Consider the following 132,844-nt stretch of genomic DNA (forward strand, 5'->3'; position numbering starts at 1 on the left):
AACTATAACCATATATTTTCTCAAGCTATTATCGATTCTAAATTTTTAAATTAGTTTTATAAATTAGCTGAATGTGTTATACATAACAATTTTATTTTATATTTTACTATTATAAAATAATAAAATAATAAAATATACTAATCTTTTGATAATTAATTAATTTCATTACTTTACTTTTGAATTAGTACAGATTCTAAATATTCTAATAATTATTTGTTAATATATCAAAGTAAGTACCTAAATTCATTATTATTATATAATGTTATAATTCTATTGATGTATTGTTGGATTAATATTATGAAATAAAGGTTGAGATAAATTTGATTAATCGAACAAATTGAGTATCAAAGGTTTTTAGTTTAGTGAGTATCTATGTTTTTTATTATTAATATTTTAATCATGAGTTATAATAATATAATGTAGGTATTAATGTATAATATTTAATAGACAATAAATAAGGCATATGTTAATTGTATTATAATTTATAACGGACAATAATGTTCTAAAATGTTACAAAATCGTAACAATGTGTTTTAAAGGTATCATTATGTATAGAAATCTGAAAGGAAATTAATACAATTTTTAATTATAATGCGTAGGTATACCTAATTTCTATGTCTATAATTCATAAGCATTATTCAAATTAAAAATGTGCAATTATGTAATATGTTTTAAAATGACCAATGAAATTAATTTGAAACGATCGCATTTTAATTTTTACGAATTCGCGGTGTACCTAGTATTCTAGTTCAATGATTAATTTACTAAAAAGTACACTATTACCGTTTGATATAATAAAAGACTTTTTTCAGGAATTCATAGGCTATATATATTATAGGCTAAAATAGTATGGGATGGTAACATGGGACATTATAACTGAAATATTATGAATATAATAGACTAATACTTAAAATTGGTAAATTTTTGTAGAATATCCGGTCATATTAATTTTTTTGATTTCTTATCTTACCTTAGGTTAATAATTCGTGAATGGAGTATGCTTCATACGTGTTGAGAATGATTAATTATTATAATGCGTTTCCTAAGCAAACAGCTGGGAACAAAATAATTGTTAGAGGAAATTGTGATGATTTGAAATTAATTTATAACATAAAAGGTATTTCCTTTAAGCTGGCATTAAAGTAAAATAACAAAATTACTTCTCGTCGCAACTTTTGCACGTTTTATTGTGTTATCAAAATAGTCATTATCACCCGCTATTATGTTTGTATTTTGTAAACAATATACTAGAAGAACTTCATTGTTTTTAAGAAAATGAAAACGAGAGAAAAAAATCTTAATTAAAGTGAACTATTCATAACGACACTGGAATACTTTGACGGGTCCATTTATCATGAATATTATATTATACTCATTCAAGTATAAAATAGAATACAATTGAGTAGAAAAAAAGTAGTTATCCAAGAAAAAACACTTTTACTTAGACGTGTAAGTTTAAAATAATTGATTAAAAAGATATAGGTTACCAATGCACATTGAATACAACAACTATTAAACTATACGATAAAGTATATTGATTTTAATAAAGTATAGTTATACAACTTGTTGGCCCTGAAAGAATGACGTTTACTTATAATATTTACATACATCTCAAGAATGTATTCAAGAGAGTGCTGGGAATATTCGAACTAATTAAAATACACGATAGGTATACCTCTGGGCGTATAGATATCACATTTGAACATGGAATAATATATACATTTTTACACAAGTATTATTTATTAAATCACATCAAACAATTAAAATTAAGTTATAAACAACTTATAAATTATCTAAACGCAGTGTTATAAAAAAAAATGCTTTTAAAAATATACCAAAATACTAGTCTCATAGTGTCAAAACTACTTTTACACAGTATTTCAATGACTTCCAAGTAAAAAATAATTCAAATTGCACTGTCAAGTAATTATTTTTCCAACCCTCCTAAATATGATTTATGATGATTGTGAGAATTAATGGTTAATAGTCTATATAGGGACTTTTAATCATTTTACAATAATTGACCATTAGTGGCTTTGACTAAAATTGTTTTATCGATAGTCAATTTAATAAAAAAAGTGGTTATTGTATAATACTATAATAGCTTGTAAATTATATTAGTTATTATTATTATCATTATTTACCAGAAAATTATAAAGCTCACGTAACGTCTAATATTTTTTTTAAAAAAATAGTGTTTAAAAAACATTTAATTAAAAAAAATATGTTTTTATAAACCGCAGTACTTATTCAAGTTTCAAATGTTGTACAATACTGTTAAACGCTACACACGACTGTTATAAATATTTATAAGAAAAAATACTTTTTTTAATATAACTTTTGAAAACATTACAACGTATTTCAATATAAACCCAAAATTAATAAAATCACATTGCAGTTTTATTTAGAAATTTATTTTAATGGCACATCAATTTTAGTTTTGTATTATGTGTAGTAGCAAAACATAAGAGGTTTTGGCAATTTTAGTCGTTTTACCGCGTATTTAAACAGTAATAAACTGTAGAGTTCGTGAGGCATAATAATACGGTTATGTTACATTGACTGATTTTGTCATTTGGCCCGCAGCGAACAGTTATTCTTTAACTTTATTTTACAACATTAGCGTAGACTTTCGTCGGAAAGTGTTGGTAACTTACTGTCTTTCAACCAAACAAACATTTGTTGATCGCGATTGAACGATTTATAACAGTCTATTATGCTTGGTGATCGGGAAATGCAATACACGTGGTGTATTTTGGACTCGTTTAACGACAGATCGAAATATTTTTTAGTTTACGTATTTTTAGTTCTAAACATCATTGTATGTCCATATAATACATTATACATTTATTATTAGAGTAATAAATTATTTACTAACAATAAATTATTGTTTTATTTTATTATTACACATTATGAAATTACATACAAAACAATGCTTATTATAATATTAATAATAATAATTCCGATGGCATGAAAAATAATCAAAATTAGAAATAAAATAAATATTCAAATGTTACTTAGATTTGAGGCATATTTTACTCAACTCTAAATGATGAGAGACTATCGAATAATTTATATAATAATTTCTGTAACTTCAGTTAATAATTTATTACTCTTATAATAAATATATAATGTATCACAATATACGGTGTTTAGAACAAAAAAAAAAAAATTTAATTTACATAATACATTTTTTTTAAAGTTATACCTAGTTCTAATTTTACCAATTTTGGGTTTAGATTACATGTTGATAGATCAGAATTGCTTGAAAAAAATTGATTAATTCGAAAATAATATTAAAATAGGGATTGCCGTTTAAAAAAAAATGAAGTTGTATTACGCATTCACAAATTATATGAGTTAGGAATTGTTGATCCATTAGTTGAGTTTAACGTCCCGCAAATAGAACTGAAAAATATTTACAGGGTAATGAGTGATTAAGTGTACCCTTTTTTCGGAGACATACGGTTGGTTGCATGTTATGACGTATGAATGAGATAGTATGTACATGCATGTAAGTACCTTGTGTGTGTGTGTGTGTGTAAATATGTATGCATCTATAAGATGGATGTATGTATTTATGTATATTTTTAAGTATATGTATGTAAGTATGTATGGTAAGTATATTGATATGCATCTATATAAGTATGCATGTATAAAATGTATATTGAATGCATGTAGTGTAAATTAAATGCTTATAAATCATAAGCCAGCCACTCATCAAAATTTCGATATGTATCGAAACAATCCCAAAAAATTAAAGGTGTCAATTTCAATTTCTGAAATTCACCTTTAAAACCTCTTTTGAAATATTGTAAGAGAATATAAAAATTACTAATCATTTTAGGTATTTATAAACAAAAAGTTTTCGTATTGAACATATTTTTTTATAATGAATATTTTATATTTATATAATAAAATGGTTGTAATATAAATTTTGATTTACCTTGTTTAGTTATGATATTAATTTCATAATTCGAAGCGGAATATTTTTTTTTTAGAATTTTGACGCATAAAAATTTAATTTTGAATAAGTATTTGAAATAATGTCTTCCTAAATATTTGTTTACTACTCAACTTATCTAATCTTAAAATACGTCTTTAAACTAGTTTAACTATTTGTTCAAAATTTGATGTATGTACATAAGAATTTCTTAGAAATATTTTTGCTTCAAAATATGAAATAAAAAATATATGTTATTTTTCAAAATAATCACTAAAAAAAAATTAAACGGTATTACAAAATCACAATGTTTTGTAGAAATGGCTTCAAACTTTAAAATATAGAGAATATATTCAAAATTGTATCAATTCTCCATTGTCTGATACTATATAATATTAATATTTGCCACCGAAAACTAATTTATTAACTGAGTACCGACGCATCTCCGTGCTTCCTTCACTGAACATGAAGCACACTTGCTTGTTCCTCACCCTGTCTTCACAATAATATTATAATATCATTATCTTGGTGTTTTCAGGTATTTTTGTATTTTTTTTTTTTACGTCAGAAACTTCACCGGAAATGATATTTATAAGTAAAGTTTATTAAATTTTCGAAACGTCAAAAGTTGTATCGTTGAGATTTTACGTATTTGAGTTTATTAAAAATTGTTTTTTTCTCGATCTTAGAATTATTATGCATCCCCCTACTCGCATTACGAACCAACGTAATCTTACCATTTATTGAATTATACTGAAGACTACAGTATACAATTTTCCTATTGGTTATGCATATTTTTATGTACTATAATTATTATGGTTATTTATAATTGACTTTGAGAATATAGTTAAAATATTAAAATAATTTAATAAATTGTTCATTAATAATTGTTTTATAGATACAATATCTATTGTAATGCAGTAGCAAAGAAAATATTGAAAATATTGAAGGTTTTTTAATATTTATTTTATTTTTTTTTAAAACAACTTAAAGTATACTAAAATTATGAATTTATTTTTAATTAATAACTTGTATTTGAGTAAATATTTAAATTTTATGAATACCTTCGATTATAAAAATATAGTATTATTTTAGGCGTTACTACTATAACTGTTGTGAATTCATGAATGTGTAACAGGTGTCTATAAATCAATCATTCGGGCGCGAGCGTTTTTCGGGTGATTATTAGACTGTTGGAAGGCAATTCGATTACGAAAAATCAGCACGTGTGTTGTGTGTGAATAATGTCTGGTGATTTTTTTTTTCATATTTTAGTTCGTTTCTTATCTTAATTTATAAATCTTTAATTTAAAACGAGCTAACACAACATTTTTCATAGCAGTTTTAAACTTTGTTAACATATAGTTAATTTATATTTATAGAATATTTAAGATTTTTTAAAACTATTAATGAAAAAAATAGTACCAGATAAGTTAATTTTCCAATGTTATAATTTGTTCTGTTAAAACTAATTGTTTTAACATTTTTGTATTTATGTATAAAATTATATGTACATAAAAAAAGTATACTTTTAAATTTTAATCACATAAGCCATAACTAGAACTAAACGGATTTCAAGTTTTTTTTTTATAGTTAGTAAAATCTGGACAGTTTTACTTTTTATGCAGTCTCAAGTTTTAGGTTTCGTTTTATTTGGATTATTTTACATAATGGCTACTTCTACACTCGAATACTCATTATTAACATCAAAACTTTTCTAAACAATTAATACGTTATCAAAATTATTTGGACTGATTATTATTTATTTATAGATGTATAAAATACATTAATTTTGATCAATAAATTATATATATTATATGTTTTTTAGTTTTCATGTATATTGGAATTCTCGTCTGCTAATTATTACATTATATATTACTTTTTAGTAAAATAGGTAATTATTTATGTGAATCAGAATACATCTTTATACTAATATAATGATTGTTTCGAATGTATATTATAGTAGGTTAGGTTAGGATAGGATAGGTTAACCCTATAGCATCTTTACGGATTTTAGGTTAAGCGTAAAAATGCTAATACCCAGCTATATGTATATAGCTATGTATATAATATACATATTACATAGCTATTAAAGTAATTTATTTTGGTTTTAATATTATGGTAGATTGATATAATTTTTTTCTAAAAATATTGCATTTATTATATTATTATTTAATTATTATAATAATATATTATTTTTACTATATTATATCAACTTACTTGTATACAATTTAATATTTAATTACAACATCCTGTAAATATCGTAAGTCAGTAAAAATAGATTCATAGTATAAGTAAATAATATCTTGAAATGAATCGAAAATTTTATTGCGTATATAGGTAATAGCAAAATTCCTAATAATATAATATGTAAAAGTAGCAAGCTACCACGAATAATATTTTGAAATTATAACAACATACTATTAACATATTTATTTATGTTTTAAATAAGTAATTTCGTTTAAATTTGAATTTAAAATGTCTAATTAAAACAATATTGCCGTTAATTATTTCTTAGATATTATGGTTTCAGTATAAATTACTTACGAAAAACATTGTAATAAATTTTCTAAATTTGGATATAAAAATAAAAGTTTGTTTGAATTTCTAACTACAAAATTATTTGTATATTTTTGAGATATTGTAAAGATTGTTAAAAATTCTAACTTTAAACGCTTATTTAAATAATATTGTAATTTGTAACTATAGATTTTTGGTATTTTTTAATAAAGAAATTTAAAAGCTCTGTATTACATTTTTATGCATTTGTACCCAACGAATAATTTTTAATTAACATTCACAAAAAAAAACTGAAAAAAATTGAAACTTCCTCATGCTTATAAATAGCTCATAAATAATTAACAATTTTTAAAATTCTATTATACGTAAAAATAAAATGATAATATAAACATTTGGTGAAAATTTCAAGTATCTCCGGTTTTTTTTTTAAATCGATTTACAATCTGTAATATTAGATACAATAATAATCATATGAATAAGGAAAAAATAATTAATAGAACATGAATGCTACCATGAGAGCAGCTACCCAGAAGTAACACTCAGACGACACACATCATTGTAAAATCAATACATTCATCGCTCAGCTCAGAATCTAAAATTACACCAATAATAGTATTAAATTCTAAAACGAACATTGCTCAATTCAGGATAGTTTTTCAAATTTTAATATTGAAATAGCTTTGCAGTTTAATGTACATTCTTGTGCCATGTATAACAACGGACAATTTTCGTTTTGTTTAAGATAAAGGATAAATGTCCTTAAAATTTGAAGTCTTACTAATGCATTAAAATTTTCAATTTTTATATATCTACTTATTACTTATAAGTATATTATTAGTAAATATTTAGTAATCTATAAACATATTTACGATATTATTGAATTGTCATAATGTAGCGTGTTATTAAATCTTTCCTCACTTCAAGTGGCAATTATAATGGTTAGTAAATACTGATAAAGCTATATCATTATCTCATATATCTATATTAATTTAACCAAATATAATTAGACATTTGTATGTGTAAACAGGCATTATACACTTTTAATTATATGCATATTAATTTTCAATATGACTATCATAACATCACTTCATATTACCTATACATAATATATACCAATTACCTCTAGTACGTAAATTATATTTCATTGTATAGTTTATTGAAAACATTATAGAAAAATACGTGAGTTATATATTCAAATAAAACTTCAGCACGACCGTCCGTTGACGGTTACGATTAAATTGCTTTACATTACTTCCTAATAATATGCACAGCGAATCGCTATTGGAATACGTGTTGATAAACTATCGATGGGTGTTCGTGGTTTTCTTTCTTTTGCCGTGTACCGTGTTGGGTAAGATATGGTCGGTATTCGAAAATAGTTTATGGTCACGTCATTCCGGACTAGAACACGAAAAAAAGCTTAACAATATTCAACGTCAGGTGAGTATCTGATGTAAAATCACCACCACGTGCAGCACTACCTATATAATATATATATTATTGATATTATGGTACCTGTCGCGATTGTGCCGACCGTTTTGTTTTGCAGATCCGACATAGAAATAAACATGCTCCCGATCAAGTAATGTGTACGGCTAGACCGAGTTGGAGGAGTATGACTATAGCTGACATGGTTTACAAAAAATATATGTTCAATGTAAACGTTCATCTGGACGGAATCATTTCGATCGACGCTAAGAATCGAGTAAGCAACCGTATACCTAGTAACCTAGATAATAATATTGTCCACGGAGTAACACGTAATAACATAAAATTAAATTTACCTAAAGTGCCTATTTATTGATGTGACGTAAAGTGTCATGGTTTTTTTTCTTACAATTATTATTACATAATAATTAGATAGTCAGAGTAGAGCCGGGTATTACCATGGGGCGATTGATTCCGATTTTGATTGAATCTGGTTGGACGGTGCCCGTGGCCTTAGATATGGAAGATCTAACCATCGGTAAATAGTTGTAGCAATTAGAGATTCAATATTGTTTTATTTTGTAAATAATAATTCACAATTGATTTAAATATTTAGGCGGTCTCGTTATGGGAATTGGATTGGAATCGTCATCGCACAAATTCGGATTATTTCACGAATCCTGTATACGTTATGAACTCATTACGGCCAACGGCGATTTAATTACATGTTCAAAGGTTCAATTATTATTCATATTTGATTAAATGTTCATCTTTTTTTTCGTATAAAAACAAACAATTATTTATTTAATGTACTTTAATTGATGATTATGCACAGTCAGTGAATACAGATATTTTCGAATCTGTACCATATTCGTATGGAACTTTGGGATTTTTAACAGCGGTTGATATTCGGATAATACCAGCAAAAAAGTACGGCCATCTAATTAAAAATGTTTTTATTATTAAATTATAAAACCGTTTTTAAAATATTTAGGTATGTAAAACTCAAGTACCGTCCAATTCGTACTTTAGAAAAAATGGAGTCTAGACTAATAGTGGAAACTAGTGATTTAGAACATAATGATTTTGTTGAACTATTAATATACAACAAAGACGAAGGAGTTTTGATGACTGGAAAAATGACAGATGGCCACAGAGACACTGAAGTAACAGTTAAAAAAATTATTATTTCTAATTATTTTTATTTGGCAAAGTGTATTTTACTTATTTCATATAGAAAAATGTGAACAGAATTGGTCGATTTTATAAACCATGGTTTTTTAAACACGTTGAATCATTTCTAATGACATGGAAAATTGGCGAGGAATACATTCCACTAAAAGATTATTATTTTAGACATAATAAATCATTATTTTGGGAAATTCAGGTACCTAAAAATTATAAAAATATTAATTGTGTTTTTAATTAATGCATACTGTATATGTTTAGGATATAATACCTTTCGGAAATCACCCAGTTTTTCGTTATCTACTAGGATGGTTGATGCCAGCAAAAGTTTCTTTATTAAAATTGACACAAACAGATACAATCAAGCAGTTATATGATAAACATCATTTCATAGATGACTTCATACTACCGATTGAATGTTTGAAAAAGTCAGTTCAAAAATTTCATACGACTCTCAATGTAACTTACAATATTTGATAATAATTATTACCACTTTAATCAATACACTGTGTAAATCGTGATTGTTTAATTTTAGATTTATCCAATTTGGGTGTGCCCAGCGGTTTTGCGTCCGGGAAAAGGTCTTATGCATTCACACACATCAGTAGGCAATATGTTCGTCGATATTGGTTTATACGGTGAACCTAAAGTCTCTAAGTATAACTCTACTATTCTAAGAGATTTAGAAATATTCGTACTTAAATTGAAAGGGTAAGACATAAAATATATATATTTTTTAGAAGTATTTAATAGATACTGTTACAAACAAACACAATTTTATTTGAACATTTTTTTTTTCATTTTATTTAGATTTAAGATGATGTACGTTGGTACATATTTAAACATAGATGAGTTTAAGACAATGTTCGATCATCGATTGTATGACCGAATAAGACAACATCTTGGGTGTAAATCGAAATTTCCAGAAGTATACGACAAAGTAAACAGGAAAGCTAGAGTATAATACATTTTTAAGTTATATTAAATAAAAAATTGATTAATAAGATCATGTACTTACGCATAAAATATTATTATATTTTAACTGCTCAAATTTTATGAAAAAACCGTGTTCTTATAATTATTAACATATTAAGATTAATAATTTTTTTAATTTAATTTTAATATTTACGTATTTTAGAATGTATAATCGTTGTTTTCCAAGAATTATGATTAAAAAGTAAAAAGTAAACTGATTGGTTACTGACCGTAATTCAAATTAAGGTACCATCAGATCTTGTCTGTGGTGTTTATAAATATGAAAAAACAAATTTACCAACATTATTTCCGCCAACGATTTAAAATAACAGTATATTGCAGTGAATATTTTTAATAATAAAATTTCCGTTGAAATGCTTACTTGCAAAATATACGTAGGTACCTATTATTTTTGTTTCACAAATGTTAGTTTGCAGATAATTTTAAATCCAATGTTATACGATTCTATTATACATTTATACGTACTGTTTCTATAACTATATTGTATAGTATAAAATATTAAATAATTGCAGATTTAATGACATTGAATTCGTACCAAGTTAAGATTAAATGTTTATATTTTTTAAACTTAATATATTTTATTTTTGTTTATCGAATATTAGGAGATCTTGGTCGTCGAGTTGATATAATAATAATATTACGATAAAACAAACAATTCTATAACATATGAGTTAAATTTTTAATAATAGGTACCTTTTCTTATATATAATATAAAATAGATTTAATCCGAAACGACAGAGCGCTTGAAACACGTTGTGTCAGTGTCGAATATGAATGCCGAGCCGTTTCAAGACATTATTTTTTATTTGATGTTTTGCGCCGTTCTGTTCACCTACACGTTCGACACAATTCTTATGACAATGTTTCGAGCGCAGTGTTGTTTCAAGCTGATCCCATATAATATTATATATGAATATATTATTTTTACTTTGAACTTTAGTTACGTGACGTTTTTGAAAGAAAAAATGTTTATCGTTTAATTTTTTTTTTTTAATCATAATATATTAAATTTGTGATTTAATATTTTGAAGCGTAATATATTTTTGAGAAATTATTATGTACATCAATCGATTTTTAAACAAAGTATGTATTTTAAATTTAGAAAAGCATCTAGACTAGTTAATAAATATTTAGCAGGGTATTAATTTAAATACTCATTTAAAATTCAATTTCTACCTATACGTTGAAATTCTAAAAAAAATATTCTACTTCAAAACAGGAAATTTAAAATAAAAACAACAATTTATATATTGTAAATATACATTTTAAAAATGTTGTTTTTAATGACTGAAAGTTTAACATTACTTTGCTATGCTAAAAAAAATATCAATTTAAAATAAACAATATTTTTGCATGAGTGTTAATTGCTAATAGATTGTTATTAATAATTATTACTACTTTAAAACAGAATAATCCATGTATAATGATGTAATTTGAAGGATATCTAGCACAGAGCCACGTGTCTTGAGTATAACCACGCGTACTTAGCATAAAATACTGTCAATGGAGTATATAAATTGTTATTTGTGTTTTTTGCATATCATATCAAATTTAAAGTAAGAATTTAATTTAAGGCTTCCATATAGGCTATTTTTGATATTTTAATGTTAAAACAAGCTATAAAAATTGTACATTTTTTTAAAATTTTAAAATGTTTGTAATTCGCTTCAAAATTAATATATATATATAAAATAAAAGAATCTTACGGGGAGGACACTATAAATAATATTATTTCTTTAAAATTTCATAATATATAAATTCACTATATTATTAAAAAGAATACATTAACACAGTAAAATAGATTATTTTGAAGGTAAAACTGTCTATGTCAATACAGAGATGGCACATGTGAAGCGACATCCTCTCAAAACTTATAAAGCTAAATATATATTTTATACATTTTATAATACGAAACTTAAAGCTATAAGTATGCAAAGACTGAGTTTATAGTTTTATTCCTCAAATTTCTCCCCCGTTTGCCTATAAAAATCAGTTAAAGGATACCATTTCACTTGACGCCATACACATATAGTTCGCGCACCACTAACGAACAGATCGGAATATTTATCACGCGACGCGTGTAATACGATACCCGTCGTACCATAATATAAAACGCAAAGGGAACGGGTTGTACTACCGCCGACAACGACCATTTAAGATGACGTTTCGGTGTAATAACGATAATACTATGACATATTATTTGGACGGCATTGGTGCAAAAAGCGTCTTCATATCTTTCGTCTTATTTTTATCGTTGATTTTCATTAAGTTTATATGCTCAGCTTACACATCAAATCTTAAGAAAAAAAAATAAGCGGTCGTATACGATAGTCTTAGCGTTGTTATTTTTTATCCTGAAATTTAAAATTTTTAAATGCGTTTTAAGAGAAAAACCAAACGGGTATAATTACTTTTTGCTGTTTTGTAGGGCGTGTGCTTTTTCATTAATTCGTCCATCTGTCCGGCGCAATATTCAAAACAGCAGTACACATAATATTTGCTTTTACATGCTTCTGTTGAAATGCGTGAAATTTAGTGTTTGTTTCTTATTATTCGAAGCAGTAAAAACGCGGCCTCGTGATGCAGAGATACGTATTGATGCAAAAGGGATTAATATTGTAAGTAAAGCGGCTTTTGAAATAAAAGGATCTCTTCCTGCTGTCTTAATCAAAATTCTGGGAGTTCTCTTATTTACGCATATAAAACTGTTCTTATTTTTCAATTAGTTCTCTTTTACCTTATAGCAATGTCGTTATATTTCAAAGAAATTTAAAATGATAAATTATTTATCCAATTGTGTATTATTTTATTTGTGAACACAAAACATCATGCTTCTCACAAATAATTTTATTACAATTGAGTTATTATATGAATTTATTATATGGCCTTTAATTTGACAACCACGAAAGCGCTGCGATTCTCAGCACCTGCAGTTCTTCGTATGAAGTGGCCGACAAATTCTTATTATTACGGCATATTTATAATCTGAAAATGTTTGTATTATTTTTATCGAAATTAATAATTTATGAATAATACATTTTTATTTTAAATATATTTTAATACATAACTATTATTTTGAATTTAAAATAGTACTTACCTACACTATCGCTATCGTTCGTTTCCGATTTTTGTGTACGTATTTTTTTAGTCTAAAATTTATCCAGAGATAGTAATTTTTTTACATTTCTGCGATATATACATACATTTTAATCAGACAAAATGTTATAATATACCTAATATAGCTTATACAATATATTATAACATTCTGTAGTTTGGGCTGGAATATTATGGGGCGGGAGTTATCAAATTGTGTTACTTATTTGAATTACAATTTTGAGTAGTAATAATTTAACACAACTAAACCATTTTATTATATTAAATTACACTAAATGCGTATAATATTTAATTACGATTTTGGTTACTATTTGAAAAAATAAACCAACGATTATACTAGCTATACTTATAACTATTATGGTATTTTCATAAAAACAACAGAGTTTTGTGTTAAATAATAAAAAAAAAGAAATGTGTCTAAAATAATTATTTAAAATAAATCGATATCGATCGATATTTTAATCTATAAAATGGTCGCATGAAACATTCACGAGGTTTTTACTGATAAATTAATTATTACAGCTACATATTGTATACTAATAATACATAATATTTTACTGCCACTTCAAAATGTCGATCCAGTGTGCTGTACAAATAAAAAAGATATTTATCTATTATAATATATTATTTATGTGTACCAACTTATTATTATTATTATTTTCTTTCTATAAAATTCCGTTAACCGTTTTTCGCTGGGTTCGACGTTTTGACGACGTGTTTAGCGTATTTGGTCGAATAAGTCAATAGCGTGTTACGTTTGGCGTAACAAGCCAATATCGGTTTGCGGTGCTTTACTGCTTTACATAAATATTATATTGTAGGGGAAAAAAAATAAACTAATAGACATTTTCGAAAAGTTCGCTTGGCATAAATCAATACTTATATTATTTTTAAACCCTGCCACATTTTCTAAACTTTTGGATGACCGCGCGCGCAACAAAAACATTAAAACTCAGTGGCGTGGAAAAATGTTTCGATTTCACATAAGACGTATAAATGCTTCATATCATTAGAGGTTTCTGTAAATGACTTTTGTTAGCTGTGTTATTGGGTTTAACCGAGGTCGAGATTTGTTATTTTGTTGATGTTTTTGTTCTATTTTTTCCTACAACAAATATTGAATAAATGTTTTGTTATAATATTGTTTGTAAAAAAGTAAAAGATACAGTTCAAATACGAACTTTAAACTGAATACTATACGAGTACATAAATATGTTTGATTTGGTTAGTTATAACTGTGTCTAATTATACTGTCATTATATTCTCGCGTATTTATATTTTATTAATTAATCATACCGGTATCTCCGTTAACTAAATAAACTTAAGTATATCTTTATCCGACCCGGTAAACTAAAAGGTGATTATTGTAATAAACTATCTTTGATGATTATACAATACGCAATTTATTACTTCTTACGTAAGAAAAAACGTTCAAAACTGATTCTCACGCAATGGACTTTATTTATTTATTTTAAATAAAAATTTTAAATTTAGAAAAGAAAAAATTAAGTTTATCCTTTAACCGTTTTTATCAAACAATACAAAACCAAATCAGCTTCCAGAATTTATCAACTTTGTTCGTGAATTTAAAGAAAGAGATTTAAAATAATATTTTACAATATTATTGTAATGTAATCATATTTAATGATCACAAGTTATTAGTTAGTGGTATTTGTATGTTCACAAAACCATTTCGCAAGGAAATTTTTTAAACTGTTCTCCATGCAAAAAGTTATTAAAATCATTTATTTTTCTGTGTGATAAAAAATCATCGTAATTTTCAATCAGTTTAGTAAATTTTCACAGCACTTTTTTAGAGTGATTTCATAGACTTCGATCGTAAATTTTTTGATCACACAAAAATATTAACCATAATGTGAACAATATTACACATGTTTTCTACATAAAAAATATTTATCGTATACTGTGAAAATAAAAATGTTTCAAGCTCTTTTTATAAATAATGAAATAATTATTTATAGTAATAAAAGAACACGAACCGATTAAATGAGATAACGTTTACATAAATATTCTGTTATGAAAGGCAACCAGTGTAATAAAGCGTATACGGTAAATATTTTTGCGTGATTGAAAAATTGACGGCCAAAGACTTGTGTAATCTTCTTGTAAAAAGAAGTTGTAAACAAACGTTACATTTCTTGAAAATTACTATGATTTTATGTTACACTGAGAAATAAATGGCTTTGATGCGGACATTCCCGCTTAAACTTAAAAAATCACTCTGTAAAAAGATTCTGCGAACATACAAATACATCATACTACTTCAGTTATGATAACAAACAATGCTGGTTGTGGAATTAAATTAACTAGATTTCTTTTTCTCATAAACACACTTTCTGTCGAAAATCCTTGTTTCGTAAAGTTTTACTATGGATCACCAATGCTGGACAAAAAAATACAACGAGAGTCCGTAGTATTGCTACAATTATTTAAGTATAACTTTTTAACTAGCATAAAAATATCCTTGATTTATTTTTTTTCCAAGAGAGTTGACCTTAGTGTTTCGGAAATAATTTTTCATTAGTTAAAAAATATTTCTTGTGCTCATCTCTTCAAGTAATCGCTACTAATATTATATAAAATAAAACTTTTTAAATATTGTTTTAATTTTTTGTGTGGAAATTATTATGCAACCAACTATTATTTGTGTTCATTTAAGTGCAATTCTATCCTTTTAACTTAAACTCTTCATTGATATTGATACTCTTTTTATGCATTATTTTATAAAACAATAAAAACATTTATTTCCAAATTAATAATAATTTCAAATTGACTTTCCTTAAATAATAAACTATAAATTAAAAATACGATTCGTAGAAATAAATAACACAAAATGTTTAAACAAACAAATAACATAAAAGTATACATTTTTTGTGTAAATTTGAGTTTAAATTAAACAATACAATATTACATGAATAAATTGCAATTATATTTTTCTTCTATGTTTTTACATTGATTTACTAGAAACTATTGAATCTTCAATCTGGCTTTCTAGTTGATGTTAAATTAATTACTGATGTTTATAAAGCGTTTGTTTAACTAAACAATAAGATACTTATGTTTAAATTCATTTGGAATTCTTGGTAATTTTGTTAACTAGATTATATCCTATTTGAAAAACCCACGACCAACAAGAAATACTGAATTGTCATTAATTTATCTGTTCCTGTAACTTCCGATGTGCTGGAAACTGTCATCTGTTCCCCTTTATTGGTTGTTTCTAATATCGAAACGATATCAATAGTTGTTTTAAATGTTGTAAACTTATACTCCTTGATTATTATCTTAAACTTAATCATAATATTATCTCCAGGCAGTCCAGGATATTACAATATTGCTTCAGTATTGACCAAATTGTTAATACGTATAGTGTTACTTAAATGATCTTTGTGTAATAATTAATTATAATTATTCGTTTATGTTATTATAATATATAATATTATTAGAATGATTTAGTAAAATTTAATTCTTTTAAATATTTTATCGACTTTGTAAATGAAAAGTTATGAAAATAAATGCTTTCCACTTCATTAATTCATATTTATTTGTGCTCTATAATATTTTCCAATCTAATTTTTAAACCTCACGGCATGCTATTTCATTCATGTTAAATGTGTAATCGTTGCAATTATATAGTTGGTGTTCTTACTTCTGTATTTTATGCAACTGTACGTGCTTAGTTGTACATTATTTGAAGATTATGGCAGCGAATGACTATATTCATTTTTATAATAATACTATGTATAGGATATAATTTTAAGTTTTTACAATAGCGTTTATAATTCAACTTAAATTTTAAAAGGAAAAATACAACATATTTTAATTAAAATGTTAATATAATTTATTAACATTTTTTCCAAAAAAATAATGTGATGCTCATAAAGTCAAGTTTTATTTATTAGTTATTAAAATATGTATATTGTAAGTCTTTAATTTAAGTAATTATGTTATAAATGTTTCTAATATATGTTAATTTTATTTGAACAATACTGTAAGATTTTAAGGTTGCTTATTAATTAAAATCTGATTTACCCAGCTACTTATATTCCTGAAGAGTAATAATAAGCTTATATAATAATTTATATGAGTCTTACGTTGAGTACACCAGTCATAGAAATATCATTACACGGCGTTATAGATAGGCATTTTAGCTACGCAACTGTGGTCCATGTTTCCGGTAGAATGTCATATTATTATTATATTACTATAAAATCATAAACATAAATATAGTAATATTTTGTTAATGCCTTTCAAATTTCGATAATACTCATAAAAGTATGAAATATTGGATTTTATAGAATATCTGGCATATCTCACCTGTTTGAATTCTAAGTCAATACAGATAAATTATTTTTAATTTTCAAATGTTTATTATAATATAATGTAATATATTTTTTAGCACTTATAATAAAAATATCCTTTCTAATATGTTTTGATAATCATATTTTTTATTTTGATTAATAAAATACATAGATAGTTGAGCTTAAAATGATCTAGATAAAAAAAAGTTTCGGTATAAAATGTAGTTTAAAGAATTTTTTGTCTTAATTATTGTTCAGATTATTATTAATATTTTAGAAACGTGGTTCCGATAAGAGGTAAATTTAGTTTGGACCCCTAGTCGTTTTTTGATTTTTTTTCGGATGATACGAAGTGCCGGTGATCTCTTAAATTCCGTACGAAATTCTTAAAAAACTACATTTTTAACGCAAATACCTTCTATATTATGCCTTTGAAGCACATGAGACGTTTGGCAACTACGGTTGCAGAGCAATGCGCGTACATCAAAAGGTGCATAGAGGTAGTACCTAAACGTGCCTTTATGCGTACATGGTGTAGGAATAAGTCACCGTGTTATAATATATTGATGGTGCAAGGTAAACTGTTTATGAAGGTACGCCAAAAAGGTTTAATACCGTTTTACCAGTTACTAGGCGAGAGACCCAGCTGTAAACATAAATCAATATACCATTATTGTTTTTGGAGATCTAAAGCGTATTATGTACAATGATATGATATGTATGTTGTTATTGTTGGATCATATCGGTACTCGTTGGCGTATCCACGAAACTTCTATACAAAAGTGAGTTGAGTGAACTAAAAAATTAAATTAGATCACGAGGGGACAGAATGTCCCGTGAGACTTCCACCTCATATTGCGGTCATCTGATTGCGGATCGTATAACGAGATTTTTATAAAATCAAATTACGCTGATTAAAATATACACAAATAAATAACGCACATGCTGTACGGAATTATGACATATTGTTGTTTATTCATTGGAGTTGTAAATATTCACGTAGCCCGGTCTTTGCGAACCGCTTTTCGTTGTCTATTTACCGTGTAATTTTTTATTTCGATAACCGACAGGACCGGCAGTATGTTATGTGTCCGACGTTGGAATAATGTGCGAGTTTTCAGGACGAGCTCCAGTCCGCAATTGGCTGTGCGGTATCGTACTCGTAAACTTGTGTTTAAACTATAAACTCAACGACGCATCGTGCTGTTTCTTCTCTGTTTTTTTTTTTTATTTATTTACTATTGTTTTGTAAAATGTCAATACCCGTACGGATTACACGAATCGAATAATTATTAGATACATTTCGTGATGCTAAAATGAAAATATCTTCAATCACTATAGTTGATATATATATATATATATTATATATTATTAAGTACTGTATGTCAATATGTATCAATAAGATAAGATAGGACAAAGACAAAAACTTAAATAAAACATAACAATATAGTACACAACAATTATTATATTATTATTTATTACACTGTATAAACAAGAAAACAATTATATAAAAATAAAAATTAGTTATCGTTGTTGTAAATAATCCTTGATTGTAGGAACTTGAACAAAATTTAAATATTTACACAGTAAAAAAATTAATGATATAGTTTTTGTTTTTAGTTTTATTTAATCTTCAAGAATATAATATGTATATTAAAAAGTCATGAATACAATCAATATCAATATTAATTTAAGTTTGTCCCTAATATTTTGGACATTGAATAAAATACTAATCTATTTGTATTCAGAAAGTATCATAGTATTATAACTATAAAATAAATATAATATGTCAGATCGTTTGTTGGCATTTATGCATTGTGAAAAGGTCACGAAAAGCATCAAATGCAAAATATTAAAACATTATACTCTCAATACTATTGGTGTATGAATAAAATTATATTCATTTCAAAAATAAATATACGATTCAGATTACACGTATTGCAGTTATTATGAAAATAAAAAGCGTATAACAAAATAGAATTTTGTATTGTTATTGAGTTGAGGCGGACTCTAAATTTTCTATTTAGTAAGTACACCATCACAAGTTTCTTTAATTCTATCCACTATAGTATTCTATATTATAGAATTTCTAAGGTATATAACTAAATGGGTTAAAATTGAAATACCGATATATTGAAAACTTTATAGACTCAACCATTAAACTTTGTTCTACAATTTGTAAATATAAATAAAGACAACATTTTATTTATATTTATAACATAAACATAATAATATTATACAATTTACATTAATTATTGTTGATACAAGTACAAAGTAAAATATTATGAAAATATGATTATTAAAAATATTTTTTTACATCGAATTTATTACGTGATATATATTTCATAAGACTATTAAATTCATTTTTGTTAAGCATTGATTGGATTCGTGACACGAAAAAATACACACGCACTCAAGAATAAGAGTAAAGAATAATTATTAAAATTATAAAATAAATAATTAAAGTATGTAGGCATACTGCATGTTCGATTGCAACTGTTTTTTTAAAGTGTAAACATTGAGTTTATACTTAATACTCGCATGCACTTCTTCGCAGATACGAATTGTGTTTGGATAAGTGGCATAAAGTGGGTCAGTCGCCGGGCTCAAATTTTGTTAGCCCGTAATTATGTTTTTCGGAGTGTAGGTAGAAAAAAAACGTTTGCTGTAGCCGATTTGATTGCTATTTTAACTCGACCGTACGTGGTGGGCAGGTATATATATTGTATAGCTATATAGCTACCTATGGGATTATCGCGGCGTTGCCGTCGGGTTAGTTCAACGAAACTCTCAGCGGACAATGTTGATGATGATTATCAAACATTTATTATCGAGTAACTGCGATTCTGTCTACTTCCAAAGTCAGTATCATGTCATTATACATCATAACTGTCTGAGGATCGCTGTAGCACGTGAAGCCAGTTGAAACTGAATGACGGGATTAGAGACTATATAGGCAACACGCCTATCAAGACGATAACGTTTCGCTTCGTTGAGTTCCTCGCGGGACATTGATAAAATAATGTTATACATATGAAAACAATAATACATCGCTGTTGTCGGACGACGGTTGTGAGCGGAACTAGTTTTTTCTATATTCGATTCACTGGGTGGTTTTTAAGTTTTTAAGTCATTGGCGTTCAAAATAATTAATGGATTGAAATATTTAACCACGAATATAATTTATATAAATATAATTTTTATAAATTATGTCTTAGAGCAGTGGTCTTCAACCGGTGGGTCGCGACCCATTTTTGGGCCGCGTAAGCTTTAAAATTGGGTCGCGATAAGAAAAATAATTTTATAATTATTAAACTTAGAAAATTAATAAATGAAAATACCTACTAAAATGTAATTTTTATTTAGTCAGTTATAAATGTTTTATAGTACCACTGTAGAGCATTAAGCAATTTTAGCTATTTTACAAAGCTTACGTGGGTCGCAAAAAATATAGGCCTAAAATGTGGGTCGCGAGTCCAAAAAGGTTGAAGACCACTGTCTTAGAGCACGCAATATTGTATTAACTATTTTAGAATCAGTATAAAGCGTATTCTACAAATATCACAGTCGAATTTCATCGACATCAAAATAACAAAAACAATATTTTAATTAATGATTTTATTTGAATCCTATAAACCCATATTATATTGTACGGCGAAATTCGCGTTACACATTCATGTTTCAATCAGAATAATAGAATAACATTGCACATCCCTACGACATATTTGCACACCATCGTTAATAGCGAGTGATCGGTGAAAAAGTCCGAGTAGGTGGGATTATCTTGGATCCCGCTATAGTCTTTCCTCACGTATGCGGAACGCGTCTAGGAAACTTATTTCGAACATCGAAAAACGACCTATTTGACTGTTTATTACAGAGACGCGATTTCCAATCTTTTTCGCCGCCGCGTAAACGCGATTACGCGCGTAACCAACTAGAAGAAAAAAAATCCGTTATCGTTGTAAAACAGCAATACATTCCGACCAGGCCCGCGAACATCTATAAAACATGACGTGACGGATTTAAAACGTCTTTCTAACCCACCCCTCCCCAAAAAGAAAATACGTGATATGTTTAAACTTCGTCTAGTCGTGATGGTGTGAACCAGCATATTACACACACTATACATTATATACACTCACCACTGACTCGTTGTTGTTACCGTCAGCGATGATATTTTAGACAATGATAAAACCGACTATAGAAATAACAATTGATTATGACCGAACTTTAAGTTGATGTTAAAAAAAAAAATGTAAAGTTCTTATATAGTCCAGTGTTTGCTTAATGATCATTTCTTAAAACATAAATACGTATCGAGTACGTTCCGAGAAAACCAATGGATCTAACTTAAAAAAGTTATTTTATTTTATCAATTAACGTCGGACGCCATTATAATATTATGTATAGTCACTACGGTAGTTTTTGATAAAATATTCAAAGTTGAATACAATTAAAAGTAAAATAAATGATAGTATGCCAGTTACAAATAAACGCCTTAGTACTAGGTTATAGGTTTTTTTATTTTTTTTTTTTTAGAGAAGTTTATAGGACGATTAAGTCCGTAGAAAGTTGAAGGAGTTTGAAAATTCATAATTTATGGTAGTGTAAAATAGAAAACAGATTAATGAAAGATAATAATTTTGAAAATAACGTAAAGATGTTTAAGTACATCAAGGATGAGGGAATAGTATTGAAGAAGATGTTTAATTCTTAAGTCATGGGATTATTAGATTCTAATACCTGTCGGAGCGAAATAAATCAATTTTATCGCATTGATACTGGAATTAGTACATCAAAATGGTATTTTAATGAAAACGGCTTGAGAACAAACCAAAAGTTTGTTATGGACAGATCACTTAATCGTCATCATCTATACAAAAATATTTTTCTAAAAAATTAAGTTTTTGGATATTTTTTCATATTTTAGAATAAATACGTTTACAAATTATAGATGACAAAATACAAGAACATTATAAAAAGATTAACTTTTACTTCAAAATAGCCTTAAATAATGAAGAACTGTGTGAATGGCCCATAGTGGTGTTCCCATCATCATAGATAATGATTAATCTACTAACATATGCCTTTAAAAAATTGGGATAATCGAAAAATTAAAAATATTAAATAATAAAAAGTATAAAATACTATAAAACTATAGGTGTGCATTTAGTTTTGATTTATTCTTATAGTTGGCCTAATAATTATTAAAAGTTAAGACACGTATTTTTCTTATTAAAACCACCCAACCATAATATATTATGTTTTCTGTAATTGTAATTATATTTCTTAACGGTCCAAATATTAGTAGAATATTCCAATAATTCATCAAATATCTACGTTTTATACGCATGACGGTAATCATTTGTAGGTACATAATGACTGTATAATATAATAACTAACTAAGTGAGGCGAGTAAATAGTTAAAGTTTACTATAACTTGGATATTATAATATAATTTTCCAACCAAAACAGATCGTATTTATTACTATTGTCTAGGATAGTATTATGTTAACGAAGACAGCCAATTTTCATTGACGGCAACATAATAGTTGTAGAATATACAGGATGATTTACCAAGCATGCTCAAAGTGTTTATTACAATTATAATTGTTGCTACTTAAGACCATAATACTTAAGAAACTTGCTTAGATTTGTCAGACCATTCATATGACTCAAACATCGTTTTTTATAATAAAACTAAACTTTTTCTTACTGTAAATTGATGAACATGACATTTTTTTTTATGCATATAAATCAAAATTTAAACAAGTAGTTTCAAAATTATTTTACTTATGCAACGAGGATAATGATCATTATACTAATAGTTTTACATAGAATATAAATTATATGTAATATTCAGTCTAGTATTTATTATACTTTAATCATTACAAATTACATAATGCTAATTTATTTATACTATTAATCATTATAATTTTAAATCATCGTCATAGCCGCTGCACCTTTGAACCTGATAAAATTAAATACAATAATTATCCTTATTATCCTATTAGTTTATAAAGTAAAATAACTCGGTAAACTATATAGTAACAATTCTCGTTCTAATCACGATTTAGATGTATCAAAATGTAAACATAGAAAATAGACAATGTTTTGCAGTAAAAAGAGCAGTTTTCATATGAATAAAACAAAGTTAATGTAAGAACTAAAAAATCTATTTATTTAAAAAAAGGGCTTTGATTTGAAAATTTCAAAAATAAAAATTTGATTAAATTACTTATTAATAATAAACAAACGGGGGTTGAGCACGCTCGGCTAATCACTGCTTGTGTTTTATATTGTACATCGTAATCGAGCCAAACCCAGTTTGAAGGATGACGACGACGACGACGACGTCTTGTATATTTTTTCCTCTCTCGTCTTCTTCCGGTTTCACGGGTTAGCGACGTTAAATATCGGGACGCGGCTCGAACGAACGAACGAACGTACGAACGAATGACACTCGAAACCGCCGCGTTGCGCCACCGGCCGCCGCCGCAGCGCGTGCAGGGCGTTTACGCAGGTGCGGCGGCCAGACGTGTTTTTTGGACGCGCCAACACGGAACGCGAGTTATACGGTTTTTCAGTGGTAAAACGCGCGCTTTGCCGACCGCAACCGACTACACCATATTATACGACAGCAGTGGGTTCACGCCAATAATAACGCAAACGTCGTGGTTTTTTTTTTTCGGTTAGAAAACTATTTTTTATTTTTAAGTCGTTTTCCTCTGGAATATTCATAAGCCTTCCGTATTTTCCTGACCAGCCTCCCCACTCCACAACACACACGTACACACACACACACACACACAAACACACACACACACACACACACACACACACACACACACACACACACACACACACACACACACACACACACACACACACAAACACACACACACACGATCACGTCACTCACTACTGGAATCGGAATCCACGCGTTCAGGACACTGTCCTGCAGCTGTGGCTGTTGCAGTGGTCCCGGTCTACATTAGTGGCAACTACAAACATTCATGCAATCTTCGTCGTTATTTCAATAACGCAATATAATATTATTTTCCTTCTCCACACTGCTATTATATTCCATCAACATGTGTTCTGAAAATATGTTAAACACCGCACATGACCGCGGCATGGTTTCGCGGGTCTAATGTTAACTGCAGTTGAGGTTTACGATTGGAGCACGTGGACAAATTGTAAGTGGCTTTAGATTTTAAATATTTTAGTATTTTTGTATAAATATATATAATATACATGTATTTGATGTTAATGCGTTTAATAGTTTTTATTAGATCGTTTATTGAGCCATTTTATTGGATTTCAAATATGCAAAAGCATTCATGTATAGGTATAACTTGTGTACTTTTTTTAGTATTTTTATTCCAAAAGTAACAACAATAAAGTTAAATGACTAGTGCGTGATTAAAATACGTGCATTTTACAGTTTATATTTTATGGACTTATATTATGTAGATCAAATGAAGAGCGAGTTTATGCTACATATATTATGTAGGTATTCGGCATCTTAAATTTAAATACTTACGTCCAAAGAAAATAATAAACTGTTTATGAACATTTTCAAAGACCTTTCAATTCTATAAAATATATTATTTTGTTATTAACCATTTAATGTAGACATATCTGTGTAAATAAACACAATAATTAAACTAAACGACAAATTTTTCAATTTTGTTGTTCTCGGCTCCTGAGTCATTCAAACATTCTTTTTATTATAATTATTTAATAACAATGAAAAAGGTGTTCTACTATATTCTTATTTTGTTTTTTAATGTCTCAACGAAAATATTGTCTTCCTAGTATACCTAAACAATAATATATTATCTGCAGCATTGCTAATATCTATTGTAATAAAAAAAACATTGTTATTTTAAGTTATATTATTTTGGAAAAACTCATTTATAATGCCTTTATGTCATTTAAGCTAACATTTTCAAATAAGCAGAGGAGTTAGACGATTCCTCCACCCTGACCTTACTCACGAATAATTATCAACCCTTTAAGTTGTTAACTTTTTATACTTATTTTTTTAAGTTTAATAAAAATTTTCTAATACAATTAATGGGTTAAAAATTATTGTTTACAAGTCAGTGAAAATATGTTTACTTTTATTGTTTGTTTATTTATAAGATATAATTAATATTTTTAACTGTACATTTTTGATATCTATTTATGATTTTAAATGGTATTACTTTTTGTTTTTTTTTCACAAGAATGCGTGTTATTTAAATGATGTAGGATATTATTATTTTATAGCATAATACGTCTTAAATATTTTATTAAAAATAAATCATATAACATGTACAGTTTGTATATAATAATGTTATAATACATTATCTGTCTACCTGGAATGCTTATATAATATTTTAACCACTTATTTTATGGTTAAAAAATGAACCTTGATGAATTATAATTAAGTAAGTGACTAAATAGATGTTGTAGATAGATAGTTGAATAATTCTGGTTTACTATTTTATGTAATTAGATAAGGGTAAATTAGTGTTTCAATCTTGATTCTGTTTAAAAATTGTAGTTAATAAAATCACGATTGAAATACATAATGAATTATATTTTTAATACTTAACTTTTGACGGTTTTTTGAGTTATTTAAAAATTATTATTAAGACTAAAAATGTATAGACTGGATACCTAACCTTATGTATAAGCATATTTAAATTATATCAAGATTTAGTTTAATAGTTGAATGAAAAAGCTCAGTGTTAATTAAAAAAGTATTTCACACTAAATTAATTTCATCTTTGAAAAACTAAAATTCAATTTATATTCAAGTATACAATGTTATCAATTAAGATACCTATGTAACATGTTGGAAAGACAAATGTTTAGTCATATTAATTACATTTAAGTAATTACTGTTAAGTCTCAAAGATATATGAATTGAGTTTGTCTACCACATCAAAATATTTCTTTAAGTAATTAATCTGCATTCTACTGAATACTAGCTATATACATTATAATATAGTTTTTAATTTCAGTTATTCATTTTCATAAAACTTGGAATTTCCTTTTCAAAATTAGTTTTATCATAATTTCCTAAACATCTCACAAAGGTTAATTATTTTACTTTGTTTATTACGAATTGTATATTGATCTGACATTTACAATTTCAATTGAGTAATAATAACTTACTTTTCGGCCACTGTTGATTAAATTTATAATTTATTGTTTGTATCATAAAAAAAAAATATATTTTGTCGTTTCATATTTTAATGATACTACATTTCAAACAATAAAAATATTCACAGCGATGACCGACCGTCTGTTTTATATTTTTTAATAATAAAAACATAATAACATATACAAATTATTTGTACCAAATTATTAATAGTTAAAGTAATATAGTTAAGGTAAAATATATTATGAATTCAACCAAACAGATACAATTTTTTAAATTTAATATTTAATTAAAATAAATTTAATAAACGAGAGCTGATCAAGCCAATACTCAAGTGCAAACAATAGTATAGTTGTTCTATTTTAGGAGAAAAATATTTGTGTGAGAATGTATTTCCATAGCTTTTAGTTGAAAATGGATAGATTATAGGGGAAATGCCAACTATTATACAGCGGAAGTGTCAAATAACGGAATGTCATTTTGGTTGGGATGTTAATGGGAAAGAGGGTGTAAATCTTTTGTTTTGTTATAGCAAACATATCGTTTTGCAGCTAGTTTTTGTAAAAGCGCTCAGAATTCCATTTCGCAATATTGTATGTGCATACAATACGTATTATAATTATATTAGTATTCATATAATCTAGGAAATAAAAATTTATTTTTGTTTACCAAAAATATATACCTCTTTAGTCACCCGATCGATATGGATAATATTAATTTATGTACGCGATGCCTATGTAGATTATATTAAAATTGCTTAATTAAGTAGAAGGTATAACACAAGTATATACAACGACATATTCAGGGAAATTAACATTAAATTCAATATTATGGACTAATGTAAATAGCTCGAGTATTATAATGGAAAAATTAAAAATAATATAAAACATGAAATGTAATTATAATTCAAAAAAAATTTTTTATCTGGAAGTGGTAACAAATATAATCAATAAAAAATAGATATTTAAAATGTAATTTAATTGTATCAGTTTTAAGTTTAGTATTGCACAAAATATCCAGGTACAACATTATATTAAACCTAATCGAAGTATACAGGGGGAGTGGTTGGAGGTTCAACCCACCTCCCCTAAAGAAATAAATTTTGTGTACGCACCTAAAGTAATTATTTTAACAGTAAATACCTACTTATTATTTAAAGAACTATAAGTACTAAATAATATACTATTATTATAGGAAACTATTAACAGTTCGTTAAGAGTTAAGACGATAACGATAGAAATAATAATACATACCTCCTTTTTTTTTTCAAAACTTTTGACTTGTATTGTATATTTTGTATTTGGCTTCAGTAAAATAAAGTATTATGTCATTTTAACTTGTTAATATATAATATATATATATTATATATAAGATCGTTGAACTTCACTTTCCTATATAAGTATTTAGACCATTATAATAAAATATAATAAATAATAATTAACAAGTAATAAACATATAATATGACGTATACATAGTCCGTGATGGTCAAGTTTAATTTAGAAAACTTATCTAAATTCATTAGCATATTTTCTGAGATTTACAGATCTTGGGGTACATCTTAAACCCTAACGGAGCCCATATTGCTTACCACACCGCTGCTTGGGATGTGCGAAAACTGTCGTGATATGCGGGACATACACACTAATTTTAAATTACTTCGATTGTACTTAACATCCCGCATGTACACATTTGAAATATTTTTGTCCATATTGAACTCCTTAAAAAGGTACTCTCAAATTCTTTATTATCAGCATATGTTATTGCGTCATAAACCTACTCAATTTAATATAAAATAAATAACTGCGGTGATATTTCAATATTTGAGTTCGTAATTATTTGAGCTATTCTTCGGTTGTTTTATTTCCAGCTGAACGATAATAATTTAAAGACAGCTTGGTTAGCGTTGTTAATATAGTTTTGATAATACAATCATTTTATTTTATATGAATTGCTTACATTATTTGATTTAAAATAATTATTTTCAATATTGTTTCTTGAATTTTCGAATACGATTTATTTATTCACATTGGCCAATGAATTTCGTTTTATTTTTAACACTGTCATCGAATTCTGAACAACTATAATTTTCTTTAAGAAATATATTTTAGCATATTGAATAATATATGTCTATCGTGAATTTAATTTAGTGTTTTTATTCTATTAGGGTTTTACAATCGACGATTCTCCCTATGTAATTGTTTATTATTTTTGAATTTTTTCGGTTATTTTGTAAATCATAAATAAACAATATTCAAAACTCGAGAGTATCGTAACATTTGGCGTGCGTTATTCTTTTCAATTTTTATCACTTAATAGAAACTAAATCGTTCATATTAAGTCAGACTATAGATTCATTTTGTATAAATTCTGGAATATAAATTATGCTAAATATATGGTAGTATTGTAGATTGTATGTTGGTTATGTTAGATTGTAGTGTAATAGCAATTTTTGGCGAATTGTAAAATAAATTATGTGATAAATATAATTCAGGGCAAAAGAAAAATCGATTACCATATTATTATTTACATTTTTTTGATTAACAAATTAAATTATTGTTAGCCACTTCCTTTCATTCTATATTAAGTTTTATGGAGTATGGTAGTTTTAATTATATACTTAAAAGGAATATTGTTAATGTGGTATGTGTACTAAATAATTCAGTTCGTTTTAATTTTTTTTGTTTTACAAGAAAAAAATTAGCGGTTCTTGGTACATAATTTTAAATTCAATTTAAAGGATTTAAAAAATAAATCGAGACAATTGAGTTATAATTTTATATATATATATATTTGATAAGATCATTTTTATTTTAGGCGTATTATAATTGTCATTATTAATTTGTAGTTGCAATTAGAACATTTTTTTTTTTTGTTAGTCATAAAAAGCATTATTTTCATTATTTAAATTAAAAAAGTTCATTTTTTTAAACTTTTAAACTTTAAAAACTTAAATATTTTAATTAAAAGATACTATTCAATGTAAATATTTAATTGCTATTGTTTTTTATACTTTTTTTTTTGTGTAAAAACCAGTATGCCTAAAAAGTTATTGGTTTTGTTTTTAAATTGTGTGGGTAGAAACTTAAGGAATCAATAAATAAGATTAATTTTAACTACTTAATTATCTTATGCATACTTAAACCTATATATAGGACTCTCAAAGAAGGTTCTTAAAGAAGTACTGTCAAATTATGAGATATTTGTACTTTAATAATGTTTTTTTAAATGCGATGTTCAATCAATAATATAATTTTTATATTTGACGAGAAGTGCTGTTACACTTTTTATCGAATAGATAAAAATAATCGATACATCAATCTATTTCTGGCAGATAATAAATATATGCATTTATACATTTATATTTTAAGTAATAATTGATATGCGTTTGCCCTGTAAATGTTAAACATGATACCGAAACTACTTTACCTGTCATAGGAACCTGTACGTATGAAAAAGTGTATGTCACCCAATTTATATGATAAGCACGTCAGTTAGTAATCAAAATGAAAACTACTATTCTGTAAGGGCAATATCAAAATGACAGAATAAAAGATGATAGAAAGGGTAAAGAGATTTTCTAGATAACATGTCAATACAAGGGCCAAAAGTAGTCGACAAAGAAAAATATTGTGTATGAGACCACTATGACGCTTAACCAGGAATGTGATGGGGTAGTATACGGGCGGTGCGAGGAAATAATAAATCAAAATAATCTGCCGGTTTAGACGGCTTAATGTTTTCACATTTTTTCACAAGTCCTGTGAACTATTTGGCAGACAATAACTAAAAAAAAGTCTGAATAAGTCAACTGTGGAGAAAAAAAGATGTTACATAATTTAACGGCTTTCACTATTGGCACGTAATCGGGTGACAATATTAACGTGTCGTATGCTTACTTTTAAGACGACGGATTTAAGCAAAAAGTTAAAGATATAATACCCAAAAAAACTCGTTTTTTTTTTGCATATATTAAAACATTGTTAAGTAGTAGATGTATTCGTTATACATATTAAAATTGATTTAAATTAAATAATAATAATAATAAAATGAATAATATTATTTTAAATCTTTTATCGTATTAAAAATTATTTGGTTGTTTTTCTAGTGTTTGAGATAGGTAATAATAATAATAAAAAAATGAATAATATTTTTTTAAATCTTTTGTCGTATTAAAAATTATTTGGTCATTTTTCTAGTGTTTGGGATAGAGTACCTAAATGTGATATTATGTTCAAGATTAAAAGCTATGATTACCCTCATTGTTCATAACTACTGAATTGTTTTCTATCTATTTTAAATTTTGATAGAAACGAAGAATATAAGCAATAATAAAATTGGTAATTTATTACATTTTTTATATTTTTAGAGGTGAAAATGTGTTTTTAGAGTTTTAAATTTGAGTTTATTGTTTTGGTTAATTGAGAAACTCGCACGTTTAACCATGATAATAAAATCTGTTTGATTTTTACATATAAATTACCTGAGTATGAAATCAAAAACATTTAAAACCACTATATCTTACTCTATTATAATTATATGTATTACGTAATTAGTATTAAATAATTTAGATTAGAAATATTTACGATCTACATATTGTGTTATCTAAAAATGTTTTAAAATATTAATTATTCATTAATATTACTATCTTCATTCAAATTGTCTGCAGATTTACACAAATGTGAAAAATTTGATTAATGGTATATAACTGTTATAAATAATTAGTTAGTAATAAATTTGATTATTTATTCTTAACTTTAAAACACAAGTGAAAATATCTTTTTACTGTACATCTCTGTAGGTTAGGTAATAATTTAAATGAAATTAATTTTTTTTTAAGAAGTGCAACAGTTTTATGATGGTAAAATGATTGTCAATTAACATTAAGTTGTTAAAATATAAACTATATAAATATAGATTACCTACAAGAGAATTTGATAAATAGGGATCACATTATACTACAACAATTAATTCTAGAGATGAATGTGTAACTTTCAATATCAACGTTATAATAATTATACTCAAAATAATCGATTTAGTTGGACCTAAATTAATAACGCTGAGTTGTAAAAACAGATTAACCAGAATAATACACAAGACAATTTTCAATGCATTGTCTGATATCAAACCAACTGTCTAATATATAGCATAGTAATTATGACAGCAAAACTTCGTTCTAAAATTTAACTAGATATAATTAAAAACATTTAGCATAATATTAGATAATGACATAATAATTGTACTAAATAACAAGTCGACTAATTTCAATCTTCACAATATTAAAATTTTGCTAATTAATTTAGCTTTCACAAGCTCAACGGTATATTGAAAAATATTTATGTGATATTATATGTGATGTGTACTTGATGAGATTCGTTCAGGTGATTATAGGCTCACAACTATAGAATTAAATTAAAAAATTGACAAGAATCAACCAAAACTATAGACAGATGTTATACCTAATATAATTGTTTTTCTCTTAAAATCATATAATTTACTTGTATTTAGCTTACTTAAAACCACTGTAGTCTAAAAAACCATGTATTTGAGTCATTTCAGATAAAAATTATCGACTGGCAACGAAATTTGACATTATGCATCGTTAATATTTTAACAGTAAATTAAATGTATTTAATGTGATTTCTTACAAGTTTTTCAATCAAATAAAACGTAGGTACGCATTAATATACGTGTAGGTTTTAAATACTGTCTTTGAATATTATTCATTAAATCCATGAATTAACAATGACATCCTTCCACAACTTTGAATCCTTATTAGAACCAATAGGAAATTGTTAACTTTTATCGCCTACACTTCGAAGTCGAACTTCCGCCATATGATTTTATGATGCAAGACTGTGTTTCTTAGAGTCTCTTAAAAGTTAATAAAGTCACTGCATTGTGTTGATAAACTATATTTTTTTGATGGTGGAAGTAATGTATTTATTGTGATCTGTTGTTCAAAACTTTCGTTCAATTTTTCTTATCATAGTAATAATCAGTAAATGATTTTTAAACAGACGCACATTTTTTATTATCTGCCAACCATTTATTTAGATCTCACTTATTCTGCATAAGATCATGTTGATTTTTTTGATATTATTAATTATTATTATTATTATTATTTTTATGCTACATTGGTTATATTAAAAATAACTAATAAGTATTAATAATTATTTAATTTATAGAAAACGAATATTGTTTCAACTTGATTTTCAACTTGATATTGTATTTATTTTGTTTTATTTTACTAAAAAAATATTTTTTTTTAAACAACTCTAGTTAACAAAAACAATTTAAATTGTTTGCGCATTTAAAAAAATAATATTACTAAGTTATTGGACTATTAATACCAAACAGGTTCGTTTTTAAATGAAACTTTTTAATGATGGTATTAAACGAAGAAGTTTTATTTCATTATTAGAATTTAAATATAATCTTATGTAACAAAAAATCTCTTGGGAAATAATGTATTACAAGATATATGTGTAACTTAGGATTTTTTTTTGTTATACATAATAAATATTAGCATAAAACCAAATTTGTAAATTTCCAACGTTATCGAATGAAGATTACCATTAAAGCCCTAAAGGTAAATGATAACCTCGAAGACTTGCCAACGATGTAAAAATAATTCAAATTAGATTTTGCTGTATGTTCTATAAAATGCATTTCTTTTAAAAATTACATTTATACCAACAAATACCTAACTGAGATAGTCTAATGCAGATCTAATAATTTAATAACATAATTGTTATTAAATGTTGATTTTAATAATTTTTCCTCTATAATTTTTATTTTTATACAAGAAAAAGTTTTGAATTCATAATGCATCTTCTGAAACAAGAATTTAAAACAATTTTAATGGAATAAAAATAACATCCACAACAACTGTCTTAAAAATTACCAAACAAACTTTACTAATAAAAAAAAATTGTATCGTTTAGTCGTGACAGCTTTTAAATTTGTTTAATATATTATTCGTATAATCAATGTATTAACCTTAAAATACAATTTTAATTTTATTCAATCACAATAATTACAATGGAATGCTTAACAAACTGCACAATATTTGATATTTATATTTATATTATATAATATATATATATATTATTTTTAATATAAAAATAAAAAACAAACTTCAAAATTATATTATTTCCCTGACAAAAGAAATATAAAATTGTATTTATGAAAAAAAGAAATTGCAATAGTAAGTTATCTTTGTGGGTGTTGATAACCAATCAAAAACTAAAGTTTTAGTAAACAAAATCATTTTAAAATAGGTGAAGATACAAGCAGATAAGATGTATATAATTATACAAAAAAAAGATCAAAGAACATATTTTATTAATCGGTACTTACATTCATCGTTTCATCATCAATTAATATCATAACAATAATATTTCGTTTTTCATTTATTATAATTTTAATTGATTTTATTCATTTTTTACTATTATAACGAGCATAATCAATATTTTTTTTAAATAATTCATATTTTATAGTCATTGTTAATGTTATTTTACAGATTTTTTTTTTATCAAGTATTAAGGCGTTTAAGAGAAATGAAAAATAGTACAATGCTCAGAAAACTATTCTAGATGAGTTTTGGTTTAGTGAAATGTTTGAATTGGTAGTCTTAAACAAATAAAATAGATACTTATAATAACTGACGTCTGGCTTGGTTTGAAGATTGATTTGTCTCAGAAAATATGAAATATATTTATTTATTTGATGATTTTAATAATAGTTTGTATCATAGGTAGTTGGAATAATTACTAATTATAAATCATATGCTATAATTTTTATGAAATTCATGAATTATGTTACATGCATTTCTCTTCAGTTCGTATGTTTAAAGTTTAACCTTATTATTTATATATTCGTTTATTTACTGTAACTATTGTGTTATTTATTATAATGTATAACACATCATATTTGATATGCTTGTTGGTTAGCTATTTATTGGTTAGGTGATTTAAGAAGACGTCATACTCACGTTAGCTCTCACTGTATTTCTATCTTACTAACGAAGAACATTTCAAATTAGTGTTTGTCAGTTCCAATTTTGTTCAGTAACCTTAATAATAGGTTGAATTGACATATCGTGAAAGTTAAATGTAAGAATATCATTTGTGTTTTCACATGAGTTTTCTGCGATATTATAAGTTAATTATTATTCATTTTTACATACCCACAACTCGATTAACAATTAAAGTATTGGAAAACCTATGTTAAATTATAAATAATGTTCTTAAATTTCAGTTTATTAGGTCAGTTAATAGGTCGATTCACTCTATTATTAAAAGTTATTATACCAAGTTGGAATACTTGTGGAAGATAGAGTAAACATATGTGGGTGTTACGTCCTTCTCAATAAAATACTTTTTCCTATCAAACATTGACAATCGCTGTTATAATATAACTATAGATGTACAATTATTGGTAGTACACTGAACACTGTATCTAGAACCAACTTAGTACCTTTAATGATGTTTACCAATAGTACGTTTTTTTTTCATTAGTAAACATTATGCAAGGGTTCAGGTTGCTACGTACAAACTTTAATAATGATGTCATATCACTAATTGGAGTTGAAAACCAATTTTATATTTTATAAATACACCACGTTTTTAAGAGTATTTATGGTATCCATCAGCTGTATCCCTTGAATTTGAAACTTATTATAATAATAAATACAACACGAGAATCTTTATACCTGGAATAAGGGTTTAGTGGGACGAAAAATCCCTAGGCCATCCTGACCGTTCCCAAATGATAAGCTACGGAGTAATATATTTTTTATACTATGAAAAAGTCATTGTATGTTAGTGATAAGTCGGAATGGTTACTTAATGGTTACTACTGGTAACAATTTCATTGACGGGGATATTACCAAAACTTTGAGAACGTTAGCTCTCTCACTTATGGGTATTTATTATATAGATTAACCTATCCATTCTGTAATATCCATGGTAATTGGTAAGTGCCCTGAAAGATCTCACATTCGCAAAACGAAAAATTCTCTCAGTGACATGAAGCCATTCTCAGTATCGTATAACATAACCTTAAGCATCCGATATTAATAATAAAATACTTTGGTACTCATACGATGATTTTCAAAGAACTGAACAATAATAACTGTAAATACTTGAAGTTGTCATAAAATGTTAACATGATTATTTGCAATACATGACTAAATTGTCTAAATACTTTGAATTATTTACGGGCATGATAAATTGTTAAATTTATTATTATTATTATTTTTTTAATTATTGTCGATAAACAATTTTTACTTAGTAAAAAAAGCTTGACAATTGAATTCAAGATTCCTTACAAGATGTTTTTATATCTATTTAAAAATATCAAAGATACCTACATAATACGTACATTTTTTTTTTATTAGAAGTTAAAGTTCAATAATAATTGTTGACAAAATTCGTTAATTCACAATAATGTTATTGCAATTAACAATTTATAAAATCTTCAACTTTTATACCAAAGGTTTGAAAATGTTATATAATTTTATCCATAAATTGTTCATACTGGAACTAAAAACTCTAAAAATATTAAAACATAATTATAATTTATAAAAATTTGAAGTTCAAATTTTGACAAAAATGCATATTTAATCGATGAATAATAACGATGTTCATTATTTTGTTAAAATTCAATAACATTGTTAGTAAAAGACTTAAAATTTTTACGTACATTATAAATTTCACTATATTATGTAATGATATTTTAAAAATATGTAGACTTATTTTGTCGTGTGATATATTTATTCCATAAATTTATTCACATTGTTTTACGGGGAAGTATTCAAAAATCAATAATATAGTAAGGTTTAAACTATAAGTTATGAATATATGCTATTATAATAATTTAATAAATTCAGTATGTTTTCACTAAAAATTAAATCAATCTACTACAATACTACTAGAAAAATGAATTTCTATAGTACCAATATCAAAATATCAAAAAATATAATTTTATAAAATATACTTAGTGATGGTGCAGACTGAGGGGCCTTCGCTCAGAACTGTTTTTTGTATACAATGATAATATATTATTGAATTCAAATTTATCATATCCATAAAAGTGATTAATTCAACACCTAATGTATAGAGTGGTACCCACTTGCTCACTTTTTTTTCATCTTAAAAATTGTCTTTTAGAATTAGTTCCTTATATTTATTGTATTTTTAACTGCATAATAATATATATATATATATATATATATTTTTATTGATAGTCTTACCTTGTGTGTAGGTACGTGTTCTGAAAAAAGTATCAATTTATATTTATTAATTTATATTAAATACTAGAGTTTATTATTTTTAGTAGTAAAGTCTTTATCTTTAATTTATTCATAACCTGAATATAGAATTGTATATTATTACGATTTACGAATGTATATCGTTAGTATTGGGATAATTTAAAAACAATATTGTATACTTTTGAATTAAATGTGTTACTAAAAATTTTCTTTTTATTTACATTTTCAATCATAATAATCACTAGATTTACTTAGAATATTATAAGGAATGAAATGCATCTATGAATAGTTTTTAATCATTTAAAAATTGTATTGTTAAATACTTGTAAAGGATACTTATTTTTCCAGTAACAATTAAAAAACAGTATATTACATATGTAAAACGTTCATAAAATATTCATATTATTAAATGCATGTATGGCATAATATAGGTATATTGTCTATTTGTGGTTATGTTTGCACAAGTGTTTAATCCATTTTCCCCGATACAACACAGTTTTGTGATATAATACAAATTTCACTGATTGTATGTGGTTCCTTTTATACGCTCCGTTGGACAACTTTTAATTTATTAATTAGTAGATTTTTTAGATAACATTAATGATTCAATGACTAGCAGTCGAGAATGGAACGAATTGAAGCTGTAGTAATTGATCTGGAAAATTGGGTTATGGTTTCGATAGAAAATGTGAGGAAAAAAATGTAACGCTATTGTACTCGTATAACAGGTGCCATATTTAAGATTTAAAAATACTTAGTATTGTTTCATGCTTAATATGAAAAACACTTGGTTTTATTGTGGTGTGAAATATATAAGTATTACAGGTATCACCCCTAAAAAAGGGCCAACTTGAATATAGGGACATCAGTCCTCCGTGTATAAATCAGTATCTAATTAAGAGATAAAATCCGAATAGCGAATAAAAGGCAATTCAGTTAATGCAATAGTGTATATTATAAAATTAAATTCCTTTTTTACTGTTACACTGTTTGTTAATAATATAAAATATTACATAATTTAAACTATAATATTGACCATTATTTTTAAAAGCAAATTAAAACGGCAAACCTATCTATCAGAATGGTACGTGATTATGACTGAATGTTTTTTCTTTTTTTTTTTTATTGTTATCTAATAACCGTCATAATACAATATTATTTTCACTATAATATACAGATGCAATGGCCAATGAGTATATATTTCGTGAAGTCACTTTATTTATTATTAAAATTAAACGAATGGATACAATTTTATTAATGTACTAACATACCAGTGTCAATTAATCATAGTTAATATTGATATTTTATAATTAAATATTTTTAGTTAAGTAATAATGGTGGATTAGATGTTTAAATTCACGTATGATTATAATTAATTAGGTGTTCAATGCTGAATTTCTCATATTTCTGATTTAACACTATTATGTAATTAATAAAATGAATTGTTTTTTTAACCATTCTACAAATAATAGTTTGTAATTGATAATTTTAATCACTATCATTTTTATTTGTTAAGGTTTAAATTGTAATATATATATATTTTGTTTTAAACAAATTAATTATTAGACATATCGTATACAGTAGTGTAAACTGTACAGTATAAATTGAGTATATTAAAGGTTAAATGCTTTAAATTTGTTTTACATTTTATTGTCATAATAATAATATGATAATGATAAAATTAAATTAATTACAATAAGAAATAAACGTTTACATATTTTATTTACACGTGTTAGCTAACTATTATCCAATTTCTGATGTATTGTATTACATTTACATATCCTGTTGTAATAATGTAAACATAATGCATTAAATACTTTTTTAAATACTATTATTTGGTTGGTATTATAAAATAATGAATTGAAAATACGTATTTTTTTTAAATATTTCAGTAAACTTTATTTTTTATATTGTGTCATTTGTACTATAATACTAAAAATATGTTTAAGTAAAATGTTATCAACGTATCTATATGTTTGAATCATTATATTTTTGTTTTTTATTATCCATCATTTTTACACTATTACCAAATGTGCTATAAAACTTGTTTTAAACGGCGATATATTGGTGCAAACATAAGTTGTGTGCCTTTTTTATATTTTGTTGTTAGAAAAAAAATCATTAAAAATTCACTTTTCTACGTAATTTTCTTCATTCTTTCGCACTTAGCTTTATTTTAAATGTAAATGTAAATTACATTCAATTAATTTTTTCTGGTATACATTTATTATGTATACATGTATATTTCATGTTTTAATTTTACTGTGTTATCATAGTCAAATACATTTATAAAAGTACCTAGAATTTACATGTTTTAAATCTGTAATTAAATTCTATTAATATCACATCGATAATATGATAATGATATGCAATACAAGCATAAAATAATTATAAATGTCAAGTTGAGTGTATTGTGAAAAAATAATTTATATGATATAGTTCTGAAAGGTACCTTTTGTTATAACTTGTCGTAATATATATTTTATTTACACTAATTCACGGCGTAATTTTTGAGTATTCAAAGGTAAAATTTGTTTAAAAAAAAAATGAGGATTTCTATAACCTTATTTTATAAGGTTTTTATTAAAAGTTTTATAACTATAATAATACGCGTAAATCATAAAAATAATAAGTGTAACTGTGGAAAGTACAATAAGCATTGAAAAAAAATTATCAATTCATATAGCTAATAAAATATGAATTGATTGTTTTTTTTTTTTAAAAACTATTAATCACAAACTATAACTATATGAAAAAATAACTCAGTTCCTTACAAAATAGATCAGTTGATAAGTATTTTTTTTTATCGAGATTTATATCTTTAGAGAAAGAGACGAGTAGATCATTGATCATTTCTTATATTTTATAATAATAATAATAATAATAATAAATGTTCACGTGAAATGTTCATAACTAGAATTATTCATCCATGATAAAAAATGTGAACTGATTTTAACATTATGTTAAAAAACTATTAAAAATGTATAGATTAAAATGATTAATCAAAGCATTAATATTGTTTTCATTTATCATTTAGGTAATAGGTATTAATAAATAAATATAAAATAATACACTAATTTATGCCTTCATGCTTTCATATTAAACACAGTTTCTTATAGAATTCTGAACATAAAATAATTGTCTTACTTAAATTATTAATAATAAAAAAAAATATACTATTTTTGCTTTTGTATTGTTAAACAATAGTTTTTAAGAAATGCAAAAATAAAAAATGCTCCTTTAGAAATATAATTAAAATATATTATTTAAATGTATTTAGCTATATATTATTCAATGGGTTATAAATTAAAGAACAATAATTATAGTTCATTTTTTTAAGAATATAATATAATAGGGTTAGTTTAATATAATATTATAATATATATTATTAAGTGTATTTTTTTATAATGCAATTTTTTGATGATGTACTTATGTATCTCAATTAATCTCTCTCGAGTATATGTATAATTTATAAAACTAATTTAAGGTAATTTTAAGTTTTGAGAAACGGTTCATCTTAAATTAACAATTTATCAAAATTGGCCTACATATTATGTGTTAATATATCATACACACTGAGACATTTTACTATTGTTTTGAGATATGAACAGTTCTCATGTTGAGAAACTTTTCAATAACCTCTTTTATTCTCCTACGCGCCATAGACCGTAGTTCACAGGTACATTTATCATTTCACCACAATTCTTGCTTCTCGCCACATGAGATCATTTACACACGACGAATAGATGACGCAGTGTTGGAGGTATCTAGAAATACGTCTTGATAACACACATTTTAAGTTTTAGATACTGAGTGGAGCGATAAATGTATTGATTTGATAATGATGTGTGTGTTTTTTTTTTATTTGTGTACACGATAAATACTTTGTCGATAAAATAATTTTCAAAAAACGAAGGTGGTATCTGATAAAAAATTAGATATAGTTAGTAATTTAGAGCGGTAAAAAAAAAATATTTTGAATATTTTTGAACTATTTATAGGCATTTTTTGATTAATTTTTTCTATCAAAAATTATTCACTGGATCAAATTTCTTGAAATATCAATTCAAGATCACACATAAGTTGTTCTTATATCTACATCTAATATTTTTTTTTATATGCATTTGAAGTAAGGATCTTGACGAAATTTGTCAAAAACCATAACAAATTGTAATTTTTTTTTTAGTTAAAAACGCATAAAAACTTTCCTTTTTTAAGTTTTGAAAATTTAATACAAGACTCATCATAAAGAGAACACAATGAAAACATCAAATCCAATAAATATATGAAGACAATTTTATTTTTTATACACATTTTAATTTCAAACGAAATTAATTATTTAAACAATAAATAACAATGTTAATTATTTTTTATAGTTTAAAAAATGTTTTCGTTTAAACTTAAAACTTTTAAATATTATATGGTTTTGTTACGAATTTTACTGTATACAATGATATTTTGTTTTATAATATGGATCTATTTTTACTGTTTTATAGTATTTACAGAAAATATAATTACATTTTGAGTAGTATAAGTTAATATAATACGGTATAAATATGTATTATTATAATAATTAAATATTAATTGTATAGTACTCGTACAAGTAAATACAATATTTTCAGAAAAAATTCTGAAAATCGACCTATTGTAATACTAAAAGTAGAATAAATAACTTAAATACCTAGATACATAACAAAAAAACATATCATAAAATATGGCTGACAGACCATTTCCGTTGAAAATCATTTTTAGTAGACAATGCTACATCTTTGAATTCAAATTTAACACTCATAATAGTGTCCCACTCGACATTTAATGTACAGTAGAGCGATACCAACTTGCTACCTTTTTTCTTTTGATTCCTTTTCTTATATTGTTTTATTAATTCACTTCATGTGTACTTTTATGTGGTTAATATAAAATTATAATAGTAAAGTTAACTTTATATCACACATATTTACCTAATATTTAAATATTTATCAGTTATCTGTAAACGTTCATAATATAGACTATTTATTTACAAATATTTCAAAAACATGCTTTAAAAATATATAACTATGTTAGTAACAATTATTGTGCTTGCCAATTATTTCTATCGTATTTCAATGTGTTTATAAAACAAATATCATCGAAACCGATGATATTAAGTGAGTATTGGATAATAATTTATAATAGTACCTATCATATAAATTATAATGTAGTCAATCTTTTATCATTTAAAAAATATTGTTTAGTCTCTACTTTTTGAATGTCATATACGCATCTCATTAACAATAATTTGTATCTTTATAGTTATAATAAATTGTTTTAAAAGTGGAATTTTATTATTTTTTAAATCAATAAAAACAAAATAAATTGTTAACACTAAATACAACATGGCTAAAAACGAAAAAAAAAACCATTAGTCAGAAGTTGTCTATGCTTTTTTTCTATAAAAGAGGAAAATATATTTTAATTCTATCAAAACTGTTTGTGATTAATCTTCAATTACACTATATTTGATAAATTGAACGTTTCCAATTCATATTACAATTATTCTATATTTTAACGCTGAAGTTTTGTATATTTATTAAAATTATAAAATTCCGTGTTACCATCAAAATATTGTCACTGTCAATCAGTTAGGCACGTGTGACCGATGACAATAATATTATTCCCTTTCATGGGACTGTCATCGGGACTCGTCTGGCAGATAACGGTATTTGAAGGGTTCTGATAATACTTCGGTCGGATGTGTAATAATTCTCCACGTGTCGTAAAGGTTTGGTTAGGAACGCCGGAGAGTAAGTAATACGACATTGCGACGAGAGAATTAATAGGATATTACCTTAGTCCTTAGCATGAGTATTCTAATATAAATAGTTATATGTACCAAGGTATTATAGGTACACAGAATCAAATAAGTATTAATACCGTTGCAGGCATAACTTGACCAAAGAAGTTAGTGATTGAAATGATCGGTAGAATACCTATTCGTTTGATAAATCTACTTAACGACGGATTACAAGGGGTCTTTTGCAGAATAAGGGATAAATAATAAGGGACAATTTATTGACGATTAGCTATTATTGAAGTTAATAATCCTCATCACATTGTATTTATATTATACTTTGATTTTTAGAAAATTAGATTTTAGTATTAACACAAAAATAATACACGTTCATAATTTGATTACAATGAATAGGTTAAATAATGAAAAAAAAAATGATGTTATAATACGTGCATGATGTAAACAATTTAAAATTAAATCTAATCCAGAACAATCGTATGCGGACACGATGGTACATAATATCATTATATATTATGAGTATGTTCAGTGAATTCTGAAGATTAATGTGTGCTGTTGAATGCAATTTGTAGATAACAATAATACTATATATATATTATCCACCAGAAACTATAATATTATATTATATTAATAAATAATAATCCTTTGATTACAACGATGATTACTGTTTATGAATACCTCACAGTCCACACACACACACACACACACACACACAGTAGGCGTTGATTTGTTCTCGTTTTCATGACCAACTGCAATCGTACGATTTCTAAACTATCTGAATTTACCAACGACGTGCATGCATTTTTATATAGCTCGGCCGCACGTCATGCCGTAGTAATACTAAAAGTACTTAAAAACAGATATACGTGCCCGTGAAAAGAGGGGAAAAAAACAGTCATCACGTAAAACATAATTTTATATATTTTTTTCAGCTCGAGTCTCGTGCGTTGAACAGAAGAAAATGTAATGGGCAGCGGTCACGATGACGGAGCTGGAAAGGTGTGGTTGGCGCAGGTCATCTGCCGACTGGTGTACTCCGTGTACCAGGACAACGGCAACTATTACAACAACGGTTCGGCGACGACCGCGGCCACCACCGCCGCCGCTGCAGCCGCGGCCGCCACCGCCACCACCGCGGCCACCGCCGCCGCCGTAGCGGTGGCCGGCACCGAGATGGTGATGACCGCGACGACGAACGGGAACAAGTTGCTGGTGACCGAGGCCCGGGTCGACAGGCTGGACTGCGGCGGCACGTGGACGCTGGACTGTCGGCGGGCGGCGGGAGCCCTAGCGTGTACCGACGCGCTGTCCGGGGCCACCGACGCCGACGTCAGGCTGTACCTACCCGCCAGGCTGTCGGCCCACTTCGACGGACAGCCGGCCGTGTCCGTCGGCCTGCCCGAAACGGCCCGCGGCAACGCCGTCACCGTTGTACGTTGTGATGGTGACGGTGGTGGCGGCGGCGGCGGCGGCGGTGGCGGTGGCGGCCACGACCATCGCGACGACGTCAACCAGGTGACGTGTTCGATAAGCGGCGAACAGTGGCCGCGTGCCACCGTCGCCGCCGCTGCCGACAATAACGGGGATGACCACCAACGTTGGTACAACTGGAAGTATCTATTCGTCGTCGTGTTCATCGCTTCCGGTGGCGTGGGCAACATACTCGTCTGTCTCGCCATATGCCTGGACAGGCAGCTACAGAACGTCACCAACTACTTTCTCCTGTCCCTGGCCATCGCCGACCTGCTGGTGTGCCTGTTCGTCATGCCGCTTGGCGCCATACCAGGATTCTACGGTAAGTGCAAGTCTACGACCAATATAAGTATGTTATAAGTACGTTACAGTGTCTGATCAGTAGTAGAGTTGCGCGTCCAATGCAATACAATACGTTCGAGACCAAAGTTAGAATCTGTTAAAATATTATAAAAAAATCAAAAAACAAATAGGTAGGTACCTACTTAAGTTTCGAATTTGAATACGTATATTATTACACAACATTTAAACGTTTTGTCGAAAAATGTACGTACAGCCCTCTAATAATTAACATTTGGAACTTTCATCGAAAACGTAGGTAGATACAACAGTCCGATGCAGTGGTGGTCAAACGGATGGTGGTGGTGAGGAGGGGGGTAAGGGGGATAGATCCCACATGACTTTTTTTCTTTAATATTTATAACAATTAAATTTATGTATATTATATTATAATGTTAATGTATTAAATTTTGTTTAATTTTTTTACGCCCCCCCTCCATGACAAAATGATTTGACCGCTAGTGGTCCGATATTATATACCATAAAATAAATAATCAACACATAATACTCTACCATTGTATTATCTGTGTATACTATATAGTATGATGGGTAAAAAAAAATATAAATCACGTGGCTACCTAAAAGCTATTGTCATTTTAAATCACAAATAAAAAAAAATGAATAAACGACATTATGAAGATATAAAATACAATCAAAAAATAAAATAAAATCTTAATGCCAAAAATGACTAATTATTTATAATTAGTTGCACTACATTTTTATATTTTACCGTCATATTTATATTACTTTTGACTTTTTTTTTATCGTAACAGTTTAAGTAAATTGAAAAAAATGTAGATATCTATGTATATAAACATCTACAATATACACAAAATATTACAATAATTAGTTTAAAAGGTTTTTTTTTGCTTATCACATTACATTGTACCACAACCAAAAAACAAACATGTTCACACATATTTATTTGTTTGTTTTTATTCATACGTATTATAATTTGTATAATGATAAAATGATAAAGGGATAAATTAATTTAATGCCAACTCGTTTATTTTTTTTTTTTTTATAAAGTTAGTAAGTTTTACTAAATATAATAAATATTATTTTTACATATTTTATATTTAAATGACCAACGACTATTATCTATAATATACTAAGTATTAACCCCGAAAATTACCGAGCGCAATAAATTGGTATGTATTCTTATACTAATTTATATGACATGACCTTATTTGGTCATTTCGGTCATTTTAAGTGCAATAGGTAAACTCCCGTTACGGCCGTATCTTACTAATCGATCCCTCTATGTGTCTGTCCTTGGTTCATCTTTTCTTAAGTTTACACTGACGTCGGGTGTCCCGAAGGTGCTTTTCTATTGCCTATCCTGTTTTCTTTCTCTCATTACTTTCAAAGTACAATCTCACTTCTCTCATTTACCTGTCCTTTTCCATATAACTATTACTTCTAAAAACTATCTTGAAAATTCTACTAGTTTCCAGATAATGTTCTTTGAAAATCATGACCCCACTTTTTCTTTCCAATCCTTATACGAATCTGCTGTTTTGTATTATGCTGTGATTTAAAACAACCCGTATTATTATGTTATCTGACATCGTTATCTTGTGTAAATATAAGTAAATAAAAAAATATTTATAAATATTAGGTAATTCCGGTGTTTTAGATTTTATTGTTATTCCATTATATATATATATATATATATATATATATAATTCTAGAATAAATGCCACGTGTAAACTTGTGTTGCTATATGCATAATTGCAAATAAATAACTTAATTATTATCAACCGCGGTATCGGTGATCTTAATCAAATTACCAATAATTCTGTTTTTAATACCTACCTACCTACACACGTCGTTCTGCAAACTGCACACGGGTGTGACAAAAAAAATATATATATTTGACTTGGTAAAGTTCAAGTTTAATTATTAGATTTTTTTTAAATAAATCTAAACAGGGATTACTATTGAAAAAAAATCAAGCTGTAGCTTTGTAGACAAATGTTTAACAGTGATAGTCACATTACTACACATTACTATTTGTTTTATATATTTTTTCTTTAGAAAACACAAACGCCAATTATTACTGTCCTAGATCTTATCTCTATTTTGTGGTGAATTATGGCTATCAATACGTGATGTCCGTGGATTGCGAAACACAGTTTGCGCGTCAACCTATAGTTTAAAATCTTATCCACCACACAACGTTTCAGAAAAATGGTTTCAATACTATCTAGGTCCTAAGGTATGTCCTGGTTGAGTGATTCAGAATCATCATAAGCATAACAATTAAACAAATATTTTTGGATGATTTAAAATAATTATCAGTAACTTTCAGTTATTATTATTTAAGTCCAATAAAGTAGAAGTAATTCAATTGCATTTGTATAATTGAATACGTATCTACGTTGTTTTCCGAGACTTATATTATTATGTCTTCATAATTGATACTAATGTTACTTTCTGTATTCAAAATAATTACATTGATGAACCTATCTTGATTCATACAAGTACGAAACAACGTTTTTGTACGTTACATATAGTGAAAAATGATCTTTCGCGGGTTGTTATATTTACTGGAAGAACAATAGCTACATAGAACATCATGCAGAAATTAGGAAATACTCCACCGTAATATATATATTAAATTTACGATTTTATTTCCTTTAAACTTGAGATTTAACACAATTATACATATAATATTATAATATATTTATTTTTATTTTGAGGGGCTCTAGAAATTTGAGGGGTTTGCTTACATCTTTATTTTCACTAATGTGATCAACAACACAACGTTCAATACTAAATTTATTTAAAACAAGGTTATTGAAATTATTATTTAAATTTATTCGTTAAAAAATGGCATTGATTTGATAACAAAATTGAAAATTTTAAACATAAGGTAATTAATTTACGCGTAATAAATAATTATAAAAAAAATCTCATTAGTTCGAGTAATTAAATCACTTTAATGCAATTATACATGTAAAAATGTACTGTTCAATAATTTAATTAATGTTGATGCTGATAACAAAAACTGTATAATGTTAGTCAGTCGAGGGTTGAAAATCCCGAGTGAAAAAGCAGCACTTCAAAGTTCTTAGAAATTATTTTCTTTTCCGCTAGTTTTATGTGAACAATGAACTAATATGGTTACTTATTTATTAGGTATAAATGTGATTGAAAATATAAAATATTTGCAGTTTAACTATAGGTACTTATATTGATTTTATTTTAACTGTTAAAAAATCTAAAAGAATTTTATAGAAAAGGAGGTGATTTTTTATCGTTAGCTTATTTATTACAATACAATACAATACCATGTGAGTTATGTATACATGATAATATATTAGATATAGTAAAAAAAAAACACCGGATATCCCACCTATACTATTGACCGACTTTTCACTAGAAACTAAAGAGTTTACACTTATCGTCATCGACTGTAGGTACGAGCTGTTGTTAACATTAATATAATTGAAAAAAAATATATAAACATTTTTACATATCCATAATGACTGATCATCTAAAATAAATGCAAGTCACAAAAAAAATCAATTTATTTATATATATATATCTAACGATTAAAAAAAGGATATTTGAAATTAAATATTATATCTATACTATATGTTTAATTCATAGTAAGTTTGCTTTGGATATAAACCTCATGATTATAATTTATTATACTACGGGTCTTAATTATTTAATAAAATTAATATTAGAAATCTTAATATATTAATAATGTTGTTGTTTTTTCTATATACAAATTAATGATTACCTGTAAATATATCTTTATAATCAGTTAATCGTATTACCATCCAATATATTATGTAGGGACACTGCATAAATTATGTACTATAATAGATTCTTATGATTCATTGAGCTTGATATTTGTCACTAAAACTCCTTACACAATGCAGTTAAGAATATAATTTTTCTTTTAAACGGTTTAGTTTTATTTAATTGATTTTAATCATAATGTATAATAAAATTAATTTTAAACTATGAAGAGAAGTACATTTTTTGATACCTTAATAATCTAAAAAGGAAAAATGTATATTAATCACGATAATTCATTTTTTGGTATTGTGTTTTTATTCTAAGCGACAAAACAGTTTTTGTAACATTTCTGCCCATCAAAAAACAGAAATAATTTATTTGAGTATTACTGAAAAATAAAAACCATTATAGTTATATTTATCCGGACATTCGGAATAAAAACGTATTATATTGTAATATTATAAAGTAATAACGATTATCCACAAAATTATATGAAAAATATGGTTGCGAATTTTTATTACAACTAAGTTAACTGTTGGAATTTTTCCGAGTATCATTCACAAATGTGTCTGTCCTACTTTATTATAAATTATGACAAAAATATGATAAAATATTTGCTGTTGAATAATGTTAATTGAAATTATTTGTTTTGACGATGATCTCTGAGCATGTTTAAATTATTTTTACTTGATAAAGCACGAATGTTTCATTTTATTAATTATTTTGATTCTGAACAAGTACTTAGTTTTTATCTAAGTTTTTATCTAGTATTATAACTTTTATAAATTAGTTTTTTAATATTAATTGAGGCTTTCCTTTCTAAAAATCTATATCATTTAAAATATAAATGTCATTTTTACAAGTAGATTAATACTATAAAATCCACGTAATAAAAAAAATATTTTTTTATATTCAACATTTTAAATGTCGTTCATTTGATTTCAAGTACATAATATTATAATGTAGTATAATATTACTTAATAGTAATAATAATTAAATGCCATATAGGTAAATATTATATATAAATATTATAACACATTTTAATATATTATGCAGATATGGCATTAAATTATTATTACTATTAAGTATTCTTATGAGATTAGTATTTTTGTATTCATCGAAGTATATTAGATAACGATATAACAATACTAAACTGAACATTTAAAGTTGTATAATCTGTATATATATATATACATGCTTGATTCGATCATATCAACTGAAATTAAACATACCTTTCTAGTGACCCAACAAAACTATCAGTTACACACACAACCCAAGAGGGGTTGGTCACGTTTTATAAGCCTTGACAACTTCAGTTTCCTGTCATGTGCATTCTAAAACCCTTTTTAACCCAAAATATCATGGAAAAAAACAAAATAAAGGATATATTAGGCGAAGGATTATTTTTAATCGTCAAATTAAATTCACATCGTTTATTAAGTGTAAAGTAATCAGATGAAATATTATTATACGTGTATAACACTGTAGGTATTTCAATAAAATTAATTTTTTCGTGACATATATTGATAGCGTATTGTCATTGTGTAAACGGGGAAATCTGTAAAATGTCCGTGGCAATTAACACACATAATATTATAGCGTGCTCAATGAGAAATAAAAGGGTTAAAATATGATTTATACGAAAGCTCGTAAAGTTTAAACACAAATTTACCGTTTATCAGTAAAAGCGAGTTGCAACAGTCCGAAGCGACGATGTAATAATATAATTATATTATTGTGGTGTCTTGCTCAATAATAATAATATTGTTTAAACAATTAAACTATAGGTATATACATGACATAAAATGGTATATGAATAATGAACACAATAATAATCATAATTACATAATTATAATGACGACGAAGACGAACACGACGACGACGACGACAACAATGATGATGACAATGAAAATGACGATGACGATGACGATGACGATGACGATGACGATGATGATGATGATGATGATGATGATAATGTTAATGATAATAATAATGGCAATAATATTCTTGAAGACTGAGTCGTAAACAGGGGACAGGGCCCCTCGGGACCAGATGTATAATAGCGCACCATAAAGACCACTGTTAAAGCTCCAAAGCCACGGGCACGAGTTGGCAAGTAGTCAGCAAAAACTGCCCTTCATTCCGGCTTGATTAATCTGTAACGTCATTTGGGAACATTTTACCTATCCCAGTAAAAGATCGCAAGGTATATCCTATATCCCTGTGTGCACCGACATACGTGCGTTTCGCTGTCGCAAATGGGCGATGTGTGGTTGGACACGCTGCCTGCTCCGGTGCCCATATTATTATACGTTACATATAAGGATAAGGAAAATAATGTGTTTTTGTGTGTTATAATTTTTGCATTCGCCGGGCAACAAATTTCATGCGTGTACAGGTGTGGGCACTGATCCGAAAAATTATACGCATAAAAGAGAAAAGAGGCAACAAAAATATTACGTAAATTGTGGTTTCGTATTATTATTATTACATGAAGGTTTTTAGCCGGAGACTAGTTCGTGTAGGTACACCTAAAAAGATATTGAAACGTGATTCCATCTTCCGTGCTCCGACAACTTCACTAGGTTCGTCTTTGGTTCGAATTATTAAAATAAATATATTTAATTATTTGTCCCTTTAAATTATTATCGCAATAATATTGTATTAGTGTATCGTTCACGTTTCACGGCTCATTATTGAACACGATGCGTGTTCTATTATAAACTATTGTACAATGACATATCTCTTATAACTCAACACGTTGAAGGACGTGTATTTTATTCGATGAGGTCCATCTAAAAACGGTGTTCTGCTTCGACGTTTTTGTCGAAGAATCGCGAAACTTACAACACTTTAAATATATTCATGGTTTGTTCTTTTCTGTTTTGGTAGTTCAAACTTGAGCTTTTCAGTCAACGGTTTTATGTTTATAGTAGGTAGCTACTAAATGTGATTTATTTCCTACTTTGCATTATCCTTACAACTTCTATTATTAGAGATTTTTTTCATTTAAAACATTGTATCCAGCAAGAAAAACGAATATCGTTGAATGATATTATTAAAAATACAAAATAAATACATTTGTTTTTTTGTGAATAGCAACGTTAGTATTAAATAATAAAATAAATTATAGTGTTAACGTTTTGAAAATCGATTTTTTACAATTCCTTATAAAATAATGGTATAAGTTTTTAAAAACTTCATATTAATCAATTGCATACGTTTAGGTTAATTTTTTAATAAGAACTTGCTAAAAATGAACTTCTAATACAATTTATATGTATATATTATGTTATCATCACAAATCATACCATATAGATTTGGTTGTAACACACAATATTTTAACAGTTATCATGTTTTTTGAGTTTTTTTTCCACATAATGCAGTATAACTAATATGAATGTATGATTTTTAGTTTCGAACAGTTTTTGATCATTACTTTGAATAAATATTGGAAATTCTAAATAATATTTATCTATTATATTATTATCTACCTAGTATACTTATTATGATTAATACAGTACATATACCTCAACTAACTTCGACATGTTGAAATAGCAGAGTTTTTTTGGAAACAAACTATAACTTTTCTAAAAACTTAACCCTCTGTTTATTGGACACTTATAAATTGTGAAAAACGTCTACATTATAAATATTATCATTTAATGAATAGGGTCCGTACCTACCTATGTTTTGTAGCATTATTATTGTGGTAATTACATGAATAGTATGTATTATAATAAGTATTCTTTTAAGTTTAATATTGTGTTTGAAAATACCATTTTATTTGTAAAGTATGACGTGGTATTATATACATTACCTTTTAAAAGTGTATCTTAATTAATAAATAATTGAAGTGAAGCTAGTTTATGTGGGTGCAATTAAAATTATATTCTTGGAGTACGACATGTATGCATGCAGGATTATCTAATTGAGGTAAATGTTATAAAATATTTTAAGGGGATTCCATATGTAATGATTTTAATATTATGCACACCATTTGAGAAATACATGGATGGCATGTGTTTTTATTTATTAATACTACCTACCTGCGTCATTAAATAGGTTTAACTTAAAAATCTGTTCTTTTGATGCACGTTATTTTTTTTTTCAATTTCGTGATTACGATTTTTATTGATATTGTATTACACCATATCGTGTTTCATTTATACATTTTCCTAATTAATAAAAATTATTGAGATTTGTGATTATAGTACATTTATGTTTATTGTGTATCTACCTTTTTATTAGACACATTTAGTAATAGATAGACATGACCTTATTTTTTAAACAAAATGTCAATTTCCAATTAACACTAACAAGGTGCCTATAATATGTTTTTTTATTAATCGTATCATATGGACTTGTACACTGACATTTATAACTACAGAGCACGTACAACGGAATTGATTTGCCAATGTTCCCACCTTTCCGATAACCATTGTTTTATATTTATCATCATTCCCTCGTCCAACTACGTTTAATAAATATCAAACAATATAATGGCGATCATTTGTTAAATCAGTTGACGGTTTTGTCTCCGCTATAAACGTGAACACAAAACATTTTTCCGAACAATTTATTCGTTTTTTACATTATTACGGTAGTTAAAGGATCTTTGTAATGCAGAGCCTAAATGTAAACTATCGGTTATTTGTATTTACAATTTGGCAAAATTCAATGTGTTGGACTCATATTCGTTTTAATAAATTATAAAATATAATAATTTCATGAATTTATTATGAAAAATAAAATAAATACCGTCAAAATCAATTTGATGTAGATACTAAATAATAATTTTTAGCAGTGTTTCGGTGATATATGTTTAAGAAAATAATTATAAATTTCAATTTTTTATTAGTTTACTATACTCCTGTTAAAAACGGCTTGATCCATATACATTTTTCGTAGCAATTAATTTGGTTACTCAATATAAAAGTAAACCTTTAAAAAGTTTTGGAAAGGTCATTGTCATTAACGAAAAGTTACGTCTAGTAGAAGTTTAAGTTTATCGACCAATATCGGTGATTATTACAACTGTCACAAACTAGAATACGTACTTCATAGAGAAAACTTGGTTTAAACTTTTAGAAATTGACAGCTCTAAAAATCCAATTTAGTACACTCAAAACATAAATAAGCATCACGCCTTTGATAGTTTTTTTTACGGATACCTATTATTTCTTTACAGATACCCGATTTTACAAAGTATACTATTCTTTATACCGACTAAGAAACGCGTAGTATTGAAGCATTGAATACTTATCAGTCGTACGTTGTTAAAAATAGATATATAAACTAGTAAACTACCTATACATATTATTTATATTTTTAGTTTAATTGTGTTTTTTTTATGGTATTTATTGTATCTTGTATATAATTTAATTTAATCGTTTGTAACATAAACGTTTAGAAATATATTAATGTCGCGTGCTCTATACTTTAGTATATATGATATTATGTACAACATAATATGATTTTTAGCATATTGTTATTAGAATACAACAACAAAAATAATCTTGTTATATAATAATAATAATAGTTGTCTTCACCTATCATAATTTTGTTGTAGTTTCCAATATTTTATTTGTAACTGTAGATTTCACATTTTTTTTTTTAAGTCTGGGTATTTGCATTTTTTTCCGCAGTGTCTGGGGATAGAGATTTTAGTCTCTTGACCTGGAATAACGTGACTATGCTGTATTTTTTCTGCTAGTTCGGATTTTAATAAGAATAAAAACACGGAACTAATGGGAGTATAAAAAATCATAATAATTTCTAAAATGTGTAATAAGTATGGTCATTGTACTTAAATAAAAAAGTGTAAATTATACCCATCATTGAAAAAACTAATTGAGTACCTCGTATTTTTCATCAGTTATGTTTTATGAAAAAAAATGAATATTTCATTTTATATACCTAGTATATATATTATAAATATATGTATCTACATGGTTATTCTTTAAACAACTAGTAAACACTCATTTATTATCTAAAAAAGTGTAAGCATCTTTAGGAAAAATTGTCTTTGTGTAATTTGAAAAAGTCGTCGAAAAACATTTTTAATAAATAATTATATTTTAACGTTACCATTTTTTAAGTTTTTTTTTGTGGGTTTTTAATTAAAGCATACGTTTTAAATAATATAATATTTCAAAGCAGAATGTTTTTCCGAAAATTTTAATATAAAAATATTGAGTTTCAAACAAGTACTTAATTATTTATTTATAATTTATAAGTATCTGTTAAAAGTATAATAATATATTAGCCAAATACAGGGGTGCCTAGTAAAATATTGGCATACTGATTCGATCATAAAAGCATTAAATAGTTACTTAATCGAGGCTATTGATTTAAATAACTACTCGATCGAAATTTAATTTTGATATTTATGATTTTATAGATTTTTATTGGAGTATTTCTCTATTTACTTGTAATACGAGTAATATTATTATAATAACGACTAGATATGAAAATAGTACCTGTAAAAATATAAATTGGTTGATTAGGATTGGTAATAATATTGTATTTATATCCGAGATTAATCTGATCGTTACGGTTGAGTGTACTTTAATTGAAGTCTAGGGCGACATGTGCCGGACACTTGTCCGGGAAAGACGTAACTGTGTCCGGAAACGCGTGAAATGGTGTATTCCCTTGAGATTTATACGGAAGGTAGCTGTGGAGCTAATGGAATACACGTGACTATCACTAAGGTGGCCTAGGTACGTTAAGTCGATTTGATTTGATTTGACTTCATGAAATATTCATTAGACAATATAACAGAAGTGTATCGAAATATTGACTGCCAACATTATGCCAACATCGGTGGTGTTAATTTTTCTTCGTTTGTGACTGGTGTTAGAATATAGCCCAAATATAATCACAGTTTTTTCATTTCCCCCAGAGATTGGGTCTGGAAAAAAACCCGTAACGCGCCGCTTAACACTTGCCAATTGGCAATTACACGCAAATTATAGAAAAAAAAATTATTATTATACAATTATATTAATCTATTATATCCACCCATGCTTGACTAAAAGTCTAAAAATATAAATTGACTTACTTATTTTACTTATTTTTATTGTTATAGGATTTTAGCTTTAAATATAATTAATTTTTATACTATCTCACTAAAATCTGTATTTCGTTATAATATTAGTGTCAAGTACATAAATTGTTTTATTAAAAATTTGTATTTTATAATTGTTCAAATGAACACTTAATACGTTCAAACTGAAAGCATAAACTTATGATAACAATTTAAAAAAATAATATAACTATATCATTATTAAAGTTTAGTGTAATAAATATTTACTTACTCGTATTTTGTACTAATTTTCAATTTGGAAAAATAGTTTTCATAAAAATTGTTTTGTACTGTGTATTTAAATTAATGTTGAATTATAAGATTTTTTTCAATACTGATTGAATTTCAAGATAATATACAATAAATTGTCCTACCATAACGTACATATTTTGACTTTATATTCAAATAGTTTATTATTTATCCACACAGTTTATTCTTTTTTTATGGTAATCACTTTGAAATCCTTTGTTGAAAGTAAGAAATAATATATTTATGTCTTGTGATCTAATGTTATACGCAAATTCTATAACAAGATCCTTAGGGGTAGACGGTGACAGCTGTTAAGTGGCCAAACAGAGATTATATTATAAATTATAATATTCAATACCAACCATCCCTTTTCGTTATATAAGTCAGAAGGTGCCGCAAATTCTAGGTATACAAACGATTAACATAATGTAGGTTCTGCGGGAAATCAATAATGGACATACATAAAAATAAAATACGTTTCTCCAAATAAGTATAATATTGTAAGACAATTAAAGATTTTTTTCAAATAATATAAATAACTTTTATGAAAATTGTTGGTCATTAAAAAAAAGTTTTATATTAGCGTTATATTATTTTTAACTTTTATATTCTTTGAACCTTTTAAGTCGTAATCTATTCTATACATACTTACACGTGTATTCAAACATTAATTGATTGTAATTGATTTATTTATTTAACCTGTAAAAGAATTTGCAATTCATACTAACATATTTTTTTTTTTTTTTTTTTTTTATTAAAAGAAACTTTGTAAACAATTAGCTTCGACAATTATGATTATAAATATTACATAGAAAACAATATTAACAACAAAAATAATATTACAAATAAATTAAATTTTTAAACCAGTCTGGTTGATGAAGGATATAAGTGAGGTAATAATTGGTACATTTGGTGAAGAGAGAATGGATTGAGTGTCGAGTTTGACATTAAAGGAGTGGATTAGGGTGAAGAGGGTATTGCGTTGGGGAACCAGAGAGGGACAGTGAAAAAGTATATGTGAGATATCGCAAATCATGGGATCGTGAACGTGGAACATACATAAAGGAGAGTCATTGAGAGAAAGTTTATAAGAGTGAGAAGGTAGTAAGGTGTGTCCAAATCTTAGACGTGAAAAAGAGGTAATTATTTTACGATTTAATTTGAGGTTGTGAAACCAAGGGTGAGAGGGGATAGATGGTGAGATATTTTTGTACCAAGAGGCATAATTGGGGGCTAGTCCGTTCCATTGGTTGCGCCATAAATTATAAATATGGTATTTTAATAAGGGACAAAAATCGGTCCAGGGAATTAGAGTAGGAGAAGGACAGCAGAACGAGGAGGTAGATTTTGCAATGGAGTCCGCTATTTCATTTCCTTTTATACCAGAATGGCCGGGCACCCAAAGGAATTCAACTATAAAATCTGAAAGGGTAAGTTCATATAGAAGTTGCCTGATCCTAATGGAAATAGGAGAAGGACGGGAATTGAAAAAATCGGAGGAGAGGCTAAGAAGACATGATAAGGAATCGGAGACGATGAGATAACTGCTGGGGGGGAGGGCAGAGATGGTCGAAAGGGCTTCTAATATTGCGAAGCATTCCGTAGTGAATGATGAGGCAGAAGAGGGTAGATTATTAGACATGGAGATGTGTAAGTCAGGAATGAAAAAAGCGTAACCAGCCGAAAGAGGGGAAACTGAACCATCTGTATAAATTAGGGTGGAATTTGGAAAATTATTTTGAATGTAGTCTAAGAAAAGATTGTTGACGATGATGGGTGATATAGATTTAAGTGCCTTGGAAGTAAAGTTCAGAAAATGTCTGTTGGTGTGAACTATAGGTGAGTAGGAGAGAGCCAAATAATTAATTTCATATAAGGGTAATATTTTAGAATTGGTAACAAAATTACGGATTGAAGATAAGGAGTATGCCGTGGAGGCAAGAATTGGGAGAGATTTTTTAACGTAACGCCAGGAGAAGTATATGTCAAGAAAGGAATTAAATATTGTGGAATGACGAAGGGAGAAGTTTTTTAGTAGAAATTTACCAGCCAACCATCTGTTTCTGATATTAAAGGGGGGGCATGCCGTCTCGATCTCAACGGCCGCATTAGGGGTAGATTTAAGGGCACCAATAATTGACTTAAGGCAGGAGTTTTGGAGATTATTAATTTTTTTCCAATGTGAATAGGATGCGGAGCCTGATAAAAAGCATCCATAGTCAAGTTTGGACCTTATAACAGCTTTGTAAATGATTAAAAGTGTGGAGGGATGTGATCCCCACCACGTATTGGAAATTGATCTAAGGAAATTGGCCCAAAGAGAGGTAAATTTAATGAGATGTTGAAGATGCGGAGCCCAGCGTAATTTGGAGTCTAGTGTTAGTCCTAAATACTTTATGTTCTGGACAATTGGAATTGGAAAATCGTTTATAGTGATATCTAAAGAGAGAAGGTAACGTCTTCTAGTGAAAATCATGGCCTTACATTTTTCGGGAGCTACAGAGAAAAAGGAAGAAGATAGAAGGTTTTGTAGGAGATTGAGCGAATTGTTTAAAGAGTCAATAGCGAGATCGATATTTGAATTGTAGGAGAATATGACAAGATCATCAGCATACACTAGGCACTCATGTCCAAGTGTATTTAGTTGTTTAATAATGAAATTCATATACAAATTAAAAAGAATGGGACTTAGGCAGCTACCTTGGGGTAGACCTGTGTAAGTGGAGCGTATGTTTGTAGAGCCGTATGGGGATGTGAATTTTAGAGTTCTATGTGAAAACAGGAGGGAGACAAGGTTAATGAATATAGGGGGTAGTTGGAGTGAATTAAGGTGAGATAGGAGAGTTGGTATATGGACAGAGTCAAAGGCACCACGAATGTCGATAAAGGCTGCAGGTAAAAAATGTTTGTTGTTAAAAGATTGGTATATTTTACTCGAAAAATTTGCGAGGCAATCAAGTGTACCTCTTCCTTTTCTGAAAGCATATAGGTTGTCAGAGAGAATAGAGTTATGTTCGAGCCACCAATCTAGGCGGTTTTTTAGAATAAATTCCATGGTTTTGCATAACGCTGAGGACAGGGCGATGGGCCTAAATGCAGTGGTAGAGTTGGCTTTGGGAATAGGTATGACTATAAACTCTTTCCAGGAGTCAGGAATTTTATTGAGGAGGAGAATTTTGTTGAGTATATTCAAGAGGTACTCGACGGCATTAGTAGGAAGGTGTTTGAGCATAACAGGGGAAATGTTGTCAGGGCCGGAGGCGATTGATTTACGTGAGGCGATGGCGGCGTTTAGCTCACTTAAGGTTATAGGCATGGAGATTATGTGATTAGTAAGTGTATTTGAGGCAGGCAAAATTGAATTATGTAAGGCTTCAGAAGATGAAGGGACATAACATGGTGCTACTTTACAACAGAAATCATTGAACCAACTGTCATTGTGAGGACGAGAGCGAGTAACAATACTATTGCGAAAGCGTTTAGCGGTGGTCCAGGTAGATTGAATGGATGAAGAAGGGTTGAGGTTCGTACAAAATTGTTTCCAAGCTAGTCTTTTAGATTCTTTTAAGAGACGTGTGGTTGCAGCGCTGGCATTGCGATAAGTAAGATAATCTTGAACGGAGCCTGAGCGAATGAAGGTTTTATATAAGGATTTGCGGTTGGAAACTGCTTTGGAACAGGAGGAGTTCCACCACGGGGGAGAGGGAGGGAAATTGTTAAGGTTATTACGTTTGATAGGAATTGTTTTCTTAGAAATATCTAAGATCATATGAGTGAACTGTTCATAATCTTTTAATGGACATGTGTAAGTGTTGAGAAGAGGGATAGAGGAATTGATGAGTTGAGAAAAAAGGGGCCAGTCAGCTTTATTGAGGTTAAATTTGAGATTGGGGGGAGAGATAATTGGGTAAGGTAGATCTGTTATTTGGTAAGGAGTTAGGGTTTGTAACATTGACAGATATGATAATAGGTAAATGATCACTTCCGTTAGGATCGTCTATAATGCGCCAGGTTGAAAGCCAGAATAAATTTGGAGTGGATAAGGATAAATCAATACACGAATTGGTTGAGTTGGGTCTGCCTACATGCGTAGGTGAGCCGTTATTAAGTATATTAAGATTAGAAGAGTTCAACGCATCGTAGATTAAGTTACCCCGTCTGGTGGACGTAGTGGAACCCCAGGCTGGGTGATGGGCATTAAAGTCACCTGTAAAGAAAGAGTTGTGATCTGTGAGTTGGAAGAGAGAGTACCATACTTCAAAGGGGATAGGTGAATCATTTGGACTGTAGCAGGACCAGAATGATGTATTAGGTAAACCGTCAATATTTGTTATTTTTAGACCAATTAAATCGATATTATTTTCCAAGAGAAGTTGTTTTAAGGGGGGTTTAATTTCTATTAAAGATACATTAAGTGAGGTATGGGCGGCAATTGCGACGCCCCCGTAGCCATCGACTCGATCTTGTCTGAATAAATTAAAATGAGGAATAAAGCAATTACGGGATGGAAGTAACCAAGTCTCAGAAATAAGTATTATGGAACAATTATAGGAAGATACGAGGTGTTGGATAGAAGGTAGTCTTGCAGGAAGACTACGAACATTCCATTGTAGAATATTGACCATTAGAAGAAATAACGGAGATTTTTGGAATTGAGAGACAAGACATAAGGGATGATTCAATTAAGTTTTGAAGGGAAGAGGGAGATAAGGGAGAGAGGCTAGGGGAGTTGGATAAGGATTCGGAGAGTTTGATGCAGAAGGCATTGACCCAGGTTAGATCAAATTGAGGAGGTTTGGGATCCTGGGACCGATTTTTACTAGCATAATCTATGAAGTGCCCATTTGGTAGGGAAAAATTAGATTGGTTGGGAACGTGAAATTGTTTTTGTTTAGAGTGAGAAGAATGATTGTTATACTTCCTATGAGGTGTATGGTGGTAATGTGATTGAGAGGTTAACGGGGGGAAAGAGTTAGTGGAGGTATCCGGAACTTGATGAGAAGGATTTAACACAGACTGTTTATTAACAATATTTGAATAGCTAAATGCACTTGAGGAGTAATTATTTTTCTTGAGAGAGACTGCTTCGCGGAAGGGTAAGTTTTCCGTAGCCATAATTTTCTTAACATCCCTTTGGAATGACCACTCTTGGCAATTCCGGTCAGTGGAGAGGTGGGGGAGTTTACAGAAGATGCAAACTGGATCTGTTGCGTTGATTGAAGGGCAAGTAGTTAATGAATGGTCATTTAAGCCACAGTGGCTGCATTTGGATTTACTGCGACAGAATTTAGCCGTGTGGCCAAATCGCAAACAGTTATTGCACTGTATGGGAGAACGGACGCTAGGAGAAATTTTGAAAATGACGTTGTAAATTGATACGGCATCTGGGATTTTGGGGGATAAAAATTTTATTTCCACGACACGAGTAGGCGTTAGGACATTATCCTTTTTGATTGAAATGCGTTTGAAGGCAATAGCGCGGACTGTGTTATCAAGTCCTTCCCAGAAATCTTCTTCGGTTAGGGAACTATCGACTCTGATAATTCCGAAAGAGTAGATAAGCGTAGATGGAATATATGCTGTAAATCCAATGTTTGCGAGTAGAGGGGAGGTGAGAAAGTTGTTGGCTGAAACTTTAGTATTGAAGGTGATTTTGATTTTTTTATGACCAATTGGTTTGATGTTGTTGATGCCAATGAAATTGGTGGAAAAAATTTTTGCATATTTTAACGGGTGCCAGTGATCAATTTTTAGGTTGATATCTGAATGTTCCGCAATGGTAGTGAACGGACCGTTATAATCCGCGGAGAAAAATTTATTAAGTTGTTCGGAATTACGTAAGGACTGTATATCGTTGGAATCGTAATTTATATTAGTGTTTGAAATATCAGCGGTGTATGTTGTATTTGCGGAAACGGGAACATTAGCGTGATCGGTTGTAGAATGCGATAAATCTATATCTATATTCATATTATTAGAGGCCGTGTCATTAGTAGAATGAGATAACGAAATGTCGTAATCGAATGTATTGTTGGGCATATTTAATACTGGTGGATTATTTTTAATCTGCTGTAGAGTGGGAGATATAGGGCTAGTTGGAGTTGATACCTTCTTAGATTGAGATGCTTTTTTACTTGTCTTGGTGGTCCATTCCTGATCCGTGTTGTGTGGTCTGGAAGCATTTGGTGCTTTTTTTATTTTACCGACTGAATTGTTAAGAGCGTGCGGACGATTGTCGTCGCCGCCCGAAGACGACGCCGGCATTATACAAAAGGCGATAGCAAAACGTAGATACGGAGCGACAATTAACGAACGACTTGCTTCGATGGTTGACTTATCGCGACTGATACTAACATATATTTATCATTTATAACATTAATATATTAAGATACATAACCAATGAATAATTTTTTTAAATTTCTAAAAAATATTATAGTCAGTAAGATATTTAACTGATTAAATAATATTATTTTAATTGTAGTCAACTAAAGAAATAAATAAAAAATATTCTTATTTACTACCGGAATCTCATTATTACATTTAAAATTTAAAATATAAACTTAAATTTGTTTTCTAATTAATTAATAAAAAAGTATAATTTATTGAAATTAATTGTATAAAAAACTACACTCTAAATTTTTTGAATTAAAACTTGAATATCGATTTCATTTTTATATACCTACAAGAGAAACAAAACTTATATTCGGTAAACAATTTTAATTTTGTCTGGTAGCAACCACACATATTTAAATGGCTATTTTATATGTGATGATTTAATTAATTAAAAAAATATAATAATAAAAAATTTAAAAATTGTATGGATTTACTTTTGTGAAATTCGTATAGAAAAATTCTAACTATAGCTATATTGCTGACATATACACTTACACGATATTTAAAATAAATTGATAAGATTTAGTTTAATTTAGTTTTAGAAGTCTAGTTAGGTAACTAACTATTTACTTATAATACTTAGCTTATGTAACTTAAAATAATTATACAAATATTTAGGTGTTTATTATATTACGTAATTTTAATTTTGTATTTTAATTATATAAACTTTTCTGGTATACTCATTATGCATTAAATAAAATTAAAACGTGTTACATAATTCTTGTTTAATTAACCAAATTCTTAAATTAAACTATTCTAATAAACTCACAATATAAAAAGATTTCTTCTTAAATTGACGGTTATTATTTAATTACCCAAAATTGTGGGTCCCTGACGTTGACCTATCCCTATATTATGCACAGTTGAAGTGTTAATTCTGAAATAATAATATTCACTCTTCAATGGTTATAGTTCCATTGATTATTTATTTAAACTGATCTATTTAATCTATACAAATAAATAATAAATAAATGTCTTTACTTTTAAAACTTGATAATTGCAGATCATCAATAGATTTAATTGATTATATTGATATTACATATCAAATTAAAAATAAAATACTGTGAAAACTTAATGATAAATTATAACTTATCCAGATCAATATTTCATATTTAATATGAACAAATAAAAAAAAATAATTTAATGTTACGAAGAGGTGAGTAACAGAAGTGAAATCTTAAAGAAACCTTAACAATTTTAATTTAATAATACACAATAATATAAATACAAGACGTATGGCTAATGCGTGAACTCTGAATCATGTTACTTCATAGTATTATAAATATATATCATACTTATAAGATGTTCGTGTGTTTTAGACATTTTAGTATTTGAAATGAAAAGACGCATATTATTATGACAGATTAATATAATATTTGGCGAATCAAACATTATTCGAAGAAATTAATTTATGTTCGATGTGACATCGGTTTCTGTTGAAGTTTGAAACATTTAATTTCACTTGGATGAGTGGTATTATAATAACCACAATACATTCAACATCACTTTGGCCGGACTGTTGCGGTCTTTCACATTGATATTGATCAGTGCAACGATTTTCGTCATACTTTGCATTGCTATATTGTTGATACGTGACACGATATCGCAGCGTGTGACCTTACCCTTGTCAATATTGTGGAACTGAGAAAAACTGCAAACGATATAGGTTCTTTTTTTTCGTTCAAAATTTAAAGGATATTGATGTATATTGGTAATACATTGATGTTGATACCTGTAGGTTGAACGTCATCAAAAAAAATAAAAATCATGATTTGGTTTGATTTTTTTTTAACGTTGTGTACCTAAGTTGCTTTCAATAACTTCCAAAAAGTTGAAAACTAAAATTGAACTACAAAAATGTTGCAATCTAGTCTATGAAACGATAAGATTAAAATTTAGTAATTTATAACGGTCATAAAAGACACAGAAACGGTTAAAATTCGTATGGCCGAATCGCTTAAAAACGAAATTGTGGATGGATTTAAATTGGCCTCAGTGACTTCTAACAGTTTTACAAAAAAACATAAAACACTATAAAAATAAAGTATAAAAAAAAATGTAGTATTTTGGGACATCGTCAATTTTAGAATTGGTTATTTTACATTGAAGTAAAAACATTGACAAAGGTTTGTTGCATAATGGCATAGTTTATAGTATTAAATTAGTTAGCTGACATTTTTCTGTAATAGTTATGAAGCAATACTCAGAACGAAGAGGAGATTATTATTATGAACAATATATTATAATAATAATTATATAATATATATAATATAAATAATTTAAAAAGCTCGAATTTCACACTGAAATTGAAAGCTGACTCTTACTAATAAATAATATTTAAACGAACAGCTTAATATATTATTAAATAATATCGTAATTATAATTTTCACTCATATAATAACATATGCATCAAGTAATGGTTATAAATCCTTCAATTAATAATTATTCGAGACACTATTTATACAGAATAACTGACTAAATTAGATTAAACTACTACATTAGGATTTAAATCATTTGAATTAATTTTTAAAGAAATAACATTCTATAACATTTCAAATTTAAGTTCAATTTTCAAATTGTTTTGTGAATTCATTTTGTTATTATTTCAATTTGCTGATTATGAAAATGATTAGCATATGTTGATAATACGAGAAATTTCTTATAGTAATTATTATAATATAATTCAAAATCAATTATTATATCAATATGTCATAATTAAATTACTAATTGACAATAATTTTATAACTGTATAATAATTATTAATATACATAATATAAAAAGTGTGCTCATAACTTTAATAGGCATCAATAAATTATTAAATAATATCAATTATATAACATTTTTGTATACATTTTAAATTTTTAACATCTAACTAATGTGATTAAGTATTTACAAATTTTTTCTTTAACTTAAAATTAATTAAATACATTTTCAAGTTTTAGACAACTATTTATCATTTGATTGGTTTTTCTATATATTACATAACGGCGTAAAAGGTTTTTTTTGTTTATGCAGGATTGCTACAAAAGTTTTATATATCTGACTTATTATAGTCTATTTATAGATCAAAAACAAAATATGGTATGATAAATAGTACATTTTTTTAATTGATTAAGTACTTTTCTACAAAATTGAGAAAAATAAACGTAGCCCTATAACGACTTTTATATAACTTTTGATTCCCGGGGTACAAAAAAAAATTATTCTCTGTCATTTTTTTTTCGTGGACTGCAAGTTATGATCGTTATTAATTTAATAAAATGCTAACCATATTATATTATATTATACTATAATAATTATTTGACAATTTGGAGAAAAAAATTAAAATATTTTATCATAACATAATTTTATACTTATCATATCAGTATAAAGTTATTTCACACTAATTAGTTATGCATTACACAATATATATACATACTATTTTAACAAAAAAAGTTTTCATGCTTTTCTTATTAGATCTGCTGAAAAACAATGATTTAGATATATACAAGTTTTTATTGTTTTATATTTCACAAAACTTCTTGATTAATTGTCTATGTTTCTCTTAACTATGAACAGTAGTGTACAAATTATTAATACAATATTTGTTTACGTGTTCGAAGTTTAGTTTTTTTTTATTATTCAGAACAAAATGACTAAATTTTTCTGGGGTTTTTTTTTTTATAATAGTAATAGTATATTCATATAGTTATTTATGAAGTTAAATTTTAATTATCTGCTCAATTATTATATTGCCAAGTTAAGTTTTAATATTTAACACACACAATATTCTCGTTTGAAATATTAACATTTTTATACACAGATCAACATCAAAATTAAATATGTATGCTAAAATATTTTGTTTTTTGAAAATACTTTCAGTGTTACTGCATACTTGCACTGTTTCGTACTTCCCTCAATTAATCAAAGACTTGTTACAATAATTTAAACTTAATAAAATATAATCATGAGTTTCTAATGTTAGATATTCTTAAATCTAACTCTGCAATTTGATTGGTGTAAAATCGTATATTTTTTTTAAAAGGTAATTGATATTATTTGATAACTTTTAAATTAATTTGTAAGCGTTAGATTATTTTATCGGTGTATTTACATATATATATATATATAGGAAATATTTATTATATTATTAAAAAATATATTAATTTTATGTTATTAAATGTTAATTAATTTACATTTATTTCAACAATTTGAAAGATTAACGAAAAAAATTATTTATGTTTTTTTTCTCAGGATTTAATCAGCATTGGATTGCTAGTAATTCTGAATGCAACAAAAACTCTTCTTGTGGAATATCTATAGTTAAACATTGAAAAAGTTGATGTTTTATTTGTAATTACAGTGGAGGTCGTACACATAGAATTTTTTTTTGGAATTTGATTATATAAAAAAAACTTTTCAACTACCCTGATCAATGCTCCGTCTGCAGTACTCTGTTTCTAAGTTTTTATGCTATGGTTAGAAAACTTTCGGAGAACAACTAGGTCCAATTTTTTTAAGTTAACACCGTTGAAATCATTATAATTTACATTATTCTATATAACAAAAATTTTAATTTTTTTTTGGAAAATTAGTACTTTAATTAGTAAAATTAATAAATATTTAAAATATTGTAAAATATTAAAAAAAAGTTTTACCATATTAAATGGTGATTACATTAGAACGATGAATTTTTAATTATTTACAAACAAATCGGTCAAATAATGTACTCTTAATTACTAAAAGATATATACATGTTAAAAAACATTTATAGATTATGGTAGTTGTATTGTGACATGATAATATTGTTTTAATTTAAACCATTCGTACAAATAATTTAACAACGTTATTTAAATTCATATTGTTTGGAATATTTTTTAATTAAAAAAAAAAACATTTAACTGAATACTAACAACAGTAATATAATATATTTCTAAGAGTTTATCTTAATAATTTTTCTCAATTGATTTTATCGATATTAATTTAATTTATATTTCTTATCGATTTATCTTCCTATGTAATTAAGTCTTGAATCCTTGGAACCTTTCTTTAAGAAATTGTAGTTCTTGCTTGATATGTTTAACATACTTTTTTAATTTCTCACTAGCTTTGGATAAATTTATTCATTTAAATTAATTTACGTTTTATAATATTTCAATAATTACTATAAAATGTATGCAAATTAATGTTTAAATAAAGTATAAATAAATATATTTTAAGCAAAATAACAATATACAAGATTATTGTTAGCAATTACAATATTATAAGATATCACTTTTTTTTTAACACAAATTTTTCAATTATACTTAGTATTTATTATTAAATTCTAATGTATCTATAAAAATAAAATATATTTTAGATTAACCTAAATTCTTAAAAAATATTGTGTGTATTGCTTATTAATTATTAGATTAAATATTGTATTTTTGAAAATTTTCTAAAATTATTTGTAGTACCTTATGGACATTTTAGTTTTCAAAGATTTTTATGAATTGTTTATTTATTTTAACGGAAAATTTTATCAAATTTTGTTATAAAATTAATTTAATTGAAATTATTCTTTATATCTTTGATTTTTAAATAATTTAGTTATAAGTATAAATTCTCTTAATTCTATTTCTTCTTTTTTTTTTTTTATTTAACTCCGATAATTTATGTGTTGAGCATTAGATTGAAAAAGACGGAATGTGGTAATAAGACTATCGCATTTTAGAGACATGAAGTATCGTTTAGTTATTCATTAACGAAATTCATTACCTCGAAATGGAAATGTATCTGTTCAGTATGCGTAACTGATGCAAATGCGTGCTACTCGTAGAAGACATATTTTATTACAAATGGTACGGGCATTCAAAAATAGTAAAAGGTAAAATAATAATAAATTGTAAATATTATTTATAACTTACTACAGGGGAAGCATACTCCGATCATCTGTTTTAAAACTTGTGATTGAAATGATTGAATCTAGACAAATTAAATTACTTTGAGTTATACGTTTTAAATCTGTTATAAAAGTATACTTATAATCTATACATTTTATTTAATAATATCATTTTTTTAAATGTTGATTTTTTCAAATTTCCAAAGAGTGTTTGTAGTTAATGGTTATTTAAATTTATTTTATTTTATTTTAATTGCATTTTATTAACTGTTGTAGGCATCTATATAAACCATAAAATAGTATAGAAGTGATTTTCTTCTCTCCTTTTTTTTCATTTCAACGTGGAAAGTTTGATATTTTAAACACGGAATTGTAGAAAATGTTGTTAGGACCCTTTACAGGATGAATATTTAAACAGTTAATTTATTTTTCATTTGAGATTCCTAGTGGAGCGATATATGTATGATGTGTATGTCTTTCGTTACCTTTCAGAGTAGTAAAAGTTCTTCAATCTTCTATTTTGAACTTAAAATAGGATGTATTTGGTAAGTAATTTTTTTAGGACATAGAGGTCAAAAGTACAAAATTTCCGGTACCTACTTTTCAAAATGAAAACATTTATGCAACACTAGTTTTTTGACAAAAGCAATATTGTTTTTTTGTTGTAGTTCAAAATCTAATAATAACTTGGAGTTTCCACAAAATATTTATATAAGCATTTTTTGACATAATATTATAATTATCAACATTTACATTGCTGGTTATTTTTGTGGTATTTACATACAATGCATGTCATACATTTAAAACGTTTTCAAATTGTTTAGTTTTTGTTATATTTGATATAAATGTTTTGCTCAATCAGAAAGTTTAACTTTTATAAAAAGTTCTAACACTTTTTTAAAAATATTGAAAATAAATAGTTATAATAACTATATTTATTGAACATTTTTGATTCTATTAGGTATATTGTAAATTAATAAAATATAATATATTAACCGTAAGGAATTGTATATTTTTCTATTTCGTATAATATTATTAATTTGTATACATAATTAATTGTTCAAAATATTTAATCTAACTTTTATCTATTTATACCATGAACTATTCACACCATTATACGGGACACAATTTATCAAAACAATAATAACAATAATATATTCTTAATTGTATTTACTTTATAGGCTATTCTAGTCTTTGAAACGTCTACCCAAGATCTCTAATATTCTCGACCTTTTGTAGCGTCTATGCTTATATCTTACTTAAATCTTTTTAAATTGTTTGTCACTTAGTTAATTTTATTTTGACATAGATTTTCCTACGGTTAGTTTTATTAATTGATTTGTTCGTAGGATCTCATTTAATAAATAGGAGCAAATCCCCTTACCCTCTTGGCCTATTTAAACTTTTTTGATTTTAAAAAATCAATTAAGTTCGGTTAATTAAATCAAATTAGTCTTTTATCGCCCACGTTCATTCTCCGCTCGTATTCACCAAGTTTAAAAGTAGCACAGTTCCATTTATAATATATTAATAAACGTATGATATAATATTAAAACAATTAAAATATAATATAGTATTTGATGTTTTTATCATAAATTAGTTAAAGATACCGTACAATTAGTAATTAATATAAATATAAATTATCAATTGTAATATAAATTAATTATAAAATATCTTTGTATGTACATTTTAGACGTTGTTACATACTCTTGACATAGAATAGTTTTCATGAGGTACAATCAAAACCTACAACTAGTACAACTGTACAACAGACTGACTTTCCTGGTTTTATTATATTTCTCATTTAACTTTAATATTTATTATTTTATAATTTGGATTTCCTTGGTTCTTCTGTATAAACACTTATAATTTCATAATAAATTTCTCTTTGGTTTTATTTATTACCTTTATCCATTTTCTTTTTTTAGGTTGAAATTTGAATAAGACAAAGAATTGTCTTAGCGTATGAATCAAAAAAAAATTATGTCATAGTTTAGGATTAAAATGTCTATTTAAGTAATATTTATTCATATATAACTGCAATATTACAACATTTTAACTGCAGATAATATTTATTTAACATTAAGCTTCATTAAAGTGAAATACGATTCATAAATGTTTACATGCTAATTTTTATTAGTTGCGATATATATTAAGAGTGCCTATAATAAATAAATAAATATAAATGAAAATTGTAGTAGAAAACATATAATATAGTGTTATTAAAAAAAAAATTCAGTTTTCAATAATAATTCAATTATTTTTTTTTAACTTGTCAAAAATTGAAGTAGACAACGGCAACATCATAAAATATTATTATTATCAGAGCTCATATTATGCTCGTGAATTTCCATACGTCATATCAATCTTCCTAAGTTTTAATGAATTATAAATAAAATAAACATTTGTTTAATGGTTTCACGATTTAAAATAAATGTACATAAAATTAATTTTCACATATTTTTGTTTTGTGATTCCGTTAGATTTTAAACATCTATGGAGGAGTGTGTAACCATATTTTTAATTATTTCAATCTTTGACATACAGATTATACTTAATCAATGGTTCGATGCATTTACTTGGATTTGTGTAGCCATCGTTTTAATTTTTAATGATAGATTAATAGTTGATTATGACCTAAAATATAATGGATTAAATATACATTTTAAAATACTAAGATTGAAAATGTGTAAAGGTTTTAAGTTTGTTAGAAAGTATTGAAATTTATTTATTTTTTTATTCTAGTATTTTTAATTTCAAACAAATATTTGATTTGTTTTTAAAGAAATCAAAAGAATGATTCATTTTTATTGTTTAATATTTGTTTGTATAAATAGAATAATTTAAAGATGTTTATATTATGTTTAAGTAATATTTAAACGCTTTTTGTGTATATTTGAATACATTTTTATTTATTTATTAGGACATCACGATCTCTGCTAGTTGATTATTATATTGTTTTATAACGTTATAGATGAATATTATATAATATATAATATATATATATATATATATATATATCACAAATTGCGGTATGTTCCTAACTGTTTCAATATCGTTGATCTCTTTTGTCTCATAACAATGAGTAGCCAGAGAATGAGACTATGTTTTTTTGACACTGCATTGTTCAAAGTACACATTTAGTTTCCCTGGCACTCATAAATTAAAAACAATTTTTTCGTTGACATTTTTTCACATTTTTAAATTGATACAAACTATGATAATTAAACTATTAAGGGTAAAAACATACTGTGAAAATTATACATTTAAAACTGTGGTGCTAGGGAAACTTACTTAAGCTACAATATTGTTCTGTTCTATGATATTATAGACTTATTATAACGACGGGCTATTCATCAATATTTTATAAGTTAAGAAAATCAAAATTATATTATATTGCTATTTTTGTTGCTCTCCTCTTCATGTGTAACTACTTTGGAAATTTAAAAAATTTATAACTGAACTCAATGGGATTAAATCAGTACATTACTGCTATCTTAAGATTTTCAGTAATTTTTTTTAAAATTGTAATTGGAAAAATTGTGAAATTTAAAGTACTACTCATTTTCCAAGAAATTAAATCGAAATGAAATATTTCATATACTTTCTTACCAATTCTGCAAATTATGTCAGGAGTATAATAATCATCGAGTCTCGATTATTTAGTTTTTATGATTACACTTTTTAAACATTTATTTTTGATTACTATGTTAAAATTCTAAAACATATTTTACATAACTAAAATTAATTGTATAAACTACGTTTGTATATCAAATTAATAACGAAACATACGCTTTGGTTGCATCGTATGATTATTAAAGTACTATATTATTCAGGAGTATCCATATTATATTAGTTTCCAATATTTGGTTCTCAAGTTTAGTTAGTGTTGAGAAACTTGCCAACCTTTGCCCACTTCGGGTCACAGTAGAAAGATAAATCAATTGGCAGGTAATAGTAGTTATTGCAATAAGAAACATCTCAGCAAAACCACTTGAAAAATAGACAGTTATTATATATTTTTATTTCTGTAACTAAGCCAAAATCGTCTTTATTTTCATCTGTTGATTTATTGCATATTATTATTATTTTAAAATATTTGTTCACGTTATTTCTGTGTTTTAAAATGTATATTTACGTAAAATAGAATTTTAACTATTCTCAACTCGAGAAAAAAAGACGAACACAATAATTTTATGATTAAATAACATTATAACAAAATATATGAGGTACTCGAATAGTAGTAGTAGGTACACTGTATAGGTACACTATTATAATACTTTCTCAATGAACACGAGAAATATCTTGATTTGCCACGTATGTACTTTATACAATACAAACCATAAAGGCACACTATGTAAAACGTCATGTTTCCTATATGATTAAATATAATATTAATACATATTCAATATTGATTGACTTTTATGAATAATGCGATTAATTCGTGAAGTTTCTGTGTAATCCTATAATCATTCGAATGGTTGCCATCTCCGTCAACCGGATGGAATTGTCTGCGCTCACAGAGGCGGTGAAAAATTTTAAATCATTCCATCAAAAACTTTTACATAATAATACTATCGTAATACGCGTATGCCATCATATTATTATTATTATTATTATTATTATTATCATCAGCATCATATCATATAGATATGTTCAGTCTACGGTAAACGCTGACGATAACAATACCATAATATTGAAAAGAGTATTAGACATTGGCTTTGTTGTGTATTATTGATATCTATACATATATTGCTTTTGATCGTTGAATAATAATTATTAAGATTAAATGCGTGTGTATGTAGAATTATCATTATATATATATATATACTTTTCATTAAAAACGTTTCACATAAACAGTCAGTTGTGATAAAATAATATTATATGTATAAAAAATGTACGACCAACGATCTGAACAATGAATACTTTTACATATTTTACATAGGTACAGAATTACACTTTTAAAATATTTAGATTACTTTGATGCTATTGCCTATTTATACTATGGACCTATTCACACCGTTCAACGGTAAATCGGTTTTGATACAAAATGTATAATAATAATAATATATTATGATATCGGCTCTTTGTGAAAGCTAATTTATCTAACTTAGATATTTCATTAGATGGTCTACTTCGACCTAGGTTATGTTTGGTGCGATACTACATTGATTGTTGATTATTATTGCCAGTTGTCAATATTAAATTAAGAATTTCTTGTAATATATTATTTTATCACACAATATGTTTTTATACGAGTACCTGTGCCAATGAAGTCATTATAATATAATATATGTGATTGAACGTACTTGTCGTTAAAAAAAAAAATAACATACATATAAACTAATTTAATAATTAAATATTAATGATAAATAAATTCAAAGTTATCATTAAATGAACTTACCGTAATACTAATAATAAAAAATTACTTTAGTACTAATATCAAACAAAAATATCATAAAATAGGTGTATTTGGTGATGTAGCCTAATAACAGTCTTCGCCCAGAACGTTTTTCGTGTACAATGATTTATCATTGCGTGATAATATGTACAGTAGAGTAGTTACCTACTTCCTCTCTTCTTTTTTTCGATTAAATAAATGTTGTTTATCCACGTATTTTATGTTCATTTTTTCGTACTAAATTACTATTCTTATAGTTCTTATTTTGTATTTATTTGAACAAGTTTTAAAATTACTTTTGAGTTTGGTTTAAAAAAAAATCTTTTATTATATTATTATGAAAAAAACTTAAAAATTAACAATCATATCACGAGAATACCGTACAGTAATTTTACTGTCGATGTTTATTTCCAAGAGGGCCTTATAAACTTCTTCTTAATTTTATCAGCTTATGCACAGTTTATTTTTTGAATGTTTATTATATAACAGGTATGCTATGGATCATTTATGTAATTAAAAAAATCGTAAAACAAGTAAGTCTATGTCGTATATGGTAAAACACAACTCTAAAGATTCTATAGTATAGAATATCAAAAATACTTATATTTACAAATTAACATTTTACAATAGGGAAATAATAATAAAAAAAAGCATTATTGTACAATCGTACAATACTTGCAAATCGATTATTGAATAATATAATATTTAATATTACAAATAATGTACGATTATGTATCGGATCATATACGTGTTTATATAAACAGGATGATTGTATTATCGATGAACCGTCATTTTCTCGGTAAATATTTGTTTTGCTTTTTTTTATAAGTCGAACGATGAATGTATTGATTTTACAAAGATATATATATATATTTATTTTTGTTTCTGTTATCATTTTCTGGGCATGTAAAAATAATCCAATTTTCAACATTGAGGGTGGTTTCTAGAAGAGAATTAAATATAGTTATCTTACGATTTCAACACTTCCACTATACACGTCATCACTTATCGTCATGCTCCCGTAGGTATTTATTTAGATCAATGGCGTTCGTCCAGCGTGAGGGTGTTATGGCCAAGGATCCGCACGTATTGAATAACATTATGGACGCCCCCCCCTGAAACCCGATCACAATCATTCTAAAAAAAAACCCCACCATGGCAGTATTGCCACACCATGTCCCGCGCATATTTTAAAAAAGCCGTGTGCTTACAGATCACACATATGGTTTTTTTCAATGGATGCCACTAAACTACTGCGGACTGTAGCTTTGGACACAATTGCGGCTGAACAACGACGACGATAATAATATAATTTATGCACGTTTTGTGTGTTTTTAGGTGAATGGCCTCTGGGCGTAGCTTGGTGCAACGTGTATGTCACGTGCGACGTGCTGGCGTGCAGTTCTAGCATTATGCACATGTGTTGCATATCGCTGGGAAGATACCTGGGCATAAGACATCCACTCAGGACTAGGCATCACTATTCCACTATGAAATTGGTGTGTTTCAAAATTGCGATCGTCTGGTTTTTATCATTTTTGGTGTCGTTTTCGGTCACGCTTCTCGGTAAGTGCTTATAACTTTTCAATGACTCTTACTTCATAGTAATTTATTTAATATTCAAATGTTTTTTTAATATTATGTATTCTTATGAATTAGAAAATTACCATTTTTAAACACATATATAGTATATTAACTAATTTGTTTATTCATTATTTAGTCAAAAAATTATTATTCTCGGTGATAGGTACTCCAAAATATAAGTATACAGTTAAAGCACCTTTGGCAGTGCCATCTTGTTTTTGGTATCCAATCCATTTGATTTTTGCTGTATATTATTATGTTTATATGTGTTTATACTATATTGCATATTTAAGTTAAAGTAGGCATATGTTTTTGTTTACGTTTGGAATCGTTTTAAATAAAATATCAAAATAAATTAATTCAATGCTATATTACAAACACTTATATTCCTGAATTATCTCACCAAACAGATTGACCAACTTTTTTAGTAAATTAAATATATTGCTTGTACTATAATCACAAGTTAAAACAAGACGTAGTAGTAATTATATTTTTTTTCTACATACTCAGTGGTATATAGTAAATACCACCTAACTACATTTTTTCACTAACTTCTTATATTTTTGTTGATACCGTGCACTCTATTTAAATGAAATATAAAAATTAAGTTTGATTATAAAAGGTTTTGTTCATTCATTTCTACATATAAAATAACCATTTATCCACGTTGATTTTAACTTAAAAGGTAAAAATAATAAGATGATATTATAATATCATATGTAAACCTTTTTACTGATTGGTTCACTTTTTTATTTAAAAAAAAAACAATTGTTAAGATTCTGCAAAATAGACGTTTTCTGCGTTTTAGGATTTTTTCCTTTGAATTATTTTATATAAAATGCTATTTAATATGGATACTTTTTGTTTTATTTTTCAATAAATAGTTTTTGATGAAATGAATAAAACAATTTATTTATCTTATATTCAAGGCTAAAACTTTATAGTATTTGCTAAATATTATAGCATATATAGACAAAAATAGTTCATTATTTATTTTAAGCATCGAGAATTCCAAATACATAACACATTGTCTATTTCATATTTTTCCACATTTTAAATATTTTGGATTCCTAGAGCATTTATTGTGTATTAATATGATTTAAATAATGTACCTAATTATAACGCAAACAGTAGTCCAAAATTAATGTGAATTAATAAGAAAAAATACCCAATATTCATTACATTCAAATCATTTTTGTTTTTTGTATATTATTAATTGTTAAATAATGTAAATAATTTTTACATTTTTAATACTACATAATAAATTTAAATTTAATTAAGTAATGGTTTTTACAATCCAAAATTTTAAAATATTTCAATTACGTACTAGTGAAAAAATTATTTTCAATTTTGAGTTTATTTAAAAATACTATTAGGTAAAATGTGTATTCACTTGCTGAATTTTATGTACTTATACTTAAGAACTCATTTTAACTGACTCGACTGTCTGGAGATTCGTTCAATAGCGTCTCGTTTTTGTTTACACTATTAAATAATTCAATTAATAGCTCGAGTATTCTAAGTATGATCTTATAATATATACACATCAGTTATTTTCAGATCTCTTCCGTCTATTTTATAATTACGTTAAACAAACTATGCATAATAAAATAGAGTCTAGAGTATAACACATTAATATGTAATATTTTATGCACCTCTCCTAAACATTATAAATACGTAGGTATACACACACGCACTCGACTAAATTATAATTTTAACAAACTATTATTTGCGTTTGACTATGAAAGCTTTACTGATTTTTGTTTGATTACACTAAAGCTTATGGAGTAACATAAATAATTTATAATTTGAATCGGAGACTGTTTAGTTATTATTTTTTTAACAAAATTATATCTAAAGCATCTAGGTATAAAATTAATATTTAATTTAATTTCAAGATAAAGTCTTTGTTTTCACATCATACATACACGATAGGTACTATAACAATTTAATTTTAGGGAGAACGCTTGTTATTATTATATGGCTTACGGAAATTGAGGTTTAAAGTAAAAAATATTTAAATACAAAATAATAATATACAGGTATAGTACCATATGTTTTCTGATCAGTATATTATACAAACAATATTGTGTAAATCATAAATACTTATAGGAAACAATAATAATACTTAATATTATATATAATAATATTTAGATTATTATGATTATTATAACTATTTGTTTCAAAGGTCACATTATGTCGGTTCTGTATAACATATAACATTTTTTTTAAATTTAAATTATGGTTTTATATAAATCTTAAAACTTATTTAATGTGATTTTGAAAACGTTGATATAACTATTTTATTGAATATCATAATAATATAATAAATTGTTTAAAAACATGTAAAGTGTAAACAGCTAGATTATAACAAGGTTATAATTAATATTCACCTTAAAAAAATCCACAATTAACCGTGTGTAAAATATGATAAGCTACCAATTTCATATTAAATATATTATTTTATACATAATATAATCGTATTGTTTTGATTAAAATCCCGTAAGACCACTGTGCTAAACAGTACCTCAAAACAAAATACAGCGGATTTGAAATTCAACCACACGAAAAAAAATGTACAAACAACGCGATAGTAAACAAATAATAAAAATCGAATAGACATAAAAAAAAAAAACGATCATCGAACGGTCGGACAGATTGTCACCACGAGTATCGTGAGTAGGACACTGTGCACTATTATAGCAATAGCTAATATGTATCAAATTTTTCGAGTGTCGTGCAGTTAATTAGCCAAATAGACCGTATTCGACCTAACGAGCGGCATCGAGGCGTCACGAAAATAAGAACAAACACCGTTCGCATTTAATGGTTAAAGGTATGTCACCAGGTCTCAGCCACTTCTCGCGGGTGCATCCGTCTTATCAGAAAAATATATGCGACCCTGCGAATTATTTCACGGCTCTCGTGTATACAATGACGTGCCGTACGGGTAAGTCCTTCCCCGCCAACGCGCACCACGCCGCCCCCGTTATAATATTTCCACGCCACGCACACTCGCCCATATAAATACGGTACACACTCGCGTAGTCCTTTTTAGCTCTCCTCTCTATCTATCTGTCTGTCTCTCTCACTCTTTCTCACTCATTCACCCTCTCGCTCGCTCTCTCTCTCTCTCTTTCTTGGCGTGCATTACACTTATATAGCCCAGCAGTAGGTAGGTAGGTAGGTATATAATATAATATACCTACGCGTATACACCGGGCGAGCTGGTTATAAAGACAACAAACGAGCACCTGTCTTTTTCTCACGGTCCGCCTTGAATAATAAATTATGAACGTGCGTCGACGTCCCATAGGGGTTGCGGGCGGGGGACAGGCTCCATGGGTATAATGTATAGGGGAGGGCCAGTCAAATGTGCAGCGACGGCGGCGGACTCGGGAACTGCACGGAAAAGCGTTCTTCTCTCGAGCACACGCTCTGCGTAATCGCGTGATATTATAATAATATATTATAACACGTCGTGATGTTATGATAACATTATGGGGGATGACGATGTTTTCGTTCGTTCGACGTAATAACATAGTACCACGCCGCTGTAAAATTGCGCCGTTTCGTGTCGTGTTCACGTTTTTACAATTTACATTGCCCGTAAAAATGTCCAATATCTGTTCTGTTTCTACGCACATGTGACTAGCGCGTAAATTATCACGACTGTAGTACTATTATCACTATAGATATAGGTACGCGTTAGACATTTGATCACGCGTTTAGCACCATCCACACCACCCGCACCGTCCGACATCACAACTAGAAACCATCGCCACCAGTTGTTTATTGGATTTATGTCGTCATATTTTCTTGGTGCGTTTGTGGCTGTAGTATGAACGGTGCTTTGTTGGTGGTAAGAGAGAGGAAAAAAAAATAAAACAATCTCATCACATCGAATTCGTCTCACGGACGTGTGTCCGTGTGAGACATGAGTCAACAACAAGTTGTTGCTTCGAGGCCTCGAGGGGTGTTCGACTCGATGTTTTTTTTTCTCCGGAAATAATGAGTGTCGGTGTGCGCCTGAGTGAACGAGTGGGAACCCGTGACGAACGTGGATCCAGGAATAAATAGAAAAAGGGACAGCCATCAATCGATCGGATACGAATAGTGGTTATATTGCTATATATTTTATTGAGTATGTCACAATTGGAAAACTTTAAACGATTTTTTTAAGGAAAATATAAAAAAAGAAACAAGTTTAGCCAGAAATCATACTTCATTGCGTTTTGTCTTGAATATCTTTAAACTATATACTAATGCTGTGTTTAACATAAAAATGTACAACAATATAATATCATCCCAATATTTGATAAATATTGAGAAATAGTTAATTTATACAATGTGAAATTATTATTAGATTATCAATGATAATATTGACAAATTAATATTAATGAATGATAAAATATAATTTTAATTAAATAAAGCTTTTTTTTTTTTAAACATAATACGCTTTGATGTTCTCGAAAGTATGATAGTATTGTTTTCTCTACACCAACATGAAAAAAGTTTTTATATTAAAATAGCTCATCAAAATACAAAAACAATTCATTCGAGGAGGAAATTGTAAAAACAAAACATTCAAGTGACCCAAATTCTGCCCTTTTTATCCTTCTCGCTTTTTATTCACCTTACCTGTATCACAAATAACATAAAAAACTACTGTCTTAAATCTTTCATCAAACATAAAAAAATATTTGTTTATAACAATAACGTGCACATTAGACTAACTGCCATTTTAAAATAATGTGTTTATTCTATTTTATTCAAAAGTTTATATCATTTTTTAAAGAATATTACAATATCTATAATTTGTATTGAAAAATTATTTTTCATTATCATGAGACTTATTTTAGGCTTTAATATTAAGCTTTACTTCAAAAACTGTAAATTTATTGTAATTTTTTATGATAACCATATTCAGATTTGTTTTAAATGGTTCTTAATTTTTTTCAAAAAATGCTTAAATGTACATCTACATATCACTGTAATATTATGTAAACTTTTACCTATTGAAGACAAATATTGGCTGATCCACTTTATCTTTAAAATAATGTTTGTTCATTATTATTGAGAATTATAAACAAATTAACTACAGGTATAATTTATAATAACACGTTTGATAATAAATTATTATTCATGTTTAAATTAAGTGATAAATATTAAATAATATTTAAATCGTTTAACTCAATTTGCAATAAAGTACTTCTATTAAAATATCTACTAAAATTGGTAAAATCATTAAAACCAATCGACAACCACAATGTTTAAATTTAAATGTGCATATGACTATGCTGTTTTCAAAATAATATTGTTCAAACACAGAATAATATGGTATATTTGTGTTCGTATTAAGTAACACCAAAAAGGATTGAAAGTGTTTGACGTACCTACGATGTAACTTGAATATTGTATTTCATATTATATTTTACAGGTCTATACAATCCTAAGAACATTATGCCGGATCCAGGGGTTTGTGTAATCAACAATCGAGCTTTTTTCGTTTTTGGTTCACTGGTCGCATTTTACATACCGATGATCATTATGGTAGTCACGTATGCCCTTACTGTTCAGGTGAGTCTTGTAAAGTTTTTTAATTGGGGGTTTTTGCCATGATAAAATATTATATTATATATTGAATATTATATTTTGCGTATGTTTTTTTAAATACATTTCGTATTGAAAACGATCGTCGCATGCATGAAAGTCGCGTAAACTTTTTAAATTACATGGTCAAATACTATACCAGCAGAAACCATTTCAGTACTTTTTTCGTACAAAAATTGTTTAAAAAGCAAAATGATAAATGAATGTTTGAAGGAAGCCGGAGAGTTTCACTTTAATATATTTCATTACGTATCCCAAATTGTCCGTGATGTTGCTGAATAAATGTTATATTTGTATAAACTTGTTTGTGTATGTATATAAAATTAGAAAAGTTTGTATTCATTAGACTTTTGTTTAAAATAAAATAGTTTTGGATTTGAAAGATTTATTATATCAAAAGAGTAGATATATCAATCAATCGGAAAAAAAAGTTAAGTGCACAATAAATGGTGATGGGCTGATCTGCAGATTACTTAGTCTAACTCTTTAATATACGTTTATATTGTTTATAGCAACTTCACAAAATCATAAAATATTAAACAATAATATCATGTACAAGAAGTAATTAAACGCAGGAAATCTGACAATATAATTTTACATTTAAGTAATATAGTTTCCATTTAGTTTTTAAATAATAATAAATCATTCAAAATAAAAGAATTTAGGTATTTAAAATGTATATAATTATTTTTTATCATTAAGTTTGTATTATATGCTTTACTTAAAATCAAAATAAATTTTAATATTGGTAGGTATATTTACTTTATTCTAAAACGATCAGTATTCGGTTCATTCATAAAATATTATAAAATGTTTTTTTTTTTCGTAATCGTAATATAATATAATTAACATAGTTATTAGTTATACATTATATTATTTTCTTAAATATAAAAAAAATTTCTTGTTTGAATTTGGGTGATAAAGTATTATTGTTTTAAACTCAAATTGATGGGTTTTAAACATAATACCTAAACTAACTTATTTTTAATAATTTAATAGATTATTAAAATTTTGCTCTTTACTTGTTATCAATTATTTCAAAATATCATTCATCACAATCGTAAAATAAAATGATGCCAAAAACAGTTGATATAATATAGTATACCTATAGTACTATAAAAGGAACTTGTTATTTCAATTTAATCGTTAGAATTAATTGTTTAGAACTTTCAACCCATGAAGCATCATTCATAATGATGGTATAAATTAATTTTAAATAAGTGAGCATAAACCGAAAGTTATTAAACAATGTTTAAAAAATAATAATAAATATATAAACTATTTAATAAATTGTTATACAATTTGGATGTACTCCAACTTTCGGTCTATAAATTTTTAGTACCCATATCTATAAAGTTATGGTATAAATTCTATGTACCTTGTTCTCAGATTTAAATGGCCAAACCATGCTTATTGTTACACTATTTGTTTAGTAAAGTATTCTACAAAATCGTCAAAATAACACAAATAAAATAATATTATACTCAAATGTGATGGCATACTTACATATATATATATAGGTGACTGGCATTATTAGGTATGCACTCCAAATTACAAACAATACAAAATACATAAAACGAGACGAAGAAGTTAAATTATATTAAACAATAGAAATATAAACACTAGGTAATAAAATGTAGAATACAGCCATTACGGCTTTATCGTTAAAAACATTTATTTAAGAGGTCAATTTTAATAGATTTTTCTTCTTATTTTTTAAACAATTATTGAATGATCGAAATATTATTATAATTGAACAACGGCACACTTTAATACAAGTTGATTTAATAATAGTTGATATCAGAGAGGTAGTTTATTAATTCGCTAGCTTCGTTAATAAGATTTTCAAATGCTTAGGGAAAAGCGAAGCAGGTTTTGCAATTGAGTGAGTTAGTCATTGATATTCAATTTTTCATAAAAGAAAATATCTATTCCCAGTTGATTTTATTTAGAATTCTGGAGATGGTATTTGTAGTGGCAGATTATGGTGGTTTTTTACGGAGAAGCCTCACCGTAAGTGGAGTGCTGAATTGAATGATTTATTTTAAATATAACCATAAAAATGCAATCATAGTTAAAAAATGCTATTATAATTATATACGATTAACGGAAAATATTTTTCATTGCCTTTATTTTTTTTTCAAACTTATTCTTTGTTGTTTATATACAAACATAATATATAAATAATCCTAATTGATACATAAGTAAGTATATTCATTGTATATAAAATAAAACATAATACTTAAAATGAGAATAATAAAGATATTGAAAAAAAGATTCATATTTGTATACTATATTATATTATACGAGACCACTAATTTATCAACCTTTTAAGCGTTCTGTTAAAACGCCCGTAGAAGATACAGAATCAGATACAGTTTAAATTATCTATAAATTTATAGATAAATGTGAAAATGGAAATCATTGTCACACATGTACTCTGAAACTACTTTTCCAATTATCTTGATTTTTTTTTTTAAATAAAAGAGTACATTGCAAAGTAAGTTTTAAGCTTATTAATTCTGATGAAGTTAATGAAAAATCGAGTTTTTAATTTTTTAAATAGTTAGAAAATTCACTCATAAGGATATTTTTTTTTCATCCATGTAACCAATTATTATTTATTATTATTAGTAGTAATTAGTATTTTAGTGAATAGTTGATTTAGTATAACAATACAAAACTTTTTCATTGTTTCTGGTTCATACTATTGAAACTTTATTAGTTGTTAGTTTCTGGTCTGGAATGAAAAGGAAATCAAATTTTGGTCGTTTAACAAAAAAAAAAAAAAAAAATGATTTAATAAAAATGCTGCTGTTAAATGGTCAAAAAATACACGTTGTGCGAGATGATCATGCAAAGTTGATAAGTTAGAAATATCATCTATACAGTATATCATAAAATCAAAAATATTGTTTATCTACTCACGTTACGCTAAAATATGTTAGCATTAGCGCACCAAATTAAACACAGATATGTACGTATGATTGTACGGGAAACAAAGTGCACGGGGAAAGCTAGTATATTTATATATTTTAGGAAGCACGTAACCGATAGGCCATTCAAACCAAACAAGTGAAATACTATAATTATAAATATTAAACATAAACATTGTTTTTTTTTTTTCATTACATTTGAAACAACAATAATAACACTGTATAGTATAATAATATATATTATGTATATTTACATAATAACACGATAGGAGGGTATTTTTTTCTAAAAAGTTCTGTTACCAATTTCCGTGTGATTATTGATCAGTGGAGATATAATTAATCGGCACAGAGTTCATAAAGTATGTAATAAGGTTTAATTGCCCATATTATATTTAAAATTGCAATAATACTCACCCTATTTGACACAGGAATCTGTAATGACAATAGTGTCCATTTCCCAGTACAACCAGTCAAATAAAAAAAAGAGGTCGAAAAGGTCGAGAATAAATTAAAAACTAACTGCAATAGAAACATTATAACAACACGTATATTTTGTTTAACTTGAATTCGGTGAATATTTAACTAATGTGTTTTTTAGTGTTGGATTATGATAATTTATTACTATCCATATCGATATTATATCATTAAGTATATCGATTTTTGAATATCAATATCGTAATATCGATAAGAGATTTATCGACGATTTTTTTTCACATTCTCAAGTACAATTTTTTTTTTTTAATAATTTATAATTTATTATATTATACTTATTACAAACACAATATGAAAAATATATGTCTAGAAATAAAACAATAAAAATAATATGAATGATATTCAATAATATTTTCATATTTGATATTTACTCGTACTATTTAATTGATGATATCTAATTAAATCGTTTAATTTATTTGCTGTCTAAATATAAATTCTAATACATTTATACAATATCGACATTGATATCAATATCGAATAACCTATTGATATAATTTTGATATAATTTTGTATTACTATTAATTTTATAATAATTAAAATGTTAACATAGGATAATAAAATGATAATATTAAATTTAATATAATTCTATTTTTTTTAAATATATTTTTTTTCTGGGTCACTTAATACTAAAAATTGAAAATGTTCATAGAAGTATTATTCGAATTCGAGTATGACAATAACATCACTTTTTGTGTATATTGATTTATCGTTATTACCAAGTGTGTTCGTGAGTTGTAACTCGGATTTAAAATGTACACAAAATGTACGAAACATATTATCAATGTATATATAGTATATACGTACTATAATACTTGTAAATGCATAACATGAATGGGACATAAATAAATTATGTGTCTACCTATATCTGTATTTACGACTGTTGACAATCGGGTGACTATAAGTAAACAAATCATTATTTAAAAAGAAGTAAAGTATTTTTTTCTGTCATCATCCTAATGTGGGACGTTTTATTAATTCTTTTGAAAAATATATACACCTTACATGTTACATAATATACCTAACCGCTTTCAATTGATTTCAAAACGGTGAACATTTTTTTTTTTTTGGTCTAACAGTAAATCCAAAATATATATTTTTTTAATCATTAAATGTCAATATAGATTCAACACGTGTTAACCACTTGATAACAAGCACGTTGTTGAGAAAAGATATATTATGAAAAAAAATTCAAATAAACAAAATCTTCATTTATTTTTATACATTTATCATGATGAGTTATTTAAAAACAAAATTGAATATACCTTAAATAAGTATACTCGTACTTGCTTTATAAAAACGTATTCTAAAATTACACATTATATGCCTATCACTTACATTGTGAATAGACAAATACAAATTTAAAAAACTATAATTGATTTCCATCTTTTTTTTTCCAATTCAAACAAAACTTATTTTTTGCATCTCATTTTTTACTTAGATTAAACACTTTTACGTTATTTTATGAGCCACAATTTCTGATTCGAGAATTTAAAATCAAAGACATTTAACATATTTTCCTTGAGTACAGCCATTAATATTACTATCAATTGTTTTCAAGAGTTTTTGAAATGCAGTAGAAGTCGTTTATTAGGAACACGGATAATTGATACAATGGCGTTATTGAAATAAAATGTCTAGGGATGGACCGGCTGTATATTAAAACGTTGAAAATCAATCAGATTATTGAAACAACACATCGGTAATTTGAATCAATTAGGGCCAAGGTAATACTACTATAATACTACTACGGTACTACATTATTTTATCTTTATTGCTGTTCCGTATCAATACTGAATTCCACTTGTCCAATTAACTTCGTTTATTTTTACTGTTCTGTATCGTAAGTACAGTACCCACTACGCTCCTCTTTACTGTTATCGTTTTAGTTCAGCTTCGGTGTGCGTACGTTTTGGTGGTTAGTGTTTTGTTTTTATAAAAATCTAAAAATGTCTTAACACCGAAATTTAAGTTCAGGACGAAAATGCGACTTGTTAAAGTCATACGACGCGCTTTTAAAAATTAGTTTCCACGATGCTGCAGCTCGTTTAAATGCATCATATTAAATAGGATTTTAAAAGATCGTTTGAACAATGAACACGCAACATTGGAAAATGAAAGTAGTGGTCGGAAAAGAATAAGTTGTAGACAGTGCGTTACCTTCCCGTAAAAATACAGACACCAATACATATATATATATATATATATATATATATTATATTACATAATATATAAAATAGGTAATTCATATTTTATCTCATAGCAGATATACATTTTATTAATTATACGGTAGTAACAATTTAACAATTTCAATACATTTTAGATTCTTAACAGAATAAAGAAGAATGTAAATTGGTTTAACGGTGATATATTATTGGAGTTATTTAAAAAATAATTTCTTCTAACAATCTTTTTTAAAGTAAACAATTTGCTTTAAATTTTATGATCCCTACAGTTTTTGGTAAACAATTGTTTGTAGTATATGCTTTGGAAAAAAGTGGGAAATTCCAAGTACTTTTCTTAAAAAAGTTGAAAAACTAATAAAAAACAGTATCATACATTTGTTAAAATTGTTTTTTTTTTGTGATTTACTTCATTGAATAAAAGGTACTTTGTGCAAAATTAGTAGGAAATGTCATAAAAAGTATTATCAGTTTTGAAATACAAAATAATGAAAGATGATAATTAATATATATAAATATTTAGTTGTTTATTTTATTAACATATTCGTAGGTGAAAACGTTTCTAAAATTATTTCAATTTTTTTTTTTTTTTTTGAAGGTCAAAGCATGCATAATATTGTTTTGAACACAATATTTTAATACATATTAATATATATATATATATTTTATTTTAAGTCGAAATATACAATCTATATCAGTAGACATAATAAGTATATATGATAGAAGAAAAAAAAATAACATGAATAATACAATTTGAATAAAGAAGCCACCAAATGATGACACTTTATAACTGGGCTTTCAAAAAGTTATAGATAGAATAGGTATTTTTTTTTTTTTAATTATTTTTTTATTATTGTAAAATATCTCTGCACCATTTGCGTTTTAAACGTCTGAAGGATACCTGGGATTGTGAGAGAGAAAAGGTTTTTGATTAAAGGGTTTGAGTGGGTGGAAAAACGGTTGTGGAATCTTTTAGCGTTTGGCTTCTTCGTGAATTGTTTGTAATTGCATGTCTGAGTGGAGAGTATGGTTTGAAATGTATGGAGGAGCAATAATTAGTTTTCTTAGGGAAATGTTTTAGAAGGATTGGATTTTATTTAAGTTAGATTTTTTAGACGCTCCCCAAAGCTGTATACAGTATGTCCAGATTGGTTTCACTAATGTTTTGTACATAAGTAGCTTGATATTAGGTGAGGTATGTTTATTAGATATAAGAGGTTTGAGGATGCGAAGACGATTGTTTAGAGATAGTCGTTTTTCCCTTATATGGTAAGTCCAAGTTAGTTTTTTATCGAGATTGAGACCAAGGTATTCGACTGAAGGGGAGGATAGAATTGGAACACCGTTGAGAGTTACCTCAGCAGAAGGGGCTTGAGTGCTTGACATATTAATATAAAATATAATTATTCAATAATGTGTAGCAAAAAAAAAAATCAAAATAATAAATAATGGACTTACGTCTATACAATACTTTTTTTTCTATCCATTTCATGCAGCATCCCATTTGGTCAGCAAAATTTTCATTTTTTATTTTCATACTAATACTACGTTATTTATCAACATATAAGACGGAAGACGTGCCCTTTGATTATATGATTATACCTATATTTTTGATGGACGTTACAATGTATTGTTTATCGGAACTCGGAATATGTTAGGTTTATCTGCAAAGTGTTTGTGAGGCAATGATTTATTCACTATCGTATCATATTTATTTCCAAATCTTATCATTGAGTAGATAACAATAAATGACGTTAAAATCCCTGTAGCAAACTTCATACATTTTTATCAAAACAAATTAAGATTATGCTTAAAAAAAATGTTGTTACTTACTATTGTTCGATTACGACAATTTAAAGTTTACTTTTTATGGGTTGGAACACATTTTAAATAAAAGCAATTATTGTTATTTACTGATTAAAAAAGTTGACTATATTATGTAAATTTTTATTTCTTGAAAATAATTTACTAATATTATAATTTTGCTCAAAAATGCTCCAATAAGACTTGCTTGTGAATTCCAACGTATTTTTTTTTTTTATAAAATACCGAATCACTTTAAATAATTAAATGTTTATTGTTAGACATACTACAATTTTACGGTTATAAAGTGGTTTTGAGTATTTTGATCTGCCGCTGAAAATTACAAGTGCATGGGCGTGTGTAAATGCGTTTATTTATTTTATGAGTGTTGCTACTTATCGTTAGGTATTACACACACTAATGATCATTTACTACTTGGACAAAGTCAATCTGAGCCCGTCTAACCCCAATTACGCGTTTGAATGGTCCAAAAAAGAACCCTGTTCCACCGTCAACTCCACATTGAGTTATCATAATTAAACTCGGTGCAGTCGTTTATATACTCCTATTTGCACCGAAAAGTTCAGACCACTGATTTTTCTTTACAAATCAGTATACACAATCACATGGATTTTGAAATCTCAACAACTAACTTATAAAAACATTTATAACTATTTGTACGACTTTCAATTAAAAACTACAGATTTTCATAGAACAAACGGGGTACAAACAATTTCCCTAAGTATTAAACTCTATACAGCTACGGTTGACGGGGACATGGATATCCAAAGAAGCCGACATGAATTCTCGTTTCGATATTGTAAGATTTTTTCTCGACAAGGTCGTTTATAATTTTAACGTTTCAATATTATTACGATGAAAAAAAAAAAGTCGGTTATGTCTTAGCGTATTTTACACCGAAAAAAATCAAGTGCATTCCGTAGAAACGCATAAGTATAGTGTCTTGACAATAAGGTCTTGCTGAATCGTATTTTACAGGTCTATGTCGAGTAATTTACTATTCACAAGACTTCCGATTCGCTATAAGAACGCGCAGGGCATGACGTGTTGTGTTTTGTTTCCAGTTGTTGCGGAAAAAAGCCAGATTTCTATTGGACGACAGTTTCGTGGACGGCCGGAGGAACGGATCGTCGGCGGAACCGCATCTATTCAGACGTTTGGGCGGCCGGTTTTCGGCTAACAAAAACCAGAACCATGTGACCGGGTAAGTGTGTGTGTGTGTGTGTGTGTGTGTGTGTGTGTGTATGTGTGTACTTGGACCGCATGCAATTTTAAATTTAAAACACATAATATTTTGTCGTAGTGTTGCACGATAATAATTATGAGCACGATTATTATTGTTAATACGTGCAGACATTTAAAATGGGCTGCGAAACATATATTATTATGTTTTTGTACTTATATCAATAGGACACATATACTATATAGGTACTAGTTTTATCTTCAATGGCGATTATTTTATCGTGAAACATATTTATTTTTTCCGTTAAATACTCACGTGCGCTGATATTTTTATAATATTTATTTATTTTTAATAATTTTAAGTCATTACAATTCGATGGATTTGAAAACAGTTTATTTATTTTTTTAATTTAATTATTTTAGCCATACATTTTTTGTATCACCATAATATATTGCTATTCGTTTTAATTTTGTTTCTAAAACTCAGATTTAACAAGAAAAATATTGTTTTGTGATATAAGTTTCACCCACTATTAATGTAATATAAATATATATATATATATATATATATATAGAGAGAGAGTCCAAGGGTCCGGGGTTACGATCAGCTCTCCTTGTTTCAGCACTAAACTTTCACAAAAATACCCGCACCCTACATCAGTTGATTGGTGGTCAGCCATATGTCTCCCGTCAGAATATCACCTCGGAGATTATGTAATAGAAGACCACCGTTTATCAGAGAATAAATTCCTCACTGTTACCGCATTAAGCCGGTTTAATATTATTGTCGGAGACCGTAAACCGCACTTAATTAGAAAAATAAAACCATTACCTACTATTTTGTTAGGGGATCGTCGAGGGTTGGCTGTTTCTGGATTATTTTTTGGCACAAATAATAGGCAGTGTATTTAGTGCTACCAACTTGTATTATCTATGAAATCGATATTTTAAAATTGTACTCAAGTGATTTAAATGACATGAGATAAATTATAATAAACATCTTGTCATTAAGACATTTTCAATTTATATAATTGTATTGTATTCGTATTTGCGAATGATATGAAATGTAAGTTAAGTAACTACTATATTTATGTACCCATCGCATTGAATGTTGCGTTAGTAATCACGAGTTTTATTCGAAAATATTTTTCCGTGTCTTACATCTGTTTCAAATAGTTGAATGTTCGTAAACCAATGATTTTGATCTTGATTTTTAATTTTTTTATTGTATAGTTTATATTAAATAAAAAAAAATATGAGCAAATATTTTCAATTACTCGTCATTTAAAACAAGTGTACATATAAATTATTTAAAATATATTTTATGATAACACAAATATAAAGATCACATTTTTAGAACAAAATAATAAAAATATATAGGCACCTACTAATTCTTTTAACAGTAAACAATAATTATATAAGAATAGTATTAATTTTAAAACCATTATAATTTAGTATTACCAGAAAATATTACTTATGAAAAATGTGACTTTGAATTAATATAAAAATTAAATTTCTAATGATACCTGGTATTCATAATTATAAGGCTAGGATTTATATACAATAAAAAAAAAATATTTTTAATTCTATCAAACATTAAATAGTTTTTATATAAAAATGAACTCAAATGACATGATTTAACTACCTATTTAAGTATTTTATTATCAGCTTTTAAATTAGTTGAAGAATAATCTTAAACTAATTTTAATAATTATTTAGATCTTTCACTTTGATCTTTAAAAATTTTTAGGAATCGTATACACAAATTAAGTAAATAAACTCATGAATAACAATACTATAGTCTACTCTCATATTAAGAAAAAACTAAACTTATAACTTAAGATTATCTAGATATTAAAATTTAGACGAATTGATTATATTATAATGCACAAATTAAAACGTTTATGTACTACTCCTCAAAAGTACCCTGGCTATAGTACAAGCAATTAAAAGCTGAATCAAGGCCATCCGTATAAATATCCTCGAATGGTGTCAGCAATAAATATTTCGTAAATCATAAATAGTAAATCCATGATTAAATAATTGAGTATTTATACAACGAATATAAAATTCATTTTCCAACATTTTTTTTTTCGAAATAACTTCAAATAATTTAAAATTTTTATTATTAATATTCAAAAACGTTAATCTTTTTTTATAATTAACATTTAGCGTTAAAATAATTAACTAGTTTAAATAGGTGCACATATATTTTATTGGCTCAATAATGACTCAATGAGTCACAATTGATGAAAAATATAGATACATAATATATTCTAACATATCGATTTAGTTACTGTTACCGCAACAGTAGCTAAATCGGCCTCTTAACGAGTTACACGCAATTTACTATAAAAACTGAGTTCGAAGAAAAACTTTTTTGCATTAGAAAAACTTACAGGCTGTTAGATTTCACGATCAGTATACAGAAGTAGTGGCAATAAAGGTCGATGCGGTTTTTTTCATGGCATTTTTAGTAATTTTTTTTTACTAGAAAACCACGTATAACAATAATACGCACTCGTTTTAGTGTTTAATGCGTGAGTTTTGTTTTTATGTAGATTATTATTATTATAAAAATTATTACAATAATTTATTATATGTATAAATATATGTATACATAAATATATATATATATACAAAGAAAATAATCGTAGGTTGCTCATTTTACAAATTATATTATTTTTAATAAAACAAATAAATTATTAATTAAATGATAACATTAATAATAAATTAAAATGGTTTTTTTTTCGTGGTTCTTCTTATAATATATTGAATATTTACATTGATAAACCACACTTAGGATATAAGAAGCTATATTTTTAATACTTTCAAAAGAAAACTGAAATTGGGTTAATTAATTTTAGAAATAATTATTGTATGACCGATGTGAAACTTGTTCATATTTTATCAAAACATTCAGCATAGACATCTGTAGTAATTACTATACCTACTGATTAAACTCATAATAAACACATGCATGAACATATACAAATCGATAATTCGATAATAATAAATTTTAAACTACCTAATTAATTGTGAAGTATTTATTTGCGTTAAGTAAACATAATAATATCGTGAATCAATTTCGTTTTGTATTTACAGAAATATAGTGATAGAATCATTATACTTGTTGAAACTACTAATTTTACTAGATTATTCATTTAAAGGCGAAAACACGATTTTTCGAAAAGTATTAAAGTTTTTTTTTACGTACCTACATTGAAGTCATTATATATAATATAATATATTATATGAGTCGTTATAAATTAAGGTTTTTGAAAAAAAAAACATTATTTTTAATCATTTTTTAAGCCGTTTTACTTTTTTGAAAGATCACATGCATGAAATTTATAGTACAAAGACAAATATTTTTCGAACTATTTTGATATTTTGTTAAAATTGAATCATTAACAAGCAGTTTATGAGGTTTACTATAGGATACACCTTGAAATCCAAATTTGTTTATTGATTCGCTTAACTTAAAATTTTATTTTTATATTTATATACATAATTTTATTTTATTAAACATTTGTTGGAATATTAAATCAGTATTTTTTTTTGTAATAATTTTATTTAAAATTATACAAAAAAAAAGAAGCATATTATCTAAAAAGTTAACACTTTCTAGAATATATGTATACCTAAAAAAAATACCTTGTTGGTATATTATAATAGAATGATATTGCAAATATATTAATGTTTTAATCAATTTTATAATTTCATGCAACAGTTCTATAATGTAAAAAAATAAAATATTTTTTTATATGACCTTCAATTAAGACTAAAGTAAAAAGCTGGTGCAGGTAAAAATTTTTTTTAAACAAAAAATAAAATAAATAGTAAGTTATTAGTTTAAAGTATGTTTTGCTGACACATAAACTATGGTTTAAATAAACTGTACAGTAACTGTTAGAATTGTTGTATAAAATTAAATTTTAGACTTTTTTATTCGATTTACAACCATTAGGTTGGCTTGACGACAATAAGTCTGTTAAATATTTTTTCAACCGTTTAGAGTGGTATGGACTATGGAAGGTTATACTTTTCAGCGTGGAATAGTTTCCCGTTGTCTTTTGCACAGAATGAATATAAATAGTTCTAAATGTGTTCAAGTCGTACTGAACAATATTATATAACTTCATATTTAATGTATTCTGCTTATGTAATGTTTATCGTGATCTTTCAGAAATGTATATGTATTATATATAAATCATTTAATTACGTTCGTGTTTTGAACAACTTGTTATTATAGATGTCAAATATATTTTTTCAATTGTCTGTACATATATAATAACTGAATATATTTTTGTTTTTATCGCATATAAGTTGTAATTAGTTTATTGTTATGATAATATTTTTTTCGTTTTAAATATGTTTCAAAATTTTATATCTTAAGTATTTAGTTATTTATTTAATTAATTAAAAAAAAAAAAAAAATGATCATTCTATTTAAAAGCTAATTTGGTAGTCCAACCAAATTAGTAATTTTGTTGTTAATTTTTGTAATTAATTTATAATTACAAAATGAAATAAAATGAAACCCTACTAGAACAAAATTTATTCAGTAACTGATAACCGATAAGTCCATTACAGCATATTTTTTTTCATTAGAAAATTTCGTTTTTTGTATTTGCTATACTTAAAATGTCTTTTATTTCTTTTTTATTTTAGCATATTCTAAGGTTGAATATACTTATTTCACTCATAACAGTTTGATTCAACCAATATTTTCATGGGATCCCCTATAGAACTTTACTCCGCTTATCTATATTTTAAATACTTATGACTAATTAACAACTCATTAGAAATTCGATTTGTATGAATCTAAATAATCCTAAAAATATCCCGCTTTAGAATATGAAAAAAACTTATACAGTCATTAATGTAAATAAAAAATTAAAATTAAAAAAAAAAATGTTTTAAAAATTTTAATGACACAAAATTATGTAAAAAAGATATTTCATATAAGTTAAAACTTTGTAAAATTATAGAATGTATAGAATAAAATATTACAAAAACATTCCTACATCTCATAATCGCTTTTTATAAATTTCTTGAAAATCACATGATTTGTACATTATTATTATTTTATAATGCACACCAAATCGTTTATCGTTTAATTTAATGGTCATGATACATAACTTATTAGATTCAATTTTGAAATATTAAATTATTTAGTTTCTATTTTTTATGGACAATAATACACTTTAGAAAAACATTATTACAATAAATTGTTATATTTAGTAATAAATATTATAAAAAATAAATTAAAAATTAAAATTTTTGTTTATATAATACAAGTTTATGTTATTGTGTATAATATAATATTAGATATTATATTAAAATCATTGATGTGTAGATTCCCCTAACAAAAAGGTAGTTAGGTACACTTTAATTTTTATGACACTCCTGGTGGGCGGAATTAATTTATCACGGTGCGAAAGGAGTTGGTAACAGTTTGTTATCAAGTATTTATAATTTATGAATAACTTTTACTCACTTTAAACCATTATATTTGAATAATGATATTATGTATGTACCTAAGTATAAAAATAAAATTCCAAGAAAGTGTTAGATATATATCGTATTTGAGAACATTGTATAGTGACTAGGAAAAAATCAAATTATTACGTTTTATATTATTAAAAACGTTTTTATTTTTAAATATTGAATGCTTAGTATTTATCAATACAAAATAGTATGGAAAATTACATACTACCAGAAAATAACTTAGTAGATCATATAATAGTAACCAAAAACTATTAAACGATTTAGTTTATTATTATATTATAAAACTAATTTAAACGTATATTTAGCGGTTCAATAATATTTATACAAACAACAATAACATAACAAATTCTAGAAATAAAAATTAACATATTAGAACAAAACGAAAGAGAGTATCAAGTGGAAATAAGTAGTGTAAAAAAGGAATATAACGAAAATCTCGAAACAATTATAGTTAATGACATTGCTGGAATTATAGAGGTCTAATTTAATCTTTTTAATAGTGAAAATGTATACCGAAAATTATCAAATCTTAACTTGGAAGCACCTCAAAAAGTCGTAGAATTTTCTTCAAAAAAATTTTGACGAATTTTGCATAATGTTAGATAATCAAAAACTTATTTCTGATATAATTATTTTAACAGAAGCTTGGCTAGGTTTACCTAATCCTAAATAACAATAAATTCCAAATTCCAAATTATACTATGTTCAAGACTACAAAATACATAAACCTAAACGATGAAATAATTGCTTTTATAAATAATTCAATCATAAATACACAAGTAACTGACTTAACACTAATTTTATGTCTAGTCTCGAAATTAATTGTTAAAAGGTGAAATTCAAACTTTACAGACCTCTCCAAATTGGTATTAATTTTTTTAGATGAATTCAAACAAACCATTCTACATAAAACCAGAGCTAAAAAAAGTAACTACACAATAACAAAAGGCAATCAACAATGGTATATATAGTAATAACTATCTCAATTTAATAAACGAATTTAAAAACTGCAAATTTCAAATACATTGAAAGATATATCGAACTGCTTTAACAAGTATTTTAAAAATGCTGCATAAAACATGTAATAACGAAATAAAATATACAATAAAAATCATACATATCATAGTATATTATACAGATACTAAACAACTGACCAAAAATACTGCATACTACAAACATTTCTTTTAATACATTTAACTTAATTAATTATGAAGAAATTATAAATGCAATAAATTCTTTAAAATATGATTTTTTTTCCTGGATTAGATGAAATTTCGGTAAAGATGCTTAAATTAAATATAAATTCATTGATTAAACCATTATCACACATTTTTAATTTAATTTTAGCAACATTTATTATTCCAAAATAATTTAAAATCTCAGTAATATCATCTATACACAAAAAAGGTGAGAAATCTAATATCAAAAATTATCGACAATCTCACATACCTAAAATATTGACAAATCTTTTGAAAAAAATATTAAAAAAGAACTAGTATATTACTTTGAATGTAATAATCTACTAGTATGTGACTAATTCGGCTTTAGACCTGATAAAAGTGCTGAACAATCAATTGCCACAGTATCAAGCTACATTTATAATTTCTCTAAAAAAAAAAAAAATGTCTAATTGTTTACTTAGATCTAGAAAAAGCATTTGATACTATATATTATAAAATATTACTACATTTGGTATCAATGGTACTTACAACTTATTAAGTTAATATTTAAAAAATAGAAAACAAAACGTTCGAATAAACAACGAATTAAGTGAAGAAACTTCAACAATGTGTGGTGTACTTCAAGGAGCAACTCTATCTCCCACACTGTTTAATATGCATATAAACTAAATTAATTACTAAAATACACATGGAAAAATAGTTTGCTATGCAGATGATACAATACTTTTCGTTTAAGGCCAGTCCTGGGATGAAGAATTTGCTAGTGTACATTTCGACTTGAGTAAAAACCAAAAGTGGTTATAAGAATATAAGTTATTTTTTAAACTTAAAAAACATACATAATACCTCATTTTATAGTTAATTCGAATCAACCAAATAAAACAAGTATTGTGTATACACGAGAATGAGTGTTTAAATCAAAAATTATGTACAAACCAAATCTTCGTAAGAATAGTTTAAAACTGTAAATATTTAGATATAATAATGTGTTATAATCTTAAATGGAATGAAACATAAAATTTGTAAAAATAATGTAAGCATTTAAAAATTTAACAGATACCCTATAGTTAAAGAAAATTAAAATAGGGAATCAAGCACTAATAGAATCCATAATTAATTATGGTATTTCTATATGGGTAGATACTATGAAACAACTATTAATCCATTAAAAAAAAATACTAAATTAAATACTAAAAATTATTCTAAAAAAAAACTCGAGATACCACACAAAATTCTTATACAATGATATGAATGTATTACCAGTAAAAAAATTATTTTATAAAGCTTCAGTAATTTTTATAATTAAAAATAACCTAACTTTTAAAACTGAACACGAACATTATGTTGTTATATAACGAGTATTATACTCGACAAATATCTAATATCAAAGTACCAACTATGAGTACAACTAATTAACACAATCCACATATTTTATAAAGCAGTCCAAAAATTAACGATTTATTATCGTTAGAAATATTAAACATAACAACTCATTTAAGATTCTTGAAAAAAAGATATACTGACTACTACATGAACAAATTATAGACAGATTTATAACAAATGTATAGGATTATTGTATTATTTACTTATATTAGTTAGATTATTTTATTAATTATTGATAAAATAATATAGTATTATAAATATTTTATTATTTGACTAGACGAGTTTTTACACAATACTAAATAATACTATTATATTATATAAACAAAGAAAAAATATGTATTTATTTATATTGATATTTTAATTATGTGAGAAACGTTTATTGCAAATTATAATCTTTTAATTTTATAATAAGTAGTTAATGAATTTATATTTCAAATTGTGAACTCATGAGCCCCCACACGAACATGTTCAGTGAGGCCCATTATCTTATTGAAGAATAAATAAAAACTAAAAAATTAAATTAAAATAGATAAGAAAGCAACAAAACTATGATTATAAAATAACAGTGTGATGTGGTAGTCATAATATCGTATCCAAGACTATAATATTAAATTAACTGAGTTATTAATAAATAATATTTTTTTGTAAAGACATATTATTTTATTTTACTGGGTATTTCCTATTTGAACATTTTTTAAACATTTAGAAATATTTAAACTGTTATATAATTATATGCAAAAGTCACGAAATTATTTTAAAATAAAATATTATTTAAACCTGTCATTGTTTTAACATATGGTTAGAGAATGGATTGTTTTGACAAATACCTACTATGTAAATTAAACATCATAAAACACCCAAAATAGATTTTATTATTTCCAAAAAATTACCACTGTCAATTACTATACTGAATTTTAAATGATATTCATAAGAAAAAAAATATTTGTGATAACCCGATGCTTGTGTAGGCTGTGTAAGGTTTCATATTTTAAAACGAGTAAAAATTTTGTATACATTATTTATTTGTTTATCGTTCGTGATTAGTTTTGAAATTAAAGGATAACAAAAAAACGTGTACAAATTATATTTAAATCTTCTTAGAAATTCCCGGTAGGAAAAAATTAAAAATAAAATTAAAAATGATGAATATATTTTATAATAATATTAAGTATTAACGACACGCATAATTTATAGTTTTGAAGTGTCGACGAAAACTACAAAAACATTTTTTTATATAAATGAATAACACTTTATTTACCTGCACTGCCATCATTTTATTTTAGTTAAACTTTTTTATAAGCTGTTTTTTTTCGTATTAATTTACCTTTTTAATTCGATTTTATCTAGTAACGGTTAGCATTTTTTTTAAAACGGATTTCCACGGTTTTACGTTTACTCTTATGGTTAATTATTAATTATCACCCATTGGTTATAGTTCACAGACTTTAATCTGCACAATGAGAATATGTCAAAGATAACTTTTAAGTGATAGATATTATAATATTATTATACAATGTTGTTATACTTTACTTATTATACTTAAGTCTAAACAAACTAGTAACTATTCACATTATACGAAGTTATTTTATCATCTGAAGGAAAACTTTAAGTATCAGAAAATTCAAATATTTGAATGAATATTGATACCATATATTATAATAGTAATTTGTTAAAGTTTAATATATTAATTTAACCACCCTATTAAACTGAGAATTCGATTATTCCCTATGGCATGTAGTTATGAAGAAAAAACTCGTTTTATTTCAGATACGTTTTTTTTCTGATCAGATAATTTTAGATCCTGAAGGAAAAGATGATGTATTATTGGTTACAATGATGTGGCTTTGTTGTGTTTTTATCACGTTTTGAAGCAATAAACGTCCTTCAAATTTCAAATTTTAGGTTCCTTTCAAATTGAAAATTAAATGCTATTGGTCTTTTGTGGAGGAAGGGAAGTAAAAAGTAGAAATCCCCATTACTTTCAAACATGGAAATATTTAAGCAACACACTGGTTTTCGAAAAATAATATTTTTAAATATTTAGTTTTAGTTAAAAAAAATAATATTCAAAGAGATTTGAAAGTTTTTCCATGCGTATTTTATAAATATTTTCTATGCACAGAATAATTTCCAAAAGAAATAGACAAATTTTAAGCTATTTATACAGTGGTCCTATCACCGTTCTACGTTGTATAATATATATGTATACACGGATCGTCATCGATATTAATAAATAACACAAGATATATTTTATATTTTTAGTAAATAAAATGCAATGTATTATAATAGAGCTACGCTTAGTTACTATTAATGATATCATCGAAAATATTGAAGCGCTCACACGGCGTATCTAGTGTAGCTAATAGTCGCTATTTGCACGTAACGATATATTATTTAATTCAAATTTAATACATCTATCACAGTGATTTATTCATTGACAAGGTACAACCAACATTTACTGTACAGCAGAGTGAGTTCCTCGGTTTTTTTTTTTATTTACAGTTTATGAACAATCGCGGCGGCGTGCAAAGATAAATAGGAAATCACTACATACACCAATACAACTAACGACAGTGTATGTATTTTCCTGATATCCGTTGTCAATCAATGCTCGAATGATTCACGCGATCATTTAGAAGTGCCAGGAGTATTACGTTTTCCGGTTTAAGTTGATTATATGTTCTAGCGCTAAGACCAACTACCCTATTCATCAGCATAAGCACGACAGGTGCGCGTCTCATTTATAACAAACTTGTAAAATTATTATTGTTTGACATTGTTTTTCATTTATTTTAAAAACGTTGGACGAAGATACTGTGGTTTTCGTATTTAAAATATACTAATGACGGTATAATTACTATAGTGAATAAAAATAACCCACTCGGCTTATACTTCCGATTGCATTTTTATTTAGTTTGATTGTGAGTTATTACGTTTTGTTAATTTAACTTTGTTGATATTATATTTCAAGTATTTCAGTCTTAACGTTTATTGTGAAAGGATTTATATTTTATAGTTAAAATACAGTTTTATAAGTTTGTATAGGAGGGCTGACCCTTGCAGTTAATAATTAGCGAAAGTTTCATGGTAAATAAATATATTCTTAAGGTTTTTTTGAAGGAAATTTCCATTTATTCTGTTAAATAAACATAATATTTCAAATAAGAATGGTCATTAGTCAAATACTCTAAACAATATGTATATGTTAGGCACCTACTTCTTATTTGAATTTGAATACAGTTCTTGTTTAAAAAGGTACTATAAATATACTGTTTCTATTCTGATTTGGTCTATTAATGTCCAGTTTCAAAACAATGTCGCTTAAAAATTATTGTAAGAACAAAGTAATGATAAGACGAAACTAAAATACAATAGACATACAAAAACAAGTTTGTGAATTGTATGACCCAAAAACTCACAAACACGTATGTAATTTAAAATGTATTGCAACTTTAGCTGTTCTAGTGATAAATGGTAATGGCTTTTCCACATACAGTGATAATCTGTTATCCCAAGAACAAATTATTTTTAGTTATATTTATTGTATAATATATTATTTTTTTTTTTAATTAAATAGTTCCAGGAAAAATAAAATAGGCCATTTTAAATGTTTGTAAAAGAAACACAAGCAATTATATCACAATATGAAATATACGTACAGATAAAGAAACAATGTCCGTTGTTGAAGGTTTCAATTTTGGTTCTATCTTATTTTGTTAATTAACATATTTAAATGGTACCATGCAATCTTTTAATTTATAAGAAAATTAAAAACTTTTTGTAATTGATATGGATAACATTTTTGTTTTTCCAGTATAATAAAACATAGTCGTACCCAAAAATGTAAATAAAAAAACTGTAATACATACCTAGTAATTATACAATAATTGAATAGTACCCTATTTTTAACAACATCCTGAATATTTTGAAGTTTTTTAACTGAAATCAGCTAGATCATAATACATTATTATGTATAAAAATAGTTAAAATTTTTCATTAGTATTTACGTGTAAAATATTCAAAATTTCCAATAATATTAATTATAGTAATTCAAAAACTAAAGGTTAGTGACAATTTTTTTTTTTTTGTATCAATACTTAAAGACCCTCGTGGAATAACATTTTCGGAGTAGATTCAATAACATGTATTCAACTCACAAATATATTTTCTGGAAACCTATAAGAAAATTTAAAAATATATTTTCCATACAACCACTTGTGTTATACTTTTGTATTTTGATTAAATAGAAATTCTTTTAAAAAACACCTTCTGACTTCTAGATGAAAACAGTGGTGTGAACCAAATATCTAGGTAAATTTATCGATCTACTCAGTATTTTATATCATTAAATTTGGGTTAATGTTTTTAACCAATAAAGATTTTTTAAAAAAGACGTTTCTTACTTTGTAATATTTATTTAAATTAATTGTTTTTTAAACTTATAATATATGGAAATAGCTTAAAAACTTTTCTTAACTCTTATTTTACTATTCTTTTTAAAATTTACATTATCGTAATTTGGTTTAAACTGTTTTAAAAAAATATTATGACATGAAAAAAAAATACTATTACCTACTTTATAATATAATGTACTTACACACATACATTTTATGTTTTCATAAGTAAAATATATTATATTAAATTTTAAAAAAGGTTGGCTAGTGATACTTCTTTGCTGTACTTTATATGTCGAGTGGAATACCTACTATTATGAATGTTAAATTAGAATTCAATGATATATCATTGTAAATGAAAAACGATTCTGTGCGGAAACGGTCTATCAGCCTATATTATTATTAAGTATATTTCATGACATACTTTTTTTTTATGTAATAAATAAATTTATATTTATACCCTATTATTATATTATTGTTATTCAGTTTTGAGTCAATACTTTACCATAAAAAAGTGTCAATAAGTTCTTGTATAAATAGGTAGGTAATATCTCAAAATGCATTTTTTTTATTCCTTTTAACAATTAATTATATACATAACATCATTAAGGTAACCATAGTTACAAGATAATTATTTTAATAATAATATTGGATTTGCGTAATAATTTCCGTTTTTATTAATGTTTTTTTTTTGTTTTTTCCAATTATAAAAAAAAGTACTGGGGATTTTTAATTTTGTTATCTTTTAAGTACAAAGTAAAACCAATTTGCTTAGTAGGTACTACATATTATTGTATTTAATGTCTTATCTTTAATAATTGTTTATAAGTTTTCACCTAATAATATAACTATTCAATAATAACACTATTATAATAACGTTATGATTGTACCAATAAATGCTTAATAAATTATATCGGTTGGGTGTTATAGTTTTTGATAACGATTATAAGTTCAACTACTGAAAGTTCTTAAATGTGTGTTGTAATTTTTGCTTTTCATTTTATAACGCCAGGAGTACTTAACTTGTATTATTTACGTATATGAACTATATATTGCTTGCTTTTTGTCTAGACACTGTTTTGAGGGTGATAAATGTTCTCTAATTCTTTCACGTAGCAAGTCCATTAATCGAAAATTAGATGTAGATTGTACTTCGAGTTTTTAAAAACGGCAAAACTCCCATTATTTTTCGAAACAACCGACAGTTTTATCGGTTGGCGTTTCCGGTCCTCGCGGTACACCGAGTACGCGGTTCACTGGCAGGATCCTTTTCCACATACTCACGTACAAAACTTTAAAGCGTTATTGGCAACAAGTTAAACGTATTCGCAGCTCAAAATATAAATCGTTTAACGATTGTGTGTGTATCCATCTAATAACATCATTAGAGACACATTATATCAGTGGAATGAAAAAAAAATAAAAATAAAATCGCTATCCGCAAAATTGTTTATCAGGAAGGTTGGGTTGGGTGCTTAGCAGATCGGGTTATTAACGAATCACTGCGATACGTATATGATACACAGCGAAAAAAACATTTTACCATCGTAGGACTTCTGGTGTGTGGCTGATTTAAATGTTAACGCAGTAACTCATAAATTACTACACACGCTTGCATTCGTTCACTTTAATGGTTTTTTTTTTTTTGCACACCTAAAACATAGTTGTACGATTTTAATTTCGATCATTCAGCGATGTGTATAAAATCCGAAAATACAATTTTAGTTTTGGTCGTTCCTCGGGGAACTTGTAAGCGTTGACGGTTAGATGCACCAAAACTTGTACGTGTCTTCACATAAAATGCCATCCGTTAATCAAAAAGTTTCAATTCTTTTTCCTGTCTTGTTTGTTTTTAAAAATCCACGGTTTCACATTCAATCAGAGGAAGTGATATTCCCTAGATAATTTACTTTAGAGTAAAATTCAACCCGTCACCATTATAAATGTGTATTCTTTAAAACGTACACGTATACAGTATTTTAATTCAAAATCCGTCGGAGGTATTCCAACCATAAACGGCCAATTTTAATTTTAATTCCGAGTTAACGCGAAATTGTCAATAAAAAAAATCAACTAAAGTTAGAAGGTACCGATCTAATTTTCAATAAATATTTAAACTTAAGGTTTTATAAATTCACAGTAAATTTGAAAATAACAATCAATCTTCTACGCGTATAATAATGTATACGTATGCATATATTAATTATCGTATGTTAATTTTTGAACCGAATGGGCAGACAGTACACATGAAGTATAATATGCATTTCTTACGTCGTTATACACGTGTCTGAATATTGTTTTGACATAGTATAGTAAATTGAGACCTTAGCTAAAATATAATCTATAGTCTTCTATAATAATTGTATAACCACTAACAATATCATAACTCATAAATTTATAATAAAATACCGGATTGATCACTTTGTCAGTGATATATTGTATTATGATCAATGATATCATGAATAAGTTTTAATTATGAGTATATTATTTTTAAATTGTAATTATTAATCATTGTTAATTTTATTGTCTTCGAGTTGATTTTTAACCGGCCATGAAATAATTAATATTAAAATTTAAGTAAAACATTTTCTAAATTATAGAAAAACCAGACAATTATTTGCATTCTGTACGATTGCGAAACAGAATATATTTTTTTTATTCAATAGGTATTTATTTTTTCACGCTAATATTTTCTATAGTAATTTTTTATTATATTTAAGCACTGCGATATGAGTTTTAATTTTAAAATATAAAGTATATTTTCTTTTTGGAGGGCACACAATAATGTAACTTTTTGAAAATTTATAAACTATTTATCGATATTAGTAGGTAATAGGCTTGTATTATTACATAATAAGGTAGACATATCAATGTAAGATAATTTCCATACAGTAATATTGTTTTACATATCTGGAAATTAATACGAATCAAAGTCGGATAAATTAAAAATTAATGGTATTTTTTTTACCCTCATGTAATTTTTTTTTTAAAAGTTGATAAATTAAAATGGTTGTAAAATATCTGTTTAGTAGAAAAATGATGAGTAATGACCAATAGGTATTCTTCCAAATACACGTGAGCTTACGTTTTATTTTCAAAAAATGTTTTATGATTACTTTTATTTGAGAAAAGGATATCTACAGCTTTTTTCTTTATTCAATTTTATTTTTAATGAATTGTTTAAATTTTTTTTTAAATATCTCAACATATTTTCTCGGTCCATTAGAAAGTTTTGCAAAATATTCAAATATTCAATAAATAAGTCGAAGTTATTGATCGTATGAAATTAAAATTTAGATAATATGTAATTTAAATAAAATGACGCAGAGTGATATACATTTTATATAAAGACCTATACATGACAAATGAAGGACGTCAAGAATATATCCCGTTTTTTTATAAAACTAAATAGCAAGCAATTTTTCAAAATAGGTACAATAAATTAATTCATTTTTCTTAGGATGGTGTTTTTTTTTTAGTAAAATGTCAATTAATTTCAGACTGTAAACAGTATAAACCATATTTATTAGTTATTACTAAAGAATATAAAATAAAAATATAGTTTGGTAGGTAATGTACAAAGGTAGTATTTGTTTTCCAACTGGATAAATAAGTACATAAATTACTAAAACCTCCTCGTTAATTGATATACATATTTAGTCGTAACAATATTATTAATCTTTAAAGACGTTTAATTAAACTTTTTTTACTAAAATATGTGTTATTTTCTATCAAGGGCACTAATAAAATATACACCATAGTATAAATAACTAAAAACCACGGCTGTTTGCTAGTCTTACACATATTTCATAATAAATTTGATTTGTTTGAATTATGACCACGTATTTTATTACTTTTACTTAAGATTTTTCTTTGGAAAAACTGTTATATTTCCAATTTGTAATCATTTGAATTTATTGAAATCAATTTAACATTTTAAAAACGAAAAAATGGAGATCGACTTTTAATAAATATTGAATAAGAAAATAACTAATTTAAATAAAAGTGACAGTAACATATTAGGTTAAAATTAGGCTTCATAAAACTAAATGTTTTTTTTGTTATGCGAAGAAAATAATATTTTTATGATTTATTTTTTTGATAATGTTAAGATAAAAATATAAGTATTTATAAAATTTTGTATTAAAATCAATAATTTACTTTATACTAAGTTCAAGTTATTATTATTATTTTTTTATTTAATATATTATTAATATAAAAAAAAATACGGTTGTTATACATGAAACATTAAACATATATAAGTAAATGTGTATTTTTTAAATTATTTATTTAAATATATAACATATTAAAATTCTATACTTCAAATAATCTTACCTTTCTGGCATATAACTGATATTTTACTGCGAAAAAACCTTTGCATTTAACAAACATATCCTTATTGTATGTGTAAAAATTCACAAAGGGTTAGTAACCACTTAAGTTTCTTTAGTCAGTAGTCACGCCTATAAAAAAATTTCAAGTTACTCACTTAGACGCCTGAAAAGGAACTGGCACAGCGACCGTTTTCAGCTTCAAATTAGCACCTTCCCCTCTCCTATTTCGTTTGATTGTGACTTTATATATGATATAATTTTTTGTTGGATTACTCTTAATCATAGATTTATGTTATAAATAAATACGCTTTGCATGATAAAAAATAAAAAATACACAAAATAAGAACCACTTAACCGTAGGTACGTAATACGTATAGCATTGATTTTCAAAATTAATGGAACTATACCTATTAAAGTTGTTCGAAATGTATAAATAACTATAATATTATTCTTTATTCCTTTGAAATAGTTCAAAAGTTGATTAAAAAATGAAACATATTTTTTCATTATACGACCATATATCTTATCACGCCAATTATAATTTATCATGAAAAGCCAATCTAATTGTGTCACTACCACTTTATTAATTGTCACCACCTTATTAAATGGCGATTGTTTATTAATATGAATCGATTAAATTAAGATCAATTAATGTTTTAGTATCATAATAAAAACTAATATTGCGGTTTCTACCATTTTAAGAAGAAAAAAAAATAATAATAATAATAGAAATATTAACCATTGATTAACGTAAAATTAAAACATACATTTTTCGCGGCCATAAGTCGTAACGGAAAAATCGTAATGCCCATTTCTATTTTGATGAGATTAAAAAAATACATATGTATAATAATATGTCTATTCTCTTGTACGCGAATCGTTCGACCACCTCACAGCGTACAGTTAATATTGGTTTCACGTAAAAATTAGATTTGTATAATGTTTATTACAGTATTGTAATATTATTATTGAAGCCAAAGTTATACCTAAGAATTTTCGACGTCACCGCGTATTTAGAATCGACTTTAGTAGTATGAATTGCGTAGTAGTTTAAAATACCGTAAGACGCGTTTTTTTGCATGCACAGTCGTGATTTATTATATTATATTATAATATAGCCGTACCGCACTTAGACTTTTGCGCATTCCGAAATCGGGGCAACCTGCAGTAGATAAGTTTATTGTATATCGAACCGACAACGTGTTATTGTTTTAGGCGGTTACAGCCGGGCAAAAACATCAACAAACAGTGCGATCAACAGTCACAGTTACCCGCCGACGCGGTTTCCGCTGGCGCCAGCGACTCGAGGAATTTCCGGTTGAAGACGCTCAGACTTCAGCTGAACATGAACCCGTCGACACTGAATTTGAGGTACATTCGCGCGCACATAGTATAGGGTAAAGTTTACATATTATACGGTCGCAGACCGCCCGACCGTCTGTCCGTTTAACTGTAATAGGTCCGTGACCCGTAAAAATGTACCTATACCGCGGCGGTGGTTGTCTACACGTTTCTAACGTATGCGGCCGGACCGCCGTATATGTATAATAATACTCTGCGTACATCGCCTGTGCCCACACTACATCATTGTACTCGCGTGTATGTGTCGAGCGCGAGGGAAAAAAGCGATCGGTTTTTTTCTTCTTGATATTTTCAATTTTCTTTTTGCCGACTATATACCGAAGTTGCCGACTACCCTATATACGCGTACCCTTTGTCGGGAGGACACATAAAATGTATAATAGGTATCCTGATCTAGGCGAACGAAAGCTCACGTCCCGTCTCCGCCCGCGGTCGGTTTATGGATTTTTGCGCACTTTGCACTCGGCGAACGGAGAACTACCCTATTGTGAACATCCCGGTACACCGGATCAATCAACCCGAGGAAACAGCCGTCCCCGTTCCGCCGCGCGCAATGAATGGAAAACATTGAATATTGACGGACTGCATCAGGTTTTTACCCTTTCTACCTTTGTTGTTATACGGCGTATAGGCTCCGGACCTCGTGGATTACGACACAGCTACGCATAAAGCGCAGTAATAGCCGCGGAAGAAAAAATATTACCCGAACGCTCGGAAAATACGAACGAAACAAATAACGCATTGGCATGAGACTGTACGCGAATATTGATGTATTTGATTACGTTAAATAATACAATTTAAATGAAAAAAAAAAAAACACAGACCACCATTCGACAAACGGAGAAAAGCTCGCTGCACGAGTCTTTTTTTTTTGTTTTGTTATTATAACTGACTTAATTTTTAATACTCGTTCAATCCCTTCGGTTCTGTCAGTCGCGACTGCGGTTTTATAACCATCGTCGCGGGATGACCGTGTTCGTTCTTTTCATTCGTTTTCGAGAATATTAACGAACTTAAATTTACTAATTGGGAAAACTACTCTAATTATTATTTCAATGGCGTTATAAGTTAGTGCTTAGTTTATTTTAGGTACGTTTCTGAGCTGAAATTAAATACTACGTTTTGAATACGTTCTGTTTAACATATTTTATACAAACCGATAGAATCAACATACAATTATGCGATAAATAAAACTAGCGGTAAAAAATAATTTAATTATTATTGTTTATTGTTCTGTCTATTAATTAATATTGAAAACTATAACTATTAGGAAAATAATTATTTTATGTCTACCCTACATAAAAATTGAATCTAGAATACTTAGATTTAAGTTCTAAAAAAGTTGTGCCCTATTTGAGTACATTGAAGATTATAAAATAATTTAAATTTTATAAAATTTCTTATCTCAAGAAAATGTCCGGTTTTATTATGATGTAGTTTTTTTCTTCCGTATTAATTAAATAATAACTTATATTTAGTATAATATGCCAACATATAATTTTTAGGTTTAAGTTTTATGATTATATTTTCATTGGAGGTAATGATTTAATTTTTAGTATATTTTATTATTTAAAGTTAAGTAAAAATTTAAAATATAGAGTTAGGTAAGACATGATTTTTCGTATGGCTCTAAAAAGTATTTTCTGAAAAAACAAATCATTTGGAATTGTATGATCAACATCATAGTTCTGCATCAGAATACGAAAATTATTAATTATAAGCTAATGAAAAATGTATCAATGAGATTATTTCAGATATAAGGGTAATATACTCATTTTTGAATTAATAAATATAATATTTATTATATTATATTCGTTATATTTAAACGTTTCCATTAGAGCTGTATCCTAAAATATTTAAATTAAAAATATATAGAGGTTTTAAACTTGATCTATTTTTTGCTATGTATTAGTCTGTCTTTTTTTCTTTCTAAATTTATTATGCTTAATATGTGAACAATTTTCGGGTTGTAAAAATACTATAAAAGTTTCACGGAAAAACTTCTTCAATTAGAAGAATCGATTTATTGAATGTATTGGTATTTCAGCTAATGTCCTAGTTTAGAGATTGTACTACTTTGAGAAAATATCACAAAATAGCAAAAAAGATTTTGAGACAATTTTATATGCCTACCAAATTTGGTTATTTCAAAATAATCAAATTATCGGCTATAAATTTATAATTCAACTTTCGTACAAAATTGAATTGTTTGCCTGAGTTTTAAAATAAATAATGTTTGTAAAATTTGTTGGATTTTTCATAATATTAATATTGGTTTACAACTAACCGAATTTTTATATAAAACTAAAATTTTAATTAATATATTTAAATACTAATTAAAAATAACTTACAAGTGATCCCATATCTATAACATTGTTAGTTGATGAATAATTATGAGATTATATAGAAAAACGTTTCACGTGAAAAAGAACCACTTAAGAGGTTTTAACGAACTATTAATATTCTCTCTCTCTAAACAACTTAGAGCATATTAAATAAACGATCAGCTGGTCCAATATTATGTTTTTCGCTTTAATAATAACGTTAATTCCTTATTATAAAAATAAAAAATAAAAATATTATCTTAGTTACCTCGCGGGATTTTTGATATAATAACTTAACAGCGAGTTATAAGCGTATTATATAACATGATTTACTTAAGCTATACAGTCATAGTTAAGAAATCAAAATCATACACAATAAATAAAAAAATATGTTTTTTCTAATATATATTTATTTTTATTATTAATACGAAACAAAGGTATCATTGTTTTAAAATCGATTATTTTTATTTTTTATGACTTAAATACATTTTATATTAATACTATTACATATAAATAAAAAAACGCTGTTACAGCAAACAATATTATCTATTGTATTGTATATAAATTTGATTTCTCAACTATGACCATTGTAGCTTGAGTTATTCTTTTACAAACTAAATACTTTTCACGAACAATTTATTTTTCATCTTAGTATGTACAGTATTAATCAATAATAGGGTATAAAGATATAAAGTATAAATATATTATTATTATGATATTTAAACAATATTTAAATTTTTTCTCTATAATAAGAAAATTTAAAAAAATCTTTACAAACTTGATGTTTTTAAAACTGTTTAAAAATATAACTTTAAGTTTATTTAAATTGTAAAATAATCATATTTGTTTATATTAGAAGGATTACTTAATCTTGAACTTGTCTTGAATTTTAAATACAATAATATTTCGTGAATAATTATTATTTTAATATTTTTTACCGTTTACTTTCATACATTTCAATAATATTATAAGAAAATTATGATTTTAAAGTCTATTTACATTTAACATATTATTATATACCTTAAATTAATAATTAAATTCAGATTCATATTTTTATGAACGACTATTTATCATATTACTACTGGTCAAATATTTTAAGATGTTTAAAAAGTGCTCGTGACTCCATTATATTATGTATCTACAACATGTTTTTATATATTATTATCATTATTATTAGAACAATATTTAGTTCATATTATCTTTTTACACTATGAGTATTATAATATAGTCTATGTCGAGTAATACGATTATGATAGCGTATCGGCTAAAATAACACGTCCTTGATTTTAGTTTACACACGAATAAGTATACACGTAACCTATTCAAGTGTATAGTGCTTACTTAATTGTTGTTATTAGTTATATTATCCTGTATTATTTGGAAAATATCCAACGACCATTATATTATACAAAAGGCCATTTAATAACCTTAACCATATATCCATACATGTTATAATATATTTTATATATATATATATATGTGTGTGTGTGTGTGTGTGTCTTAATACAATGAATATAATATCATATTGTAATTTAGGTATATTAGGTATAAGTATCTCCGACATTTTACAAACGTGAAATATTAGAAAATAATATGGTAGTTATACTAGTATTAGCGCCGCCTTTGTATTCATTATTTTCTTAATGTTAAATTTCGGATACATACAGTAAGTTATGGTAGCTTTGTACACAGCGTTTATACTTGGGAGATTAGTTTTAAATTATTTAGTTTTAGTGTTTACTAATAACGGTTATAAGAGGAATTATTTTTATAACATTATTAGTATAATATTATACACAGATAATTTGATTTAGTTAATCACTTTAATAAAACGGATTTTAATCAATTTATCTTGTATATGTAAATAATATTTTAATCTATAAAAGTTATTGTGATTTATTAAGGATAATATATTTTTAACAAATTAATATATTCGTAGTGAGTAATGACTTAAAACTATTGTTTTGGGATATATATATATATTATGTCAGTATAATAATTGAATTACAAATGACAGAACCGTTTATTTGGTTGACAAGTATTATATCATCTCAATTATTGGTCCAATTTTAAACACTTTGTAAATGGTGTAATAAAATGAAAATAATGAATTTAGTTATTAAGTGTATTATTTTTTTGTCTATAGAAAATTTATTTGATGTTCTGTTAACAAGTTACGATTAAAATAGACGAAATGGCATTACTGAATATTACTAACTGACTAAAGTACAGTTATATTTATGTATACTGCATGCACCTAAAATGTAAAAGTTGTATTAAATAAATTACAATAATATTTATATTCTCAAAAATATTATTTTTAAGTAGCTTTATGTTTTGCACAGGAAAGTATTATATACTCGTAAATTATTTTTTAATACAAATAAAGTATATAAGCCTTTGGGGACTCTTCACCACCAAAAAAAAAAAATATATATATATATATAGGTTTTAGATAATAAACCATGGAAAAATGTATGATTTTTTTGTAATTAACGTTGTTTCGACGATTCGATACCGTCATAATTATCAAATGTATGTACAAATATTTAAAACAGTTCTTATCGCTCAATCATACAACTTTTACGATGGTCTATGAAATATACAAAAGGTTTAAAAGGACTTTTTCAAAGTTATTTTCAACATAATATATAATATATACCTACATAATATTGTTTAATTCATGAATTCATTTAAAAGTGAATTGTTAAAATACAATTTATTATATTATTATTATTATTACTTAAGCTAATAGTATTTTTTTGTAAATTCAAAGATAATGTTTATGAGTTGTTTGAAAAAAAAGTAATAAAAATATTGCCTATAATATTATAAATACGTGTTTACAGATTTCTCGCCAACAGACAGAAGCGACAGAGTCTAGCTGCCGCCAACGCCGTTAGAACCGAACAAAAGGCCAGCAAAGTATTGGGAGTCGTGTTCTTCACGTTTGTGTTATGCTGGTCGCCATTCTTCTTGTTGAACATAGTGTTTGCCGTCTGCCCGAAGGAAGACTGTCCGGTGCCCGACCACGTGACCGAGGTGTGCCTGTGGTTGGGATACGTGTCTTCCACGATAAATCCGATCATCTATACGATATTTAACAAGACGTTTAGAGCCGCATTTATCAGGTGATTTGAAATCTAATAAAATATGGTCTGGAAATAATATTACAGGTACCTACATGTTGTGGGTGTCTAAGTGTACCGATTGCATTGAGTAGGTAACCGTGTTGTTACGATATTACTGTGTACGGCACAATCTGTTGTCTCACACACTCGTCGACGGTTCCAGTGCTCTGATTTCGTAGAATATTACAAATTGTAATAACAATTGTAGAAAGGAAGCGCGCGAAAAATTCTTGTTGAAAAAATATTGCTGACGATTATTGATTAAAACCGTAGTGGCTTGAGGTAGGTTTCATTCCAACGGATTATTGAAACGGGTTGGTCTAGATTATTGCGGTGCTGTAATTAAATTTACGATCGACCGAGTGTTCTTAGAACTTTCCAATTAAAAAAACTAATGTAATATAAACAAGGTTTTCTTTGTGTTTCGAAAACAGTGTAATTCTTTCGCCAGATTTGTCCAACAAAAATGTGACAAATAATTTTATTGCCGTTAAATATTATTAGGAACGATCGATCAGGGGTACATTTTAAAAAAACTCCGAGAATATTTTCGTTAAAAAAACCTTTTTCTTTTAAATGTTACATCCAAAGTAAAACGGTATTGTGGTTGATACGTAAGGATAATTTTAAGTTTATTATCTCGATTTAGTGGCTGCAGCTGATAACTCGTGAATTATCGCATCACCACACGACTCATCTTGACTCATCTAATCCATACGAAAAAAAAAAAGTAAAAACTATTTCTATCTCACGTTCGCTAATACCGTTTACGAGGCGTTTTACACAACAAACAATTTTGCTGCGAAATATGAAATTCAAATATAAAACATATACGTGATGGGTTAAAAAAATTATGAAACATCTAAAAAAAAAAAAAAAACTCCAATACTAGGTAAAATGTGTGAATATATTGTTATATAATTACTATAATAACAATAGTGTTATAATAATAAAACGTAACGTTAAAATGATAATGACGAAACAAATTACGCTCGACGTGTTTGCGGTGTTTCCTCGCGCATTATGATTGGAGGTTGTACGGATTGGGGTACCTAACCTGTACATAGGTAATTTAATGAGAGCCTTTTAATTATTATTTAACTATAGCCCGGGAGAGCTTCAGCAAATATAGCTCAAATAATATTACGTTTTTGTTTATACATTTATCATTACACATAATCAACATTAAAATATATTATACAGTGTTTCAGAAGACACTTACGCATTAAATAGTTATCCCGAGTGCTTTAGTGTGTCGGGAGTTGTGGGCCTAAAACAATTGAACCTGACACGGTGTGTATCTTTTAAAGTTTTAAGATGAGATGTGCATTATATTGTACATTTGTATATTATGTGCCTGTGGATGACTATAATATGCCCATAATTCGTTATGTAACTAATGTCGTTGTGTTTATGTAGACACAGTTGAATATTAACTAGTCAAAGAAAAGAAGCCAACCTATAAAGTAGATTTACAATTTAACTATTTTAAGTATCAAATACATTAACTTAGCTTTTACCAGTTTATTTGAGTAATTATACACCGATTTAAAATCATGTTTCTACATAATATCTACACATTAAAATATTAAATCATGGTAAGAATTATTTAATTATTTTGTTTAATAACGCTGTACACAATAATTTTAAGTAAAAATATTCTTATAAACTTCACGATTTAATTATATATTTGTCACTAGCGCGGAATTACCTACATAATTACAATTATTGGGAAATGAGAAAAACCGTAGATACATTTTAAACAAAATATTTAGTTATTGTTTAAAAAAATTAAATTTTCAATTAATAAAATAAATATTTAAGTTGACTAAGACAAGTTAAGTTGTTGTAAAAAATGACTTCAAAATTTTACATTCAAATATATTTTATGTTAATTATTACTTTATAACTTAACGTTCTTAACGTTTACCTAATTTAAATAACTCAAGCTAATCGTTTATCCCCGTTATATCCGGCCGTTATTTACCAGTACAAAAGTTTGTTGATTATTGTTGATAATAAGATATTTATTTATAATATATTTTCTTGTCCGTAATAGGGATATAGGTCGAATCCAAATTAGTAATTTCCATTTTAATAATTGAAATTGTATTCATAATTGAAACAAACAAAAAATTAGAAAAACGTTTAACTTTTTTCAATAATATAAATATTTTAATACTACAGTTGAATTAATAAATTATTTTATATCGGTTTTATTCAAGCGTATTCATACTATAGACATTATTAAAAAATACCAAAAACTTATTACTTAATATAGGTTCACAATATCCAATATTAAAAAATAAGTACTAAAATGGCAAAATACAAAGGTTCTTTTTAAATTGTATATTATTATGGAATCATGATTTATCGCGTTGTACTAAAATACGTCGTATAAGAAACTGCGAATTTAACACCACGTTTTTCTAACTATTTCTCACGAAATCGCCAATCGTTATAATATTATTATCATATTGTTATACATTTATACTCGTATAGCGTATTGTATAGCGTCGGGTCGCGGGTCGCCTTCGGTTCGACACTTGACCGAAGTCGAGTCCGACCGATTTCGCGTTTGCGTTACGTCTGATTGGGATCGATTTTTAATTCCTATCACGATCCACCTGTTTCAGGTTGCTCAAGTGCCGATGTCACAAGACCAGACCCCACCGATACAGATCGGTGACGGACAACCGACACTCTGCTTTGATAAGCACTCCGTCCGGGGCGGCCGCCGGAGCCGCCACTGTGCCGTTGTCCCTGTCGCTCCAGACCACGCCACTGACCACGTCGCCGCCCGTGAACGACGCCACCACTACTACTTTCGCCGACACAGCCATCGCCGCAATCGCTGCGTCCAAGAGAACGCCGTCCACGCCCAAGTACCCAGACTCGTTTCGCGTCCAAGAATGTCCGGAAGACACGGCCAAATACTGAACCCGAGCAGTGGTAGTTTCCGCTCAGACGATGTCGTCTAGAATCCCAAACATATACGAGTACCTAAATATTATTATAGTGTTATCATAATATTATAACGATGATATATAATATTAGATCTCATAATGATATTTGTGATTATAAGTCCGATCGGATCGAGTTGTTCGAGTATACGACGCATATATACCTTCATATTATAAAGGACGTGTAATAGAAGGTATTTACTGGTGTAATGTTGACTTGCTATAATTATATTATTTAAGAATTTTTCTCGTAATCAATTTTTCAATTTTATTTTTTAATATATTATAATAAAAAAAAAATAAAAAAAATCGTATTGTTGATTAGAACAAAAGTCATCGCATATAGTTGGTTAATATTACATTTCTCAGTTAATTACTACAGTTGTATGCCGCAGCTGTAAATGAATACACGGAGTGTCACTTCTGGATTCACTTCCGCCGACGACCCGTGTTTAAACCGTGGTAATAATATATAAAACCGGAGTTATTATAAATAATAATAATAATAATTATTATTATTATCGTATTAATAATAGACATATCACAGTATGCGTCCACTCTTATTTCTTTCTTTCTCTCTTCCTTCCACCCTCACTCGCTCCTTGCCTGTGCTCTCACTCTCCCGGAGACGTCTACACACTCGTATCTATGTTTTTTCGTACGGTGTAAATCGGGGGTTTATTCGCGCGCGGGAAATATAAACGACCGCCGACGATGGAAAGGGTCAATCAATCTTTATGAATACCCTAACCGTAAGAAAAACGCACACGCACCGGAGACCGAGAAGTAATATTATATGAAATATCGCACCTCTCGGGCGGATGAAAAAAATAAAATAAAATAATAATAACGCACTGCGGTTTTCGGTCGTTAAATTGATGAGCACCGGGCCTAAAAATCCGAGTATAGGATATCGGTTTAACGAGTTTCGTCAGACGGGCGGGAGAAACAAGAGCTCGACGAATTCTTCGCATAAATAACTATTATAATATTACTATTATTATTATTATTACATATTTGTGAAAAAATATTACATCAGTGTGTTTTTCATTTTCATTTTCGTTATTATGTCAAATCTATAATATTTCGTCAGTAGAAAATAATATTAGCTACACGTTAAGAATAGTTTAGAATGATTTTTGGGGTATACCAAAACTTAAGATATTAATAATATTCTTGCTTTTGTATATTTTTAGTAAAGTATAACGGCAGTAGTAATTGTTATTTAAACACCGATGTTTGTCAAACTGATTTACAGTTTTATAAAATGCATAGTTTATAAGAAGATAATAGTAGTTATACAATAGATGAATAATGTTATTACTATAGAGCTTTTAGAAATAATCGATTAGCTATTATATTGTCCATTTATTATTATTATTATTGTTGTTGTTGTTGTTTTTTTTAATTTACCAGTGTATTAATGTTTTCAGTTACGTTCAAATTAATTTATACTTATTATTCGAACATTTGTATTATATAATATGTGCGTGGAAAAGTAGTTACTTATTCCTTTTTAATGTAAAATATATTGTAGTTAAATAGTATTCATATTAATGTTATTATAAAAACAAAAATATATTATTGGTATTCTTGACGGTAATGTAATTTAAAAATCATACTGTTTCAAATTTTAAAAATAATAATTCATAAATTATATAACTATAACAGGTGTAAAAGTGTTCATTGGTATTTCTTAATGAGAGTTGAAGAATAAACAAAATTATAAAAAACATAATCGATGTGGTAACAGCCTATTTTTTATAACCAAACCATCAAACCTACAATATTACTTACTTAGTATATTACTATCATATTATATTTTTTTTTATTTATAATTTATTTTTAAATAAGAGAAGATAATAGAATATGAAATTTTGATTATTATTTTTTTTAATGATTGATTATTTTTTTATTTGTATTTTTTTGCAATCGATGCACTTAATCTAGGCATCGATATTTTAATGAGTTTTGAATACGATTTTTTATTAACACCGTTTTTCTTATTAGCTCTATAGCTCTACATATCACGTTAAGTTTTTTTTTAAAGTTTAAACCATGCACGTGTGTTGGGAGACTGCTGAAGTCTATACGCAGTATTGATATAAATGTATTGTATTTTACTGTCTCGATAAATTCTATAAAAATTCACTGTTTCCATGACAAATTTAAATCGTTATATTCAAACATTGACGGATTTCAATGGATTAAAATGTTTTATTAAAATATTTTATCGAATTTACGGTATGGACATTTTAATAAATTGTTAAGTTTGTAGTTCGAATAAGTCTCATTTTTGAGAAAACATTTTCTACTTTGATTCTAACAATATTCTATGAGGCTTTTTAGCTTTATAATGAACGATTTAATGTAGTTTATTGAGAATTATTTTTTTTGAAATTCACGATAGAAAAGACTCCCAGGAAGCTTAGTGACGTAAACCCGCGTAATTATTGTTTAATAACCTACACGTGACTATTATACCTTAGTTGTTCAGACGAAATTTGTGAATTTTATATTGCGAATAAAATGTTGACGTTATATTTCATTTTGTCCAAGTGATTCGATCGAATAATGTTATTATTATTAATATTATTATTATTGATTGTATACCTTTTGAAATGAGTTTGATGTTTACGCTGTACGATTTTCGATTCAAAACCTTGCAATAATATTATAATCATTATTATATAATATTTAATGAAAAGGTATATATTTTATAATATTATAAAATAGTGTACAATATCGGTTAAATGTACTCATTAATGAGACATGATTTTAATGGCGGTCTCGATGACGCTGGATCACTTGTAACACAATGTTATGTAACTGGTATTTGTTGAACGTATACACACTGTTTTAATCAAACGCCACACACGAGTGGTGCAAAAACTCCGTCGTGTCAATCAAATTATATTTCTGTGGGTTTGAAAAAATATATATATATTACTCGAACCAATTGATTACCTTTAGCGAATTTCGTTGACACGCCATACGCCACAAGTACAAGCTGCAAAACCATTTCAATCGTTATAGCACACGCTGTTTTATTTATTTTTGAAATTGGTGCTTCAAAAACCACTTGTCTTATTCTCATCATTTTAGTCAAGCGGGTTTTCTATTTATTTATTTTTTTTTTTATAATTACTATTATTACTTCTTCATAATAACTGTGATTTTTGACAATACTTTAAATTTATATCACGTATTGAATTTTACCATATCAACAAATAAGTAAATATAAAAGTATAAGTATGATTTATTATTGTAAAAGTTAGTATACAATATTGTTACAAATTGACGGTTAAAGGTAGATTAAGGTTTCACAAACATGAATTTTTCAACTACACAATTTGGCTGTAGTTATTTGAATATTTATATCATATCATTATTTTGTGTTAAAAGTAAATTACACTGGATAATGGATATGTTACGTTATATGTAACGAAATATCTATCATGTCTCATGTCAAAAATAAAATCAATTAAAGGAAGGACAAAATTTAATTTAATTTACATTACAATTTTCTCTACATAAAATAATTTTTAAAATATTTTTTATAAATGTAAATAAAAAAAATTATCAATGGATAAAAATGCTTACAAATTTAAAACAAAATCCTGTATAAAATTTTATTTTATCTGTACAAAAATACTAAAATCATATAACACGTCATTTTTTTTATAAGCATTTGGAGTTAAAATTCGTAAATATTGTAAAAAAATTGTAAACTATTTGTAGTTAGAAATTCATGAAAACTTTACTTTTAATATTGAAGTTTTATAAACTTAATATAAGATTCCACATAAGTATTTCATGCTGAAACCATAAAATCTAATAAATATATAAAGACAGTTATTTTTTTTAGGCATTTAAAGTTCAAATTTGGACGAAATTAATTATTTCAACAATATAATATTATAACGATGTTAATTATTTTTAAATAATTTTAGAAATATTATTTGTGGTAATTTAAAACTTACATAATATACGTACATTATATTATTACGAATTTTACTATACGTAATGATTATATTATTTATTTATTTTAAGATATTATCTATTTATACTATGAATATTTTTTTTTTTACTGTTATACTGAATTTACAGAAAAATGTTATTACATTTTGAGTTATATATTATGTTGATATAATAATATGGGAAAAATAAAATTATTTCAATAATTAAATACTAATAATATAATAAATGCAATATTTTCGGGAAAAGATGTATCAGCCTATCCTAAAATTAAATCTAAAATAAATGACTTGTATAGCGCAATTTAAAAATAAATATATTATAAAATATTTGTTGTATAGGTTGACAGACCGTCTCCGCTCAAAATAGTTTATCTTATTTAATTAAATATCAATTAATTTATATTTAACACAACCACAACAGTAACCCATTCGAAATTTAATGTATAGCGGGCAGTACGCACTTGCCTTCTTTTCTTTTTTTTTTCAATAATTTATTTAAAATAACTGGATTTAATTATTGAATTTCTAAAAAAAATTCTTTAGTATAGATAGCGTTTTCTTGTATGCGGTACTGTGAAAATTGGACAATTTGTTAATTCTAAAAAACTTTGGTTTTAATTCACGTAAAACTATTTTAAATTAAAAAACACATTTAATATGTTGAATTGTTGACCCAAGGGCCATATTAAGATTAGCGCATTATGTTGACCATAATATTATAGTTTTGTTTTTTTTTTTGAGTAGGGTTCTCTTTAGAAAGTTATGAATCTCTATGTAAAATATTACTATTTAAAAATGTCTATAACTTGCTTAAAAATTAAAATGCCATAAAAAAACCACTGCTAAAAAACATAGATAATGTATTAATATTCTGTTAATATTTTATAAACTTTTATTCTCTCTAGTTCTAGTATTAAAGATTACTACATATTAATATCGGAACTATTGAATACATTGTATTGGCTATGATGTGCGTCTGTAAGACGGAAGAGGTAACAAAAATATGTGGTTGTGAGTGAGTAACGTTCTCCTAATGAATCTGATTTTCAGTTATAATTATAAGTTACGGAGAAAAAATGATTACAATCGTATTATACGTTTTTAGTACCTACAGTATTTTTGCAATTAAAAATTAAGAATTATTTGCAATAAATTATGGAATATCAAAACAAATATCTTGTACTATGTACATACGGGTGTATGTTTATCGGTAAACAATGTGCAGATACATATTTAGTTTTATATATTATATCCCTTTTATATAAATGAATTTATCGTGGTACCATACTAAATTTTTAATCTGCTTTATTAGTACAAATGTTGAGCTACAAACGATTTAATTGTTCACATTATCAGGTTTTCAATACAATATCCACCTAACTAGTTCTCTTTGTCTGTATCAATAGGACACTTAATACTGTAATAATTATGTTGGTTAGTAAAATAATATTTGTGAAAATGTGTACAATTTTATATACGATTTATCTTAATCTTATCTAGTTAAAATGGTCATTTGATTTTATTTATTTATTAAATGTAATTTAATCATTTTCATTAAACTGTTATGTTGATAAAATATTTTTAGTTATATTTATCTTTACCAAGATAAAACTTAATTACACGGGATCAAAATTGGTCATGGTCTCAGCAATAAATTATTTTATTTATAAAAATAATTTATAATTTATAAAATTGTATAATTTAATTTAAAGTTAACAAATAAAATTAAGTATAAGCTACGAATGGCTTGAACCTAAATTTAATCAATTTTTAAATTGAAATAGGCAATCAATTATTACGTTTACGGAATATAACAGATATAAATAACTTTTTTAGTTTTTTAAGGTTTAAACTGAATCAACTTTACAATTAAAAATATTTACAAATTTATAAAATAAAAATAATTTAATTAAATAAAATCTGCCTGGTAACATTCATGAACCTAATAAGTTATCTGGTCAATCCTACTGCCTATGCTAATACTTCGTGAGGGATTTTAGGAAGTATGATATTGAGGCGCACCTCAGCTTATTTACGAAATCGAAGATGACGTGTTTTACTGTTATATATTGAGGAATGAAAATTTAAACATTTTTATTTAGTATCGTCTCGGGCAGACGACAGTCAAATTTGGCTTGATGATTTTTTAAAGTAAACCAACAGCCGTTAGTTATTATAAGCTCGTTAACCTTCATCCTGATGATTTCTGTTTATAATAAAAAAAAAAACCAAATTTATATTGTATAATAAGTCAGCAACTATCCAATGAACTATATAAATGTAATAAATTGTAGACACATAATATTATATGTAATATTAAATGATATAAATATTATTTACTGTGAAATATTTGAAATAAAAACAGTTATGGTGTTCGTATATTTTAGCTTATCTTACCCCGATTAACCGGATGGTAAGTTCCGGTTCCGGGGTGTTGGGTGTAATTCCGGAATATAAACCAATACTAGCATTATTTTTAAAATGATTAAATTTCGTAGTCACTACATTATAAAATGTTAAGTACTACATAATACAATAATAGTGTATTATTTTTCACAACTCATACTAAAAATGTACATAAAAGTCGGTTTAGAAAAAGTATTTATTAATATGATTGAAATCAGTGATTTGATTTATCAGTCTATCACACACGCAAAACAGAAATATATTCCAAAAAATATCCTAAAATGAATTATAAAATGTAATTTATAAGCCATAAGGTAATACTTAGTATACTTTAATTAAATAAGTAGATTCCTTCTTGTACTATATGTATTAGTTATATAATGCAGCACCGTAATCGAGGGGAACAATTTGCGCACGTGTCCCCCTCAGAAATCTGTTTTTTTGTCCGTAGTAATGTATACAGTAATTTACAGAAATCCCTTATAAATTAAATCATAAATATATGAATATAATTCAAAATAAATCTATAATAAATTGGATACATGTCAATTGCGCCAGAAACCAGAAGAAAAAAAAATATTGTATTTAAAAAGGTTGAAAATCAATTGCACCAGACGATATTGAAATACCTACAAAGGGCATACATTAATTGCGCCAGAAATCGCTGGTTTATTATATTATATAAATTACAATGAATTTTGTATGTGATTTTATATTTTTTTCAAAATTTATTTATATGTTTGATTGCATTTGAATTTAGTACGATGTAATCCTAAATTCTTCAATTAGTTATTATGCATATGGTTTCTTATATTGATTTATAAGGCCATAGCATATACGTTATAGTTTATAAATTATAACTGATAACGATTTGAACAATTTAGAAATTTTACACTTGAACATTTGTATTTTTTTATTTATTATTTCTAAAAACATTATAGAGAATATTTCTGTTATGATACATGCACTGATGCAAAAGATGTATACATTTTTAAGAGGATCTATTAATTTTACCAATGTAGCATAGATTTTACCAGTATCAATTTTTATCTCAACCTGGTACTTACTGCTGTAAACAGTTACTGATCATTTAAATGTTTAAACAAAATTAATAATTAATATAATAAATATAATACAATATATCTAAAAATAATACAAATTAAATTTGATAAATATTATTATTATGTACCAATACATTATATTTTCGCTGCAGTGACTTCAAGTACTCGCACTACAATGTAATAAAACCTCTAAGAATGCTTGTCTCTCTCGCACTGGTTTGAGGAACTTGAGTCGAAGGTGAATAAAGCGAACTACTGTAAAAGAGTAATAGTTAGTTTTTTATTAATATAGAACAGGTATGGAAAATCCATGGTACGCGTGCCCAAGGTGCCACGCAAAAAGATTTTGAGGTCATGTGAAAATTTAAAATATTTTTTTAAACCACATATCAACGAATTGGCATCAAGTATTAAAAAAAAAAATATCAAATTAAGAAAATAAATAATTAACAAAGTAGTGTTGTTATATTATTATGCACCTAAACTAACCTTTTTTCATTAATCATACAATAAGATTACTATAATTTGTTTTTTACAATATTCGAAATAATATAATTCATAATATTGTTTATAGCACGCTCGTAAAAAAAGTTAATTTTTGGCCCGTGGCGTTCAAATAATTTACCAACCCAGATAAAAAATATAATATTTTCAAAATATTTATAAAATTTATACGGCACGGCTAAACGACTTGACTAAGTCCGGTAATTTTGGATATTTAACTAATTCTGATCGTACAGCACATCGAGACCTATATATTATGTATATACTGAGTCTCGGCTGGATGAATACATGATAGAGATTTTAAGGTGGTAGATCAAAAGAAGCCGAAAATATATCGTTGTAGAAAATCCTTCGATTCATACATTTTAATAGTACAACTATTACTAAAATGTCGCGATATTTGAAATTTTCCAGCTTCAGTTGGTGGTTACGACAGCGGCTAAGCTATCAATTCTTGTCTTGTATAATGAATAATAAACTACTGTGTTTATATAAAAACAGTATGACTTCAACTAGGTTTGATAACAACACGTTAAATGTTAAATCATAGAAAAATATAGTAATGTATAGTAAAGCGTTGGTTTCCCTACCTTCTTAAATGGAAGTCCTCGAATTTCTTCAAAACAGTTTTAAGTTATGGGTTGTAATTTGGGCTGTTATTTGGTGAAAGTGGATATTCGACCAGATTTATATCATTTATTGGTGCCGTTTCTTCGATTTGTTCTTCCTCGTGTTGAAATTTTGCTTCTTCTTCGTCTTCCGTGGTATTTCAGTGTTTGTATAGTTAATAGTTAGATGTGGTACTTTGGTTAGGTATAAAATTATAGTTGTTATTAAGTGTAGCGCTTAATCATTTATATTTTGTATTTATTGTAAGTCGTTGATTTTGTAGCTGTCCTTGTTTGTTTTATCCAAGTGTTTCTTCGAATTTGTGATAATGTTAAGATTCTCAATGTTGTTTGTTTTTACGTAGTAGTCTTCCATTAAATCTACGTTTTACTCGTATTTCCAATTTTCTAGTGGGTCAATTATTGATTTTGGAATGAAGTCCGTATAATCTGCCTTGTAGTTGGGTTTTTCCTGGTATGAATACATCTCGGGTTTCATAGCCTTTGCATGTCTTATTTAAACTTATTATACCTACTCCTTCTAATGAATGACTGGTTTACTCTTTGTCTTTGTTAAAATTGCAATAAAAATAGCAATAATATATTATATTCATTCATTTTTGAATCTTAATTTATTGAAAATTGTAGTGGCATCTTGAACGTATATTATTTCGTAACTGTGCGGAACTTTGACTGGATCTTGCAAAAGTTATACTTCACAAGTAGGTCTGATGTTACGTAAATATAAAGGATGTATTTCAGGACATAATAGGAATTCTCTAGCGTGTTTACAATATGTATAGTGAAATTCGTCATAATTAGCATAATGTTCTTTAGATCTACCTATGGCTAAAAACTTACCACTAGGTTTAATATAAATATAATTGTTTTACTTATATACTGGTTTGGGTATCAAATTATATAATATAAAATTATTTTGGTAAATAAAAGGTAATGTTAATATAAATACAATATTGTCATTAGCATAATATATAGCTAGATCTGAAAGCTTTATTAATTCGTAAATGTTTGTCAAGTCCCGGTCGGTAGATAAGTCACTTCCCCCTGGTAATGATACTTTAATATATTTTATATTTATATGTGTTCTAAAAGCTGTCGGGTGTTATTAAATGTACGTGTACACGAAGCAGTTTTTTTCAATCAATCATTTGTGTGTGTGTAGATCATACGCTATTCATTTTTGGATTCTACAGTGACGTGTGTTCAAATAGCACAACAATTTTGTTTTAAAAATATGTATCCGTTCATAATATTATTATTAATATCAAGAGTCAGAATAATAGTAGAGGAGAAATTAAGCATAACCATATTATATTTAGGAGCATTCTTCAATGAAGTACCAGAAAAAATAGTATATATAAAAAGTATACCTCTTATATTATACACACAACAAATTATAGCGGAGGAACAAACTTATGTAGACAACTTATTAGAAATAGAAAATTAAAATATAGGCATATAGTTATTGCTACATTATACAATAATCGATAACAGTATTAATAAAAACTTTAATACAATTTAGCGAAAATAAAAAAATCTGGAAAAATGAGTGGAAATAGTAGGAAATACGGGTAATAAAAAAAACTAACAGAAAAAAAAGAAGCATACAACTAATAGGAGATTTTTATAACTTTTGCAGTGATGTAGCAACTGAAGAACAAATTAAAATGTTCACACAAATGAGGAAAAATTAAAGCAACAATATAGACAAACTAAGGGACGTATTTTTATCAGACCATTGTAGGTATCTAAACTAAACCAAATAACATCCCAGTTAAATAACTATAAAACCGCAACAAGTAATAAACATGAAATTAAAAAAAATAGTTTTGAAATATTCCTTAACGAAGAAAAAGGAATGAGTTAATAGAAAATGCCAAAACTAGGAATAAAAGGGGTACAAGAAATTATTTTTACCTTATTAACAATGATCATAAAAATTATTAATACGAAAGAGACACAAGTACACAATTACATCGGAAAATTGTATAGATTATTACGAAATATGAGGTCATATTTTTGTTATTTCGGGGACGACTGTCATATTAAGCGTTTAATAAAATATACATTAAACTATGTAATAATAAGAGATGTTAGTGTTTAAAAACTAGGTTAAGAAAATAGAGGCTTTTGATTAAAAGTAGTGTATAAAGAGGAGTCATTTAAAGACAGGAATATTAAAATACCACTTTATAAATCATTAAGAACTTTATATTAAAACTATTACTTTATTTAAAAAACAACTATGTATTATAATAATAAATTATTTATACCTACCATAAAGTTTAAGTTTTCAATAAATTTTAGTAATAATAAAATAAAATATATGTTGACAAATGTTATCGACTTTGGTCATACGTAAGTACCTAAGTAGAAAAATAATTGAATTTATTTTAAACGCGCTATATTTATTATTAATTTCAAAAATGAATTTATAGTTATTACAAACTATTTTATGTAAATATTTATAAGAAACTCCTAGAAATAGTTGTTTTTGATTTTAAATCGCTGTGGATTTTTGTTATTTTATAGATCTATTGATTAAATAATAATGTATTATACCATAATAATATATTTATTTTTTTTAAAATTCATCATACATAGATAAAATTTATGTTACAAAAAAATACTATAAAATATAATATAATGTTATTTAAAATAATAATTTCTAAAATAATAACGTGTCCTGTGCTGCTATCTATTGTGACTACTTACCTGATAAGTATCAACCAATAGTTTAATACAGTATTGATAGATAGCACTGAAAGTTTCATAATGTTATATTATAACAACTTACTGTTCATATAGAAAATAAATATGATTTAAATTATTTTATTTAATCTAGATACTATTATTCTCTACCTACATCTTCTTAATATAATCGTTATACGTGGACAATTAGCTATAATATATTTGAGTACTCGACGTTAACATTATTTATTATTTCATGTTTTACATTTATAAATTATAATAGGTATGATTTTCAGCATTTAAAAGTTTAAAAATTAGCAATAAACCAAGTATTCAGCCATAACATTGCGAAATAGAATTAATTGGAAATATATAAAATGTTTAAAGATAGAATAGTTATCATATCATTAATGAGATTAGATTCACTATGCAAATAAGCCAAACAAATAATCAAAAATACCTACACTAATAATAATACATATTATTGACTAAATCATATTATCTCCATTGACAGTTCATTGATCATACAATAATAACAAGTATAGTCAATAACCTTCCTTTTAAAAACACTTCAGAAGCTAAAAAAAACCCGGTCAGTCCTTCCATGTATATATATATAATGACTATAATGTTTGTCATACGCATTAATTTAAAAGAATCATATTATATATATTATATTATTCTCTCTTCTAGTTACATTTATTTTCACATAGTCATTTTTCTATTCTTTATTTATATAAATGTATTCATTATTATTAAAATAAAATAATATTCGTATTCTTTCTCCTACGTCTGTTATCAATACCTACCCGAAAAACCTAATTAACTACTCGTAAGCTGTAAGTTTAACATATAATACTATATTAAAAAGGAAACTATTAAAATATTTAATGTCTTATTAGTGATTTTTACTTTTCTGTTTTATTGATTATGCTATTGTTCATATTTATTTTAAAAACTTTCTAATCATATTTAAAATATAAATATACCATTCATATATGTATATTATACTATAGTTTATCGGTTTCATTCATATTTATTTAATCAATAAATATACCTTAATAGGGCATAAATATAATAGTATGTATATATCATTAGTCATTACCTATAATATAAAACTACACAGGGATAGATCTAAGGAGAGAGAAAACCTATAGGCATTTGCCCCAAAAGTTTAATTTATGTCTACTTGACTCAACTTTTAATTTGCAAATGATTATTGCTTTGTCGTTTTTAGTTCGAAATAAACCTTATGCATACCAATTTTTTTTTTTTTTTGATGATATGTATAATTTTTCACATTAAAAATGAAGAAAATAAATTATCTTAATTATCTTTTGATGTTGTATAATATCTTTCTAAGTATCTTTCATTGTCAAAATTCCTAATTTATTTCCCTCAACAATATACTTTGAAAATGCTGGCAATAATAATAATAATAATAATAATAAAAAAAAATACCTATTTACTAACTTTAGTTCAAAAAACAACAATATTAGATTACACGTTATTAGGTGCCTATATATTTTGTAATTCTCTACAAATGGGTTACGCATTCAATTTTATTCGTTGAGTACTCGCAGTTAATAAAAATAGTGTTTTTGAGTTGGAGAACTCTAATCGACTTTTATATAGTTTGCGAAATGAAACGTCGATTTTTCGCATTTATTTGGATTTTAATTCGGTTGTTAAGACTTTTTATCAAAATCGATGATATTATATGACGTGACGTTTTCAAAAATTGTTAATTTGAAATAAAAAATTAAATTTAGCTTTGAGGCCGTAGAAACAAACGGTTAACTATATAATGACTGATAGCGTTAGTTACGTGCAGTATGTCGTCGATCCGTGTACCGATCAACTACAAGTATAGCCACTCCATGTCTACAACACCTTATTCACCAGTGTATAATAGTTAATAATATACACAGTAAAAGACAAGGATTAATTATGACAGTGCAAATACATATCTTTAAATTTTTGTCGTAAAATTATTATAATTTATTGAACAGTTCATTGCATCAAAACACATTTATGCGGGTATCCGGCCAAAATAGTGAAACAATAACCGCGAATGTAAAATCGTGAAATAATAATGGCGAAAATAAAAACAACGGATTTTAAAAAAGAACGAAAATATACGATTAGGCATTTAGTTAGTGAAAATAATTTTCAAAAAAATAATTAGGTTAGTAAACTTTTACACCTTTTACAAAGTTATTATTATTATTAGTATTATAATTTGTAATATTAACAAATGAAGTCTTTTAGCATAGTCCTTGTACTTTTTTTTTCTGTGGTTGTTCTCCATCATTATACTGTTTTCGTTTCAATTCTTCTAAATTTTGAGAATATACAATCTACACATTGACGCACTGCTGAACTACAACTGTATTAACTTGTCTTAACTCAAATATAATACGATTGACAATCTTATCTCGGTAAATTTCCAATATTAAAATAGTTATAATAGTAACTAAGATAGCACATTGACGATAATCCGATACGTCCGTGGATACTGGATATATATTAATTGGGCCAGAAATTACAGGTAAAAATAAGTTTTATTAAGTTATAGTGTTATATGTTTTATAGTATTTGAAAAAGAAATTATAAAAATCTGCAGTTTCGCTATTATGCATAATCGCTTATTTTAAAATTCGCTATTTTTATTTTCGCTATTATCGATTCGCGATTTTTACATTCGCGGTAAATTGTTTCGCTATTTTAGCCTGGACCCATTTATGCGATTAATGTTTATCACAAAAAGACCGGTGCTAATCGGCATAAAAATGAAAGATTTTGATGACTTGTTTAATTTTAGATAATTTATTATTAATATAACGTTTGACACGAGTGCATTTTAAAGATACATGATCACTATTTAGAACGGCTATTCTTCATAAATAAAAATGACAATATTTACGATTCGATTTCAGACACTAAATTATGTTTAATTAGTTAGTATTTAACAATAATAGTAGATTTAAATAGTAATACATAATGTGTGAACTAAACATGTTGTTTATAATAATAGTTTATGCTAATATTGAGCACTTACCATACAAGCTAGAACTTATAAATATAATATTTAAACCCGATGTTTATAAGCTATATCATGTGCCATGGCTGAAAGTACCTTTATTATGTCCAGTGAGAGAATACGTCAAATTACTAAAATATAGTGCTATTATAATACCTTATATCCTTCACTATTATATTGGATGTATAGTAAATTTAATTTACATTTTTATTGGTTATTACTTTATTAGTTTATTACCTCAAATTCTCTGGGACCCACTGATCGATTTCAGTTAAAGTACAGGCCTAAAAAAACGGCGTTCAACACGCCTCAATGGATACCTGTATAATACAACGAACAAAATGAGATAGAGTTTCGAAAAAAAATGTAGGTATTCGTATAATGTATATTTGTGCATGCCTATCACGAAATTTTTCTGTGGAAATTAATATTTTCCCTCGATACTTCCATAGCGGGCAACAATCTTAATAACTCAAACTTGAATGTAATTGCACACATACTACGTGCAATACTGCACTAGTATCGCTGGTTATAGAAACGTGGAGCCTTACACATATTACGACCGGTTATACACTCCGATGTATAAATACATATCGCAGATATCTATAACGTTAATTTTGATAATAATTAGCATTATAAATATATATATATGTAGGTATATATATAAATGTATTTATAGTTGCTCATGTCGTATGCATATGTAAAATGAGTATTATAAAGACCTTCTATAACGGGGTGACACACGATTCAGCATAAAAAAATTCTGTGACGTTGTCAATAATTATGGCAATATAATATCAATAGTAATAATTTTTATCAATTTTTATTGTAATAAAAATAAACGAATTAGTTAATAATATAACCCTAATAAAACAAATTATTAAAAACAAAGCATAAACAAAAATTTAATGAGAAGTTGATTTAAATTTTTTCAATTTATGATAAAGGTAAATAATACGAGTATATTAGTAATGATTATTTGTTTTCAAACGCTAAAATAAAATAAATTAAATATAGAAATTAGTGAAATTGATTAAAATAAATAAATAAACAATGTATAGGATCATTACAATTTTTTCTATGATATCAAAGACCTACTTCTGGTAAGAAATACTGCTGAATATTCAGAATGTTTCATTTCGGGGTAAAAAATTTTCGTTGTCTAAAATTATTTTTAAAATATAATAGGCAACGTCACAAATTCATTGTGCGGAATCGCGTAAATGAAAAGGCATACGCAGAATCATGTAATGCGGAATCGTGAATCACTGTTACAACGGATACTTGATGGTCATATGACTGTTTGTGTTATTTGTAAGTCTCACTGTATATTATGTATAATAGAGAACATCGTTTCTATGAGCCGCGTGATATAATAATTATTCTATATTATTAGTATGGCGTAGAACGTATATTATTTAGAGCGGATAATATTTCAGTAAGATGCACAATGTTAGAAGATATCGTTTGTAATAATATTATTTACGTATTAATGGTAAATTATTTGTTCAGCAAATTTCAACGTTTAACGTTTAAATCATTTTTTTTTCTTCTACGTTTTCATTTTTTTATTTACCTACTTTCAAGAATGTTATTAGCAGAAAATATGCAATCATAGTAATATATTTTTTTAAATATGTTAACAATCAATTTGCGTATAAATGGAAATAACAAAACCATTTTGTTGTTTGATAACTAAAAACAACAGCACAACAATTTCCACTACATTTATCAAGTCGAAGGAAATATAGCTTTTCGCCGTACAGTAATAAGGGAAATGATTGTGTTGAAATAAAAGATTTTTCAAACTCGGAGAATTAGAAAAAAAAAATGCTACATAAGTCTCATATAAATATTTAATGATACTACAAGAGTTTAATTTAACTTTGTAATTAGGAAATCTCTTATTAAAAAAGGTGTATATATTTTGTATATCAAGTGCATGAAAAATCAGAATCACTATTCAGATATTTAAGCAAGTTAGTGACTTTGAAATGTGTGCTTATTGCATCGACGACATTGACAAAATAAATAATTACTAAAATGTATAGTTTTCATAATATTTTGTGTGAATTTTAATTATATCATCTATAAGTAATCAAGTTCATATAATGTATATTATGTAATTTATACAATTATGTTGCTATTTTAGGTTTAAACATACTCTTGCATATAATGTATCAAGTATTATCTTGTTATTCTAAAAAAGTGTTTTTTTATTAAGAAAATAGATAAATCTTTTTTTATTTTAGATTCCCCAATTATTATGTATTCACAATATTATTCCATATTACAGCAGTTATACTACAAGTAGTAGTACTCGAGCGTCATACAGAGAATATGAATTGCATTATATCTATCTTTCCGACAATAATTTAATAAAATCTGATTATTCAAACACAATGAGAGAATATAATATTGAAAGTTAAAGTTACAAGTATGTCAAAGAAACCAATATTGGCTATATTTCAAAGTGATAACTTGTATCATAAACATATTAGTAATTCAAAGTCGATCATTATCTAGCGCACAATATAATAATAATAATAATAATAACTATTATGAACAGTTTGGTTACGGAAACAAGTTTCTAATTTCTAGTTATATAAGCCAATATAAAGACCGTTGACAAAATTAATGACTAATTCAATAGATCGAACATAAGTTGTTTGAAGTATTCGATAGTGTGTATTTTGATTGATGAGTAACAAGGCGGTATTGAAGAGTTTAGGGCACTGATTTGTTGATTTTTTATTTTAACCTTGTTCATTAGGTTTTTAAGAACAGCCAATTCAATGTGATTTATATTGCTTTGTAGCCAAAAAAAAAAATGTTTGATT

General features: G+C 26.6%; 3 protein-coding genes across 4 annotated transcripts; 2 read left to right on the forward strand and 1 right to left on the reverse strand.

Moving 5' to 3' along the window:
* The first annotated feature begins 7,525 nt into the window (after positions 1–7,525).
* LOC132922517 (delta(24)-sterol reductase-like) lies at positions 7,526–10,268 on the forward strand. The gene is made up of 10 exons (XM_060986082.1): positions 7,526–7,903; positions 8,013–8,168; positions 8,324–8,429; positions 8,508–8,626; positions 8,727–8,821; positions 8,886–9,057; positions 9,129–9,278; positions 9,341–9,538; positions 9,615–9,790; positions 9,890–10,268. Exons 1-10 carry the CDS (start codon positions 7,727–7,729, stop codon positions 10,041–10,043), a joined length of 1,503 nt encoding a protein of 500 aa, XP_060842065.1. The 5' UTR covers positions 7,526–7,726; the 3' UTR covers positions 10,044–10,268.
* A 13,781-nt stretch (positions 10,269–24,049) lies between these two features.
* LOC132921600 (5-hydroxytryptamine receptor 2A) lies at positions 24,050–117,388 on the forward strand. Of its 2 annotated transcripts, XM_060984706.1 has the most exons (8): positions 24,052–24,713; positions 43,665–44,527; positions 74,632–74,859; positions 80,318–80,457; positions 88,987–89,126; positions 107,126–107,281; positions 112,446–112,727; positions 115,364–117,383. In XM_060984706.1, the coding sequence occupies exons 2-8, from the start codon at positions 43,699–43,701 to the stop codon at positions 115,665–115,667; spliced, it is 2,079 nt and encodes a 692-aa protein (XP_060840689.1). In that variant the 5' UTR covers positions 24,052–24,713; positions 43,665–43,698; the 3' UTR covers positions 115,668–117,383. The 2 variants fall into 2 exon arrangements, with proteins under 2 accessions (XP_060840690.1, XP_060840689.1); XM_060984707.1 differs by lacking the exon at positions 107,126–107,281 and having other exon boundaries at positions 24,050–24,713; positions 115,364–117,388.
* On the reverse strand, positions 60,233–61,903 carry LOC132921975 (uncharacterized). The gene has a single exon (XM_060985248.1). It carries the CDS (start codon positions 61,901–61,903, stop codon positions 60,233–60,235), a length of 1,671 nt encoding a protein of 556 aa, XP_060841231.1.
* Positions 117,389–132,844: the final 15,456 nt, after the last annotated feature.

The sequence above is a fragment of the Rhopalosiphum padi genome, chromosome 2 (genome assembly GCF_020882245.1).
Source record: "Rhopalosiphum padi isolate XX-2018 chromosome 2, ASM2088224v1, whole genome shotgun sequence".
NCBI classification, from domain to species: domain Eukaryota; kingdom Metazoa; phylum Arthropoda; class Insecta; order Hemiptera; family Aphididae; genus Rhopalosiphum; species Rhopalosiphum padi.

What these genes read in the sequence shown, in the direction of transcription:
- LOC132921975 (XM_060985248.1), bottom strand. Translation starts at nt 61,903, where the DNA reads ATGCCGGCGTCGTCTTCGGGCGGCGACGACAATCGTCCGCACGCTCTT.
- LOC132921600 (XM_060984706.1), top strand. Translation starts at nt 43,699, where the DNA reads ATGGGCAGCGGTCACGATGACGGAGCTGGAAAGGTGTGGTTGGCGCAG. An exon ending in AACCAGAACCATGTGACCGG is followed by an intron (nt 89,127 to 107,125) that starts GTAAGTGTGTGT and finishes TTATTGTTTTAG; the next exon opens with GCGGTTACAGCCGGGCAAAA. An exon ending in TTTAGAGCCGCATTTATCAG is followed by an intron (nt 112,728 to 115,363) that starts GTGATTTGAAAT and finishes CACCTGTTTCAG; the next exon opens with GTTGCTCAAGTGCCGATGTC.
- LOC132922517 (XM_060986082.1), top strand. Translation starts at nt 7,727, where the DNA reads ATGCACAGCGAATCGCTATTGGAATACGTGTTGATAAACTATCGATGG. An exon ending in CGATCGACGCTAAGAATCGA is followed by an intron (nt 8,169 to 8,323) that starts GTAAGCAACCGT and finishes CATAATAATTAG; the next exon opens with ATAGTCAGAGTAGAGCCGGG. An exon ending in TTCGTACTTAAATTGAAAGG is followed by an intron (nt 9,791 to 9,889) that starts GTAAGACATAAA and finishes CATTTTATTTAG; the next exon opens with ATTTAAGATGATGTACGTTG.